We start from the raw sequence: 122,014 nt of genomic DNA, 5'->3' as shown, positions 1-122,014 counted from the left end.
GTGTGTGTGTATGTGTGTGTGTGTGTGTGTGTGAGTGTGTGTGTGTGTGTGTGTGTCAGGGGGGGGGTCAGTGGATCAGAGTGGCAGGTAACGCTAGCTGCGGCGATTAATCACCCGTCAAAATGCTTCTGACAAATGAAGCTGCTGGGTCGCGTCTTCCGAAGCGCCGACCCCTCCTCATCTCCACCGCTCCCATGTTTTCTTTTGTGTTGCCATAAGTTAGTCTCTCTGCGTTGGTGCGCTGTGCTAATGCTAATAATGCTAATAATGCTAATAATGCTAATGCGAGCAAATACAATTGCGGCTTCACAAAACTTTTCGGAGTTTGCAATTCGCCCAACCAATCATAAATTGTTAGTGTGGCCGACACACCCACGAACCATTTCCTCCTCAGGAACAAACTACCTCTCTAGCAGGGACTATCTGGGGGTGAAAAGGTTCGCAGGGACTAGGGACTAGATCCTTTTTGGTGTGAAACCAAATCTCCCCCCTATCGGCCTAGTTCGGGGGAAAGGACCCCGGTGTGAAAGCGCCTATTGGCTCCACGGTGGCTCTCTAACAGCTGCTGTCTCTGCAGGTGGAGACCACACCATTGCATACCCCATCCTGCAGGCGGTGGCTGAGAAGTAAGTCTGTGCTCTGCTGATGATCAGGTTGGATCCTGGGGGTCCTTGGTATGAACACGTTTGAGAAACACTGCTCTACGGTACTCATTGGTTCCCTGTAATACTCTGTGGTTCCCTGCAGGCACGGCCCGGTGGGTCTGGTCCACGTTGACGCTCACGCTGACACCAGTGATGTGGTTCTGGGGGAGCGGATCGGACACAGGACCCCCTTCAGACGCTGTGTGGAGGAGGGGCTGCTGGACTGCAGCCGGGTGGTGCAGATCGGCCTGCGGGGGTCCGGTTACTCCGCCGACTCCTACGCCTGGAGCCGTGCTCAGGTACCGGAGATCAATAAGATCGTGTTCTGCGTACCTCTGATGAAATACACTACCTGATACAGGGACCAGCTACTTCCTGTAACACAGGGTACTGACTAACTGACTGAGGCCCAATTCCAAACTTCACCCTAACCACTTGCAACTCCGTAACTTTTCGTAACAATGGTTTCAAATCAGCATTTCTTGGATTAAGAACACAAATAATTAACCTCAAAACAACTTGAATGGTGTTTCTTTGTTCCTGACGGACACACAGGGTCAACCAGACACAAAACTAAGAATCGTGACAGGGTTAGTGTGTAGGGGGCGGTTTGGAATTAGGCCTGACTGTGTGTGTGTGTGTGTGTGTGTGTGTGTGTGTGTGTGTGTGTGTGTGTGTGTGTGTGTGTGGTGTGTGTGTGTGTGTGTGTGTGTGTGTGTGTGTGTGTGTGTGTGTGTGTGTGTGTGTGTGTGTGTGTGTGTGTGTGTGTGTGTGTGTGTGTGTGTGTGTGTGTGTGTGTGTGTGTGTGTGTGTGTGTGTGTGTGTGTGTGTGTGTGTGTGTGTGTGTGTGTGTGTGTGTGTGTGTGTGTAGGGTTTCCGTGTAGTGCAGGTGGAAGAGTGCTGGTTCAAGTCTCTGGCTCCCCTGATGGAGGAGGTCAGGGGTCAGATGGGAGGGGGTCCGGTGTACCTGAGTTTTGATATCGATGCTCTGGACCCCGGCTTCGCTCCGGGCACCGGGACCCCCGAGATCGCCGGGCTCACCTCCATACAGGTAGACTGCTGTAACTACTGCTTAGTGCTCTATTACATCGGTTCTTATTAGACACTTCTCTATATGCCACTGCTACTGGGTTATCATGGGGGGGGGGGGGGGGGATTCTGAGATTTTCAGAAAAGTCTTGATGTTGAGACTTTTTGTAAAAAGTCCACATCTGCAGGAAATAGTCAACATTTTCAGATTTGTAACAAAGTTTTGAGATTTTCTGAAAAAGTTATAATTGTGATGTTTCTGCTGTCGGTCCACCATCGCTGTTCAATGGGTCTGATTTCAGGGAGTGGAGATCATCCGCGGCTGTCGGGGTCTGAACCTGGTGGGCTGTGACCTGGTGGAGGTGTCTCCCCCCTACGACACCACCGGTACTACACACTCTATTCCATCATTCACATATTTCATTATGTTGAACTCATTGATATATCCCCCCCCCCTCAGGAAACACGGCGCTGACCGGAGCTAACCTCCTGTTTGAGATGCTCTGCGTCCTCCCCAACGTCAAATACCTCTGACTCAATGAAGACACACAAAGTATTGTTTACAGCCAATGAGAGGACAGATGCACTGAAGATTATTCTAGTCTCTTTGTGGTTAATTATAATATCATTCTGTGCTTTATAAATGAAATATAAGATGTAATTAAAATGTAAAATAATCTAATGATTGTGCAATATTTACATATAACTCTATCAATGGAGTTACAGTTTAATAAAGTAATACATACTAATAAAGTGAGTTTCATGTGTGGGTCACTGCCCTCATCATTTGACTTCTGTTACATCATGTCCATTGACTGGGCTCTGGTTTCAGACGGAGGGTGAACAGAGGTGCTGCAGCTCATTAAAGCATGTATCTTCTCTCTGAAACACACCTCAAACAAAAAGCCCCCCCCCCCCCCCCCCCCCCCCACCATCTGGTCTACTAACAAGGAGACAAAACAATTACAGGGGGGGCTTCGATCTACTAACCTAGTGTGTCCAACACAGTTTACCTGTGATGGAGAGGGTACCCCAAACCTACCCTAACCCTCCACCTCCCACACATTCACACTCAAGCAGGACACAGGGTGCTCACAGAGAGGCTCTGGAGTCAGCAGCAGGTCTGAGAGGGAAGTGGAGCTCCTCCTTTAAGACTGGCTCTGGCTGCTGATAGGCCAGCTGAGGGTGAGGGGACCAATCAGCCGTCAGTCCCAGGTGCACAGGCAGGTTCTGATCAGCTGCTGATTACCTGCAGGGAAGAGAGCGGTTTGTGCTCGTCGTGCTCTGGAGTCTTCTTCTTCTTCTCTCTAAAGGTTTGTAACTCTTTGGCCCTTTCTCATTTCATCAAATCCCCCTCCTCGACTCCTCGGTCCTCCGGTAGTGACCTGGAAATGAATTTCAGCGCGCCATGTTGAAGGACATCTCATTTCTCTAAATGCACTTCGAGGACCGAGGATCAAGGAGAGAGGAGAGAGGAGAGAGGAGGCTCTCTGGAGGAGCTCTAACCGAGGAGAGAGGAGAGAGGAGAGAGGAGGAGAGAGGAGGCTCTCTGGAGGAGCTCTAACCGAGGAGAGAGGAGAGAGGAGGCTCTCTGGAGGAGCTCTAACCGAGGAGAGAGGAGAGAGGAGGCTCTCTGGAGGAGCTCTAACCGAGGAGAGAGGAGAGAGGAGGCTCTCTGGAGGAGCTCTAATCGAGGAGAGAGGAGAGAGGAGGCTCTCTGGAGGAGCTCTAACCGAGGAGAGAGGAGAGAGGAGGCTCTCTGGAGGAGCTCTAACCGAGGAGAGAGGAGAGAGGAGGCTCTCTGGAGGAGCTCTAATCGAGGAGAGAGGAGAGAGGAGAGAGGAGGCTCTCTGGAGGAGCTCTAACCGAGGAGAGAGGAGAGAGGAGGCTCTCTGAAGGAGCTCTAACCGAGGAGAGAGGAGAGAGGAGGCTCTCTGGAGGAGCTCTAACCAGGAGAGAGGAGAGAGGAGAGAGGAGGCTCTCTGGAGGAGCTCTAACCGAGGAGAGAGGAGAGAGGAGGCTCTCTGGAGGAGCTCTAACCGAGGAGAGAGGAGAGAGGAGAGAGGAGAGAGGAGGCTCTCTGGAGGAGCTCTAACCGAGGAGAGAGGAGAGAGGAGAGAGGAGGCTCTCTGGAGGAGCTCTAACCGAGGAGAGAGGAGAGAGGAGGCTCTCTGGTGGAGCTCTAACCGAGGAGAGAGGAGAGGAGAGAGGAGGCTCTCTGGAGGAGCTCTAACCGAGGAGAGAGGAGAGAGGAGGCTCTCTGGAGGAGCTCTAACCGAGGAGACACTGATGGCTCCTCCTCGGCTCCTTCGTGGATGCATTTCCGGGAACACAGATGTTTCAAAGAGTCGTGACGTACGGCCGGACTGATCTCAGCCAATCACAGCTCTGCATGCATCCCCTGGATATTATTGTAGTAACTGCTTTCATGGTGACGCGATGTTTCCAGAGAGAACAGCTGGGAGGTCCGTGCAGAAAGCAGAGCAGTGTGTATAATATATATCACTCAGTAGAACAGCTGAGAGGTCCGTGCAGAAAGCAGAGCAGTGTGTATCATAGATATCACTCAGTAGAACAGCTGAGAGGTCCGTGCAGAAAGCAGAGCAGTGTGTATCATAGATATCACTCAGTAGAACAGCTGAGAGGTCCGTGCAGAAAGCAGAGCAGTGTGTATCATAGATATCACTCAGTAGAACAGCTGAGAGGTCCGTGCAGAAAGCAGAGCAGTGTGTATCATAGATATCACTCAGTAGAACAGCTGAGAGGTCCGTGCAGAAAGCAGAGCAGTGTGTATCATAGATATCACTCAGTAGAACAGCTGAGAGGTCCGTGCAGAAAGCAGAGCAGTGTGTATCATATATATCACTCAGTAGAACAGCTGAGAGGTCCGTGCAGAAAGCAGAGCAGTGTGTATAATATATATCACTCAGTAGAACAGCTGAGAGGTCCGTGCAGAAAGCAGAGCAGTGTGTATAATATATATCACTCAGTAGAACAGCTGAGAGGTCCGTGCAGAAAGCAGAGCAGTGTGTATCATAGATATCACTCAGTAGAACAGCTGAGAGGTCCGTGCAGAAAGCAGAGCAGTGTGTATCATAGATATCACTCAGTAGAACAGCTGAGAGGTCCGTGCAGTGTGTATCATAGATATCACTCAGTAGAACAGCTGAGAGGTCCGTGCAGAAAGCAGAGCAGTGTGTATCATAGATATCACTCAGTAGAACAGCTGAGAGGTCCGTGCAGAAAGCAGAGCAGTGTGTATCATAGATATCACTCAGTAGAACAGCTGAGAGGTCCGTGCAGAAAGCAGAGCAGTGTGTATCATATATATCACTCAGTAGAACAGCTGAGAGGTCCGTGCAGAAAGCAGAGCAGTGTGTATCATATATATCACTCAGTAGAACAGCTGAGAGGTCCGTGCAGAAAGCAGAGCAGTGTGTATCATAGATATCACTCAGTAGAACAGCTGTGAGGTCCGTGCAGAAAGCAGAGCAGTGTGTATCATAGATATCACTCAGTAGAACAGCTGAGAGGTCCGTGCAGAAAGCAGAGCAGTGTGTATCATAGATATCACTCAGTAGAACAGCTGAGAGGTCCGTGCAGAAAGCAGAGCAGTGTGTATCATAGATATCACTCAGTAGAACAGCTGGGAGGTCCGTGCAGAAAGCAGAGCAGTGTGTATCATAGATATCACTCAGTAGAACAGGCCGACTCTCTTTGCTTTAATTTAGTAGATATCTACAAACAAAGAGTCCAGATGTTTCTAAGAGCATTTAGTGCTTCACAAAATAAAATACACAACGGCTGCAGGAGCTGTGTGTGTGTGTGTGTGTGTGTGTTTGTGTGTGTGTGTGTGTGTGTGTGGCGTGTGTGTGTGTGGGTCGGGGGGGGGGGTACAGCTGGTGTGTGTGCCCCTCCTCCTGTGTCTGTGTGTGTGTGTGAGTGGTTACAGTTGTGAGGTGTGAGTGTGTGTGCCTCGTTGTGTGTGTGGGTACAGTGTGTAGGTGTGTGTGGTACAGTGTGTAGGTGTGTGTGTGGTAACAGTGTGGTAGGTGTTGTGTGGTCTATAGTGTGTAGGTGTTGGGTGTTATGTGTGGTACAGGGTGTAGGTTGGTGTATGGTACAGCGTAGTAGGTGTGTGTGGTACAGTGTGTAGGTCGTGTGTGTGTGTGTGTGTGTGTGTTGTGTGTGTGTGTGGTACAGTGTGTAGGTGTGTGTGGTACAGTGTGAGGGTGTGTGTGTGGTACAGTGTGTAGGTGTGTGTGGTACAGTGTGTAGGTGTGTGTGGTACAGTGGTGTAGGTGTGTGTGTGGTACAGTGTGTAGGTGTGTGTGGTTGTACAGTGTGTAGTGGTGTGGTACAGTGTGTAGGTGTGTGTGTGGTACAGTGTGTAGGTGTGTGTGGTACAGTGTGTAGGTGTGTGTGTGGTACAGTGTGTAGGTGTGTGTGTGGTACAGTGTGTGTGTGTGTGGCGTTTTTATATGTACTAAAGTGGTGGGGCACAAACAACGTAGATGTCTATATATAAGCTTCTGCAGTGAGGTTCATGGCTGCTGAGGCTCTGGCTCTTCAGGTTTACAAATATTATATTTTGACCTAAATCAAAATATAATATTATTTTCAAAAGCTTTTTTAGTCTGATGCTTCAATTAATTTTAAACAGACAGTTCAACAAAAGGATACCCAAAACATGTAATTGTATCATTTAAATATTGAATTGTTCTCTCTTAGTAAGATCCCATTTTCAATCAAATTGCAGTCTTACCTTGACTTGAAGATGAAGTCCATTTGCCTATCCCTCTGGACAAACAACTCTATTACTTTTTTGTAAAAGTCCTCCTTATCTTCTTGTAGTTTCAAAAGTCTATCATAAATCTAATCTAATCAATAGATTTATGATTCGAAAATTATAAAAGTAGGGTAGACATGTGGATATTATCCGGCTGAACAAAACGTGCATTTATCAAACAGCTACGTTTCCCACAGATCTTATTTTGAGCTATTTTGTCTGGTATATCCAGTCTCTGATAGTGTTACGTTATTATGAGAGTGCTCTGTTTGATTCTGAAATGGTATATATTTATATACATATATGTGTGTGTGTGTGTGTGTGTGTGTGTGTGTGTGTGTGTGTGTGTGTGTGTGTGTGTGTGTGTGTCCTCATCTGTAGCCTGTTATTGTCTCATTACACCGCACTGTGAATGAATCAAAGTAAATATAGAAGTGGTCATGAACACATCTGTCCATCAGACAGAGGGCTGCTGCCTCCTGTCATCATTAATGGACGTCTCTTTAAAATGGCCGCTCAGAGGAGAGGAGTTCTCATTTCTCTAACCGCCTGCTGCTTCCGCTCCTCTCTCCTCGGCTCCCCTCCTCTCTCCTCGGCTCCCCTCCTCTCTCCTCGGCTCCCCTCCTCAGTCCTCGGTTCCCCTCCTCTCTCCTCTGTTCCCCTCCTCGACTCCTCTCTCCTCGGTTCCCCTCCTCGGCTCCTCCGCTCGCATCTCCTGTGTGCGGGACTAAGTATTGAGGATAGGAGTCGAGGATAGGAGTCGAGGAGAGGAGTTATAGAAATGAGAAAGAGACAGGGAGAACAGCACAGCAAAACAAAACCCATTACCAGACAGACAACACTAACACCGTGACATAACACCAAGATCGTGGCAGTGCTGAGCTGTAAACACAGTGGGATGGGGGACCAAAACGTCCCCTCTCCCGGGGGCCGGTACCCGGTTGAAACTCCCGAAAATGTTCCCGTTTTTGAATGTGCGTTAAAAAACATAGAGCAAGGTGAGATAAAATGTTACATGTCAGTAAACACCGAGCAGCATGCTTCAGTAGTTAGTACCTTGAGTCTCAGCATATTGAGTAGAAGTACAGAGTAGTAGAACATGCAAATACTCAAGTATATTTCTGTGGTACTTTGTGCAGTAATGTAAATGTAGTTGGTTACATTCCACCACTGATGTTAAACACGGCATGCGCTTCGAGCTGAAGCCAACTTAGAACATCCTACTCCTTTAGCCTTCAACGTATCTGGAGACGTGAAGGATACTTACTGGACTCTTGAGCTGCCGGCTTCCATCGATACATCTGGCTCTCCCCGACAACTTGGACATCTGAAATTCAAAGTTGGAGAGTTAGTCACACAATGAACTTCATGCCAAAAATCATGTATTTCCCGTTCCACCAGCTATGAACAACAATACGCCCAAGCTGCCCCTCCTTCAAAACAAAAACTAGGTGTGTCTTGTTCTTGTTCTATCAGATGTTTAATGATTCAACATTTTTCTACTCTTCCCTGTTTAGATTCTGCCTCGTGTTTGTTCTCATTGGGCCTTATGAAACAACCTGTTCTATTCCAATGCTCTAGGTCGGACTTCCTACTAACGTAATAGACACTTTGGACATGTATTATTCCTAGTAGATGTCTCCTCTCTCCTCGGTTCCCCTCCTCTCTCCTCGGTTCCCCTCCTCGACTCCTCTCTCCTCGGTTCCCCTCCTCTCTCCTCGGTTCCCCTCCTCGGCTCCTCCGTTCCCCTCCTCGAGTCCTCCGCTCGCATCTCCTGTGGGCGGGACTAAGTATTGAGGATAGGAGTCGAGGATAGGAGTAGAGGAGAGGAGTTATAGATATGAGAAAGAGACGGGGAGAACAGGACAGCAAAACAAAACCCATTACCAGACAGACAACACTAACACCGTGACATAACACCAAGATCGTGGCAGTGCTGAGCTGTAAACACAGTGGGATGGGGGGCCAAAACGTCGCCTTTCCGTACCCGGGGGCCGGTACCCGGTTGAAACTCCCGAAAATGTTCCCGTTTTTGAATGTGCGTTAAAAAACATAGAGCAAGGTGAAATAATATGTTACATGTCAGTAAAAACAGAGCAGCATGCTTCAGTAGTTGGTACCTTGAGTCTCAGCATCTCCACAACACAGAGAGAAAGAGAAATGTGTTCATGATCAAAATGTATTGTATACGTGTCACGGCTCAGCAGAGTCTCGTAGGCATCGTCCCTCTCCGTGTCACGGCTCAGCAGAGTCTCGTAGGCATCGTCCCTCTCCGTGTCACGGCTCAGCAGAGTCTCGTAGGCATCGTCTCTCTCCGTGTCACGGCTCAGCAGAGTCTCATAGGCATCGTCTCTCTCCGTGTCACGGCTCAGCAGAGTCTCGTAGGCATCGTCTCTCTCCGTGTCACGGCTCAGCAGAGTCTCGTAGGCATCGTCTCTCTCCGTGTCACGGCTCAGCAGAGTCTCGTAGGCATCGTCCCTCTCCGTGTCACGGCTCAGCAGAGTCTCGTAGGCATCGTCTCTCTCCGTGTCACGGCTCAGCAGAGTCTCGTAGGCATCGTCCCTCTCCGTGTCACGGCTCAGCAGAGTCTCGTAGGCATCGTCCCTCTCCGGGTCACGGCTTCAGCAGAGTCTCGTAGGCATCGTCCCTCTCCGTGTCACGGCTCAGCAGAGTCTCGTAGGCATCGTCCCTCTCCGTGTCACGGCTCAGCAGAGTCTCGTAGGCATCGTCCCTCTCCGTGTCACGGCTCAGCAGAGTCTCGTAGGCATCGTCCCTCTCCGTGTCACGGCTCAGCAGAGTCTCGTAGGCATCGTCTCTCTCCGTGTCACGGCTCAGCAGAGTCTCGTAGGCATCGTCTCTCTCCGTGTCACGGCTCAGCAGAGTCTCGTAGGCATCGTCTCTCTCCGTGTCACGGCTCAGCAGAGTCTCGTAGGCATCGTCCCTCTCCGTGTCACGGCTCAGCAGAGTCTCGTAGGCATCGTCCCTCTCCGTGTCACGGCTCAGCAGAGTCTCGTAGGCATCGTCCCTCTCCGTGTCACGGCTCAGCAGAGTCTCGTAGCTCTCCGTTGTCACGGCCTCAGCAGAGGTCTGTAGGCATCGTCCTCTCCGTGTCACGGCTCAGCAGAGTCTCGTAGGCATTGTCCCTCTCCGGGTCACGGCTCAGCAGGAGTCTCGTTAGGCATCGTCCCTCTCCGTGTCACGGCTCAGCAGAGTCTCGTAGGCATCGTCTCTCCGTTGTCACGGCTCAGCAGAGTCTCGTAGGCATCGTCTCTCTCCGTGTCACGGTTCAGCAGAGTCTCGTAGGCATCGTCCCTCTCCGTGTCACGGCTCAGCAGACTCTCGTAGGCATCGTCCCTCTCCGGGTCACGGCTCAGCAGAATCTCGTAGGCATCGTCTCTCCGTGTCACGGCTCAGCAGAGTCTCGTAGGCATCGTCCCTCTCCGTGTCACGGTTCAGCAGAGTCTTGTAGGCATGTCCCTCTCCGTGTCACGGCTCAGCAGAGGTCTCGTAGGCATCGTCCCTCTGCTCTGGTTTTCTGGTTGCGCTTGCATTTTCTCTTTAGAGGTGGCTCTTGCAGTGTGTCATCATGCCTGGCTGAAGGTCCAGCTTCTGGATCCACATGGGTCAGGAGGACCTCGTCTTCAATGGTGTGTCACATCAGGTGCATTGACGACCTGAAATGAAGGTTTATCAATATACTTTATACCCCTTAATACGATGATCACATAGGAAAAAAATGCAGCCAATGAGATATTTCTCTGGGTCTCTGGGTAGAATATCCTTCAACAAGGTATTCTATATCCTTGATAGAAGGCCCTGGCACTTACACTGAAGGAGAGCATTTGGATTGACCGTTTGATCAACCAATCATATATTGATTTGTAGCCAATGGGCGTATTCTTTCAGAGTATCCCTCGGTTTCAGGGTGCTCTAGAACAGTGTTTTTCAAAGTGTGGGCCCCGACCCCCCGGGGGGCCGCCAGGGGTGTCAAGCAAAGTTTGAGGGAAAGGGGAATATTTTTTTTTTAGATGTAATTAATAACTGCATATCTATCAATCTATGTGTCCTTTGATGCCAATCTTTTGATTATTTTTTTAAATCACACGACCGCCTTTCAAGCCAATCAGAATCGAGCAAATATTGTTGTTTATATATATGAATATAAATATGTTTGTTGTTAATATTACTTTTCAATATTATATATAATATTATTAAGGCATAAATAGCTTTCAAATATGCAACAAAGATATGTTAATTGTTCATATTACTGTTCAAAATGATATCATATTATAAAGACAGAAATCACTTTAAAAATGCTTTAAAATATGTTTACTGTTGATATGACTGTTTAATATTGTGTTAATAATGTTTATAACAGAAGACACAATGAATGACGAATGACAAACACAAGATAAATACAATAAATGTTTAGAAGAATAACTGATTATTAATTATTATTGATACAAATATATATATAGAAAATGTATTAAGCTGTATGATTGCTTTGTCATATTTCCCATCATAAGGTACTCATAATTAAAAAAAATAATTGCAACAGGGGGGTCCCCGCCAGAGGATCATGCTATATGGGGGTCCTTGGAATGGCAAAGTTTGGGAACCCCTGACCTAACCTATGCAATATGGTTTCCTAAACACATGTATTGATATTTCACATGAAAAGCTTTTGAAATGAAGATACAAAGTTGTTACAGGGGTATAGGAGTACATTTGCCATTAAATCAAAATGTGTTTGCAAGCCAAAGCCTGTTTGAAGAAGTGGAAAAAGAACATCATACAGCCTGAACTTCTTCAGATTCCATATCACTCCTATGTGTTTGTACCTGCTGATCTGAAAGGTTTTGTCAGTCAGCACCATCTAGTGGAGAGCTAGTAGAACTTCGTCACCTCCATCACCTCACACCTTGACTGGTTCTCCTTCCCGTTAGACCTGTTCTCACGTCACTCGATGTGTTTTGATACTCTGAAGGGAGTGACGGCGTCCTCAGATCAGATACACGCAGACACAGGACTGAAGAGGAAGAGATGAGCAGAGTTTCCTCCACACATGCAGGCGTCTGAACTGACCTGAAGGGAATTCAACAGGTGAGAATATGATTGAAATGCTTTGTTTGGTTCGTACGTTTATTAGGTCCATTATGATGCATTCGGGGATGGATACAGCCAATCAATTACTTGACCTAATTCAACTTAATCCGTAAAGTTGGATGATCAGGATCCCTCTGATCACATCGTGCTGTATCCCTGTTGAACTGGTCAGAACAAATGCTTCTTGGTGCTGATTCTATATATCTAACCCAAAGTATTGTAGAGACCTCACCTCCGAATGAAAGAAGAATGATTTTAGAAAGACTTCCTTGTTATGGCGACAGTACTTGGCAGCAGTTTGACTGGAATCTGAGTCCACTTCTTCAGTGGAAATGCAGGGAGTGTCTAAAAACTCAGATCAACATGGCTGACATGTTTGTTTTGTAATGTTTTCACATTGAAACATAGCAGACGTGATATGATACCTGAGTGTAAAGGGCCTGTCTGTAATGACCCTGCATTCAGAGACGGCCCAGTGGAGTCTCATGTTTGCTGGACTTTGGATTTAAAACAGTTTGATGGAGCATTGACTTTGCTGATGCGATGTTTGTGATAGCATGATATATGGAGGGGTCCGTCTTCTGTTCTATTATCAGCGTCTGAACTGCAACCGTGACTTAAAATGGCGGCAGCACAGAACTATGGGCTCAGAGCAGTCTCATAACACACACATGCACACAGAAGGATCCACACTTGTGTTTTTCAAAGCACACAAATGTGTTCCGTTTCATATTCATGTAAATAAAATCCAAACACAGAAAAAAGTTTTACATATGTATTTTTGATCCTCACATATTAGTTTTCCGTTTAAAACCTCTGCACCTGCAAACACAACCGCTCTCTGTGCACGGATCGCTGTGCATTCGTGTGTGGGTTTTTGAGACTCCCCTGACGCTCAGCCGATTCGTACTTGTAATTTTTCTATCTATAGCCAATCAGATGTCTCCTCCATTCTAAGCCAATCACATGAGCGCGTCCCCACGAGGGTAGATTTATTGCGTTCATGACGTAGTGCTTCATGTACGCATTTAGCGCAGTCCGGAGTTGACAGCTCCATGGAGCCTGCAGGCGCTAATCTCAGGACACTTCCACTCTCAGGACAGCGCCACTTTCCGAACAGGAAATGCACGCAAATACAAGCCTTTATATTATTAAGGTACAGCGCCCCTTCCCGTGGGTGCTAGACAGTGAACTGTCAACGGGGGGGGGGGGGGGGGGGCCTCGCTGCGGGGAAACGGTGGACCTCTGTCGCCTGTCAAAGCAAGTTCAGATGGCCAGTCCGCCCCTGCCGGTGTTGCAGTATAACTTGAGTCATGACAACTGGCGGAATTCTATTATTTTCGTCAGGGGAATCCGGGGCGTGTACATTGAGGACCCATTGTGGATTTACCAGGAAATAAACATGTCGATCGCCTCGTTTGTCGTTTACGTTCATCTTTTGCTACATCTGCCTTCCTAAGATCACTTTGATGCACATTCAGTACTCGTATGTGAGGTTGTGGGTGAGAGGTGGATATCGTGACGCTTACAGCCAGGGAGGTATCGAACATTACAAAGTAGGTGACTGTGTGGATGCCTGTTCAAAACATTGCAAACTTGATTAAACCATTTAAATTGTAGACAGGAGACATCTGATTGGCTATAGATAGAACAATTACAAGTACGAATCGGGTGAGCGTCAGGGGAGTCTAAAAACGTTTAGGTTGTTTGAAGTGAATGTTCCTGCAGGAGTCTTGCTGTTCTTAGTTTATATCTTTATAGTTGGTTTGATTTATTGTAAAAATTGTTGTCACTTTAGATCAAAGCTAAATCAATGTAATATAATGTGTCCGATCAGGCACACATGCAGGTCATCCACGCTGCTCATCATCTGTTAGTGCTGAGCTTCATTTCATTCGATGGTTCGTTAGCACCACCTAGTGGACACTTGGTAGAACTACACCCCCTCTCACAGACTGGCTTTCTGACCAGGAAGAGTTTCCTCCTCATATGAAGCTTTCTCAATTGACCTGAAGGGAATTCAGCAGGTGAGAATATGGTTGAAAAGCTTTTTTATTTGAGATTATACATTTGGGGATAATTCCAAACAAGAAGTAACCTAACCTGACAAAGTATTTGTGTTTCCTAAAACTCAGTTCCTCAGGTGAGAATCCTCCCAGAGGAATCTGTATCACTTTGATGAAATGGTTCTGTTTCACTGTTTGAATGGAGAGGACTAATGTTTCTTGATGCTGATTCTATAAATCTATTCTATAGTATTGTGGAGAATGTCCCTCGGAGAAGAAGAATCATTAAAAAAAGACTTCCTTGAACTGGTGCCAGCTGTTGGCAGCAGTTTGATTGTAATCTGACATCAGATCTTCCGTGGAAATGCAGGGAGTGTCTGATCGTGTCTGATCCGGTCCAACAGCTCCGATCAGCGTGACTGACATGTTTAAAAAAAGAAAAGGTTCAGCATCAAAGAGTAAACATAGCAGATGTGATATTATAATAATAATAGATTTATTTTGTTAGCGCTTTTACAGGCGCTCAAAGAGGCTTTACAGATATAGTGAAAAGAAAGGAACAACAAATAAATATATAGTTAAAGTTAAATAATACAAAAACAATCACACATTAAAAGCCAGATTGAAGAGGTGAGGGCAGTCTGATGGGTTGGGGAGTGAGTTCCAGATTGTTGAGGGCTTTGTGAGTAATTAGGAGGACTTTGAAGTCGATTCTTTGACGGACGGGGAGCCAGTGGAGGTTCTGGAGGACGGGAGTGATGTGGTCTCGGGAGCGGGTGTGGGAGAGGAGGTGGGCAGCAGAGTTCTGGATGTGTTGGAGTTTATTGAGGAGGTTGGATGGTCTGCCGTAGAGGATGCTATTGCAGTAGTCGAGTCGTGAAGTGATGAATGCATGAATCAGGGTCTCAGCAGCAGAGGAGGAGAGTGATGGGCGGAGACGGGCAATGCTTTTGAGGTGGAAAAAGGCGGTCCTGGTGATGTGATTTATATGGTGGTTGAATTTGAGCTGACTGTCGAAGATGACTCCGAGGTTGCGGATGTGAGGGGGGGAGATAGAGTGTGGCTGTCAATGGTGAAGTTGAAATTCTGGATGTCTTTGATACGGGATGGGGGGCCGATGATGATGATGGGGGGCCGATGATGATGATGATGTCTGATTTGGCACTGTTCAGTTGGAGATAGTTTGTTTGCATCCATGCTTTTATTTCTGAGAGACAGTTGGTGAGAGTGGAGTGTGTTGTGGGGGTGATGGTTTTTGTGGAGATATAAAGTTGGATGTCATCGGCGTAGCAGTGAAATTGAAGGTTGTGGCGGCAAATGATTTTGCCAAGGGGGAGCATGTAGAGGATGAAGAGGAGGGGGCCAAGCACCGAACCCTGGGGGACGCCTTGGGACAGAGGAGCAGTGGAGGAGGTGCAGTTGTTGATGTTGATAAACTGATGTCTGTCTGTGAGGTAGGATTTCAGCCAGGAGAGTGCAGTGTCGGTGATGTTGAGTGATGATTCGAGGAGGGACAGCAGGATGGCGTGGTTGATGGTGTCGAATGCTGCGGTGAGGTCGAGGAGGATGAGGATGTTCAGGTTGCCGGAGTCAGAGGAGAGGAGGAGGTCGTTTGTGATTTTGAGAAGAGCTGTTTCTGTGTTTTGATCGGAAACCGGATTGAAATGGCTCAAAGAGGTCATTGGAGCTGAGGTGGGCTTTAAGTTGTGAGGCAACGACACGTTCAAGTATTTTTGACAGAAAGGGGAGATTTGAGATGGGCCGGAAGTTGGACATGATGTCAGGTGTGAGTCCAGGTCTTTTGAGAATGGGTGTGACAGCAGCCAGTTTGAGAGAGGGGGGAACTGATCCAGATCTGAGGGAGGAGTTCATGATGGTGGCGATGAGTTGGGAGATGGCAGGGAGGCTCTCTTTAACACATTTGGAGGGCATTGGGTCAAGTGTGCAGGTGGAGTTCATTCCAGTCATGAAGTCGGACAGTTGCATGGGGGTCACAGGGGAGAAGTGGGACAGGGGCTGTGAGGTGAAGGGGGGGAGCCAGGAGGGGAGGTGGGGGGTGCTGATGAGGGTGTCAGATTGCTGTAAATGTGGCTGATTTTGGTTTGGAAAAACGAGAGGAAGGAGTTGCACTGTTCGGTGGTGAAGGACGAGGTGGCGTTGTCACAGGGTTTGAGAAGTTTGCTGATGGTGCAGAACAGACGCTTGGGGTTGCTGGAGCCAGACTGAATGAGTTGTGAGTAGTAATTAGACCGGGCTGCTTTGAGTGCGTTACTGTACTGCTGGAGATAGTCTTTGTAGATTTGAAGATGGACTGTTAGTGTGGTTTTCTTCTGTGTTGGCGTTCAAGTTGACGTTTCCTTGATTTCATTTGGCGGAGTTCGGGGGTATACCAGGGGGCGGAGTGTATGAAAGAGACATGTTTTGTTTTTGTGGGGGCCAGTTCATTGAGACAGAAGGAGAGGGTGCTGTTATAATAGTCCACAAGTTCAGATGGGTTTTCAGAAAGTGGGGGGGGGGGGGGGGGGAGACAGACATCTTGCAGGTAATGGAGGCAGTGATTGCTGAAGGTGAGATGGATTTGAGATTTCTGTAGGTTATTGTGTATTTTTGCTGTTGGGCGGGGATGGGGATGTTGATGTCCATGATGATGGCCAGGGCCCAGGAGTTCAAAACTTGTAATCTCAATCAGATCCGATCAGATTTTGAAATCCCCTTTTTTGTGATCCAGGATCAGACAAATCGGCCAGATGTTGTCCCTGTAGTTCAAAGCAATTCAGGATAGGATCAGCCTGATCCAGATTACGACTTTTCAAGATTACTAGATCCTGAATATCAGTGCTTTAATCCTACGAGCGCCATCTAGTGGACATGAAAAATAATACAAGGAAGACAACAGAACACATTGCAGAGACATCTATAATGTCTAATTATATTTTTAAATACATAAAGGACATCAAATCATAATGAAATTGTAATTTAAAAAAATACTCCCACTAGGGTAACAACAATAAAACATTCATTCAAAGGCAGCTGGATCATCCAGGCGTGCTTTGAGGAGCTGAATTCTCAGTGAGGTTTCAGTTTGCTGAAGCCGGCACAGCTGTATTTGTTGTTTGGCCAGACGGATCTGAATCTCTGCCCTCTCCGTGTCACGGCTCAGCAGAGTCTCGTAGGCATCGTCCCTCTCCGTGTTACGGCTCAGCAGAGTCTCGTAGGCATCGTCCCTCTCCATTTCACGGCTCAGCAGAGTCTCGTAGGCATCGTCCCTCTCCGTGTCACGGCTCAGCAGAGTCTCGTAGGCATCGTCCCTCTCCGTGTCACGGCTCAGCAGAGTCTCATAGGCATCATCCCTCTCCGTGTCACGGCTCAGCAGAGTCTCGTAGGCATCGTCCCTCTCCATTTCACGGCTCAGCAGAGTCTTGTAGGCATCGTCCCTCTCCGTGTCACGGCTCAGCAGAGTCTCGTAGGCATCGTCCCTCTCCGTGTCACGGCTCAGCAGAGTCTCGTAGGCATCGTCCCTCTCCGTGTCACGGCTCAGTAGAGTCTCGTAGGCATCGTCCCTCTCCATTTCACGGCTCAGCAGAGTCTCGTAGGCATCGTCCCTCTCCGTGTCACGGCACAGCAGAGTCTCGTAGGCATCGTCCCTCTCCGTGTCACGGCTCAGCAGAGTCTCGTAGGCATCATCCCTCTCCGTGTCACGGCTCAGCAGAGTCTCGTAGGCATCGTCCCTCTCCATTTCACGGCTCAGCAGAGTCTTGTAGGCATCGTCCCTCTCCGTGTCACGGCTCAGCAGAGTCTTGTAGGCATCGTCCCTCTCCGTGTCACGGCTCAGCAGAGTCTCGTAGGCATCATCCCTCTGCTCTGGTTTTCTGGTGCGCTTGCATTTTCTCTTTAGAGGTGGCTCTTGCAGTGTGTCATCAGGCCTGGCTGAAGGTCCAGCTTCTGGATCCACATGGGTCAGGAGGACCTCGTCTTCAATGGTGTGTCACATCAGGTGCATTGACGACCTGAAATAAAGGTTTATCAATATACTTTATACCCCTTAATACGATGATCACATAGGAAAAAAATGCAACCAATGAGATATTTCTCTGGGTCTCTGGGTAGAATATCCTTCAACAAGGTATTCTATATCCTTGATAGAAGGCCCTGGCCCTTACACTGAAGGAGAGCGTTTGGATTGACCGTTTGATCAACCAATCATATATTGATTTGTAGCCAATGGGCGTATTCTTTCAGAGTTTCCCTCGGTTTCAGGGTGCTCTAGAACAGTTTTTTTCAAAGTGTGGGCCCCGACCCCCCAGGGGGCCGCCAGGGGGGTCAAGCAAAGTTTGAGGGAAAGGGGAATCTTTTTTTTTTAGATGTAATTAATAACTGCATATCTATCAATCTATGTGTCCTTTGATGCCAATCTTTTAATTATTTTTTTAAATCACACGACCGCCTTTCAAGCCAATCAGAATCGAGCTGCTAGTGAATATTTCGCTCTGCACTGGATGAGAGCACGGATGTAGCAAATATTGTTGTTTATATATATGAATATAAATATGTTTGTTGTTAATATTACTTTTCAATATTATATATAATATTATAAAGACAGATATCACTTTAAAAATGCTTTAAAATATATTTACTGTTGATATGACTGTTTAATATTGTGTTAAGAATGTTTATAACAGAAGACACAATGAATGACGAATGACAAACACAAAATAAATACAATAAATGTTTAGAAGAATAACTGATTATTAATTATTATTGATACAAATATATATATAGAAAATGTATTAAGCTGTATGATTGCTTTGTCATATTTCCCATCATAAGGTACTCATAATTAAAAAAAATAATTGCAACAGGGGGGTCCCCGCCAGAGGATCATGCTATATGGGGGTCCTTGGAATGGCAAAGTTTGGGAACCCCTGACCTAACCTATGCAATATGGTTTCCTAAACATAACACATGTATTGATATTTCACATGAAAAGCTTTTGAAATGAAGATACAAAGTTGTTACAGGGGTATAGGAGTACATTTGCCATTAAATCAAAATGTGTTTGCAAGCCAAAGCCTGTTTGAAGAAGTGGAAAAAGAACATCATACAGCCTGAACTTCTTCAGATTCCATATCACTCCAATGTGTTTGTACCTGCTGATCTGAAAGGTTTTGTCAGTCAGCACCATCTAGTGGAGAGCTAGTAGAACTTCGTCACCTCCATCACCTCTCACCTTGACTGGTTCTCCTTCCTGTTAGACCTGTTCTCCTTCCCGTTAGACCTGTTCTCACGTCACTCGATGTGTTTTGATACTCTGAAGGGACTAACAGCGTCCTCAGATCAGATACACGCAGACACAGGACTGAAGAGGAAGAGATGAGCAGAGTTTCCTCCTGTTATGGAAATCTGAGACCCAACACTGTGGAGAGTACAAGTCAGAGTGATCAAAACAAATAAATGGTGAATCAGACAGAGTTGTCTTTCTGGTTATTTATTTGAAGCTTCAAATACATAGATACAATACATAGACACAGGTCTCACAGAGTATAGGATAGTCTGCAGGAGTGTGCGCAGTAGTAATAAAATAGCAAGGCTTATATACAGGAAAGGGCGGGAAGCTCAGAAATCTGTCTTCACACGGTCTCATATTGTTATTAGACACCTGTCCTTGAGCTCAGAATAGGGAAGCTCTTGGGAGACTTTGTGTGAAGAGGAGTAGTCTCAACATAGTCTCACAAATCAGCTCTGTGGCCTTGAAGCGCTTGGGAAGAAAACCCTACACTAGAATATGAGAAGAAAACAGCCCATCTCAGGAAATGAGAAGCATTTGGTTTAAACATATAAGGATATAATAAACATTTCCACTACATTCTCCCCTTTTGATCATACTTGATCAATAAAAACCCAAATGACAGGATAGACTGATATAACACATCAATGAATACACTCCATCGCTGGTTTAAGTAAACACATCACAAATATATCATAGAAAACTGGCTGTTTTTGTGGAGGACAGACTCCAATATAAAGACTCCAATATAATGTCAGCATAAGAGGAGGGTACACATGGATTATATTGTAGTGTCGAAACGAGACTCTTCTGATTCTAGCTGGTCTATCTCACTGTGGCGCAAAGGATTGTCGTGTAATCAAATAGCATTATACTGAACGAAAGCTGAGGATACCATGCTGGAAACGTACTTCTTCAGTATTGGGATAATCAAACAGGTACAACTGATTAATAGGCCGAAAATGATCGCCAGGGCAAATATGCAGAGGAACCATTTTATGATTGTCCAGGCTCTCCAGTAGTATCCACATTGCACACGGTTGCATTGTCGCCTTTCCAGGCGAGCCCTCATCACGAGGTGGGAATGCTCCATGGGGTGTGTGTGTGTATTCCCTCGGTCGATTTTGTGACACGGACAGTCAGACTCCGCACACCGATAACACAAACGAGGAACCAGAGAGCATATGGAACCGCTCAGCTGGCACTCGCTCGTGACACCTTTTGTGTAGTGTGTTTTTGTGTATGTAGTGCAAGTGTGGTGCTGGTGGTGACTTGGACACGTCACTTGTTGTCATCTTCCGTTGGTGACTAGGACACGTCACTTGTTGTCATCTTCCGTTGGTGACTAGGACACGTCACTTGTTGTCTCCTTCCGTTGGTGACTAGGACACGTCACTTGTTGTCGTCTGCTTCCGTTGGTGACTAGGACACGTCACTTGTTGTCGTCTTCCGTTGGTGACTAGGACACGTCACTTGTTGTCTCCTTCCGTTGGTGACTAGGACACGTGACTTGTTGTCGTCTGCTTCCGTTGGTGACTAGGACACGTCACTTGTTGTCGTCTTCCTCTACCGTTGGTTCTACCGTTTCTCCTTTCCTGTGACTACGACCTTGCAGTGGCTGGCGTGGATCCACGTGGCTCTCTCGGCGACCTTGACCGCTGTCTGGGTGACGAGAAGCACCTGGTAGGGACCTTGCCAACGATTGGATTTCCAGCTCTTTCTCCGGAAATCCTTGACCAGCACGAAGTCGCCGGGTTGGAGATGGTGAAGTGGACCAGTGGCAGTCGCTAAAGTGGATGACGGGTTAACACAATATGACAACATAGTATCCTCACACAAAGTTGTGGAGGGAAGAGGACATCCTGGAGCCTTGAGTCCAATCTGTGGAGGAGCCCCAAAAAGGATTTCAAATGGGCTGACGGTTGACTCCGTGTTCTTTTCCGCATCCGCATGTACATCAGCACAATGGGCAGAGCTTGTGTCCATGACAGACCTGTGTCTGCACAGCATTTTGCTAGCTTGTTTTTTATTGTGCCGTTCTCTCTTTCCACCCCACCCCCACTCTGTGGATGATAAGCACAGTGCTTTCTGATGTCCATGCCCATGTATTCTCCTATCTGCGTAATGGCCTCATTAGCAAAATGTGAACCGTTGTTCTAATTCAAAGGTTGTCGCTAGAAATGTTGTCTGGTAGTCCCCATCTAGGAATGATTTCCCTCAGTGCCTTTGCCACAGCATTTGCTGTCTGTGCTTTTACTGGGAAAGCTTCAACCCATTTGGACCACATGTCAACCACCACCAGACAGTGCTTCTTACCCTCTGATGGGCTAAGCTCAATGAAATCCAGCATTAGGTGCTCAAATGGCCTGCTGGGAGGTGGATGTGCTCCGGGTCCTGTAACCTTTACTGGTCTACCAGAATGTTGCATAATGCAAATTAGGCATGCTTCACAGTGCTTCTGAGCGGTTACTGTGAACCCCCTTGTGAACCACTCCTGACTCGAAAAGTGAGGACTCGAGAGTGACTTGGACTCGTGAATTGGTGACTTGACTACAACACTGGTGTTACATACATACCTGCACCGTGAAGATGGCTGCATTGTCTTTGGCTCCTCTCCAACTCTGCCTTTTTTTCGTATTATTTCAGTGTTTGTTTGTTTAAATAACGTTATTGTCATGGAATATTTTTGGTCCAATCTCTGTTGTCTTTGACTTTTGATGATAGGGGATCTTTCCTTGCAGTAAGCTTGGAGAGGCCTCCCCCGCCTTCCTGTGGGGGAGGGTATTTATTCTCGTCTATGCTTTATGAGACAAACAGTCCTTTGTTCTGTGATATCTGGCTTGCATTAAAGGAAAACCCGCGTTTTCTAAAGCCCTCCTCTTCTCATGTATAGATGTGTTCCTGGCTCCTTTGTCTTCAGAGTTGGCCTGGTGTCCCATAATGAAAGTTGTGGCTTTACCTTGTGAATTCTCCGGCCGCTTGTTTGTATTTAGAATAAACTCAGTGCTTTGGCTAACGACGATCCAGTCTCCTTCATTGAACTGAACATTGAAAGACAGAAGTTTTCATCACAGTTATCAATACATTTTCTAAAAATGAGAAGGAGGTCCGGACTAGCCTAGTCCGAGATTTCCTCCGACAGGTACTTCTTCTCGAGAGGCAGCATGACGGGTCATTTGTCACGTTTTGCTCTCAAGAGCGTCAGGTCATTTTGTCGTCATGTGTCACGGAGCAGCTCTCATAGGAATTAACGAAACCCCGCCTCTGACGCTGTGTCCAGTTCTTATTATACGTCCATGGCTACCCTACCTGACAACGCTGTTTGTGTCTGTCATGGAACACGCTGTGTACAAATAGTTCAGTTCAAACAGTAAACTGCGCAAAGAGTAGTGTAATTATAAGATATGAATTAGCCAAACAGCTCAGGCAGGTGAGGGAGAGTCTGTCAGGTTGACAGCCCCATCAATCAATGTTTATTTATAGCCCAATATCATAAATGTTACATTTGTCTCAGTGGACTTCACAGTTTGTACAACATATCAGTATGACAATACAACACCCTCTGTCCTTAGGCCCTCTGTCCTTAGACCCTCTGTCCTTAGACCCTCTGTCCTTAGACCCTCTGTCCTTAGACCCTCACATCGTACAAGGAAAGACTTCCAGAGAAAACCCACAGTTTAAAGGGAAAAATGGGAGAAACCTCAGGGAGAGCAACAGAGGAGGGATCCCTCTCCCAGGACGGACAGACGTGCAATAGATGCCGTGTGTAAATCCAAGAGATAATACATTTTACAGCATATAGACCGAATGTTAGGAAATGCATGTGTCTGTAATAAGAAGATGAATCCACGAGGATGTCAACAATCCTGTGGGAGCCATCAGGGAAGTTGTATGATGAGAGTCAGGCAGGACCGCAGAGACAGGTTCAGCCATGACTCGAAGTCCAGGACTCAGATCCAGAACTCAGGATCGAGGACACACGACCACAGCAACAGGATCAGCCTCGACTCAGGATCCCGGCGTAGATAGACACCAAAAATAAATGTTGGGGAAGCTGGGTTATTTGGAACATGAGAGTGCACAGGTACAGACAGACAGAAGGAAGAAGTAAGGTGTCCCCCGACAGTCCAAGCCTAGCAGCTAAACTAACATGTCTATGTACATGCACTCCCTTAGGATAGGGTGAGGGAAAAGAGTAGGAACTAAGATGCATGCGTCACATCTATACCATGAGCGCATTGCTCCTAAAAAGTTTTTTGGCACTGACACCAATCAACAGTTGTGCGTCGACTCGGCAGGGATCAAGGCACGTATATGCCTCTCCCTGCTTCCACCGTCTACACACAACCAAATTACATCTATACCAACGTGTCTACGTCAATGCGCTCTTATTAGATTATTTTATCAACTATAAGCTTTATCAAAAAGGAAGGTCTTAAGTGTACTCTTAAAAACGGATAGGGTGTCTGCCGCCCCAACACAAACTGGAAGCTGATTCCACAAATGTGGAGCTTGATAAGAAAAGGCTCTGGCTTTAAAAAGCTTGTGGTAATGAATGAGCATGTTGTTGTGTTTGTGTGAAGGTGGAGGCTCTGCTATGGATCAGTGTGAGGACAGAGAGGAGGAAGCCCCCCCCCTCTAAAAGCTCTGGGGAACATGACATCCAGACCAAAGCTCAGAGGTGAGATCTCCACCTGTCCATGACTCTTCTCCATGTCACAGCTCAGCACTCATTATTCACTCAAAGCTCTGTGTGTTGTGTTCAAGTCTAGAGCAAACACCTCATTCTGCTGGACCTGAACCTGGACCTAGACCTACACCTAAACCTAGACTTAGATCTAGAGCAGTACCTGGATCTGTACCAGGTCCTGGACCTGAACCTGAACCCAGCTCTGTGTCCAGTTACCAGCTTACTGCAAGAGACCAGAACCAGGTTTGTGAGTCTCTCTCTACCATCAGCCCTAACTGTATCCCACTGTCACAATATCCCATCTGTCCAGTTCAGGTCCAGGTTATTTCTTTGTACCTGTGAGTAGACTTGGTTTGCAGAAGTAAGAAAAGGTATCCATCATGACACATGCTTCAAACAACACAGACACATTGAAAACCACTAGCACAGACAAAGCTGTTTTTAAACCTCTCGGTTCTATACCTTTAGGAAGATGAACCTCCGGCCCGAAGGAAGAAGCTGAAATTCAGGTTGCAGGGGGTGGGAGTCTTCATTAAACATGGAGTTAGACAGCCTCTGTAACTGTCTGATGAGCAGGGGCTCCAGGTTTAGCTGTGACTCACCAATCAGTCTGCTAGACCACTTTATGATCTGACTGAGACAGTTTCTGCTCTTTAAAGTCAGGTTACCAAACCAAGACATTAAAGGAAAAGACAGGATTCACTGTGCTGACTGTCTTCAAGTTTAGGATTGACTTCCTGAATGTCTTTCGTGAAGTCGAAGGTATTAAAACAAGTTTACAACCGATTAGGGTATTTACTAACTCGACATCTGAATTGAAGCCATCCAAAGTCACATCGGCTGTTCTTTGGAGCCTGTTATGGTTTTCAAAAGTAGAAAATATAATATAACAATATATAGTTCTGTAAGATAAAGATGTTCTTTCTTGGTATCTTTGCTCTTCAGGGAGAAAAGATGGAGACGCCTAGAAAAGTCCTATTAAGAAATTTAGAAGCTTTGGAGGAAAAGGACTTTATAAAATTCAAGTGGTGCCTGGAGGAGGAGGTCCTAGGATTCCCAGGAATCTCAAAGAGTCGACTAGAGAAAGCAAACCGGATGGACACAGTGGATCTGATGATTCTGTACTACTGCATAAACACCATTAAAGCGACCAGAGAAGTTTTGAAGATGATCCCGAGGAATGATCTAGAAGAGGAATTATCAAAAACCTCATCAAACCCTGAAGGTAGGTCTTTAAGTGTGTTACCAAAAGATAACTTTTTTTATTTTGCACAGCCATGTATCATGTTTTTAGACTCCTGATATACCCCTCAGAGAATCATCACCTCTACATGGTGTCCGGGTTGAAGTTCCCCTGAAAGCAGAGGGATCAGGGTCACTAGTTTCTGGCAAGGTCACCCTGTTGGTTCCAGGTTGTAGAACCTTTATAGATCAGCATTTTAGGAAGCCAATTACCTTTCCTGGATAAGTGAGACTGGAGTTTTGGTGGAATTGTCCAAAGATCGGCTCCTATCGTCACTGTCAGGATTGGGGGAAATAGGACCCAAGTGCAGAACACAGACAGGGAGGCGGGTATCCCAACACACTCTCACTCATAATCGTCCAGGAGCGACACTTGGTCAGTGTCCGTGGCGTGCAGTTGTGACGCTCCTAGGCTCCTTCAGCTTCATAAAGGGACGCACATAGCTTTCAACTGATTGCAATGTATTCCCATCTGCGGCGGGATTTGACGCTCATGGAAGCACGGCATTCGTTTGTGTCGGCTGCCCTTAAAGGCAATGTGAGCGTCCATTCTCATTGGATAACGGAGAATTGTACACCCGGAAGTAAGTATTCCCCTTACTGTCGATTGATTTTACAGTGATATCTGCACTACTCATCGACTAAGAAACACCAGATTATCCTTGTTGATTACACAACATTGATTGGTTTAAATTGTGTGCAATGCTTTTGTATTTTTCCCCAACAAATATTTTTTCGGAGTAAAGGATGGCAGAAGACACGACACTACCCAGAATCCCCAGCTATCGTTTAGGACTACACCATGTGCTCTGTTTTACAAACCCCGTGATTAGTCCTCAAGCTCTGTGATTGGTTGACCTCCAACTGCATTCCATATGAAAAAAAACGTTTTGTAAAAGATAAAATCATACTTTATTCAGCAGTGCTTGCTTTACTCTTTGAAAGTCATCACATGAATGCATTGTAATAAATGGTTCGGCCGCATTACATATTACACATCTGTCGTAGTTCTTTATTTATCTATTTAAACAGCACTTTGAAATGGAATGAAACCCATCACCACACTATCCAAATCAAGACTCGAACGTGTCCCCCCCCCCCCTTAGGTCACAGGCTCCTCCAATAGTGAACAGTGCAACGTTTTTTTTCCAAAAAAGTGCAGAATACCGTTTTGATAAGGGATCAATGTGTGTAGTCTTTAATATTAAACATGATCGCTGGTTGATAGCCACAGAAGTCGTATCACAGTTTAATCTGAGCGGATCACTGTTTACCACAGCTCTCCACGCTGCGTTGGAGATGGGTGTAAACAACTCAGACAGACTGTATGTTTCACTAACAGACGGTGTGAAAGTATAAACGGGTCTCAAATCAACTCGACATCATATTAATAACGATACACGATATACATATAAGACCAGTGGCGGCGCCAGGGTATGGCTGGGGTAGGCTATAGCCATACCAAGAAATGGCTTAGCCCTACCTTAGCCCGACCATGAAAAATTATGTTAAAGTAAGCATGTTGAAAACACGGATTGCGAAAATCTACAGGTCGTGTCCACAACACACAAATCTCTTTATACAACATTCATATTTACACAGATGGCTGACATGAAAAGGAGAGGTGATACGTTAAGATGGGTGACTTATGGCGCGTTTCCACTGCAGCGGGTAGCTCGCTCTAAGCGAGTCGGTCTGAGTATGCTAAACTAGAGAGAGAATCGCTGGCAAGGGGGCTACAACTACAACAAGATGAACATATTTGACCGTGATTTAATTGTAATACACGTTTCAAAATGATGCCGAAGTAACAACATACTGATACCGGTTAGTAAAAACCATGAATTAATGCTTTGACAAGTCTGCAGACAGACGGCAGGCGAAAAACCCTTTTATAATGCGTGTTTTCTAAATGTAGCTTGGCTAAGCTGACGTTATATATGCTCCGACCGTCCACACTCACAACAACGGCCTACAGACATAAATAAACCAGCGACTGTATTCTCCATGACACAGGCAGTCTGTGGTTTGTACTTTGTACAACTTTTGTCTAGTTTCTGAAGAGATATGAGGAGCTGTGTGCTCTGAGTGCTAAGAGCTAACGGCTGTGTTGTTTTTCTGGGGCTCTCATTGAAGATGACGTCACGGCTCCGCCTACACTGCGTTACTATAGTAACTACCCCAGTTCCTAAACTGTAATGGAAGCGCAGCATTAAAGTGAGCCGGGCCTAATAAGGCCTAACTAAACCGAGCGAGGCCTGCAGTGGAAACGCGCCATAAGCAGTGGGGGAGTTTTATACAAGGTGTGAAAATTCTCTCGCGTTATAATATCAGCGCGGCTGCGGTCAGATCAAAATGCATCCGAATGCAATTTTGAATAGACCTACAGCCAATCAGAGCAACGAAACGTTGGGTCTGCTGCGTCATGCATTACTGATTCACGTTCACAGTGAAAAGTCCCCAAACTCGCGCCGAGTAAATTGCAGACAGACAGCAGAACTTCTAGGATTAATTGTATATTTCGGATGGATAGATTTGTTCTTAAACGCCCTCGCATTGAGGTACAACAAGTCGAACAGGCGCTTTAATGCGACCCTACAAGGATGGCTTTACGGATGTACAGACTCATATGCATCTCCCTGACTCTGCGCTCTGCTGGCGGCGAACGCAGCTTCTCCTGTCTCCGTCGCATCAATAATTATCTAAGAAACAGCAGTGGTGATGCACGGAACAGTAACCTGGGCCTGCTGGCTAATGACTATCAATAAGCAGAGGAGTAAGGCACTGGATGTCCAGCGTGTCATTGACATTTTCGCTTCCAACCACAACAACCGGCGGATCGTGCTGCTTTGAGAACGTCAATAGTGAGTTTTGAATATATTTTGTAATAATGGGTCATTTGAAAAAGTGGCCACCTGTTGTGTGCTGTGTCTGTCTCTCTCTGTTTACCTGTGTCTGTGTCTCTCTCTCTGTCTCTCCCTCACTCTCTCCCTCTCCGTGTCAATTCTATATGCCAACTTTTCTTGTTTCTGCCGCTGCGTAGCATGCTGTAACAACGTGGAATTAGCTAGGCTATTGTATTGTTTAACTCACACCTGTTGCTCTCGATGTAATTTTGCTGATAAAAGCTAATAAAAGCCTCCCGCGTGGCGTTTCACTGTCAATGGGTGCGATCGTGCGATATAGCGTGTATGTAATATTACATTAGGCTACAAATACTGACTTGAGCCCCACCACTGTATGGGTTAGCCCTACCATAGACTACCCAACAAAAATACTCTGGCGCCGCCACTGTATAAGACAACAAGAACAAGCCACAGATGTCGTATCACAGTTTATCCTGGGCAGAGCTCTCCACAGCTGAAGACTTCTCCACGCTGCTTTCAAACTGTGAGTAAACAACGTGTGCTTCACTTGGAGGCTGTCTGAAGGTATGCACAGGTCTCAGATGGACTTGGTATCACATTAAGAATGATATTCAGTAATAAGTCTGGCAACAATAAATGGTTTAAATGATTTATTCAAGCTTGCAATGTTTTGAATGGACATCCCCAGTCACCTCATGTGTCTTTTTGTAGTCCTCACTGTACGCGTCCGCATATCGGCATCGCAACCACAACCCCACACACTGGTACTGAATGTGCATCAAAGTGTTCCTATGGAGCCAAATATACCAAAAGATTTATGTAAACGACAGAAGAAGCGATCGAAATGTGTATTTCCTGGTTATTCGACAAAGGCCACGCCCCTGATACATCTGCCTATACCCTTATAGAATATCACCAGTTGTTCTGCCCACATCTTATTCGGTAACAACGCCACTTGAAATAGAATTCAGCCATAACACGGCAGACAAGTCAGGCATGTTTGGAATGAGTCCACAACACTCCTGATTGGTTAATATAAACGCAATTGAAGAAACCTGCCAATGAGAACTGTCCGCGCCTTCGTTCACATTTGAAACATCCACGTCAGTTTGAGCGGTCTCCTCCTGCGAGCTACAGCTGTCTGTGTGTCTGACTGCTGCAGGAGTTTATGGATTAATATCGGGATCGTTTTACATCTACACGTTAAATATGAGCATCGGGACGTCAACAAAGAACAGAAGACTTGAGATCTGGTGAGTCCTGCAACTGTAATGGAGTTAAACATGTATTTAGATAATCCTTAGTTTGTGAATGTTTTATTTTATATTTAAGGTTACATTTATTCTTCTAGTTAGCTGAGTTTCTTCCCGTTCAGTGGGTATGCATCATGAATAGGTTGTTAAATGTTAAGAAGCCCTGAGATGCTGTTTCTTGCAAGATGTTGCGCCCGGGAAACCTAGCTTAACATTTGGCTGCTAACGTTAGCTTCCAGTTTATTGCAGTGCTGCCCCCCCACCCTCTTGATTGATTGATTGATTGATTGATTGAAAAGTTTATTAACAGCTTGTATATTGGGTACAGTACAGTACAGCTCAAAACATACAATTGTTAAGGGGATGCAGACCAGAGAAAGACTTTCGTCTTGTTTACATCAGGGTCCCCCATTTCCAATTCATCATATCATTTAAGACATATAAGACATATAAGACATATTTGACATACAGATGGCTTATTTACAATTTACATACAGGTGGTTTTTTACATACAGATTGCTTATTTACAATTTTCATTTTAGATTTCGTTCTAATACATCCTAACCGGACATTTAAGACATACCAAGTCTACAGATGTACAGTTAGTAACAGAGTCTAAAATGCGAGTATACATAGATGGGGGGGGGGGGAAGCTGTCCATTGAACGACAGGTTGAGATTTGTACCATTACCGGGGCCAGTTTTGCAATGCTCTCCCCCGAAGGTGCTCTTTAAGAGAGGTTTTGAAGGTAAGTATAGTTTTACTTTCCTTTACAGTTGTGGGAAGAGCGTTCCACCTTGATGTGGCATCATTGCGAAACGTGTATTCCCCCTTTTTTTGTGCCAAATCTGGGTTTCACATGATTTGTGGAGCTCCCTCTGATGTTATGATCATGGTATTCCTTGACCTTTGGGAATAATTTTGACATGTACATGGGTACCATAGAGGTGTAGTGGATCTTGTAGACCAGGCCCATTGCAAGTAGCTGTACTCTGTCGTCTACTCTAAGCCATCCTAGGTTGTCAAAGTGGGCAGAGGTGAGGTGGGTTCTAGATGAAAGGTCAAGCAGTAGTCTGACCAGTTTATTTTGCGATGTTTGAAGTTTTATTTTTAGCGCCTTGGAGGTGCTATGGTACCATGACGGGCAAGCATAGTCATAGTACCCTTGAATGAGTGCTCCTGCCAGAGTCTTCAGGGTGTTCTTGTTTACCAGAGAGGAGATCCGGTATAGGAATCTAGTTCTTTGATTGACTTTTTTTATTACATTGGATGCCATTTTGTCACAGGAGAGGTTTGCCTCAAGAATAGATCCTAGGTATGTAATTTCCTTCTTACTTGTGACAATAATGTCGCCCACTGCAACTGAGAAGTCGTCGGATTTGCTGAGATTATGTTTCGAACCGAAGAGAATGGACTCTGTTTTACCCAGGTGTAATGATAATTTATTATCGGCGAGCCAGGTGCAGATTCTGCCGAGCTCGGAGCTGAGGGTTTTTTCAACCTGCAACCTGTTCCTGTCAGAGACCAGCAGGGCTGAGTCGTCCGTGAACAGGAACAAGTTGCAGTCACATGCTGATGACATGTCATTTACATAAATTAGGAACAGTAACGGACCTAATATGCTTCCTTGTGGAACACCACAGCTCACTGGGAGGGGGGGGGACAGAGTACCGTTTACCTCCACCATCTGTTCTCTCCCCTCCAGGTAGGATTGCATCCAGCTCACCGATAGTTTATCAAAACCAATTGCTTTTAGCTTGTCAATCAGAATGGGGTGATTGACAGTGTCGAAAGCCTTTTGTAGGTCCAGCATCACCATGCCGCAGTACTTGCCCTCGTCCACCTCTTGTTTGATGTGGTCGCTCAAATAAAGAAGGCATGTGTCAGTGGAGTGGGATGTTCTAAAGCCAGATTGAAATTCATAGATTAGTTTCTTTTCCGCGAGGTACTTTTCGACCTGTTCATATACTATTGTTTCCATGACTTTCGAGATGGAGGTAAGTATAGAAACAGGGCGGTAGTTGCCTGGTCCAATTTGCTGCCCTTTTTGTGCAGGGGGGTTACTCTTGCAATTTTGAAGTCTTTGGGTACTTTTCCCTGTTTTATGGAGAGGTTAATTATGTGAGCTATGACTGGTGAGATGGCGGTTGCTGTGTCTCTGATGAATTTGGAGGGGATATTGTCGTGGCCAGTGGCCTTGTTAGGTTGGAGGGTGCTCAGTTTAATGAGTACCTCTGCTGTTGTTACCCTTGCTAGACTGAAATCATCTTTGCGTACCCCTAGGTTTTTGTAGTAGGTCATGATGTGATCTACTCCAAAAAGCCCTGAGTGGGAGGGTAATTTATTTACAAGAGTTGTGGCTATGTTTGTGAAAAAAATGTTCAAGTACTTGGCCACATCCAGTTTGTCTGTGATGAGCCTGTTATCTGTCTTTATGTTTAAGTTAGAAAATCTCGTTTTGAGTTTTTTACTGCAGCCAAGCTGGTTATTGAGTAATTTCCAAAGTTCACGGGGTTTATTTTTGTTTTCCTCAGTTTTGACATTGATGAAATTCTTTTTGGCAGTTTTGATCATGGAGCTTACGTCATTTCTTAGTCTGTTTCTTTCAATTTTGAGTTCAGTCACGTGGGCCTGGAGTTCACTGCTCGTGCTTTTGGAAAGCATTGACTGACTTTTATGAAACTCAGAGCATTTTTTGTCTCTGGTTTTCATGGCGGTCAGTATGCCGGAGTGCATCCACGGCTCAGCACGATTTTTTACCCTGGTTGTTCTTAGGGGGGGCCAAATCATTGAGTATTGCAGAGAATTTGTTTTTGAAACCAAGCCATGTTTCTTCAACTTGTGTACCACTGAGCTCATCTGACCAGTCCAGGCTCTCCAGTTCTAGGTTAAAGGCCTCGCTAGAGTAGTTTTTGAGGTCTCTAGATATGACTGTTTTGTGACAACCGGCCCTTTGTTTTAGCTTTTTGCGGGTACAGAATATCATATATTGATCACTTAACCCGCATGCTATAACCCCTTTACTGGAGATCCTGGACTTGTCAGAGGTCAGAATGAGATCAATGGTAGTTTGTGTTGTTTCACATACCCGGGTCTCCAACACGGGAGAATTACACATAAACATGCAGTGGGGTATCACAGTGTTGTCGCCAAGTTTAATGTAAAGTTTCACAGCTTTCTTACAGCGGAATCTAGTTTGTTAATGTTCAGTAGCCAACAGCTAGCATAGCATAAACAGCTAACCGCTAACGTTCGGCTAACTTGCTAGTTAGCTCTGCTCTATATATTACAAGCTAACATGACTAGCTAATGTCACACTGTCTGAACCAAAATACTTTTTGTATTACTACATCATAGATGCTTGGTCCAAATCACTGCTAACATTTATTATTTTTGAAAATGTATAGTAAAGAAATACTCAGCCATGCATGAAATAACATAGCAAAAGAATACGGGTAATGTTTGACCCATGTTGTGCCTTAGAAGTGTACTGATACAAACATGATTTTTATTCAAAAAGTAAGAAAGGAAAAATTAGAATTGGTGTTGACCCAAAACAGGTTCATTGAGGAATGTATGTGCAACATGAGTCTCAGATAACGTGACATAGGCCCCCCCCCTTGAGGCAAACAGGATGTCTAGAGCAAATTGATGCTGCATTAGCATATTTCTAGTTGCTACCATAAACGGATTCAGCGCCTGAAAACCTTGAGTAACTTCGAAAGTGAGGTTTTCCAATCGTGTGTGTATTTTGTCTATATTATTCACGGTGCCCTACCAGGGGAACGCCCCGCTGAAACCCTTCTCGCCCTGAGATGTAATTGAAGCCCTCTTAGCCCTATGGTGGTCGGGATGTCTGAATCCTGGATAGTGGTGTGTGGTATGCATCAATGAGTCGAGAACGGTGATTGCTGGAATCAAATCCACTAAGGTGCACGTGCCCGTCCAAAAGGGTGCTAAGACTTGATATAACTTGTTTCCGCACAGCCACACATAGTCTTGCGGAGCCCCTGCCCCAGCATCGGTAGGCCATGCTAGGAGAAGAGAGGTATGCGTGACATTAGGGAATGCTTGGGCAGGGCTCTTGACTAACTTTTTTCCCCATCCTCCCGGAACCGTCCCGAAATACAATCTAAGCCGTCCCGAAATTAATGTGGATCGTCCCGATTTTAAAATGTTAGTTTTTCTACATTATCATTAGTTAAAATCATTCAAAGTGACCTTTAACATAAATAAAAAATCATACAAATCATTAGATGATAATTCATCAACCTTTTTATTTGAGTAAATCATTCAATCACAGAAACAAAGGCCAAATATATTTAAACAAACACACAAACGAGAAAGTTACTCTAATATTGAATCCAATCAAGTCCCATCAAATTAACAAAACAATCCAACTCTGTCCTGAAGACAGAACCCAGAGTAACCGCTAACCAGGATGACAGTCTGTCAGTCAGGAGGCCTTTACAAACGGCCCCCTCGCACACAGACGGGAGAGAGATCTCGTCTGGATTGGAAAGCTCGAAAATACATCATAGACGCATGTTGTAGTCTTATTGCATATTAGAAACGGAGTTGGTGAAACTAAAACTGCGATATAATGTGTATGTAGCAATAATACATATAACATATATTTTTTAAATGTCTCCAGCACCGATAAAAAGTCCGATAACATCGGAGCTTAACGTTACCACTGTCTTTAATAATTCCGGCCCGTTTAATACCGGGGCTCGGTACCCATCCCTACATGGGGAGAGACGCAGCATATTGCTAAGGACTAAATACGATGGAGAGTTCTCATCTCAGCCTTATTGCCCATAGGCAGGGGATGAAGAGGAGTAGGCCTAAGTAAATAAAGAGGCCGGCGCTCCAGGATCTGGTTCTGCTGTGCGTTTTTGTGATGTAACGGTAAAACATTTCAGAATTCCTCCACGGGATGCCATTGTACATCACTCAACCCGCGAAATACACACACTCAGTACATAGCTAGACCCGCGAATTTGCGGGCCAGGAATTTGCGGGCACAGCAATGTGCTACACAAAACGTGCAGTCGGTTTCATTTTCATCGCCATTTGTAGTAGAGTTAGCAGGGTATTTTTATTTTAACTCTCGTCCCAAAATGATTTTGTATCCTCCCCGACACTATTTTTTTCGACGACGGGACGTCCTTAAGCTCGAGCCCTGGCTTGGGACAAATTGATTCTATCGGGAAATCATTTTACTAGACAGTCTGTGAGATTGAATTTTCCAGCGCTGCATGTGTTTTTTATGATACGAGTGCAACCCGTGGTTGTGCCAAGGTGTAAGCCTATGCGGTCTTTCCGTCTACTAATGCAGAGACTATGTGTAAGGTTTTCTAGACGGCTGGGATGGACGTGTGCCACCGGGTCGTACAATTCGAAGGAGTTAGTCATCATCTCGGTGGAGTTTATTGCGCGCAGTGTGGCGTTCGCCATGTGCTCACTTGGTGCTGGAAGAGAGGCGTTTGCAAAATACCATTTATTCCACCCTCTGGTAGAGCCAGTCAGGGCCATAAAGAAACACAGCTGTTCTGTGTTGTTTAGGGGTCGTGGGCGAACAGGCAATGCCATTGATTAGTCCTGACGGTTTCTACACGGACCACTATTGCGGTAAGCATGTTGTAACTTCCGGTTGTTGTTGTTGTTGTCACCTCCGGGTATCCCATGTGCCTGTTCTGTTGCTGATAGCTTATTATCTTAACTTAATGGATCGTTTTAAAACTCTTGATCAGGCAACTGCCTGACGTTGTAATCACACGTTACTACAGCTTAAGCACTCACAACTCTCCTTCTCTTAGCGACTGTAACTCCACAGTTGCCTACACTCTTTTCAGGTTTGCTAACGGTAGCTACTTTAGCTTGATGGCTAGCCATGGCTCTTTCCCCACCCTCGGGTGCTATTTCCTGCTCTAACTGTCTCATGTTTGGTTACTTCCCTACCTCCTTTACTGGTACCGGTACATGTGTTAAATGTAGTAATCTCCCAATCTGATCAATGATGACATGTATAGCCGCATGTCATCATTTCAGTGCTGGTTGTCTCGGTGGTGCCCAGCAAACAATGTGGGCTTCGTAAATAATTGGACAGCCTTCTGGGGAAAACCTGGTCTGATTAAGAGAGACGGCATTCATCCTACTTTGGAAGGTGCAGATCTCATTTCGGCAAACATTTCAGGGCTTTGTGGACTTAATCCATGACAAACTGGAGTTGAGACCAGGAGGCGGAGTCGCAGTCTTACACGCTTCTCTGCGCTCTCTCCTAGTAGGCCGCAAGGTGAACCTCGAAAAGTCCTTTAGAAAAGAAATCCCGCTCCACAGAAGTGAAACTACACAATCTTTAGTTCATAAAAAAGAACGATTCATGCTTATCCACCAAAAAAAATTTCGTCGCTAAAATTCCTGCCAATTCTTCTAGGCACGTAATTATTGGCTGAACTATTCCCTTCGAAGCGTAATAATATCTTGGTCCAAAGTCGTGCCACGGTTCATCACGTGATCGTGCTACACCAATTGGGTAGCTGCATATTGTCAACAGAAGTGAAAGATGGCGGCCGCCATGGTTTCATCGAGTAGCGGAGACGAGGAAAACGCACCAGAAAGTCTCAAAAAGTCAAAATTGTCAACACACAAACATTGTTACATGCATATTACGTCTGTGAAGCACGAAAAGGTTGATTGTTTTACCAATACAAGATGGAATACGTACAGGACAAGCTTACAACGGTCGCTCGGCTTGAAGGGAGGACTCTCGGAACGTGGTGGCTGAAAACCACAAGCACTGTCTTGATTTCGAGTTCGAAGATATTCCTGAGGACGCTGGCTTCCACCACACATGCTACATAAGGTTTACCGACACAAAGGCCATGACGAAGGTGGAAAGACGGCTCGCACGTGAGGGAGATCAAGACGTTAGGGAGGACCTTGAGGTCGAGCCCATCCCATCGACGTCTCGCAGCACGTACCGAAGCCAAACAGAGAAGCTACGATCAAGGTCAGGCCTGCCAATCGCAGGCTCTGGCCCCGTCCTTCCTGCCCTGTGCATTATATGCAAGATGAAGGAGAAAATGATCATCAAAGCAGGCAAGCGACAAAGGGATCAACTGTGTAAGGCTGAAACATTAAAAGCAGGTAAGCAAACCCCCTCCCCCACCCACACACCACACACACACTACACACACACCACACACACACACACACACACATTCTCTGTGGTTGAATAACTGAAAGGTACAATTATGTGTGAGAGATACGTCAACAAACTCATTGAGTTGTCCTTTTTTTCCGTTTAGGCAAATTGCAGAAAGCTGCTGAGAAGAAAGATGACCAAAGTGTTCTTTTACATATAAAAGACAAAGACTGTGTGGCTCTGGAGGTGCGGTACCACAAAAGCTGTTACAGTCAGTACACCATGTTTTTGCTGAGACCTGACAAACCAGAGACAGAACAGTAAGTTATTTCTCCTTGGATTGCTTTACCTATTTGCACTACCACCAGACTGAAGTCCAGGTGTGTGTCGGCGATGGCTATATATATATATACACATACACATACTTAACATTATAAGTAAACATCCAATTTCCTTCTGTTATATGTGCACACAATCACAACACTTATTCATTTATCCATTTATTTACTTCTCATTCATGTGTTGTAGGGATGAGGCAATGTTTGATGCCAGTTACAAGCTGTTCTGTGAGAGGATCATCCGCCAGAGGCTGCTTGTCAACAATGAGGTGCTTAGAATGGGCCAGCTGAGGCAGGCCTTCATTGACATGGTGAAAGCAAACGAAGGTGTTGATGCTTCAAACTACAGGTAACTGCAATGTAATACAAGTCTTATTATTTATCATGTGCAAGGCCAGCTTTAAACAAAATGTGTATGACAGGCCTGTTTGGAGAAACCCCCATGATGTGTAGTGTGTAGTGTTGTTTGTGATGATGTGGGCCTTTATTTGGCTTCTTTGGTGTTAAATGTGCTGTATGGCAGATAGGTTCTAGTCTGTAATGTCTTGTATCACCTCCACCACTCTGCTTTTGATGGTACTCCTGTGACTCGTAATTGTCACTGTTTTGTTGTGTTACAGACAGGATCTGTTGAAGAAGAGGCTGGCTCAAGATTTCCCTCAGCTAGCGTTTCACATGCCCACCAAGCGCAACGTCTGCGAACTGGTTTTTGCTGAGACTCTGTCAAAGGATGCACTCGTGGACATGCTACCAGATCCATCCGGTACGGAAACAACACAGTCCAGTGAATTGAGCCAGACAGACAGCGACAATGAAACAGGGAGAACAAAGTGCCAAACAACACATGAGGACACAAGGACACTGTATACAGCAGCGTTGTTTTTGAAAAGACTGCTTAGTGACACTCCTGGCATGTCATGCCCATGGCCTCCCACTTCTGAAAATGTAAATGTCACTGAATCTCAAACTGTTGTCCCCATTGGACTATACAATCTGCTCAGCTGGATTATAGGTTCCACTGAGGAGCCAACACTGGATCATTATGTCAACATTGATGATGACGTACATTTGAAAGTGTTGTCTGTTTGTCAAGACATTGTGTACCTTGCTTCCAAGGGCCGCAAGCAGACACCCAAGTCCTTGGCTTTAGGTTTAACTGTTCGACATTTAACTGGATCATCACGCATTGTATCACTGCTTAACAGACTGGGACATTGTGCATCATGGGACACAGTTTTGAGTCTAGACACTAGCCTTGCCCAACTGACACTAGTAGAAGGCAGAGACAAAATACCGAAGGGATTCTCAAAGCGGACACCCACAACACTTGTGTGGGATAACATTGACTTTGGTGAGGAGACACTATCGGGTCGTGGAACTACTCACCATACAAATGGAATTATGCTCCAGAGTGTGCCCGGCGAGCCTATGTCCACAGCAATCAGACAGCCACTGAGAAAGGGAGTTACCTCATTCATAGCCCCCCCCCCAATGCCTATACAACCTTACCATCAGTCCAAAGGCAAGGGCCACAGAACTTGTGTCAACCAGTGCAGTCAGCGACATGCAGAATGGACACCCACTTTGCTGTACAAGCTGAAATGGCATATGCTTTTGTGAAGTCCACATGTACGGATAGTTGTACAATCCCAAGCTGGACAGGGTTCCATACACTGCTTCAGGATGAAAACACTCTGCAGAAGTCCGCATTGTATTATCTTCCAGTCATTGAAGCCTCACCAACAGAGATGTCAACAGTCAACACTATCCTGAAGCGAAGTGTCCAGATTGCTGACCAGCTAGAACTGGATCATATAGTTTTAGTGTTTGACCAGGCTATATGCCAAAGCACAGCAAATACGCTGGAAGGATGTTGAGTTTACAAAGCGTCTAGTGATTAGACTAGGTGAATTCCATACATGCATGTCCTACCTGAGTATTCTAGGCAAAAGGTTCGGAGATGCAGGACTGCAAGATATCCTCATTGAATCTGAAGTTGTTGCCCCAGGATCCATCAATGGGGTACTCAATGGCCATCACTACAATCGCAGCATGAGGGCTCATAAACTTCTATATGAGAGTCTGCAGCGCATCCGGTTTATCACCTTCATGGACTCCTTGCCACCCCAAGAGAGAGCTGCGTGCATGGATGTCATCACTGAGATGGAATGTGCCTTTCCAGACAGATTGATGGATGTTTTGAGTGCAGATCAGAGGTTTGATAATATGTGCTCGAAATATGCAGACTTTGTGCAGAGGAGGAGTACAGAGAATGCAACATTTGCTTTCTGGAGCTCATACATTGACATGATGCAGCTACTCCTCCTGTTTGTGAGAGCAACGCGAGAATCAAACTGGCAGCTTCACCTGTCAACCGTCCGGTTAATGATGCCATGGTTTTTTGCCTACGATAGAGTAAATTACGCTCGATATTTACCTGCATACTGGCTGGAAATGATGAATCTGCCTGTCACACATCCCTCTTGCCACAGTGACATGAATGTGAAAGGCCAGTGGACTGTCCAGCGACAAAGTGTTCATGGATTTGCCTCCATTGCTTGCGACCAGGCTATTGAGCAAACGCTTAACAGAGATGCCAAGACCAAAGGTGGCTGGACAGGGATCACACAAAATCGGTCTGCAGTGTATCGCTGGATACTGTCACAGCATGAAAGAGCCGCGATAGCAAGACAGTGTGAATCAATGGCAGGGATATCTCCTGAGCTACGGACAAGAAAAGACCTGGACAAGACACGCATCTCTGCTGATGCAAAGGCTGTGAGTAGAATCTTGGACACTATTGATTCCATGCTCAACCCTTTTGATGTACACCAAGACGGCATTGTGTGTCTTAGCTCTGGAAGAGTAGCAACAGGAGAAATCACAAAGGATTTGCTTGTTGCCTCAGAAAAGGGTGAAAATGCTGTAAAGGAGTTTATGGAGCAGAGACTGTTATCCAAAACAGTTGACATATTTGCCCCCATAATATCACAAAAACTCAAGACTCTCAGTGATCAGAAAAAGCCCCCCAAAAAATCTGCAGCAGGCAAGGAAGTGATTTTGCGTGCTGACAAGAAGTTATTTTCCAGGCTCCTCATCCTTGGCCAGAGCAGGAAAATTGAAATGAGGGAAATTCTGTCATATTCCTTGGGAACTGTGTCATATCCATTAGCAAGTGCTGATGGTTCACTTGCCAAAACAAACAAATCAGCTCTCATGGATCTATTGCAGAGCAAAGGTGGAGAGTGCTTGGTTGACAAAGTTCCAATAGGTGGTGCCATTCTTTTTGATGGCATGGCAGTCATGCAGGCCATGCCATCCAGACCAGCAACATTTGGAGAGCTTACAGAGACCATACTGCAGAGCATACTCCAACTTGCTTTGCATCACAAGTGTACACGCATTGATTTTGTCACTGACCGGTATCCACCCATCAGCATCAAAAGCCTAGAACGGTCCCGTAGAGCTGATGCAGGGTCACAACTAATAACAATCTTCAGCCCAGATCAGAGAACTCCAACCCAGTGGAAGAAGTTTCTCTCTGACGGAAAAAATAAGGAAGCACTGGCCGAATTCCTTTATGTGGCATGGACACATGCAGACCTCACAACAGTGGGTAAAAACCTCAGCTTGTACATTGCCCATCAAAATCAATGCCACTGTGTAACTGTCATGGAGGGTGTACAGTCTGTTGATGTTGTTGAAGACCTGCAGTGTGATCATGAGGAATGTGACACACGGGTGTTTTTACATGCCCAACATGCTGCACAGGAGCACAAAGCTGTCATCATCAAGAGCTCGGACACTGATGTGGCAGTCATTGCTGTAAGTCTGCAGGCAGATTTGCCATGCAGCTTATATGTGTTCACAGGGACTGGCAACAGGACACGGATCATTGACATTGCCATGGTGTCATCAGCTCTCGGAACCAGTGTGTGTTCAGCCTTGATTGGAATTCACACGTTCTCTGGGTGTGACTCCACAAGCGCTTTCTATGGCAAAGGCAAAAGAAAGTCATTTGCTGTTGCATGTGAGAAAGATGACTACCTTAAGGCTTTCAGAAGTTTAGGTACTAACTTTGACTTGGAGCAATCAACATTTGCACTTCTTTGCCGGTATGTATGTCACCTGTATGATCAGCCAGCAGCCGAACATGTAAATGATGCTAGGTACAAGGCTTTCTGTATGGCATCATCGGCCTTGCCAGAATGAAGCATTCCCCCTACTCATGATGCCCTCCATCAGCACTGCAAAAGGGCAAATTACCAGGCAGCAATAATGAGGTCCTGTCTCAAAAGAGAAATGAATGCTCCATCACCTGCTGGATATGGTTGGGAAATAGAGGATGGGAACTTACACGTCACCTGGATGACAAGAAATCCTGCCCCTGACAGTGTGTTGCATGTGATACACTGCAGCTGCAAAGAGTCTGCCTGTGAGAAAGGCAGATGTTCATGCTTCTCTGCAGGACTCTGTTGCACAGACTTATGTCGTTGCTCAAATTGTGCAAATAAAAAAGAAACAGAGGAAGAGAACGATGACTGCCCTGACACTGACAGTGAGGAATAGGAATAAAAGAGCCTTCTTTCCATCTTTCTTAAGCTCTTTTCTGTTCTTTTGGTTTTAGTGCCTGGCCGACGCGCTCACACATCACTCATAGATACGTTTGTTTTTGGTACTAGAACAGAGTATAATCAGCAGGACTCTTTTAACCAGCTGAGGCAATCACAGCACCAATCAGCCGCTCCGCCCAGCCTGACACCAATCAATTATACTACATTACATGTCCTTCTACTGTTTTCTATGTCATACCTTTTATATTTGTAATAAATCTCGTTTTTATGGTTCATCAGTGTTGTTTTCATTTGTGGAGGGATGAATGAGTAAATAAATGAATCAATGGACATTGGTATAAGTAAGGCAAGGCAAGTTTATTTATATAGCACTTTTCAACACAAGGCAATTCAAAGTGCTTTACAAAAAATGAAAGACATTAAGAAAATGGCATTTAAAATCAGTCATTCAAAAGAAAAGCTAATAAAAGAAACATTAAAAGAAAAAATACATGGATAAAAGTTACAGTGCAGTCTAAGATATGAATAGTTCAATTAAAAGCAGCAACAAAAAGAAAAGTCTTCAGCCTGGAAGTACTGCATTTTATTGATCTAAATTACTTGTTACAGGGTAACAACAGACAGACAAAAAGTCCTCAGTCTAATGGAATAATCCCAATGAACCTAGCGATGTGAACATGGCAGTCCAGGAATGATAGTTTGATAAATATGAGTTTGATATACTTTATTAATCCCCGTGGGGAAATTGTTTGTAGCTGGAGTTGGCTGATAAACGCTGCTAGTCAATGTTGATTCGATGGTCAACTCTGTTCCCAGATAGTAAAACCTCTCACAAATACCGCGTATATAACGCAAATACCTCGGACTTAGTGATGTATTAAGACATATGACAAAACATGACATAAAACAAGCATACAGCACTGTTTAGAATCCATTTGGTCTGGTTTAGCGTAACCATGGCGGCCGCCATCTTTCACTTCTGTTGACAATATGCAGCTACCCAATTGGTGTAGCACGATCACGTGACGAACCGTGGCACGACTTTGGACCAAGATATTATTACGCTTCGAAGGGACTAGTTCAGCCAATAATTACGTGCCTAGAAGAATTGGCAGGAATTTTAGCGACGATATTTTTTTTGGTGGATAAGCATGACTCGTTCTTTTTTATGAACTAAAGATTGTGTAGTTTCAATTCTGTGGAGCGGGTTGAAACGATAACAGGGTTCACCTTATGGCCTATAGGCAGTCATCCATAGGAATCCCGAACCCAATAAAATACCCAGTATTAGCGGTGTGTGTGTCTGCCCAAGGACAAGTTAAGGTAAAACCTAATAGAGGTGTCATACATAATAACCTAATCAAAGTAAATGTAACAACTACTACAGTGCAACAAAACAGGAATATTAAATGTGGTCTCTTAAACATAAGATCTCTAGCATCTAAAGCAATATTGGTAAATGATTTAATATCAGATTATAATATTGATATATGCTGTCTCACTGAAACTTGGTTGAGACATGAAGAATATGTCAGCATAAATGAGGCCACTCCACCCAGCCATATCAATACTCATATTGCCCGAGGCACGGGCCGAGGAGGTGGAGTTGCAGCCATCTTTGACTCAAGTTTACTTATCAATACTAAACCAAAATTAAATTATACCTCCTTTGAAAGTCTCGTTTTTAGTCTTACGCATCCGACCTGGAAAACTTTGCAGCCAATCTTATTTGTTACCGTGTACCGTGCACCAGGTCCTTATTCAGAATTCTTATCTGAATTCTCTGAGTTTTTATCAACGTTGGTTCTTAAAACAGATAAAGTAATTATCGTAGGTGACTTTAATATTCATGTTGACGATGATAAAAATAGCCTTACTGTTGCATTTAACTCTATATTAGATTCTGTTGGTTTCCGTCAGAGTGTAAATAAACCAACCCACTGCTATAATCACACTCTCGACCTTGTTCTGACTTATGGTATTGAAATTGAGCAACTATTAGTCGAACCGCATAATCCTGCTTTATCCGACCATTTCTTAGTAACTTTTGAAGTACTGTTACGAGACTACAAAGCATTAGTCAAAAGCTCCTGCAGCAGAAACCTATCTGTTAGTGCTATAGCCACATTTAAGGAAGAGATTCCACCAATACTTAACTCGATAGCATGTCTGCATGTAAGGGAGGAAACTTATACAAAATGTACACCACCCCAAATTGATCATGTTGTTGATAGTGCTACAGATGCGCTGCGAATAAAATTAGACTCTGTTGCTCCTTTGAAAAAGAAGAAAATAAAACAACATAGATTAGCTCCATGGCATAATGCCCAAACCCGCAAAATAAAGCAAAAGTCGAGACAACTTGAAAGGATATGGCGTTCCACTAAACTTGAAGAATCTCGTTTAATTTGGCATATTACTCTCAATGAATATAAGAAAGCACTGCGTAAAGCGAGAGCAGCCTACTACTCTTCATTAATAGATGAGAATAAGAATAATGCAAGATTTATTTTCAGCACTGTAGCCAGGCTGACAGAAAGCCACAGCTCGATTGAGCCTTCTATTCCCATAGCACTCAGTAGTAATGATTTTATGTGCTTTTTTAATGATAAAATTGTTACTCTTAGAAACAAAATGAATGACCTCTTGCCTTTGACCAGTATAGTGTTATCAACAGCTCCCGGAAATGTAAGTTCTAATATTACACTAGATAGTAAACTAGAATGCTTTTCAGCCATAAACCTTGAACAATTAAATTCAATGATTCTCTCTTCTAAACCATCAACGTGCATGTTAGACCCAATTCCAACTAAGCTGTTGAAGGAAGTTTTTCCATTAATTAGCACTTCTTTATTAAATATTATGAATATGTCTTTATTATCAGGCTATGTTCCACAATCATTCAAAGTAGCAGTGATAAAACCGCTTCTTAAAAAGCACAACCTCGATCCAGAGGTTTTAGCCAATTATAGACCTATTTCCAATCTTCCGTTCCTCTCAAAAATTCTTGAGAAAGCGGTCGCAAAACAGTTGTGTGATTACTTAAAAAACAATGATTTATTTGAAGATTTTCAGTCTGGCTTTAGAACACATCATAGCACAGAGACAGCTCTGGTTAAAGTCACAAATGACATTCTAATAGCCTCTGACAAGGGACGTGTCTCTATTCTTGTTTAGCTCGATCTCAGTGCTGCATTTGATACTATCGACCATGATATCTTATTGCAAAGACTAGAGCACTTAGTTGGCATACAGGGAACTGCTTTAGGCTGGTTTAGGTTTAGGTAACTGGATGGCATTAATTTGGCCTCCAGTGAGACTGTAAGGAATCTTGGTGTTATATTTGATCAGGATTTATCCTTTAACGCCCACATCAAATCAATTTGAAGGACCGCCTACTTCCATCTACGTAACATTGCAAAAATCAGGCATATCTTGCCTCAAAACGATGCAGAGAAACTAGTCCATGCATTTGTTACTTCAAGGCTGGATTATTGTAACTCTTTATTATCAGGGTGTACCAAGAAGTCAGTCAAGTCGCTTCAGCTGATTCAAAATGCTGCAGCTCGTGTACTAACCAGAGTTAGGAAAAGGGACCACATTACTCCTGTTCTGGCTGCCTTACACTGGCTCCCTATAGAACACAGGATAGAATTTAAAATTCTTCTTCTCGCCTTCAAAGCCCTTAATGGGCAGGCGCCATCTTACCTTAAAGAACTCATTATACCCTACTGTCCTACTAGGGCATTGCGTTCCAAGAATGCAGGGTTGTTGGTTGTTCCTAGAGTCTCTAAAAGTACAATGGGAGCCAGAGCCTTTTCTTATCAAGCTCCACATTTGTGGAATCAGCTTCCAGTTTGTGTTCGGGCGGCAGACACCCTATCCGTTTTTAAGAGTGCGCTTAAGACCTTCCTTTTTGATAAAGCTTATAGTTAGGGCTGATTAGATTCAGCCCCTAGTTTTGCTGATATAGGCTTAGTTTGTCGGGGGACATCTTACTTCTTCCTTCTCTCTGTCTATACCTGTGTACTCTCATGTTCCCATTAACCCAGCTTCCCCACATGTCTTTCTTTTTGGTGTCTATATACGCCGGGATCCGGAGTCATGGATGATCCTGCGCTCCTCTGTCCTGCATCGCGAGCCCTGGATATTGAGTCGTGGCTGTGGTCCTGGATCATAGGTCCTGGATGGATATCCTCGTGGATTCATCTTCCTATTATACACACATGCATTTCCAAATATTTGGACTACCTATGTTGCAAATGTATTATCTTTTCAATTTACACACGGCATCTATTGCACGTCTGTCCGTCCTGGGAGAGGGATCCCTCCTCTGTTGCTCTCCCTGAGGTTTCTCCCATTTTTCCCTTTAAACTGTGGGTTTTCTTTGGAAGTTTTTCCTTGTACGATGTGAAGGACAGAGGGTCTGAGGACAGAGGGTCTGAGGACAGAGGGTCTAAGGACAGAGGGTCTGAGGACAGAGGGTCTAAGGACAGAGGGTCTGAGGACAGAGGGTCTAAGGACAGAGGGTGTCGTATTGTCATACTGATATTTTGTATAAACTGTGAAGTCCACTGAGACAAATGTAACATTTGTGATATTGGGCTATATAAATAAACATTGATTGATTGATTGATTGATCCTGGGGGAAAAGGGTGCACGCATAACACGAACCGTTTTGCCCTGCGGCCTGCAGAAATGACCTTAGAATGTGCCACCATACGTTACCGTCTAGTGTATTACTAGTTTTCCAAACGTCGTCATTTAAGTCATCAATGCTGTTACCTACGGAAGGGTCATGTTTCAGAACGGTCGATGTGCCTATTGATGTTAGAACTTGTGTTAGAGGTTTGGCTTTAGGGGTGTCGTTTTAGGGGGTGATGTCTATATAAAACGCGTCGCATGGGTCTTTGCCAGATACATAAGCGCAAACAACGTACTAGCCCCTGTCTGATATTTTGGCCTTCTGTAGTTGTAGTAGGACGGCAGGACTTGATGAGTTGACTTTAGAGATAGATAGTCTCCTTTTGATTTTTGTTTTGTCGGCCCATAAGGTATAACCCCAGTCCTTGCGCGAGGTGTTCAATAAAACCAAAGCCCAGCCTCCAGAACAGTGGGTGCTGGTGTAACTGTCATCTATTACATAACAGATGTAAACGTCTGCCCGCCCCAGCTTCCTAGGGTTGGGGCAAGGGAAGTAGTTACACGGGTCTAACTGCACTGTGCTATCTTCCCCTTCCCCCAGAGTAATGTTACCAATCCCTGCTTTGATAAGCCCTTTTGACCATATGGTTCTCCCGGATTTCCCAACGTACCTTTTTGCTACTTTGACTTTGATTAGAGGGTTGTGTATAATCCTATACTTCATGGATACATGAAGTATAGGATTATGGCAAACACAAAACCCATAAGGAATATGCAAAGGATCCACTCTACGAGTGTCCAGACCCTCCAACAGTTTCTGCATTGCTCTCGTCATCTCACGCCTAGACTACTGCAACTCCCTCCTGGCTGGTCTACCTGCATGTGCCATCCGACCTCTGCAGCTCATCCAGAATGCAGCGGCTCGTCTGGTCTTCAACCTTCCTAAATTCTCCCACACCACTCCGCTCCTCCGCTCCCTTCACTGGCTTCCGGTAACTGCTAGAATCCACTTCAAGACACTGGTACTTGCTTACCATGCTGCGAATGGATCTGGCCCTTCCTACATCCAGGACATGGTTAAACCGTACACCCCAGCGCGTGCACTATGCTCTGCATCAGCCAAACGACTCGCTGCACCCTCGCTGCGAGGGGGACCCAAGTTCCCATCGGCGAAAACACGTGGGTTTGCTGTCCTGGCTCCAAGATGGTGGAATGAGCTCCCCATTGACATCAGGACGGCAGATAGCTTGCACATCTTCCGGCGCAAACTGAAAACTCATCTCTTTCGACTCCACTTCGAGCGTTAGAACTATTAACAAGGCACATATACTAATAAAGGACTGGCTTACCTAAAACTAGTTGAGTAGCACTTGAAATGTTTGGCTCTATGAAACCTGATGTACTTATATAATTCTGTTTTCTTCAAGGTTGTGTCTTCCTGGTCGAATGTACTTATTGTAAGTCGCTTTGGATAAAAGCGTCAGCTAAATGCAATGTAATGTAATTGCTCACAGTTGCGTTGTCGTTTTTCCAGGTGGGCGTTAGCCAATTCTTGTCCGAGGGGCTCCATCTTCAATCACTCGCCAGAGATCAGGCACAAAGTTTATGTTGGTGTCGTCATCTGCTTCGTGGATGTGTCTAGTCTGACTGAGCCCGTGCCTTCATGACCATATCAATTAAACCCCACACCATGACGGCACAGACGAGGAACCAGAGGCATATGAAAAAGCACAGCTGGCCGTCGCCCATGAGTCTTGTGTGTGGTACTAGGGTGTATGTGCTGCGTGTGTGGTGCTGGTGGTGACTTGGCACGTCACTTGTCGTCGTCTGTTTCTACTGGACCGGCTAGACTGGGGCGGAAATGACAGCTTTGCAGTGGCTGGCGTGGAACCACGTGGCTCTCTCGGCGACCTTGACCGCTGGCAACCATTGTCGCTAGAGATCTTGCTTGGTATCCCCCATCTAGGAATAATTTCCCTTAGTAAAGCTTTAGCCACAGCATTTGCTGTTTGTGCATTTACCGGTAATGCTTCAACCCATTTGGACCACATGTCAACCATTACAAGACAGTGCTTCTTACCCTCGGATGGATTAAGTTCGATGAAATCCAGCATTAGGTGCTCAAATGGTCTAGTTGGGGGTGGGTGTGCACCTGTTCCTGTAACCTTTACCGGTCTACCAGAATTTTGCGTAATGCAAATTAAGCATGCTTCACAGTGCTTCTAAGCTGTTACTGTGAACCCCCTTGTGAACCAATGTTGATTGACAGCCTCTAACATCCCCCCTTTTGACACATGATCCAACCCATGTGTCAATTTAGCAAAATGTGAGAAAAAATGCCTCGGGAGACATGGATTGGAGTTTGGACCAACCCAGATGCTGGAGGTGGGGTCAAAGGTAGCACCAGCAGTTTTCCACTGTGCTTTTTCTGTTGGTGGAGCTAACTGCTGCATGGCAGTTAGTGACGACATATTGTCAGTGATGGAGGAAACAGGGATGTTAACAAACGACTGTGCGTGTGGTGCGAGAGGAATCAGAGCGGCTGCCTTTGCAGCTGCCTTTGCAGCTGAGTCAGCATTTCCTAATGAGACGGGGTCGGTGTTGCTGGTGTGTGCAGCACATTTACAGACTGCAACCTCAGACGGGAGCAGAATGGCGTCCAATAAGCCTGCAACTAGGACATGGTTAAGCACTGGCTTACCGTCAGATTTCAGGAATTGTCTACACTTCCAGATAGCCCCAAAATCGTGTACTACCCCGAAGGCATAACGTGAGTCAGTGTAGATATTTACAGATTTGCCTTTTGCAAAAGTGCAGTTCTCAGTGAGTGCTACGAGCTCTGCTGCGGTCCGGAACAGAGGACAGCAGAATCTGAAACAACAGATAAACCCACCCGATTAGTGTCCACAAGGTCGCGAGAGGCAGACCCATCAACATACAAAATGAGGTCAGCGTTAGTCAGGGGTACATCTTTTAAGTCAGGTCTGGGAGTACATACAATAAGAAGCTCGGCAACACAGTCGTGTTCGTCACCGTCTTCAGGGAGAGTCATAAGAGACGCTGGGTTCTGAGTGGTACAGCGTTTGATTTCAACATTAGGCATGTCCAACAGGCATGTGTGATACCTAAGGTAACGTGCAGCAGAGAGGTGTGATGTTCTCTGTTCACAGAGGATGAGAGAAACAGTATGTGGAACTAACAGGATCAAAGGTGAATATCCCACAATGTCACGTGAGGAGTTGAGAGCTTTCTCAGCTGCAGCCACTGCACGGAGACATTTAGGCAGGCCAGCAGCACAGGGTCTAGCTTGGAGGAGAAATAGGCCACAGGCCTCTGTTTTCCCCCATGATCTTGAAGGAGAACTGAGGTCATACACCCATGTCGCTCATCCACTGCCTGAGTGAAAGGTTTAGTGTGATCAGGTATAGCGTCGGTGGGGATTGGAGAGCCAGCTTCCTGTTAATGAAGCTGGCTTTCCAATCGTCGGCTTCCGGCGTCCATATGAGGTGATCTGTAGGTTTCAAACCAGTGACGTGCGTGATTGTACGGAGTGGCTGTTCGATTGGAGAATAGTTAGGAATGAATGACCTGCAGTACGAACACATACCCAAAAATGATATCATCTGTCGCTTAGTGACAGGTTTTGGCAGAGCAGCCAATGATGCAATACGCTTATCTGAAAGCGTTTCCCCTCTCCTGATTTGACATGACCCAAAAATGTAACTGTCTTTTGCACATATTGAAGTTTAGACAAACTGGCCTTGTGGCTCTCAGCTGCGAGGTGTTGTAACAAGGAAATGGTATCAGCCTCACACTGTTCTGCTGTGGACTTTTTTAACAGGAAACACTGGAGTGCGTACCGGAGAATTATTGCATGGAACAATGACCCCTTGTTTAAGCAGAGAGGTAAAAATTGGCCGAATGCCATCAACAGCTTCACGCTTTAATGGGTACTGGGGTTGATTTGGGCGGTAGGTAGACTTTAGGGTGATAATAATAGGTTCGGCAGAACGGATTAAACCAACATCATATTTGTGAGCTGCCCAGAGTGTCGGAGGCACATCTTTTAGCGTGGCAGGAAGCTCAGAAATATGAGAGTAACCTGAAAACACAGGCTCCCCTGGGCCTGGCACAGGGTTAACAGAATCATTCCCAATCAGAGCCAGAGTACGCAGCGTGTGTACATTACAGTTGACATCGTACTTAAACACATCATGTGACATAGAGTACATGATATGAGGTGTGTGTGTGTGTGTGGCTGTCCAATCAGTAATAGATTCCCAATCTTTAACGAATGGACCCAAATTCCTCCATTTATCAGTGGGGCCCCTTGCTAGTGAAATGTGTGGGACCGCCCCTGGGACTTTATACAGCTTGTGTTGTGTGGGTGTGAGTGTGACAGAAATAGCGCTGCGCAGAAAACTCCAATACATTGTTTTAAGCATGATTTCATCATTCACACATTCCAACAGAAACTGTTCATCATAGTATTTGCATGTATCATCAGAAACACTAGCAGTGCAATGCAAATGAGGAGCTTCCATAAACACAGCCAGTGAGGAGACACGCTGACGGGCCAAACGCAACAGTTTTTGAGAATCAGGAAATGTTGCCAGCCATTGATACACATACAACAATTCTTCGTCAAATGAGAGTTTTTGGACCATCGTGGGAGATGGTCGTCTGACTTTTAGACCCTCATTTGTAGAGATGAGGTCAAGGCCAAACCGGAGGATCAAATCTCTGCCCAGTACATTACATTACATTACATTTAGCTGACGCTTTTATCCAAAGCGACTTACAATAAGTACATTCGACCAGGAAGACACAACCTTGAAGAAAACAGAATCATATAAGTACATCAGGTTTCATAGAGCCAAACATTTCAAGTGCTACTCAACTGGCTTTAGGTAAGCCAGTCCTTTATTAGTATAAAAGTGCTTTGTTAATAGTTCTATCGCTCGAAGTGGAGTCGAAAGAGATGAGTTTTCAGTCTGCGCCGGAAGATGTGCAAGCTGTCTGCTGTCCTGATGTCAATGGGGAGCTCATTCCACCATCCTGGAGCCAGGACAGCAAACCCACGTGTTTTCGCCGATGGGAACTTGGGTCCCCCTCGCAGCGAGGGCGCAGCGAGTCGTTTGGCTGATGCAGAGAGTAGTGCACGTGCTGGGGTGTACGGTTTAACCATGTCCTGGATGTAGGAAGGGCCAGATCCATTCGCAGCATGGTAAGCAAGTACCAGTGTCTTGAAGTGGATTCTAGCAGTTACCGGAAGCCAGTGAAGGGAGCGGAGGAGCGGAGTGGTGTGTGAACATTTAGGAAGGTTGAAGACCAGACGAGCCGCTGCATTCTGGATGAGCTGCAGAGGTCGGATGGCACATGCAGGTAGACCAGCCAGGAGGGAGTTGCAGTTGCAGTAAATGTATAGGGCAGACAGATGACAGAAGAAAACTGTGTTTTACTGATGTGGGAAATGGATGGCTGGCATCACCGTTATCTCTACACTGAATTGGTACAGAAAACTTCTCCTTTACAGTCTCACCAGCAGCTCCTATTGAGTGGATACATCTACCACTACATTTGGCAAATCTGCCAGTTTTACCACAGAATGTGTAGCCCCAGAATCAACCAAAAATGTAACATCAACACTAGGGATGTAACGATGCCAAACTCACGGTACGATAATATCGCGATAACAAGTCCACGGTACGGTATTTATCGCGATATTGAATAATAAAGGGAAAAATTAAAAATGTAATTAATTTTTTTTCAATACACATTTTTTTTACTCGGAAAATGTCTCTTTATTAAATAATAAATCAGATTTGTACAGCATTTTAGTAGGATAGCAGTATTTTAAAGTGTCAAAAACGAAGTGACAGTAACAGACTGGAACAAGAAAACCAGTGTTTTTGTACCTATAGTACTACCAAACAAAGTAGGCATTTTCTTTGTGCCACTGCATCTCACAAATAAACATTTAATAATCAGACCCTCCAATAAAATAAATCAAGTTTCACTTTAGTTTTTCAAGTAACTCAACTCAAACTCACTAAGTCACTCACTCAGCATCATCAGACAGATTTTTAGGAATATGAGAATGTCCACATTTCCAGATAAGCTGGGATGTTTGGGCATTTACAATATCCCCTGCTCTGGAAAGAACTCTCTCGCTTGGTACTGATGTTGCTGGGACATGTTGGAGCACCACCCAATGGCGGTGGTGGAAGGTTCACCTCTGCTCCGCGCGTCCCTTGATGACTGATGAGCTAGTCAAATTACAAAAGAAGGAACTCAAAGCACCAGGATAAAGGTTAAACAATAATCTGTTTTAATGGTAAAAAGCAACAGTACAATACAGAGCACTCCGGGCTGAATTCTACTACTGTGTGAGATACGTCCCACGACAGTCAGTCAGAAGACAGCGCCGAGTATGAACATTGGGACAGCTTAAATACAAGTTATGTGGGAGGAGTTGTGTGGTTGCTCCTACCTAGCTATTTGTTATTGGCGATTTCACTTCTGGGCGAGCCCTAGACCGTGAGCTGGTAGTTCTCCATTGGCCGGTTTCACTTCTGGGCGGGACCCTAGGCAATGAGTCAGCAGCCGTTGATTCCATCTGTTGCTCCATCTCCTGTGTGTGTGTGTGTGTGTCCCTCTGCCCTCAGGCAGTCCCCCAACAATGATTTGGAGTAGTATAATCTTACAGACTGAGGACTCTTTGACAGAATGAACACACATCTTATCATGTAGCTAATCACACAAAGGTCACATGTTTTCTTCTCTGAAAGCTATGCTTGTATAGGTTTTAAACGTCCTTGTCTCATGACATCTTTAGGATTAGTTAACTAACAAAGGTTAACTGTTCTTATACCCTCAGGCCTTCCTCTGAACTTCCTTCCATCCCAAAGTCAGCTCGCTTAGAATGAATGCATCTATTGATAACTCAGAAGGACCATTGTCTCTCTAACTGTGTGTGACCCAACTCAGTAACACACCAACATCTTTATCCTTCTACTAAAAATGGGACATCATTATAGGAATAATTAATATATAAAAAACCTCTCTATAATTAAGAGGAAGAAATTGACTTGTCCATTCAAGTTTTAACACACATGAATATATAAAAACACACATATATTAGTAATAACATAATTCAACACACTTCTTATAAGGTGACATTTAAAAATGAATATACCAGAAATACGCTGTATTAAATGTTCTGCTATAACACGTTATTTTAATACTTCAGACTGCAGTGGTCGCGTTAACCGAATATTTTATTTAACAATGACGGTAAAATCTGAAAGCAGTCTGTCATTTTGACAGATTAGAGCAAACTCGGAACAGCGCCAACGTTTCCCCGCAGCGAGGCTCTGGTGTTATGCCGTGTTATGCATGCCCTCCAAAAGGAAATGATATAGTTTCCAAACCGTACTTTGCCGTACAGATCAATACATGTCTGGGAGGTTTTGCTTTACGCTGTGCGCGCTCCCGCGAGGTGCATGCACACACGGCATAACACCCCCCCCCCCCCCCCACTTCACGAGCGTGCTCTCTCGTGAACTGTTCAGACCCGACGGGTAATAAGGGATTATGACGGACATTTTACGATCCTGTCTGTCAAAATGACGGACAGCGAAAAAGTCTAACGCCACCTCAGTGGGACGGAGAGATATGCTTTGGCCATGGGTGACAGCAGTGGGTCAAACTGTGCATTGTCTCTCCACCACTTCAAAAACAATACAGTTGTTGCCAAGAAGGTGAGGCTTATTGACAGAGATATAAATATACTGTTGGTACTTGTCAGTGTCTGTACATGTAGCCTGTAAATACCATGTCCTTTTGTGTTATCTGTTTCATGTTCATGTTGTAACCTACTTGCTGCCATGTTGGACAGGTCTCTCTTGAAAAAGAGATCGATGATCTCAATGGGACCACCTGGTTAAATAAAGGTTTAAAATAAAAATAAAAATCGCGGTAGATTTAGTCAGTCTCACGACGGTGTTGGGACGTTTATTTACCGCGATATTCGGTATATCGTTACATCCCTAATCAACACCCAGGATAGCTAGAGTTAGTGTGCGAAACTTCTTAAATGCTGTTTCAGTGTCATATTTCAAATATGTACCCTCTTTAACCACAGGCATGTTTTCTAATTTTTCTAATGTATCAATAGCTTGCATGATGTGTGTGTGTGTGGCACTTCCCTGTTTTGATGCTGCAGGCGTCTCCTTGGGGTTGGTGTGACCAGGCGGTTGTAACGGCTTGGACCATGGTCAGTTGGGCCTTGTCTTTTCGGTTGCGGCATTTCTTGTCGTCATTAGCTTTTTCTTCTGAGAGGCGCTTCTCGGCATGTATGGCATGTCGGCGGATTTCTTCCAGACGGACACCGTCCATAACGCCAATGCAGGAGGCTCGCACAGATGTAGAGATAGCCGAGGACAGGCCGTTGAGAAAAGCGTTGTTGAGATGGGTTTCTCAAACTCCTACAACCCCTACTGGGTAGCCATCAGGTTCTTGGATGCCGCTGTTTGCATTGAAAACAAGGTGCAGGCGGTGGTAATAGTCATTTACCGATTCGTCAGGATTTTGTTTGCAGGCGGTGATTTTTGCCATATCAACTTTAGTGGGGAATTTCGCTTTAATTGCTGCGCAGAGGGTGGCAATTGCGTTGCGGTATCCCTCATTGGTGCGGTGGAGCCATTCTGTATTCATCTGGTGTTGGTGACCGTTCATCAGACCAGTGAAATGGCTGGCATGAGTTGGGCCTATTTTTAATGTCAGTAATCTGTGTATTTCAGGCATGGTGGGAGAAAATTGCTGGCAGAATAGGAGAAGGGCTGTGGAGAATTTTTCTCCGTCTTGTTGAATGTCAGGAAGGTGGTCATTCATCATTTCCTTTATGTCCTTGATGGTCCAAGGGCGATACACGACAGACGGTCCATCGTGTCCCGCTACCTGGACCATAGGGAAAGAATGCTGCATCATCCCCGTCTGTTTCTCCTCCGCTGTCGTTTCGTCTTCCTCGCTGTCGTCATTGGTGGTTTGGTCGTAGTCCCGGAGGTGCTGTTTGTATATTTCAGAGTTATTAGCTATTTCTCTAGCAGCTCTCTTTCTCGCGGTGTCTTGGCGTTTTTCTTCCTTCTCTATGATTTTTTTTTTACGGTGTTCGGGCTGAGTTGTGTCCCCGTTTTGGGTGGTGTAGATGGAGATGCTCTGACGGGTGGAACTGCCTCTGCTGGATCCCCACCCACGGTACCGGCGTCCAGATGGTTTGCGTCTCGATACGCCGGGGGAGGTGGATGGACCTGAGGGTGGAACGGAAATCCGTACCTGTAAGAGACGGAGACAGAGAAGTGGATGTCTGGTGGAATGGATTATGTGGCTTCGGACAACATTTAATTTCCCTTTTTCCTTCACTTTCATCATCCACCTTTATTTTCTTTATTGCAGAGACCAACTGCCTCCTTTCACGGCATTCTGCTTCATCCTCCCAGTATTTTAAACACTTTCTGTGACTTTCAATCTTTTCTAACTCTTTTACTTTAATTTTACTCTTCTTTCTCATTCCATCTTCACACTCTTGTAATTTGTCCTTTAGGTCTTTGATTTTTAATTTACTCAAAGATCCTCCCTTTGGAAATCCGAACATTTCCGTCCATATATTTAATTTAGACAGACTGCTTTCACCATATGTTGCTCGTATGACATCTACAATTGGGCCCTCAGGAGGCTCTGCCCCCTTACTTTGCTTTGTCCCCATGACTAAAGTCTTTAAGTGTCACCAAGACACCCCGTGTTACCAAAACACAATTTTTCACCCGTCGGTGATGTGATATTTGTTCCTCAGTACAAATCACACAAAAACTGATCGTAAAACCTTTTACGACGGATATACCAAATATCCTACTTTTGAGCAATCCCGCTTAATAAATGTCATGGAGGTTATTTAACTTTGACTTTTAAACAATTAGAATTTGTACATCTCACCAGATATTTTAGAGGAATTGAGTTTGTTGGATCTCGTGAAGTCAATCAGTTTCACTCAGGCGCTGGTCCTCTCGTCCCGTAACACTTTCTGTCGAGGTAGAGGAGAATCCGAGGATCCCGGCGGCCAACCACTAGCATCCCTGGGTGTCCCCGACGGAGCTTTCAGAGATCTCACTTCTGACACCACGTCTGTTGTGGATATTTTAAACTCGTCAATACTGTAAAGATGTACAATGAGAGTAATCAATAATAAACTGGTGAAAGCAAGCAGCGTTGGCTTGTTGGTTATTTATTTGAAGCTTCAAATGGCACAGGTCTCACAGAGTATAGGATAGTCTGCAAGAGTGTGCGCAATAGTCACAAAATAGCAAAGCTTATATACAAGATAGGGCGGGCAGACAGAGTTTTGTGTAGCATGGCGGAACGCCTCTGAAATCTGCTTTCACACGGATGTCTCATATCGCTATTAGACACCTGTGTCCTTGAGCTATAGAAAGTATAACAGTTATCAGAATATGGAAGTTCAAACTTAGTGTGAAGAGGAGTAGTTTCAACATAGTCTGCCAAATCAGCTCTGTGGCCTTGAAGCGCTTGAGAATAATAACCCTCATTAGAGTAAGAGAGGAAACAGCACATATGAAGAAATGGTACAGTAGTGTTAGACAATGCTTTCAGAAGCATTTGGTTTTAGCATAGAAGGTAACATAAGAAATTGCCACTACAGTAATCTTAAAAAATTCATCTTACTTTTTTTTCCTACTGTTTATAAGTATGATTAAATATGAAATGCTGTATTCATTAGTTGTACTATAATTCTACAAATATTTTTATATTTTAAGTTTTCAGAGTAATTGTTTCCTACAGAACATTTTGTGATGTCATTTTGTTTGATTGGAAAATGTTAGAAAAAGCTGTAAGATAACAGTATTCTCCCGTTAGACCTTTAGGTTCTGTATTTATTTTAGTGTTTGATCAATCTAATAAACATTTATTTTTTTTTAAACTGTTTTTCTCATCAGAACTTTATTTGAGGTATTTTAATGTAACATTTTAAGACAATGGATTTTGAAAAGAGAGGAAAGTTTCCTCTAAAATCTTTAAGGACAATTTCTGTATACCAATTGCTTTTGCACTTTATTTCCGTTAAAGTATTTTTACTTTAATGTTATGGCTTTTGTTTGGCAGCCATCTTGACCGTTTTTTTACGGGTTTTTTGCCCGTAGAAGTTTTAGTGCTTTACTTTTATTAATGGTTATTAACTGTAAAAAGAGAGGATACATCTGTAAAATTACAGTGTTTTCCTGTAAAATCTTTACGGACAATTCCCGTAAATTAATGGCTTATTCACTTTATTTCAGTTAAAGTATTTGACTTTAATTTAAGGGTTTTTGTTTGGCAGCCGCTGCTGCCAGTACTTTGACCGTTTTTTTACGTGTTTTTTGTTTACAGTGTGATTCATCAGGACTTAGGAAAAGAGACTGCTGTGCTTTGAGAATCCGACCGCACTGACACTATCCAACGTCATTATGATGCACCAGCCGATGTTATTAAGAAGGAGAAGAAGCTTTATTTCATCCCAAAGGGGAAATTCAGCTCAGTTGCTCACTCGGTTGTGGTAACACACAGTACAATACACACACATGCACAGGACAGGTGAGAGAGGTCTGAGCAAAACAGGTGGCCTGTCTGTCCAGCGCAACACAAATTCCTACAGACTGCGGCACTAAAACACTCTGCTGCTATATTAACGAGTTTCTCCTGGTGGGACATTGGAGATATGTAATACAAGTGGGTGATGCTAAAAGCCAGTGTTGGGGAGGGGATGGATCAGAGGAGTGACCAGAAAGTGTAGAAGTTTTGAGGTTTTTACAACCCCACTCGGCTCCGCGTGTCGTTTTGGCGAGTCCTGCTTAAAATCATAACAGGAAGGAAATCAGAGAACACCCGGATACCAGTTTAAACAATAATCTGTTTTAATTATAAAAGGTAATAATGCAATGCAATATAATACATTACAATACAATATAATACAATACAATTATATTGTAATGTAAGGAGTAGGCCCACTCCTGCCCTGGTTCGCGTGCTGCGTAGATCCTTCGGTCCTGGCAGCCCGAGAAGAGAGAGCGAACGCCAGGACTCAACAGGAGATATACAAGAATAAGAAGGAGGGGTTAGGTCAGCTGGTCATCTTTTCAGGTCATCTCATTGGGAGACGCAAAATATGCTGTGTCACAGTGAATCAGCGCTGGCCAGCAGAAAACAAAACAGGCTCACTTTGCAACAAAACACATCTTATTATGTATCTTATCACATAAGTCATGTGTTTCTTTATGAAAGCCATACTTGTTGGAAATGTAACAGTCATCACTTCATGACCTCCTCAGGACCAGCTCACCAACAACTGTCTTCATACCCCCAGGCCATCTCTGAACTTCCATCCACCCGAAGTCAGCTCAACCAGAATCAGAAGGACCATTGTCTCTCTAATTGTGTGTGACTCAATTCTCCTGCTCTTTTAGGAGTCCTGAAATGAACGCACATACATTTCTCTCACACCAACACTTAACATCCCATAGCCTATATCAGGTGACATAAAAATGAATATACCAGAATTACGCTGTATCAAACTTTTTGCCATAATACTTTACATCAATCTCCACAAAAGTCATCAGTGGGCTCTGAAATGGCAGTGAGTCCTTGAGTGCTACATTTTCCCAGGAAACAGCCAATTCTGTTTGGAACGAGGTTTGTCCTGCCGAACTGTCAGATATCTCAGGAGGGGGAGTCATGGATGAACCCCGGCTGTTTGCCACAGTGTAGGTTAGCTGCTGACTCAGTCTCAGTATGTTGAATGGGACTGATGCACACTGAGTTCAGGAGGCAGAGCTGAGGGCTTGGAGAACAGCTGTTGTTGCTCAGATGGTCAGAAGGGGCCACAGGGACACACTGTGGAGGTTTGTCCTGACATGAGACTGGACAGTTGTGATTTACATTCCTGTTCAATGTTGCATGGAGGCAGACAGTGTCATTTCCCATGTTTTAAAGGGGACTGTAGTGTTGTGGCGATCCAGCACTCACACAACAGGAAATAATGAAACAGAGAGGAATCAATAAAACACAAACACAGATATAGCTGATCATTAATTATTATGTAGTTGTTGCAACAAACAAACAATAATGGGAAGTATATCACCTGCTGCCACAGCAGCCAGTCGCGGAAATGCCCCCCGACAGTAGCAACAATCATACAGCATATAGCCACTGCAATGAACACACACACATTTTCCCTAAGCATGTTTAACACACACACATTTTACCATGCAGCCTACCACACAAATGTCACATGTTTATCTCTCTGAAAGCTATACTTGTATATGTTTAAACTAATTCTGTCAAAATTATCGCGTTAACAGCGGTAATTCATTTTTTGAATTCATTGCGTTAAAATATTTAACGCATTTAAGGCTTGCGCAGAATAGCCCGCCCCATACATCCTACCAGTGGCTACAGCCATACCAAGACATGGCTTAGCCCCACCATGAACAATGATGTTAAAGTAAGCAAAATAAAGTCCGCCAACTCGCGCGCAGTAAATTGCACAGACAGTTAGTCAGATTGATTTCAGCAGCCACTTGTTTGGAAATACCGAAGACTAGAAACGGTTTGAAAACTTTTGTCACGTAGTGATCGTCTTCTCAATAGAACATCTTTGATAATGTCTTCTGGCCAATCAGAATCAAGATAACGGTGTGGTGTTGTTGCAGGAAGTCCCGACAGAGAATACTTTTGCTGTAGTTAGGGTTGGGTACCGAGAACCGGTTCCGGTTCAGAACCGGTTCCAACATTTAGATTCCAACGGCATCATTTAGAAATGTAAATTTCGGTTCCGCTTTTCGATGCCTGAGGAAATGTTTCACGCCGCTCTCCGTAGCCTACTGTATGACTGGGAAGGGGCGGGAAATGTAGCGTTGTACCTACACTTCCTACAGCATAACCTGAGACCAGGGCCGGCCCGTCGCACTGGCGTTATAGATGTTCGCCTAGGGCGCCAGATCTGTGGAGGCGCTGCGCTGACAGCTCTGGGAGGGAAACAAAACGTTTTGACCGTTGGCGCTCATCCTAATTTTCGGCCTTGATGCAACAACATTCATAATTAAGTAAATGTAACACCCTTTTCCCCCCGGTTACACTTTTCATTTCCCCTGTACGATGGGCGCTGTAAGTGATGAAAATGGGGGATGTTGGCTTATCAGGCACCCGCAGCTCACAGCCAAAGAGCGAGTGAGCGTGGGAGGGAGAGAGGGAGGGCGCTGTTGTTATTAGCATCTGGTGCTAGCTGCTCTAACGGAAGAAGAAGATGTTTCTACAATGATGTGGAGGGAGAGTCCTCTCCAGTCAGACTGAGAGGCTGATAACTACAGCTCAGTGAGGTAAAGGACTCTGAGTGTTTAGATAGTTCACTTTAGTCTAATAAATGTACTTTTTTTGGTGGAAGAAGCACGTATCATTTTTTTACCCTGCCCCTCAAAGAATCGGAATTAAGAACCGTTAAGAACCGGAATCGAAAAGTAGAATCGGAATCAGAATCGTGGAAATTCAAACGATACCCAACCCTAGCTGTAGTACATCTCTATATACATCAATACAACATTACGTGTTGATAGAAATCAACACGTAATGAAATGAGACCCCACGGTTTGATGATTGATAGGTGTGTGGGCTGTCTTTCATTTTGACACACAGAACAATGTTATAATAAACATACTGTATGTTAAATGGATATATCCGCCTTCTTTCATTTATCTTTCCATTCCCACAACAATAGGCCTATACATAAAGAAATGGCATATTTTGGACATAGTTCGAATGGTGATTAATCATGATTAATTCATTTTAAAGCTGTGATTAATCTGATTAACATTTTTAATCGTTTGGCAGCCCTAGTATTAACTTTATCGTCTCATGATATCCTGAGGATTAGTTGACTAACAAAGGTGAACTGTTTTTATAACCTGAGGCCTTCTCTGAACTTCCTCTACCCTCGGTGTCAGCTCACTTCAAATGAATACATCTATTGATAACTCAGAAGGACCATTGTCTCTAACTGTGTGACCCAACTCAGTAACACACATCATATAGCTTAGCATGTGACCTTAATGAATATCAGAAATACGCTGTATTAAACATTATGCTATAACAGTAGGGTAAGCTCTAAACATCAGAGGAGCAGATTGCTCAGCCTCACTGGGATTGCTCACTGCAGATTCTGTCATTACTAATGGCCCAGCCCCCTACAGGTGGAAGGAGGTATCATTTGCCGTCCTACATGACTTGGTGAGGAAGGGACGGGTTATTACTTTGACCCCCCAGGGTGTCTTGTAGATGGTAGGCTACTGCAGGAGTATACTGTGACACAGTAAGAACCATCCACTTCCTGTAAACCAGAGAGAGAGCTGTGTCCACACACTCAGTGGGTGTTGGGATCTGCTGGTAGCAGCAGGAATAAGAGTCAGTCAGGTTTAGGGCCATGGTTCTCTGTGGGAAAACTGATGGTTCTCTGTGGGGTGGAACTTATACTGGACAATGTACAGATAATTATGCAACAAGATCCAGTGACTTGATATAAGGAAAATAACCTGCTATTTTGTCAGAAATGGGTCCAATTAGAAGGAAAAATGTTGATGTATCTTTCATGTAAATGTATTTCTTATTCATTCAGATATTCTCACGAAGTGCCAAGGTGAACTCAAATCAAACCTGAAGGAAACATTTGAAAATATCAGATTTATGGACAAATCTGAAACCCTACATAAAATCTACACGGAGATCTACATCACCAGGGGAGACACCACAGAGGTCAATGCTGAACATGAGGTCAGACAGATTGAAACAGCATCCAGGAAACCAGACAGACCAGAAACACCCATCAGACAAGAAGACCTCTTTAAAGCCTCACCTGGAAGAGATGCACCAATCAGAGCAGTGCTGACAAAGGGAGTGGCTGGCATTGGGAAAACAGTCTTAACACAGAAGTTCACTCTGGACTGGGCTGAAGGCAAAGCCAACCAGGACATCCAGTTCATATTTCCATTCACCTTCAGAGAGCTGAATGTGGTGAGAGAGAACAAGTACAGCTTGGTGGAACTTGTTCATCACTTCTTCTCTGAAACCAGAGACGCAGGAATCTGCAGGTTTGATCAGTTCTCGGTCGTGTTCATCTTTGACGGTCTGGATGAGTGTCGACTTCCTCTGGACTTCCTCAACACTGAGATCCTGACTGATGTCACAAAGTCCACCTCAGTGGATGTACTGCTGACAAACCTCATCAGAGGGAAGCTGCTTCCCTCTGCTCGCCTCTGGATAACCACACGGCCTGCAGCAGCCAATCAGATCCCTCCTGAGTGTGTGGACATGGTGACAGAGGTCCGAGGGTTCACCGACCCACAGAAGGAGGAGTACTTCAGGAAGAGATTCAGAGATCAGGAGCAGGCCGGCACCATCATCTCCCACATCAAGACCTCACGAAGCCTCCACATCATGTGCCACATCCCAGTCTTCTGCTGGATCTCTGCTTCAGTTCTGGAGGACATGTTGAAAACTGAGGGAGGAGAGCTGCCCAAGACCCTGACTGAGATGTACATCCACTTCCTGGTGGTTCAGTCCAAAGTGAAGAACATCAAGTATCAGGGAGGAGGTGAGACGGATCCACACAGGAGTCCAGAGAGCAGGAAGATGATGGAGTCTCTGGGGAAACTGGCTTTTGAGCAGCTGCAGAAAGGCAACCTGATCTTCTATGAGTCCGACCTGACAGAGTGTGGCATCGATATCAGAGCAGCCTCAGTGTACTCAGGAGTGTTCACACAGGTCTTTAGAGAGGAGAGAGGAACGTACAAGAACACAGTGTTCTGCTTCGTCCATCTGAGCGTTCAGGAGTTTCTGGCTGCTCTTCATGTCCATCTGACCTTCATCACCTCTGGAGTCAACCTGCTGTCAGAAGAACCAACAACCTCCAAGAAGCCTAAACTATTCAGATCCAAACCCAAACCCAAAGCCAAACCTACACTAACACATCTCTACCAGAGTGCTGTGGACCAGGCCTTACAGAGTCCAAACGGACACCTGGACTTGTTCCTCCGCTTCCTCCTGGGTCTTTCACTGGAGACCAATCAGAAACTCCTACGAGGCCTGCTGACACAGACAGGGAGTGGCTCAGAGACCAATCAGGAAACAGTCCAGTACATCAAGAAGAAGATGGAAGAGGATCTGTCTCCAGAGAGAAGCATCAACCTGTTCCACTGTCTGAATGAACTGAATGATCGTTCTCTGGTGGAGGAGATCCAACAGTCCCTGAGTTCAGGAAGTCTCTCCACAGATAATCTGTCTCCTGCTCAGTGGTCAGCTCTGGTCTTCATCTTACTGTCATCAGAAGAAGATCTGGACGTGTTTGACCTGAAGAGATACTCTGCTTCAGAGGAGGCTCTTCTGAGGCTGCTGCCAGTGGTCACAGCCTCCAACAAAGCTCTGTAAGTACAGAGATCATTGATTTAGTGAATCAGTTATTAATACACTGCTGTCTCCTGAATAACTGTTGTCCTCATCGTCTCCTCAGGCTGAGTGGCTGTCAGCTGTCAGGGAGAAGCTGTGATGCTCTGTCCTCAGTCCTCAGCTCCCAGTCCTCTAGTCTGACAGAGCTGGACCTGAGTAACAACAACCTGCAGGATTCACGAGTGAAGCTGCTGTCTGCTGGACTGGAGAGTCCACACTGTGAACTGAAGACTCTCAGGTCAGAGCAGAGTACCATTTGACTTAGACAGTAATACAAGTCAATACCAACATCAGCATATAAGGGTGGTGTGGAAATACCATCATCGATAACATAATTAATACATGTGCCACAATTCACAAAATGACTATTGGCACGGACTTCTTTAAAGCCTCTAAAAAGACCTTCATTTAAAAAAAAAAAGTGGGCAGCCCCTTGATCCTGAGCTTTAGGTCGTAACTGAAAGAATGAGATCACAGATTTAAGAAGTCTAAATTAACTTCAGATTAAAGCTTCTTCTGTAGGGTGACTGGATCAGCCTCAAAGATTGGGTGAGGAGAATGACAATAAAGTTGAATCTGAAACGGTGCTGGTTAAACAGCATTTCATTATTTCAACACTCTGGATGATGTCTGAAATACTACATTTATCTCCACAATGAGCAGCCCTGATAGGCCACCCTGAGCGTCTGAGACGATCTGCCTGGTGGTGTTGGAGGTCTGATGTCCAAACTGTATAGAGTGTGACGGCTGCAGATCTTCTTGTAGTCTTCTCTCTGTGTCTTTGTTCACATTATTCTCTATTCCTTTGTTTTGTGATCTGTTCATATCAATAAGACCCTTACCATGGCTGTCCATTTGAACTGTGAAGCAGTGACTGGAGTTTTAGGTGTAGAGATGACCCAGAGGTGATGCAGTAATAAGCCCCCCCCCTTCCAGTCCCGGACCCTCAGATGATCTGACGGCTTGTTTGTGTGTCTGCAGGCTGTCAGGCTGTCTGATCACAGAGGAAGGCTGTGATGCTCTGGCCTCAGCTTTAAACCCCTCCCATCTGAGAGAGCTGGACCTGAGCTACAATCATCCAGGAGCCTCAGGGGGGAGGCTGCTGTCTGCTGGACTGGACACGCTCAGGTATGGAGAGGCACTCAGTCTGATGGAGGAGGTGGAAACTGGCTCCTATGACCTGAAACAACCAGAGCTGATAGACTCTTCACACTGTCTGCCGTCAGCTGTAAGCATCAAACACAAATGTTCCACAACTGAGAGGAAACCCCCCCTCAGTGAAAAGTAAAAAACAGATTCAGGAATCAGAGATCGAGACATAAACCGAAATATGAAGAACACAGTGAACCAAAGACAAAACAACAGTTGAGGCTGCTGTTTCGTTTTTCTGATTTCAAGTCACTGACGGCAGCCTGACATCCTCAACACTGACTGGCTTTACGCCTCAAATGTTCATCCATCCGCGTATTTGCATTGACTTTACAAGTAACGGCAACGCGCTCGGTGTGAACGTACCTTTACTGAACCATGAGACATGTCATGTTTCTATGCTGACCCCCCCCCCCCCCCCTCTTTCAGTCTGGAGCCTGCTGCAGTCTGGTGGCTGAGGCCAGGTCTCAGGAAGTGTAAGTGTGTCATGAACATCTTCACACTGGGACATCACAGGTACTTTAACAACCTTTAATACCTGCTGTGTCTCTCATCAGATGCCTGTGAACTCACACTGGACTCAAACACAGTGAATAGAAAACTCCAACTGTCTGACAACAACAGGAAGGTGACATGTGTGAGAGAGGAGCAGAATTATCCTGATCATCCAGAGAGGTTCGACTCCTGGCCTCAGCTGATGTGCAGAGAAGCTCTGACTGGTCGCTGTTACTGTGAGGCCAAGTGGAGAGGAGAGGTTCATACATCAGTGACTTACAGAGGAATCAACAGGAGAGGAAACGGAGAGGACTGTTGGTTTGGAAGGAATGATCAGTCCTGGAGTCTGAGATGCTCTGGTGATGGTTACTCTGTCTGGCACAATAAGACATTATCACACATCTCCTCCTCCTCCTCTTCCTCCTCCTCTTCCTCCTCCTTTTCCTCCCTCTCCTCCCCCTCCCCCTCCTCTGGTAGAGTAGCAGTGTATCTGGATCATCCTGCTGGCTCTCTCTCCTTCTACAGAGTCTCCTCTGGCTCACTGATCCACCTCCACACCTTCAGAACCACATTCACTGAGCCTCTCTATGCTGGGTTTGGGTTATCTCGTTTCTTTGGTTCCTCAGTGTTCTCTGCAGGAGTGAGGCTGGCATCCTGGTTAAATAACTCCCAGTAGCCTACCTACTACCACCTCATTTGAGTGCGTTGTTTTCAAACTGGCTGTTTCTGCTAGGCTCCAGGTTGCCCTCATCTCTCGCCGACCTAAAGCTTCCACTACCATCTTGTCTGAGTTGCTCACCTCTCTCTGTTCCATCTCTCCATCAACTCTCCTGCTCGATGATTTCAACATTCACATGGACTCCAGTAACTGCAAATTTGCTGCTGAATTCCTTTCACTTCTGGACTGTTTCAGCATCAAGCAACATGTCCAGGGCCCCACCCACACCAAAGGTCACACGCTGGACCTGGTGTGCTCTACCGGCCCACCGCCCCCGACCTACAGCGCCTGGACCTGGCTGTATCTGACCATCATGCCATCCTCTTCACTTTTCCGGTCTCCCTGCCCAGGCATTATCCTCAACGCACCATCATGTTTAGGAACATCAAGACTGTGAGTGCACCGGCCCTATCCAACCTGATAGCTACCCACATGGCCTCCGCTCCCTCCGACTCCACCGTGGACGGCCTGGTAGCCCACTACAACACTGCCCTATCCCTCAGTCTCAACTCTCTCGCCCCATCAAAACCCGGACAGTTTCCTTCACTCGCCCTGCCCCCTGGTTCACCACCGAACTCCGCAGCATGAAGTCATGTGGTTGCCAGCTGGAGAGGCTCTCTAAAAAAACGGGCCTTTCGTGACCATGTGAAAGCCTATAAGGAAGCTCTCTCCCACGCCAAGACACATTACTACTCTCATCTCATCGGTGCCCAGCAAAGCAACCCCAGAACACTGTTCTCCACCATCAACCGTCTGCTCCGCCCCCCAGCCCTCTGGTGCTTCCGATCTCTGCTCCAAATTCCTTGACTTCTTCCAGGCGAAAGTTGAGTCCATTCATCAGCAGCTCCTGGCACATGGCCCTCCCCCCACCTGCACCTCAACCACCTGGCAATGCACCCCCAGCGCCGCGCCTCTCCCTTTGCAACCTCTCCTCCTTCTCCCCTGTGGCCGAGCTGGTCAGCGCTATTCAAGGACTCTGCCCCCACATGGTGGTCATCATCAATGCTTTTCTGGCTCCTGGTATAGTCCCCAAAAAACCTGGCCTGGACCCTGACGACCTCCACAACCACCAGCCGATCTCCAACCTTCCCTTCCTCAGTAAGACTCTGGAAAGAGTAGTCGCCGACCAACTCCATCTGCACATGTCCAACCATGAGCTCTATGAGCCCCTCCAATCCAACTTCAGAGTTCAACACAGCACTGAGACCATCCTCATTAAGATCATCAACGATCTCCTCATTGCTGCTGACTCTGGCCGCCTCAGCATCCTCATCCACCTGGACCTTTCTGCAGCGTTTGGCACCATCTCCCACACCATCCTCCTCACCCGCCTATCTGACCTATTAAGTGTCACTGGCACAGCGCTGTCTTGGTTCACATCCTACCTCCAGAACAGTGAACAGTTTGTAATCATTAATGGCTCAAATTCCCCCCCGGCCCCAGTCCACCACGGTGTACCCCAGGGCTCTGTGCTTGGCCCCCTCCTGTTCACCATTTACATGCTCCCCCTCGGCCAGATCATCCGCCATCATGGACTCAACTTCCACTGCTATGCTGATGATACCCAACTGTATCTCAGTGTTGAACCCCTCATTTGGGGGAAATATTAGACAAGGAAACAGAGACGTTTTTAGCTTGCTTCAAGGTCCAATGTATTATGCCAACCAACAACATGGTACACAGAGCACTCTGTATAATACAAAACATCGATTCTTGACATAAAACAACTACTAACAATGCACATACTGCAAACATATATCCAATTTAACACACAAAATGTCCTTCTTGGAGCTAAACTGCACCATCATAGCTAGCGGCGCTAGAATAGCTAACGGCGCTAGCAAAGCTAGCATACACAGCTACAATAATTACAGAACCCAGAAAAACCCTCCAAAAATACCCTCTAACAACTATCACGCCAACAATGTGCTTTTCACATTAATATTACACACAGACAGTCTACATATATAACATTTATCACGGATGAACTCACCTAATTTGGGGGAAATATTAGACAAGGAAACAGACGTTTTTAGCTTGCTTCAAGGTCCAATGTATTATGCACCCGTTGCAAGCCACAAGCGCCCTCTGCTGGACAGACCCGGAAGGCCAACCATGACTTGTCATATCTATTACACACTCCCCTTCAAAACAGATGTCGTCCCGACATTATAATCCACAATATTAGGCCTACATGTCAGCAACATCTATAAACATTTATTAAGCACATACCGCGCTCACTGCTCAGTTTGGCAAAAGTGTACACACTCAATTTAAACATTTAAGCCCTTGACTTAGTAGAAAGTCCATCATTGTGTGTGGTGTATATGGTTGTGTCTACCAAGCTTTCCTTCCTCAGTCGATAGGTGTCTGAAGTGTATATGTGTGTCTGTGATCACTCTGCACGCTTCTTCAAAAGTCCATGAGTATGTCTGGTGTGTGTTGTTCAGTACCCAGGAACAACAGGCTGGTAGTTAAACTGCTGTACCGAAGTCATCCATGTACTTATGGCTGGCACTGTAGCATAGGGCAGTGGCGGGTACCAGTATACGATGCTAGCACTGCAACAAACTGGATTGCCTAGCTGATCGTATGTGAAGAATGTCGTAGGTCGTCTGTCTCTCACAGGTCGCTGAAATCCAATGTCAGTGTCATTGCTATCTTCATTTTGAACAGGTGAAAGTGGTGCAGGTGTTCTCTCTCCCAACGCAATCTCCTCTTGAGCCCCTTGGCCTGACATGTCCTCCTCATTCAAAACATCACCTCCGCCCTGAGCATCTTGTAGCTGGGGTATGCCTTGTTGCTGATGCTCTACATCCTGGGAGGTTTCTGTAATTTCCACTTCGGGATCCTCTCTGTGGGTATTTACTAGGGATGCACGATAATTATCGGCCCGATAATTATCGGTCCGATATTAGGAATTATGACGTCATCCCGATAAACCCGATACCAGTATTAATAGCCCCGATAATATACAATATACAAAAAATACTGCGGTGTGGGTGGATTGGGATGAGGGGCGCTTGTTTTTCACTCGGCTCCTCCCGGTTTGCCAGTACTGTGGTATTAGTGGTTTAGGAAGAGGGGAGTTCTTCACAAATCCAGGGCTCCCTAACTCATACCTGGCTGTGACGTAAATGGTGTGCGGCCGTGAAGCCAGGACAGTAAACAAACATGTCGTCGGTGGTATGGGCGTTGGAGCTATGTGCAACTCAAGGCATATGCTCGAACCGGAGCTGCCTGGACGCTGCAATCATGTTGCGCACTATCCGTGCTGAGTGTGCTGACTTCTTGTGCAATGTCCCACTGTCTGGCTTCCTGCATAAAGTCAAGTGCTCGGCGCAGTTGTGGCGAAATGTTTTTGCTCTATGAAACCTGATGTACTTATATGATTCTGTTTTCTTCAAGTTGTATTTTGTTGGTCGAACGCACTTATTGTAAGTCGCTTTGGATAAAAGCGTCAGCTAAATGCAATGTAAAAAATGTTCGCTCCTCTGTTTTCATTTAAACAGCTCCTTATATCCGTTAGCGCAGCTAGCTAGCACCAGATGCTAACAACAACAATGCACGTAAGGTCTCTCGCTCGCTCGGGCCACACATACACACACCCTCCCGGTCCTCCCGATGGCCAGTCGGTGCCTGCCGGTGAGCGTGGAAGTGTGGCTTGCCACAAGCGGGCGGCAGGAGCGGGGCTGTCAGCATCAGCTTGTAGATGGTATTTTAAACTTGATGCGCTCTGAAACTACGGGGCGGCCGAGGACAAAAAATACACATGCGTTAATCGTGTTAAAATAATTAGTGGCGTTCATTTTTTGGTTATCGGTATCGGTCTTGAGAAGCAGGAAGTTATCGGTATCGGTTTCAAAAAACCAATATCGTGCATCCCTAGTATTTACCTGAGGCTGCATTACAGGCAGAGGCTGGACCCTAGGCATGTGATAATATTCACAGTCATCATCGCTGTCACTTCCATCGTCGTCCTGATGTGGTTGTTCTCTGTCCCTACATGTTCTAGTTGTAATTTCTCTTTTTGACTTTGCAGGTTGTAGCTGTATCTCTAAGGGCAGATGGTCACATGGCAACAAGAGATTACGGTGTAGTATCCGGCTTCCTCTACCCTTCCCTTGCTCCGGCAGAACTTCATAGATGGGCATGTCTTTCCCAACCTGACGGATGACTTTGTGGATACAATCTTCCCAGTGGCTCCGCAGTTTACCTGTTCCCCCTCTGGGTGTCAGATTCCTGACGAGGACACGATCACCCTCGTGCAGAACTCCTTACTTTGCTGTCGTAGTTTCTCTTGCTCCTCTCAGCACATTTTTTTGCATTTTCTGCTGTGATCTCATATGCCTCTTTCATCTGTTGTTTCCATTTCCTCATATACTCTTGATGGTCTGCATTTCTTGTCTCAGGGGTCAAGCCAAACAATAAGTCAACAGGCCGTCTTGGTGACCTCCCAAACAGGAGATAGAATGGGGAGAAGCCTGTAACATCACAGCGAGTGCTGTTGTATGCATAAATGAGCTTAGGCAGTGACTCTTTCCAATTTGACTTCTGCCTTTCAGGAAGCGTCTTTAGCATTTGCAGCAGCGTTCTGTTGAACCTTTCAACTTGACCATTGCCTTCCGGGTGGTAGGGCGTGGTTCTTGAGCCCATCACTCCACAGTTTTTCTTCAGCTGTGCAAATAATTGATTTTCAAATTCACCTCCCTGATCGTGGTGGATTCTCCGAGGAAATCTGAACTTCAGTGCATAATCATTGAACACCTTATCTGCCACTGTCTTGGCGGATTTTGACATTGTGGCGTAGGCTTGTGCAAAGCGTGTGTAATGATCGACTATTACCAATATGTATTCATATCCACCCTAACATTTATCTAAATGCAGAAAGTCAATTGATACCAATTCGAATGGCTGTGTGGTGACAATGGAGGTGAGAGGAGCTCTTGTTTCTCTGTAGGGCTTCTTCTGTTTGAGGCAAGCACAGCTCTGAGACACGTAGTGCTCTATTTCCTGCTGCATATGTGGCCAGAAGAAACGGTCTCGAACAAGTGATGTTGTGCGTTCCCCACCTTGATGCCCCATTTCATCGTGGAGTTGTCTCAGAACAGTTTTGTTGTACTTTTCTGGTAGGACCAGTTGTGTCCTGAAAGCAGTCTTTCTGTGAAGTATGCCATCTTCATCAAGGCTGAGTTTTTCCCAGTCGCGGAGTAAGCATTTAGTCTGAGCATTGAATGATTTCAGCTCTTGTCCTGCAGGCCTCTTACCTAGCTGTTTGGGTTGTATCACAGGGCCAATGTTTTGATCATCCTGTTGAGCTTGACATATGGTTGACTTTGAAAGAGGTGTCAGTGTCCTCTCATCTGTCTCACACTCAATAGCCATCACGGACCACACTGTGTTCGTAACGCTTGCTTCCACTCCTTGCACTGTAGCTTCGATTGAAGGAGACAACATTTCCTCTGTACATTCTTGCATCATCGTTTCAATGTCACAAGGCATTCTTGAAAGGCCATCAGCATCGCAATTTTCTCTGCCCGGACGATATCTGAGGGTAAGATGGAAATCTGCTAGCTCAGCGACCCACCTATATCCTGTGGCGTTGAGTTTGGCTGTTAGCAACACATAGATAAGGGGATTGTTATCCGTGAACACAGTGCAAGGTGAGCTGATCAGGTAGTCTCGAAATCTCTCAGTGACCGCCCACTTTAAAGCGAGGAATTCTAATTTCCCTGAATGAAGATGGTAGTTTTTCTCAGCTCTGGTCAGTGCACTCAAAGAAATAACTCATTGGATTAACTCAATTTTATTGTTGGCAGGTTTTCCATCCAATAAATATATGTGGCTCAAACTAATGGCATCCATGCAGTATAATGTAAATGAGTTAGTCCAACTCACATTTTTCAAATAGAGTTTAAGTAAAATGATAACATTACCTTTATGAATTTAAATAATGCTAGTCCACCTAAATCCTATTTAATTAATTGAAAATGAAATAATGAGGTTAAATATAATTTAATAAAAATGTGTTACACATGATAGAAAACATGGTTTAGTTTTTTTTTTTTTTAAATTCATATTATTCAAAACAATCCTCCATTCCATTCAATAGTGTTTTAAAAATGAATGAATTCACATTGAAAGATGAAAAACATTTCTGAAAGATAATACCATTTTTAAAATGGCAGAGAAATGGAACTCCTATAATTGACTTACAAATCTCCCTTTGCCAAATACAATGAATACAATATAACGGGTATGCACTGCTCTTCTAACAGGAACATAACACATAACATGAAGAGTACACTGCAAACACCAACATATGGAAATAGTGTTACAGTGTGTTGAAACAAATACAGAAAAGCACAAATGATTGATATAACGGCTCAATCTGCTCTGATTAGGAAACTCGTGAATAAAATGACAACAATGAACTCATGAGTCACTTCTTTTTCACATTTCAATCGAACAACTTGATCTTCAGACTTTCGATTTTACCATTCAGCTTGTGCCCATCCAGATTCATCACTACCTTCTGCATGAACTCGAAGGTGTGTTTGAGGTTGTCCGGAAAGCTCAAATCCAGGGCATAAATAAGTCCCAATAGCATGACAAACCCCACAATCACGCTGCCCAAGTTGTCCATGACTATATTGCCTTCGATGACAATTCCCACGTCCTCTGGCTGCCCATCCACATCTCTTTGAAGTGTGTATATGCCCATGACTGTGTTTGCCATGTCCCTCTTGGCATCTTCAGAGGCAGTGGCCTGAACAAAGACACAAGCATACAACACATGTGTTAACTAAAACCTGAATTACTACATTTTATAGAAGCAGATTTACTTATGTGGCTCTCCTCATTGATCAAAACTGTTTTAGACTAACCCTCTGGTATCACTCAAATGTACCCTATCTGGCCACTCAGGATAAAAATGTCCACTTTCAAAAACTTGAATGATCAAATGATATAACATTATATTTAAATATTGTTCCCCCACACTTTTTGGGAAGTGTGGGAAAACATTTTAAATGGACAATTAGGGTAATTTGTACACAGTGTATTCGAGACCGATTAGAAAAATTGAAATTCCAAAAAGTATCTAGAAAAAACACAAAATCATTATAGCCAAATCTGATGTGAAAAATTACCAATTTGGACAAAAATGTCCTGAGTGATACCAGAGAAGGTTAGGACCTCCAACACAGAACTAAATTAAGCTTGTAAGAAAATGTTTGCATAAATAAGTTATAAAGATATATTCCTGTATGTTCTGTTTGATTATCAACTTTATCTTATTTATTAATTCAGGTATTAAGTTATTTGTTTACATCCCTACTTAATCATGTAATTTGTTGTTATTCCTGTAGTTAATTATGCATTTACCTACTTATTTCGATATGTATTTGATTATTTATTCTTTAATAATTTATTTCCTTGTTATGTGATTATGTAATTATTCCTTTAACAATTTAGTAATTGCTGCATTCACATACCTTTTTAAACATGAATCTATTGATTCATATATTTCAGCATTTATTTATTATTTTATTTATGTATTTATTCAATTATTTATAAGTTCTTACATATGTATTCATGTCCATATTTATTTATTCATTTATAGATGTATTTATATATAAATGTAAATATTTATTTCAGCATTCATTTATTATTTGTATTTATTTCCAGATATATTCATGTTTGAATTCACATTTGTATTAAATGATACAACTGTCCACCTCTGGGTAGATGTTGGTGGTAAAGGTAGACATGAACCCAGATTAAAACTGACCTGAGGCAGATTACAAAGGGAGTGGAAACTCAAAGAAACAACTGAAACTAAGAGAGAGACACTTTATGACCTCCAGAGTTCTGACCAATCAGACAGACTCTCCCTGAGAGCGTTTCCTGCCGCTCCTTCGCCCCTCAGCAGAGACGTTATCTGTGCTCTTTGAAACCAGATCACATAGAAAGCAAAGCTTCAGAGCGACTCTGGTTTGTGTCTTTGTCTCCAAATGTCTTGCTGTTTCTCCAGATGTATGAATGTTCACGCTTTGCTTCGTTCAGCTTGGTTCTCCTTTTGTAAGCGCACTGCGAGAAATACAGACTTCCTTTATGTTCACATAGTTTGTTAATGAAGCTGATTCTGAATGATCATAATGCACATTTGTACTGATCGCTGACTAAATAACAAGTCACTGTCATGCTGTCATAATCCCTCTGAGCACTAGAGGGCAGCAGTCACTGTCAGTTCAATATAACCCTTCTTCATATTCACCAATCAGTGCTGGCTGTGAACAGACAGTTACCATCATGTGTCCTTTCATCTGGAGTCAGGATGTACCGGAGGATTCTCTCTGCAGACCAGATTGGTGTGTTGTAATCTTTTAAATCTACAGTAAACATATTCAAATGGAGATCTGGAGTCTCATGTTCTGACCTGTTGAATTGAATGTGTCAGGTGTGAATGTGAAACCATTGATCCCAGTTGAAGATGTATTAGTGAGATGATGTTGGCGAGCCAGGAGAGGATTGTTCTCTGGACAGAACAATGTGTAACAATCAGCTTTATTAGAAACACATGTCACCACTGAAATGATTCAGGAGCCATTGTGGTTCTTAAACCAGGCAAAGAGAGTGTGATGAATATAAATCTAAATAATAAATAACAATAAATATCTAGACAAAATCTGAAACTGGCATCTGAAAGACATTTTATTTGACCAAAAACAACTTGCAAACACCTCCAACAAAAAATGTCTGTTTCTACGGTGGCCTACAGACCCAAACGCCTCAAAACACTTCCACTATGAGAAATGCGCCGCAGCTTCAGAAACAATGACATCAAAATACAAAAGTGCCAAAATTCTGAGATTTTGAGAAAAAAGGGAGAAATCTGAGATTTTCAGAACATAAAGACATTTATTTATTTAAATATTTGACTGAGCTACTTTCCACTGACACTGTTTATTAATCTAATTAAATTGAATGCACACCTTCTGAACAACAAGTCCTCCAACTCATATGACCAAATGTGTCGTTTGTTCAAGCGCTTAATACGTCCTGCTCCCGTTGAATGCAAACGTTACAGATGGTCGTTTATTCACAAATAACCCTCTCTGTAAAATCCTAAATTGTAGGATAGTTTGGCATTAAAACGCTTTTTGATTAGATTTCTAGCGAGAAGTGTATATTGTACTTTTAGAATCCACGTCCAGTCGATATGTAGGATCTATAGTTCCATAGATATTAGGAAGATGATTTGAGGTATGCGGCAGCCTCCATGTAAAGTTACGGGTTGAAAACAGTATTTCCGGTCTCGACGTTTTCATAATAAAACCAATGATCAAATGATAACAGTGATATCTGCAGCACTCATCCACTAAACACATCAGTTTATCCTGGTTAATTATACGACATGTATTGGTTTAAATTGTGTACAATGTTTTTGTGTTTTTCCCATAGCTTTTTCTCTTTCGATTCTGAGGCACATTTCTTTTTTCAGAGGTTTTGATAGGCTAAAATCATGCCGCAATGCATGCAGGGATTTGGTGTTTATGTGATATGAAATCGGAAAGCATAAAATAATAATAATAATACTTTATTCTTGCTTTTCTCTTTGGAAGTCATCACATAACGGCATTGTAATACACGGTTCGGCTGCATTACGTATTACACATCTGCCGTAGATATTTATTTATAGAGCCCTGATCAGAAGACCTTTTGACAAACAGGAAGAACTGCCGCCAAAACTGAATATGTGACGTGAATCATAAATATATCAGCAATTAAACAACATCTTACATTTATTTTCACACAATACGTCTCCTTGCAGTATCAACACTAATTCGGCTGACTTTTATATTTGATCCAATTGGTAGATAGGCTGTATTTACACCATAACGGTGCACAGCTGATATAAAGGCACACCTACAGATGTAGCACCTAATTTCAGACTCCAGCTTACAGCTTCCTCCCTACGACCTGCCTAAGACCAGTATCGAGGAATGTTAAGCCCTCCCACTATTTCCCGGAGGGCGTTGCCAGATCTTCAATTTCAGGTTTTAACCAGGAGATGGCGCTTCATTCACAAATACAGAAAGACAAGTTTCATGGACTTGCAGTTGTGTTTTGAAGAGCATTTGAACACATCAATATTTTAGATCAACTAAAGTATATCTAATCTTGTAATTCAATAATATATAGTCTTCATATATTAAATAATCATAATAATAATGTAAATGTTTACATTACACTTCTTTATTTGTTATGCTCATACTTTTACCTTTACAATCGTTTGCTTTAATATGCAGTGTATCTTTTGTATATTTGTGTGTTTGCTTCTTCCTGCTCCCTTTCGGACACATACTGTATGATTTATTATTATTATTAATATGAAGATATTATTAAGATAAGATGTTACTTTATTGATTGAACATTTTAGTTTAGAACGTGCTGTCCCGGTAATTCAGAAGGCTCACAGGTCCGACCATCATTTAAAACATAGGTGCTTTCACACCGTCTACAGCAGGGGTGGGGAACCTTTTTCCTCTCAAGGGCCATTTCAATTTTTACAACATCCTCCGAGGGCCGTACAAATGATTGACCTCTGCTTAAAAATACTAGAATCACAGCCCATTCATTTCACCTTTCTTTCATGCTGTGCAAAGAAAAAGCAACCTCTGAATCCAGACATCTTACTATGACTCTTACCATGTACCATCCTTGGCTGAGACTGAGATTGAAAGTGGATGAGATTGGTGATGTTGTTAATGATGTCAGGAATTATGTCTTGAATGTTGTTGTATTATTGTTTTAAGTGTCAGACCCCAGGAAGAGTAGCTTTTGTCAAGAGCAAAAGCTACTGGGGATCCTTAATAAACATAAACATAAACCACGTGCACGGTTGTGGCATGACCACCAAAACAGAAAGATATGGACACAAGATGTGTGCAAATGTATTTAGTTTCCTATCCATGTGGACATGATTTAAGTGGGGGGGACCTAACCTCCTCTAGGGGGCATGCTCCCCCAGGGAATATATATTTTTAAATGTTGAAGTTAGAAGCATCAATCTGGTGAGAGCAACATTAGAACTGTAAGCAGATTTTCTTTATGGATATTTTACAAATCACTCCCCTTTTAAACTGTATTCTTGTTTATTTAACAACTTTTTTTTACTGTCATATAGTATTTTATACCTGTTTACTTTATTCTCTTATTTTTTTATAACTATAATGATCATATAAAGATGTGTCTTTACCTCACTGGTTGTAGAAAAAGCTTCTTATATTCGTTAGCAGCGGCGTGAGGCCCATCCTCTAGCCAAACATCACCGACAACTATGTGGATCAACGAGCTGTTTGTGTGGTCTGTTCTCATTTGGACTGCCCTGTCGTTCAACCTAGCGACAGCGGCACTCCAATACACAGCTGCTGAGCTCTTCCGACTACAATTCCACCTGCCTGACACATCACCGGTGTTGCAGTATAACGTGAGTCATGACAACTGGCGACATTCTATTATTTTCGTCATAGGAATCCGGGGCGTGTACATTGAGGGCCCATTGTTGATTTACCATGTCGATCGCCTCGTTTGTCGTTTACGTTCATCTTTTGCTATATCTGCCTTCCTAAGATCACTTTGATGCACATTCAGTACTCGTATGTGAGGTTGTGGGTGAGAGGTGGATATCGTGACGCTTACAGGGAGGTATCGAACATTACAAAGTAGGCGACTGTGTGGATGCCTGTTCAAAATATTGCAAACTTGAATAAATCATTTCAATTATATATTTGTGTCCGACTTTCATTTGTACATCGTTCTTAATGTGATGTATAGTAGCTCTGATAGCTGTCCATACCTTCAGACAGCCTAAACGTAAAACACAAGTTGTTTATTCACAGCCCGAACGCTCATCAACATGACTGGATCACTCATGACAGGTTGTGATCAGCTCCGATTCAATTGTGATATCAATGCTGTAGCTATTCTCCAGGGAGCACGTTTTTTTAATGAAATACCTGTATCCCTCTCATCACAACAAGACTCTACACTGTGCAGGAAAAACAATTACATACATGAAAATAACCTTGATGCATGGGAATGAAACACACAAACTATCTTCCGTGGCTATACTGATACGTCACAGTAACGGTCAACCACAGAAACGTAAGTCCTGCGGGGCACAAGTTGAATACATATAAAACATGTGTACATCGTTCTTAATGTGATGTATAGTAGCTTTGATAGCTGTCCATACCTTCAGACAGCCTAAAAGTAAAACACAAGTTGTTTATTCACAGCCCGAAAGCAGCATCGAGATGACTGGATCATCTGCAGTGTTGGGCAAGTTACTTCCAAAATGTAAAACAGTACATTACTTATTACTGTCTTTTTTAAGTAATAGGCTACGTTACATTACAATATTACTGTCTCTGAAATGTAATGATCTACACTACTTTTATATTAGCCTACTTTTGATCACAAATACATGGATCCTGAGATTGAAGCTCAAGCCGGTGACCAGTGAGATTGTTCTAACAATTTCCAATAAATGTTATTCTGAAACATAACTATCACTGTTGTCTTTCCTTCTATAAATGAAGCCAAAAACATGTCAAGCTGGCGCTTAGCCCTCCAAAAAGTGCATGGGTGCAACTTAGACAGTTAAGCATTTATATCAGTGGGTCCTCATGGTGCAGACAGAATTGCTTAGACACAGGTGTCACATGAACTTTGAATGTTCTGGAAAGTTCCTTATACAGCTTTAGCCTTTTTTAAGTCCCTAAGTGACACACACTGAACAGTCTGGTGGGTTATGGTCCTTGTCATTTGCTTTTGTGTTCCCATAACAACATGTCCAAGATGTCCATGTGCCAGGCTAACACATGTGACAGAACTAGCTACATTTGGAAAGGTTTTTTGTTGCTAAAGTTAACATTCAAGCCATTTAAGAATAAAAATGCTTACATGTCATTTGTTAAACATTAAGCTGTCTTCGGCTCTTTTCTGATTCTGATTACATATAACCTCTTGTAGAAACATTTATTGATGAAATTGATATGAAACAAATGCCATAAATATTGCTGTGACACTGATGTCACATCGGGACATTAACCCTAAACATTCACAGTAAACCCGGAGTGACATATATGCACAATTACAAATATGATTATGATCTGCTCAGTTAATTTAGCTGATTCAATTATATTTAGTTAACATATTCTTTATTATTCAATTCAAGTATGTTCAAACAAATGTAAACCAAAAAATCATCCTCATTCATGAAGTTATAAATAAGAGTTACTTTACCATTAAAGCCCAATGTGACACATATGTCACATTTCAGATATTTGACACTAGGGGGGGTTACTTGTCAGAAATGTGTTCTCGGTGGTCTATTTAGTCTAAATGACGTTCCCCTTAATTTCCCTAAAAGTAGAAATGGGTCCGGGTTCTTATGGGTTAAACGTATAGGCTTAAAGGCATAATAGAACTACTGTATATATGTATTCAACTTGTGCCCCGCAGGACTTACTTTTCTGTGGTTGACCGTTACTGTGACGTATCAGTATAGCCACGGAAGATAGTTTGTGTGATTCATTCCCATGCATCAAGGTTATTTTCATGTATGTAATTGTTTTTCCTGCACAGTGTAGAGTCTTGTTGTGATGAGAGGGATACAGGTATTTCATTAAAAAAAACGGGCTCCCTGGAGAATATAGCTACAGCATTTATATCACAATTTATTCGGAGCTGATCACAACCTGTCATGAGTGATCCAGTCATGTCGATGAGCGGTCGTGCTGTGAATAAACAACTTGTGTTTTACTTTTAGGCTGTCTGAAGGTGTGGACAGCTATCAGAGCTACTATACATCACATTAAGAACGATGTACAAATGAAAGTCGGACACAAATATATAAATTAAATGATTTATTCAAGTTTGCAATATTTTGAACAGGCATCCACACAGTCACCTACTTTGTAATGTTCGATACCTCCCTGTAAGCGTCACGATATCCACCTCTCACCCACAACCTCACATACGAGTACTGAATGTGCATCAAAGTGATCTTAGGAAGGCAGATATAGCAAAAGATGAACGTAAACGACAAACGAGGCGATCGACATGGTAAGTCAACAATGGGTCCTCAATGTACACGCCCCGGATTCCTATGACGAAAATAATAGAATGTCGCCAGTTGTCATGACTCACGTTATACTGCAACACCGGCATTGCACCTCTTTCTGGACATCGCTCGTCATCCCCGTCGGAAATATATCCACCGTGGTTCCCGGCGAAGGTTTTACATCGATGACTCCAAACCCATACAATCCATCTGGTCTTCAACTCGACAACACCCAAGAAACTCCGCACGCAAAGTTGACCACACTGTCTTAGCCAGCTTAGCCAGGTCGGCTAACGTTAGTGCTAAACATAAACACGACCACACTGATGTCAACTTTGCACTATTCAATATCCGTTCTCTTACGACCAAGGGTCCTTTTCTCCAAGATGTCCTGACTGATCGTAAGTTTGATTTTCTCTGTTTGACAGAAACGTGGCAACAACCTAATGACTTTTCACAGCTGAATGAATCTACTCCTCCTGGGTTTGTTTACATCTGTCAACCCCGTGCCACCGGCAGAGGGGGAGGTCTCGCGATGATTTACCACGAGAGTTTGAAAGTCTCGTCTGTATCTGTGCCTATTCACGGCTCATTTGAATCAATTGCCTTACAACTCAATGGGCCTATCCCTACCATAGTTGCAAGCGTCTACCGTCCACCTAAGCTTAATAATAAATTCATAAACGAATTTGCTGCTTTCCTCACACATCTCTGCTCACTCTCACCTAACATAATAGTGCTGGGAGATTTTAATATACATATGGATACTGTCAACAATGCTCTCACAAAGGACTTCACATCTTGCCTGGAGAGTTTTGGATTACAGCAACATATCGATTTTCCGACTCATTCCAAAGGACATATTCTGGACTTGATCTGCTGTTCTGGTGTCACTCCTCTTAAATGTACTGCAGCTGATCTTCCCATTTCTGATCACTCATTAATATCCTTTACTGTCACCTTAACACTGTCCAAACCAAATTTGTCACGTGTTATTTCCTTCCGCAACATCAAGGATATTAATGTAACTACACTCTCCAGTGGCATTGACAACCTGCCCAGCATAAATTGTTCATCCCCGCCTGATGAACTGGTTTCTCATTACAATAAAAATCTTCATAAACTGCTCAATACCCTGGCTCCTTTAAAAACCCGGTCTGTTTCCTTCACCCATTCTGCTCCATGGTTTACACCTGAACTACGCCAACTCAAAACAAAAGGCCGTCGATTGGAACGCCTCTGCAAAAAAAACTGGACTTGTCGTTCACAAAGAGATGTACAATAACCACATTCTCCACTACAAGGACACTCTCTCTACAGCCAAATCATCATACTACGCAGTTCTCATCAGCTCTGGCGAAGGGAACACAAGGGTCCTGTTCTCTACAGTGAAGAACATTCTACGACCACCGGACTCTCTTGCACCTCATCAGTATTCAACTGCCTACTGTAACTCCCTCATGTCATTTTTTAATGACAACATAGAAAACATTCACCAGCAACTCCTAACACCACCTGCAGTATATCTCTCCCTGTTTTCACCGACCATCTCTCTCATTCTCTTTCAAGTTTCACACTTCCCTCTGCTGTTGTAATATCTGACCTCATCAGTAAATCCAAGCCATCTACCTGTCAGTTAGACCCTCTTCCTACCCCCCTGGTAAAAGCCTGTCTACCTTCATTGTCCTCCCTTATAACTGTCATCATACACTCCTCCCTCACCTCTGGTCTTGTTCCCTCACTTTTCAAATCAGCCGCCATCACGCCCATACTGAAGAAACCTGGTGCAGACCCCAACAACTTTAATAACTACCGTCCCATATCTAACCTACCATTTCTCTCAAAAATCCTGGAAAAAACTGTTGCATCCCAAATCCATACCCACTTGTCTGACAATAACCTGTATGAACAATTTCAATCTGGTATCCGCCCCCATCACAGCACAGAAACAGCACTGGTGAAAATCACTAACGACCTCCTCATGGCAGCTGACTCCGGACTACTAACTATCCTCATCCTCCTTGATCTTAGTGCAGCTTTTGACACCATTTCCCACAGCATCCTCATTGACAGACTGACCTCCATCGGGATCACTGACACACCCCTCCTCTGGTTTAAATCATATCTCTCTGGCCGCACTCAGTTCATCCAACTCAAAACCTTCAAATCACAGCCACTTCCAGTCACAACCGGTGTTCCCCAGGGCTCTGTCCTGGGGCCTCTTCTTTTTATCATCTATTTACTTCCTCTTGGCAATATCTTCCGTAAACACAACATCCACTTTCATTGTTACGCGGATGACACCCAGCTCTACTTGTCCTCCAAACCAACCACCATCCTCCCTCCATCCTCCCTGTCTGACTGCTTACAGGACATCAAATCCTGGTTTTCCTCTAACTTTCTCAAACTTAACGACAGTAAAACCGAGGTTCTCCTCATTGGCACAAAATCCACCCTAACCAAACCTGACAGTTTCTCAATTACTAGACAACTCTTCAGTCTCCCCCTCCCCTCAGGTTAAGAGTCTGGGTGTCATCCTCGACGGCACACTTTCATTCAAATCTCACATCAGTAATATCACTCGGTCTGCCTATTTCCATCTACGCAACATCAACCGCCTCCAGCCGTCCCTTAACCCTAAGACCACCGCCATTCTTGTTCACACCCTCGTCACTTCCCGCATCGACTACTGCAACTCCCTTCTCTTTGGTCTACCTCTCAAATCCATCCACAGACTTCAACTGGTTCAGAACTCTGCCGCCCGCATCATCACCAGAACCCCCTCCATTAACCACATCACTCCTTCAGCAACTTCACTGGCTCCCCGTCAAATCCTGTATCGTTTTTAAGATTCTGCTCCTCACCTTTAAGGCCATCCATAACCTCACTCCTCTGTACCTCTCCGACCTCCTGCACATCAACACACCCATCCGCACACTCAGATCTTCTGCTTCCCTCAGCCTCACTGCACCCCCCTTCCGTTTAACCACCATGGGGTCTAGAGCCTTCAGCTGCTCTGCACCCCGCCTCTGGAACTCCCTCCCACCTGACATCCGCAACACTGACTCTCTCCCCATTTTCAAATCACGCCTCAAAACATATCTCTTCACACTCGCTTATCCACCCTGATCATTATCCATCACACATCCTCTGTTTTATTTATTTGATTTGTTGCATTGTCTTGTTTATGTTTCTTATGCTGGTGTTAGGTATTGTGTATCTTGTTTTTTATGTGTTTGTACGGCGTCCTTGAGAGCCTTGAAAGGTGCCTATATAAAATAAATGAATTATTATTATTATTAGCATAGCTAGCTAACCAGATGCTAATAACAACACAGGTATTGCCTGTATGATCAGTGTGACAGATGAGCAGATCGCCACTGGGCTTTCAACTAAAGACACAGACACGCAGGAACTGCAGCATGTGTACGGCTCCTTATGGGTACTGCATGTGTGGAAGTGCTGGAGCGGCGTTCTGGTGCTCTCCGTCAGAACTGCACCACTGTCAGACGAGACCATAGACTGTATATATATATCTGTATATACATTGCTTTGCTTTGGACGAGACATATACCACGTGATGACACGATAGGCTTGTGTTATGTTCAAGGACCCTGACCTCGGCCAGGAAAAACAGGCACTCTCTTGTTTATTTATTTTGCGGTATAGATTTCTTTAATTTTTTGCGTGTGTTTATAAATTACCTCGAGGGCCACATCAAATGGCCTCACGGTCCGTATACGGCCCGGGGGCCGGAGGTTCCCCACCCCTGGTCTACAGTTTGATTTGTATCGAGGGAGCTCTGTGGCTGAATGGCCAGCGATTAGGTGTGGCGCATTTATCATCGGTGATCAGAGCTAACTGCCTGCCGTCAGATTTCATTTAAAAAACAGGTCTGATTTTAAGACTATTTCTGCGCTCATAAAGAATGATAAGAATAAGAATAATGCGTATTGAACTGGTTTCATTCATTAGTGAGTTTATTTAACACTAGAACCGCCAATCGGGTCAATTTGTGTGATGTGTGTTGTGTGTGTGCAATGTAACTTTTTTTCAATAAAATATTAAAGTCTCCCAGTCCGTGACGTTTCCTGAAAGTGTGTTATGTAGCACCCTATGTTGTTAAAAATGGCATTCTAATAGCGGGATTTGACGGTGTTAGGTAGGCCTATACAAAAACCTCTGGCGGTTATAGTGTTAAGGTAATTAGGAACAGTAGAAGCCCTTTTTTTATCAGTAACGAATTTAGCAGTTGAACATAAAAGTTGACAGTGTTGTGTCTAACTGTAAGCTTGTCACTCAGAGTAACCTACAGTTAATTTAGCTGCTGGAGAAGAAAGATCAGGGGGGAGAGCTGTGTAAATACACAGCTGAGAGCTGCCGTTTCATTCAGACTGTTTAAAAAACGGTAACAACGGACTATTTCTCTTAGCGGATGCATGTCAATTTAAATCAATACATACAACTATTTTTTAAATTAATAAAATCATTTTCTAAATCCATAAAAGTATTTCAATTAATATTGGGAGTCATGTCGTCACTTTGTTGAGAATGTGGCCATGTAATAAGTGGGATAATTTGCAGCGACTTGTTCCTTATGGGGAAAATAACACCCTTCATGCAGCTCAAGATCCCTCCGCTACGCGTTGGGATCCTGATCTGCCGACGAGGCTCCATTAAAATATAAATATGTTTAGTGAATTACTGAGTTTAGGCACGTTAATAACGTTTTAATGAAGTTGACTACAGCATATTCATATGTGTCAGTGTTTGCATGTCAATGTGTGTGTGGGGTGTGTGTGTGTGTGTGTGTGTGTGTGTGTGTGTGTGTGTGTGTGTGTGTGTGTGTGTGTGTGTGTGTGTGTGTGTGTGTGTGTGTGTGTGTGTGTGTGTGTGTGTGTGTGTGTGTGTGTGTGTGTGTGTGTGTGTGTGTGGTTAAAACACTTTCATGAAGTGAAGGAGGTTTTCCTTCTATAAAACAGCTGGAGGCAGCAGTGAGTGTCACGGACATGCATTCATAGATCAAGGCAGACTGGTGCACACCAGTGGTGGCCGGCCCATAGGGGCGCTAGGGGCGTCGCCCCACCTTTTCCCACATACAAAAAAATATATATACTGTATATATATTTTATATTTTTATTTTTAATGAACAAGGTAAATATCATACAATTGGTATCAGTAAAATGTATAATCTACAATAAAATCTCGTTTAAAATTGTGTTACGATGTCTAAAGTTACTGATAAGTCACATGTTTCCTGCCTGGCCTTGCCCATGGCATTAGTTTATCATTACCGGGCGGAGCCCCCGAGACAAACAGCAGCAACCAGCACGTTGCAAAGTCTCAATAGTAAACTGTGCCGCCGAAACATAATTTCAGCCAATCAGCGCCGTCAAATATTTTGGTCACGAGGGCGCTCACGTCGGCGCCCACGTTGCTTACGTGCGTTGACGTGAGTTGTTTTTTAGACTCGTGAGTGACCAAGGTGACGCAGTAGTTGGATGAGAATGGTGTGCAGGTGGAGTCGCCGGACCTCGGTCCGCTCCCAATTCCGTGCAAGAGCTACTCTCCAATCCTTTCGAAAGGAGAAGTTTGGGAGATAAATTGATACTTAAAGACCTTGGACCGGACCAACCCGATTTGTATATATCACAGCAAGCTCGTGAAAAAGACAAAACGTATCAACGAGGCTTCTCACGGAGCTGGTACACCAGAAAGGCATGGCTAGCTGGATGCAAACAGGTAAATGCTGTCTCTTGTTTCCCATGCTTGCTCTTCAAACAGCCGGGGACAGATACGATCTGTTCAGAAACTAGACAAAAGTTAAACAAGTACAAACCACAGACTGTACCGAACACGGCAGAGGGACCCCGGGAAGGAGGTCAATGGGACAGTCGTAGGGTCGATGAGGAGGAAGAGAAAGAGCTCGCTGTTTACTGAACACCTCTCCTAGGTTATGATATTCAGTGGGAACAGATGACAGGTCAAGCGGCTCGATCTTGGGTGGTGGAGAGGCGGCCTCTGCTGGCGTTAGGGCAGACTGCAGGCATTGTGTTCTTAACCAGGGCTGGCCCAACACTACTAAACTCACGATGGTTTCCAGACAGAATGAGGTTTACTGGCTTGGTGCAATGAGTGACTTGGGCCAGGAACTTTCCATTTAGAGCATTAGCATTAAGAGGCGAATCTAACACTTCGCAGGGAATTCCTGCCTGAGCTGCAATGTCCAAAAAGTTCTCGTCCGTCCCCGAGTCCACTAAGGCGAGCAGGGGTAGGGACTGTTGGTTGCAGCAAAGCACGGCTTCTACAGTAGCTGCGTTCTGGGTCGGGGGTTGAGAGAGGAGGAAGGGCTCGCCAGAATCCCCACAGCTACTGACGAGCCTGACCTTTTGGCAGATTAGGACAGGAGGAAACAAGATGACTGGTTTGGCTGCAATAAACACATTCCCCAGCCTGGATCCTTCTAGCACGCTCAGATGGTGAGAGGCGGGCCCTTCCCACTTGCATGGGCTCATCTCCAGGGGGTGAGACCGAGTAAGGAGTCGGGAAGGATCTGGAAATTGGGGTAGTGGCAGTGCTAATTTGGGGATCAAGTGAGGAGTAGCTGGGATTGGGGGCACGGCAATTCCTATCCCTACGTCTCTCTCTGAGGCGATTATCAATCTTGATGGCTGTAGCAATTAAATTATCCAAGCTAACTGGATCATCCCTAGCAGCTAGCGCATCTTTAATTGCTTCGTTCAGCCCCATTTCGGAAATGAAAGTCTCATTCTTTCACACACACATACGGGTATTGGGCCGAGGGCTACACCGTACTTCCGGTATCTGCCATTTTACGCGAGGTGCAAGCAGGCCGAGGGTTTAGCCGTACACCGTCTAGGTGTTGCTAAGCTTCCTGTACTGAATATCATAGTCTATTGCCTTAATCAATATATAGTCAACTCTAAAATACCACATATATGCAATGGCATGATAATATTATTGTGACAAGTGGGGTATTCACCTGGTGTTTCCAGAAATTAGACGCCAAAATCGACGAAGGCCACTTTCGAGGGTCATTTTTCCATACATCTGCAGGGCAATCCGACAACCCACACAGCTCTAGTTCACGCTGGTAACGACCTAGAGCACACCCCTCAAGTCCAGAGATGTAATCCGAAGACATGCAGCGATTTCTTCATTCGTTAATTCAGAAAAAAAACCTAGTGCGCTCTTCCTGGCAACGTTAGCTAGCTGTTTATATTTGCACCTCCAGGATATTTGCACCTCCAGGAAAATGGCGTATTTATATATATATATATATATATGTATATATGCCGCGCGTTGCATTGTGGGTAGCTCGAGACGTCACTGTGTGAAAGAATATGACCAGCACATTTGTGGCTGGCTCTCCCTAACAGCTGTAGCCCAATCTAAAGCACTCCCCCTCAACAGACTCATTACATATGCTACCCTAGCCCCATCTGTATGATAACGTACACTGGAACAAAAAGGCTCTACAAATACCCAAATCTCCAGCGTATCGCTCCGGTGTGGGAATGACAGCCTCTCGTAGCTGATGGAGGGGTGCGGCAGGAGGGGCTGTCGGCTGTGCAGCGGGCTGCGGGGGAGAAGACTGTGAGGTGAGCAGTTCTACTTGCATGCCGATCCTTTGTGCGTTAGTGGAGAGGTTCCGGAGAGTCTCCACTACCTCACGGAGAACTGTATCGTGATGCCCCACGAGAGCGCCTTGATTGGCCAGGGCCTGGCTGAGTTCGTCCGCACTTGGACTGTTGGCCTGTGTCCGCTGGGTCCATACTGGCCAGATCGTTCTGTTACGTTATCCGATAGGACCCAAACGCAGGACACGGCAGAGTGTTGGACATTTTTTTTATTTGAGGTGGAGGAGCGTGGAGAGTAATCCGGCTGGAAATGGCGACTGGTGGCGGCTGGTGATGACAGCACGGCGGCCGGAGAGTGATCCTGGAGCACAAGAAGAACACGTAAGAAGAATATACTGTGTTGAGGAAAATAGCTAATAATACGAAGAAGGCTAAGAAGGCTGAGAGTTTTACCACTGTGGGATAAACAACGAACTGGCGCTGACAGGTTGTGGAGCCTCCGCTGATATGGCATTTGTAAATGCTGATGGGAATCAGGTGTGTAGTAGGGGAGGGTGCACAGCTGATTGCAGCAGGTGGAGGTTTGAGCCGGGAGCCAGGAGTGACAGCCACCACGCCCACACAGACACAGACAGGGAAAGGGAAAGGGAAAACAAACCCAAGGGAGGCGGCTGGAAGAGTACAGCCACCACATATACATATATATATATATACGTATACATATACACTTATAATTAATACAATTAATACAACTGTTCATTTGATTAGAGCTTTGACACATATATATTTATTGATATATGTATAAGTATGACGACTTCCCCGGGCGATATCATTTGGTATAGCGAATGAATCAAACTGCGTCAAAACGTGTTCTCATGCAAAGGTTGCACACTCTGCTTATCCCTGCGTGGTATTAATAGCAAACAGCTACGTTCAACTCCTTTAATGGTATATTGCAAGTGCAATAAGAAGCTACAGAGACGTTAATCTACGTCGGTACTATTAACTTTGTTTAATACAACATTTACGGTACAAGATTTACATCATACAGCCCATGTAGTATAATATTTTACAAATAATGAATTACAGCAAATGTAACGGGTCACAGCCGTAAGCGACCTGTTATCGATCAGGAAACGACAGCGAAGCATCTGGGTGTCTTTTCTGGCCTTTATTCTGAGAATGAACACAACATTCTCTTAACATCCGCGTTGCATGTCACATCTCTACAAAAACAGAAGACAGGAAACTCAGAAAAAGTGTTGCCATGGTAACAATCAAAATGGCGTGATCGTGTCTAAATCGCGCCAAAACTATGGTGATAATATCACTTAAAGTGCTATTTCCAAACAAAAACGTATTAATATTGTACCCACAGTGTTACTAAACAATATATAATCACTGTCATTAACTTAAATAGCACATTTAACATACACAATGATATACATTGCAAGAGGGCGGAAGTTACATAATTAGAAAATGATGTGCAACGGGAAAGTGTTCCCACTAGAAACATTACTCAAAAATATACAAAGGAAACATCTCATAAAAATAAAATTCACAACCTATTGTAAATCGTGATTTATAAACTAATAATTATTTATACACATTTTTAACTCCGTTACACAAACATGTGCAATATATCCATTATTACAGCTCCGTGGGCTGGCAGTAAGGCGATATGGTCCGTTCTTATTGTGCATCCATGGGTAAAGGGAAACGCATGAAGTACTGAACACGTAACTTGGACGTGCCGGGCAGCGCGTTCCCGTGGGTGAGATGCGCGTTCATAATGCCGAGGGAAATAACTCTCAGAATAACGTTATTAGCACATTTTACAACTTGAGGAACGAATGTTTTTAATAAGGGCTATACAAACGTTCATACTGGGTAGTTTAAAAAAATTATCCAACGAGTTACAGACCACTCTTTCGCCATGTAAGTCAATGGGAAAAAGTGTTGTACCGCCGTTTGGCCACAACGAATATTTTCCTCAGAGTCCGGCGCACTTCCTTGGGGCTTGGGCTGGACCTGTCCAATTCCAGTTTTGGAAAGTCTGCCGTGGCTCCATTCCATTTCAAAGAGCTGTTGACGCTCAGCGTAACCTTGCCGCACTGCCACTCCAACATCCAATCACAGGGCTTGATGACTAATCACGGGGTTTGTAAAGCAAGGCGGATGTTGTAGTCCCAAACGATAGCTGGGGATTCTGGGTAGTGTAGTGTCTTCGGAAACTCTGTAGTGTCTAAATTCCGAAAAAACTATTTGCTTCTCTGAATTGAAGGTTAAAAACACAAAAGCATTGTACACCATTTAAACCAATCAATATTGTGTAATTAACAAGGATAATCTGATGTTTTCTAGTGGATGAGTAATGCAGATATCACTGTGTAATCATTTGAAAGTGAGGGGAATACTTCCGGTTTTATTGTGAAAACTTCGAGACCGGAAAAACAGTTTTCACCCACGCTAACTTTACATGGAAGCTGCACACGTTATCCTGGCGAGACCTCAGATCATCTTCGTAATATCTATCAAACTATAGATCCTACACATCCACTGGACGTGGATTCTAAAAGTGCAATATACACTTCTCGCTAGAAATCTAATCAAAAAGCATTTTAATGGCCAAACTATTCCACAATTTAGAATTTTCCAGAGAGGGTTATTTGTGAATAAACGTCCCTCCGGAGCGTTTGCAATCAAGCATGTTGTTTCTTACACGACCACTAGAGGTGCTCTAGTGGTCGTGTAAGAAACAACATGCACTTTAAAAGGTGTCTCTGGGTCGTAATAAGGGCATGAACAATCGACCTATATGGATTTTTGTAGGAGGACAGGCTGCTCCTGAAGCGAACACCAACTGAGTCAATACACTAGTTGAATACATGTGTCTCATTATTATTGAATTGATATCAGATGCAAAAGAAAAAACACAAACACAATATTAGCCATTTTAAAACCAATATCAGTCCACCACTATTTATTTCTTCATCTCATTTCTCCATAAGAACATTGAATGAAAACCCATTAATTGTAATAAATACAGGTCTAATCTGTAAGAGACGGATAACCATGGCTCTACGCTCCACAGTGTGGAGTTACTAATGTAATAAACCCTCAGGAAGTCCAGAAGCATGTGATAAGGCGTTTCCACAGAGCGAGTGTAGCATGGTGTGTGTAGCATGGTGTGTGTAGCATGGTGAGTGCAGCATGGTGTGTGTGTAGCATGGTGTGTGTAGCATGGTGAGTGTAGCATGGTGTGTGTAGCATGGTGTGTGCAGCATGGTGTGTGTAGCATGGTGTGTGTAGCATGGTGTGTGTAGCATGGTGTGTGTAGCATGGTGTGTGCAGCATGGTGTGTGTAGCATGGTGTGTGTAGCATGGTGTGTGCAGCGTGTCTTCATGGAGAGAACGTAGCGATGACCCTCTGGATCCAGCCCACGTAGTTCCTCACTTTGGTGTAGACCCCGGGGAAGTAGGGGTTAGCGCAGCTGATTCCCCAGGACACAATGCCCTCCAGCTGCCCGTCACAGATCAGAGGCCCCCCGGAGTCCCCCTGAGGGCACAGAGAGACGCCTTCATGCTGCTGTGTACTTCTACTGCACTACAGAGGTCCATGGTGTACTTCTACTGCACTACAGAGGTCCATGGTGTACTTCTACTGCACTACAGAGGTACACGGTGTACTTCTCATGCACTACATAGGTACATGGTGTACTTCTACTGCACTACAGTTCAGAGGTACATGGTGTACTTCTACACCTCTACAGTTCAGAGGTACATGGTGTACTTCTACTCCTCTACAGTTCAGAGGCACATGCTGTACTTCTACTCCACTACCGTTTAGAGGTACATGGTGTACTTCTACACCTCTACAGTTCAGAGGTACATGGTGTACTTCTACTCCACTACAGTTCAGAGGTAAACTGTGTACTTCTACTGCACTACAGAGGTACTGTGTACTTCTACTCCACTGCAGTTCAGAGGTACATGGTGTATTTCTACTGCACTACAGTTCAGAGGTACATGGTGTACTTCTTCTCCTCTACAGTTCAGAGGTAAATGGTGTACTTCTACTGCTCTACAGTTCAGAGGTACATGGTGTACTTCTACCCCAGTACAGTTCAGAGGTACATGGTGTACTTCTTCTCCTCTACAGTTCAGAGGTACATGGTGTACTTCTACTCCACTACAGTTCAGAGGTACATGGTGTACTTCTACTCCTCTACAGTTCAGAGGTACATGGTGTACTTCTTCTCCTCTACAGTTCAGAGGTACATGGTGTACTTCTACTCCACTACAGTTCAGAGGTACATGGTGTACTTCTACTCCTCTACAGTTCAGAGGTACATGGTGTACTTCTACTCCTCTACAGTTCAGAGGTACATGGTGTACTTCTACTGCTCTACAGTTCAGAGGTACATGGTGTACTTCTACTCCTCTACAGTTCAGAGGTTCATGGTGTACTTCTACTCCACTACAGTTCAGAGGTACATGGTGTACTTCTACTCCACTACAGTTCAGAGGTACATGGTGTACCTTTAGTTACTTCACAGATGTGGATGAATGATGTGAAATCTAATCAAGTGTTGAATCAGACTTTAGTTCCACCTGGAGTAAATCCACCAGCTACCCTGCAGTATACAAAGCCATTCAAACTAGCTGCACCTTCACCAGCTTTGAGAACACTTTCATGATCAATCATTAGAAAACATATCATATATATTATTCTGAAATGGATCAATCTGCACAACGACTACTTTTACTGTCGCTACTTTCACTATATTTTGAAGATAATACTTTTCTACTTTCACTTGAGGAACATTTTGAATGCAGGATTTTTACTGTAACAGAGTATTCCTACACTCTGCTACTTCTACTTTTACTCAAGTACCATATCTGAGTACTTCTACTTTACTCAAGTACAAGATCTGAGTACTTCTACTTTTAATTTGATATTTAACGCATGCCTCTTCACTTTGGCTGTACTTTAGAGTAAACTGACTCTGGATTAGTCTGTTGCACTGGGTCAGCGCCATGCAGAGGTGGGAAGTAGTGGAGTACAAATACTCATTTACTGTACTTTAGTACATTTCTCTGGTATTAGTACTTTAATCCACTTCTTATTTTTTTTCTGACGACTTTTTACTTTGACTTCTTAAACTTCTTACATGTTGAACACAAATACCTGTACTTTCTACTTCTTACATTTTGAACTCAAATACCTATACTTTCTACTTCTTACATGTTGAACACAAATACCTGTACTTTCTACTTCTCACATGTTGAACTCAAATACCTGTACTTTCTACTTCTTACATTTTGAACTCAAATACCTGTACTTTCTACTTCTTACATGTTGAACACAAATACCTGTACTTTCTACTTCTTACATGTTGAACTCAAATACCTGTACTTTCTACTTCTTACATTTTGAACTCAAATACCTGTACTTTCTACTTCTTACATGTTGAACTCAAATACCTGTACTTTCTACTTCCTACATGTTGAACACAAATACCTGTACTTTCTACTTCTCACATGTTGAACACAAATACCTGTACTTTCTACTTCTTACATGTTGAACTCAAATACCTGTACTTTCTACTTCTTACATGTTGAACACAAATACCTGTACTTTCTACTTCTTACATGTTGAACTCAAATACCTGTACTTTCTACTTCTTACATGTTGAACTCAAATACCTGTACTTTCTACTTCTTACATGTTGAACACAAATACCTGTACTTTCTACTTCTTACATGTTGAACTCAAATACCTGTACTTTCTACTTCTTACATGTTGAACACAAATACCTGTACTTTCTACTTCTCACATGTTGAACACAAATACCTGTACTTTCTACTTCTTACATGTTGAACTCAAATACCTGTACTTTCTACTTCTTACATGTTGAACACAAATACCTGTACTTTCTACTTCTTACATGTTGAACTCAAATACCTGTACTTTCTACTTCTTACATGTTGAACTCAAATACCTGTACTTTCTACTTCTTACATGTTGAACTCAAATACCTGTACTTTCTACTTCTTACATGTTGAACACAAATACCTGTACTTTCTACTTCTTACATGTTGAACTCAAATACCTGTACTTTCTACTTCTTACATGTTGAACTCAAATACCTGTACTTTCTACTTCTTACATGTTGAACTCAAATACCTGTACTTTCTACTTCTTACATGTTGAACTCAAATACCTGTACTTTCTACTTCTTACATGTTGAACTCAAATACCTGTACTTCTACTTCTCACATGTTGAACACAAATACCTGTACTTTCTACTTCTTACATGTTGAACTCAAATACCTGTACTTTCTACTTCTTACATGTTGAACTCAAATACCTGTACTTTCTACTTCTTACATGTTGAACTCAAATACCTGTACTTTCTACTTCTTACATGTTGAACTCAAATACCTGTACTTTCTACTTCTCACATGTTGAACACAAATACCTGTACTTTCTACTTCTTACATGTTGAACTCAAATACCTGTACTTTCTACTTCTTACATGTTGAACACTAATACCTGTACTTTCTACTTCTTACATGTTGAACTCAAATACCTGTACTTTCTACTTCTTACATGTTGAACTCAAATACCTGTACTTTCTACTTCTCACATGTTGAACACTAATACCTGTACTTTCTACTTCTCACATGTTGAACACAAATACCTGTACTTTCTACTTCTTACATGTTGAACACTACTACCTACATGATATCCTATTGCAAAGACTAGAGCACTTAGTTGGCATACAGGGAACTGCTTTAGACTGGTTTAGGTCCTATCTATCTGAACGCTCTCAGTTTGTACGTGTCAATGATGAATCTTCCATGCAAACCAAAGTTAGCCATGGAGTGCCACAGGGCTCAGTGCTCGGACCTATTTTGTTCACATTATATATGCTTCCGTTAGGCAATATTATAAGGAATCATTCTGTACATTTTCATTGTTATGCGGATGATATTCAACTATATTTATCAATCAAGCCTGATGAAATTAATCATCTAAATAAAATTCAAGACTGCCTTAAGGACTTAAAAACGTGGATGACCTTAAACTTTTTGATGTTAAACACGACCAAAACTGAAGTTATTGTACTTGGCCCGAAGAATCTACGAAACAAATTATCTAAGGATATACTAACTATGGATGGCATTAATTTGGCCTCCAGTGAGACTGTAAGGAATCTTGGTGTTATATTTGATCAGGATTTATCCTTTAACGCCCACATAAAATCAATTTCAAGGACCGCCTACTTCAGCGCCTTTCCTCTCAAGGGCCATTTCAATTTTTTCAACATCCTCCGAGGGCCGTACAAATGATTGACCTCTGCTTAAAAAAACTAAAATCACAGCCCATTCATTTGGCCTTTCTTTCATGCTGTGCAAAGAAAAAGCAACCTCCAGATATCTTACCATGATGATGCATACACGTGCACGGTTGTGGCGTGACCACCAAAACAGAAAGATATGGACACAAGATGTGTGCAAATGTATTTAGTTTCCTATCCATGTGAACATGATTTAAGTGGTGGGGGGGACCTAACCTCCTCTAGGGGGGTCCGGGGGGTATGCTCCCCCGGGAAGATTATTTTTTAAATGTTGAATTTAAAAGCATCAATCTGGTGCACTTTGAGAGCAACATTAAGAGATCTCTGGATACATCTCAGACACCCAGATGAAACAGAATTTAGATTTACTTTTTCTTTATGGACATTTTACAAATCACTCTCCTTTCAAACTGTATTCTTGTTTATTAATAACAACTTTTTTTTTACTGTCATATAGTATTTTATACCTGTTTACTTTATTATCTTGTTTTTTGATAACTATAATGATCATATAAAGATGTGCCTTAACCTCACTGGTTGTAGAAAAAGCTTCTTATATCCGTTAGCATAGCTAGCTAACCAGATGCTAATAACAACAAAGTTATTGACTGTATGATCAGTATGACAGATGAACAGATCGCCACTGGGCTTTCAGCTAAAGACACAGCCACGCAGGAACTGCAGCATGTGTACGGCTCCTTATGGATACTGCAATTTGTGGAAGTGCAGGAGCGGCGTTCTGGTGCTCTCCGTCAGAACTGCACCCCTGTCAGACGAGACATATACCACGTGATGACACGTTGGGCTCGTGTTGTGTTCAAGGACCCTGACCTTGGCCAGGAAAAACAGGCACTCGCTTGTTTAATTTTTTTGCGGTCTAGATTTCTTTCATTTTTTTATTTTTTGCGTGTGTGTATAAATCACCTCGAGGGCCGTAAATGGTCTTGCGGGCCGTGGGCCGGAAGTTCCCCATCCCTGGCCTACTTCCATTTACGTAATATTGCAAAAATCAGGCATATCTTGCCTCAAAACGATGCAGAGAAACTAGTCCATGCATTTGTTACTTCAAGGCTGGATTATTGTAACTCTTTATTATCAGGGTGTACCAAGAAGTCAGTCAAGTCGCTTCAGCTGATTCAAAATGCTGCGGCTCGTGTACTAACCAGAGTTAGGAAAAGGGACCACATTACTCCTGTTCTGGCTGCCTTACACTGGCTCCCTATAGAACACGGATATAATTTAAAATTCTTCTTCTCGCCTACAAAGCCCTTAATGGGCAGGCGCCATCTTACCTTAAAGAACTCATTATACCCTACTGTCCTACTAGGGCATTGCGTTCCAAGAATGCAGGGTTGTTGGTTGTTCCTAGAGTCTCTAGAAGTACAATGGGAGCCAGAGCCTTTTCTTATCAAGCTCCACATTTGTGGAATCAGCTTCCAGTTTGTGTTCGGGCGGCAGACACCCTATCCGTTTTTAAGAGTGCGCTTAAGACCTTCCTTTTTGATAAAGCTTATAGTTAGGGCTGATTAGATTCAGCCCCTAGTTTTGCTGATATAGGCTTAGTTTGTCAGGGGACATCTTACTTCTTCCTTCTCTCTGTCTATACATGTGTACTCTCATGTTCCGATTAACCCAGCTTCCCCAAATGTCTTTCTTTTTGGTGTCTATATACGCCGGGATCTGGAGTCATGGATGATCCTGCACTCCTCTGTCCTGGATCGCGAGCCCTGGATCTTGAGTCGTGGCTGTGGTCCTGGATCATAGGTCCTGGATGGATATCCTCGTGGATTCATCTTCCTATTACACATGCATTTCCAAACATTTGGACTACCTATGTTGCAAATGTATTATCTTTTCAATTTACACACGGCATCTATTGCACGTCTGTCCGTCCTGGGAGAGGGATCCCTCCTCTGTTGCTCTCCCTGAGGTTTCTCCCATGTTCCCTTTAAACTGTGGGTTTTCTTTGGAAGTTTTTCCTTGTACGATGTGAGGGTCTGAGGACAGAGGGTCTAAGGACAGAGGGTCTAAGGACAGAGGGTCTAAGGACAGAGGGTCTGAGGACAGAGGGTCTAAGGACAGAGGGTGTCGTATTGTCATACTGATATTCTGTACAGACTGTGAAGTCCACTGAGACAAATGTAACATTTGTGATATTGGGATATAAATAAACATTGATTGATTGCTTGATAAAACAGCTGCTAGTTATGGGTCCTTTTTACTGAAGTACACTTCAAAGCCCTCTTTACTTTTACTTGAGTAAAGAAGTTTAGTCAGTACTTCTACTTTTACCAGAGTATTTTTAAACACGAGTATCTGTACTTCTACTTGAGTAAAGGATGTACTTTTGCCATCTCTGCGTCAGGGTCTTGATCCCCATGTCGGGTTCTGTTTTCCGTAACAAAGCCTCGCAGCAAATGGTCCCTTACTCACGTGATAAAGTGTGCTAGAAACAGAACGGTACCTGGCAGGAGTCCTTCCCGCCGTAGGGGGAGCCGGCACACAGCATGTTGTCGCTGATCCTCCCCCAGTAGTAATATCTGCAGTAATTGATCATCTGCACGTCCACAGAGCGCAGCACCGGAGACAGGGAGTAGCTGTAGATCTGCGTCACCCCCCAGCCGCTCACCGTGCACGAGCTGCCCGAGGGGTCCGAGGGGTCCGCCAGCACCGTCGGCTGGACGTAGGAGTTCAGCACCGCCTGCCGGCTCAGCTGGAACCAGGAGAGGAGGGTTATCTTAACATTTAGAGATCACACAGAGAATGCTGCTGCAGGCAGGAACCCACTCCTCACATCTGACAGGAGCCAGAGAGTGAGTGCACGTGACAGGAGCCAGTGCACGTGACAGGAGCCAGAGAGCTAGTGCACGTGACAGGAGCCAGAGAGCTAGTGCACGTGACAGGAGCCAGAGAGTTAGTGCACGTGACAGGAGCCAGAGAGCTAGTGCACGTGACAGGAGCCAGAGAGCTAGTGCACGTGACAGGAGCCAGAGAGTTAGTGCACGTGACAGGAGCCAGAGAGCTAGTGCACGTGACAGGAGCCAGAGAGCTAGTGCACGTGACAGGAGCCAGAGAGCTAGTGCACGTGACAGGAGCCAGAGAGCTAGTGCACGTGACAGGAGCCAGAGAGCTAGTGCACGTGACAGGAGACAGAGAGTTAGTGCACGTGACAGGAGCCAGAGAGTGAGTGCACGTGACAGGAGACAGAGAGTTAGTGCACGTGACAGGAGCCAGAGAGTGAGTGCACGTGACAGGAGACAGAGAGTTAGTGCACGTGACAGGAGCCAGAGAGTGAGTGCACGTGACAGGAGCCAGAGAGTGAGTGCACGTGACAGGAGCCAGTGCACGTGACAGGAGCCAGAGAGTGAGTGCACGTGACAGGAGACAGAGAGTTAGTGCACGTGACAGGAGCCAGAGAGTGAGTGCACGTGACAGGAGCCAGTGCACGTGACAGGAGCCAGAGAGCTAGTGCACGTGACAGGAGCCAGAGAGCTAGTGCACGTGACAGGAGCCAGAGAGCTAGTGTACGTGACAGGAGCCAGAGAGTGAGTGCAAGTGACAGGAGACAGAGAGTGAGTGCACGTGACAGGAGACAGAGAGTTAGTGCACGTGACAGGAGCCAGAGAGTGAGTGCACGTGACAGGAGCCAGAGAGTTAGTGCACGTGACAGGAGCCAGAGAGTGAGTGCACGTGACAGGAGCCAGAGAGCTAGTGCACGTGACAGGAGCCAGAGAGTGAGTGCAAGTGACAGGAGCCAGAGAGTTAGTGCACGTGACAGGAGACAGAGAGTGAGTGCACGTGACAGGAGACAGAGAGTTAGTGCACGTGACAGGAGCCAGAGAGTGAGTGCACGTGACAGGAGCCAGAGAGTTAGTGCACGTGACAGGAGCCAGAGAGTGAGTGCAAGTGACAGGAGCCAGAGAGTGAGTGCACGTGACAGGAGACAGAGAGTTAGTGCACGTGACAGGAGCCAGAGAGTGAGTGCACGTGACAGGAGACAGAGAGTGAGTGCACGTGACAGGAGACAGAGAGTTAGTGCACGTGACAGGAGCCAGAGAGTGAGTGCACGTGACAGGAGCCAGATAGTTAGTGCACGTGACAGGAGCCAGAGAGTGAGTGCACGTGACAGGAGACAGAGAGTTAGTGCACGTGACAGGAGCCAGAGAGTGAGTTCACGTGACAGGAGCCAGTGCACGTGACAGGAGCCAGAGAGCTAGTGCACGTGACAGGAGCCAGAGAGTTAGTGCACGTGACAGGAGCCAGTGCACGTGACAGGAGCCAGAGAGCTAGTGCACGTGACAGGAGCCAGAGAGTTAGTGCACGTGAGAGGAGCCAGAGAGTGAGTGCACGTGACAGGAGCCAGTGCACGTGACAGGAGCCAGAGAGTGAGTGCACGTGACAGGAGCCAGAGAGTTAGTGCACGTGACAGGAGCCAGAGAGTGAGTGCACGTGACAGGAGACAGAGAGTTAGTGCACGTGACAGGAGCCAGAGAGTGAGTGCACGTGACAGGAGCCAGAGAGCTAGTGCACGTGAGAGGAGCCAGAGAGCTAGTGCACGTGACAGGAGCCAGAGAGTTAGTGCACGTGACAGGAGCCAAAGAGTGAGTGCACGTGACAGGAGCCAGAGAGTTAGTGCACGTGACAGGAGCCAAATAGTTAGTGCACGTGACAGGAGCCAGAGAGTTAGTGCACGTGACAGGAGCCAGTGCACGTGACAGGAGCCAGAGAGTTAGTGCACGTGACAGGAGCCAGAGATTTAGTGCACGTAACAAGAGCCAGAGAGTGAGTGCACGTGACAGGAGCCAGAGAGTGAGTGCACGTGACAGGAGCCAGTGCACATGAAAGGAGCCAGAGAGCAGTGCACGTGACAGGAGCCAGAGAGTGAGTGCACGTGACAGGAGCAAGAGCACGTGACAGGAGCCAGAGAGTTAGTGCACGTGACAGGAGTCAGTGCACGTGACAGTAGCCAGAGAGCAGTGCACGTGACAGGAGCCAGAGAGTTAGTGCACGTGACAGGAGCCAGAGAGTGAGTGCACGTGACAGGAGCCAGTGCACGTGACAGGAGCCAGAGAGCTAGTGCACGTGACAGGAGCCAGAGAGTTAGTGCACGTGAGAGGAGCCAGAGAGTGAGTGCACGTGACAGGAGCCAGTGCACGTGACAGGAGCCAGAGAGTGAGTGCACGTGACAGGAGCCAGAGAGTTAGTGCACGTGACAGGAGCCAGAGAGTGAGTGCACGTGACAGGAGACAGAGAGTTAGTGCACGTGACAGGAGCCAGAGAGTGAGTGCACGTGACAGGAGCCAGAGAGCTAGTGCACGTGAGAGGAGCCAGAGAGCTAGTGCACGTGACAGGAGCCAGAGAGTTAGTGCACGTGACAGGAGCCAAAGAGTGAGTGCACGTGACAGGAGCCAGAGAGTTAGTGCACGTGACAGGAGCCAAATAGTTAGTGCACGTGACAGGAGCCAGAGAGTTAGTGCACGTGACAGGAGCCAGTGCACGTGACAGGAGCCAGAGAGTTAGTGCACGTGACAGGAGCCAGAGATTTAGTGCACGTAACAAGAGCCAGAGAGTGAGTGCACGTGACAGGAGCCAGAGAGTGAGTGCACGTGACAGGAGCCAGTGCACATGAAAGGAGCCAGAGAGCAGTGCACGTGACAGGAGCCAGAGAGTGAGTGCACGTGACAGGAGCAAGAGCACGTGACAGGAGCCAGAGAGTTAGTGCACGTGACAGGAGTCAGTGCACGTGACAGTAGCCAGAGAGCAGTGCACGTGACAGGAGCCAGAGAGTTAGTGCACGTGACAGGAGCCAGAGAGTGAGTGCACGTGACAGGAGCAAGAGCACGTGACAGGAGCCAGAGAGTTAGTGCACGTGACAGGAGTCAGTGCACGTGACAGTAGCCAGAGAGCAGTGCACGTGACAGGAGCCAGAGAGTTAGTGCACGTGACATGAGCCAGAGAGTATGGCAAATAGAAAGGGCCGTGCGTGTGACGGGTCAAAGGTTAGTGCATGGATAAAAATGAGATGTGCACGTGACAGGAGCCATGCATGTGACGGGCCAGAAAGTGCACGAGGGTGAGAGAGGCAGTGCACGTGACAGAAGCCAGATAATTAGTGCACGGAGAGAGGGGAGCCGTGCATGTGACAGTACGTTCCTTAAATCAGGTAATAGTTGTCAGTAGAGTGCGATAGGGTTAAACATTTGATCATGTCTTTGTGTTGTGGGCGAAGAGCTGGACTTTAGCGCCGCTCACCTTGAGCAGCATGATGTCGTTGTCGAACGTCCGGTAGTTGAATCCGTGGAGATGAATCTGCGAGACGTTAAAAACCTGCTCAAACCCTTCCACTGCGTTCAGGTTGTGTTCGCTCAGGACGACCTGGATCAGCCCGCTCCTGCACACACAGCAACTCACCTGATATTACCCAGGTCACTCTGATTCTACGTATCCTCCACAGCAGCTCTTCTGTCAGGAGAAAGAAAGCCTCTAAAGCAGGGGTGGCCAACCAGTCAGAGGTTAAGAGCCAAATGTGTTCTATGTTACTGCAAAGAGCCACATCAAACACACTGATACCGCTTGTTTCAGTTTTTTGTTTTCTGGAGACAAGATTTCAACCACGTCACTAATGCATCTTTGTGGCATTGATATATATATTTTAAATCCTCTGGAGCAGAGAGAGGAGCTGTGGATTATTGATTAATGCATCAGTGTTTCTTAGGGTCAAAAACACTAAACTCACAACTTAAAATGACATGGTGATATATGATATATATATGATATATGATATATGGTCATGGTGATATCTGTCGTTTGAATATTTGACCCGAAAGGTATCCTATTATACTATTTGTAACTCTCAGATATATATAAAGACATGTCTCTGAAGTGTCCTGCTCCAAACCCCAAACAGGTCCTTGTAGCCCCCCCCCCTCTCTTCCAGCTGTTACTAAGGACATGTCTCTGAAGTGTCCTGCTCCAAACCCCAAACAGATCCTTGTAGCCCCCCCCCTCTCTTCCAGCTGTTACTAAGGACATGTCTCTGAAGTGTCCTGCTCCAAACCCCAAACAGATCCTTGTAGCCCCCCCCTCTCTTCCAGCTGTTACTAAGGACATGTCTCTGAAGTGTCCTGCTCCAAACCCCAAACAGATCCTTGTAGCCCCCCCCCTCTCTTCCAGCTGTTACTAAGGACATGTCTCTGAAGTGTCCTGCTCCAAACCCCAAACAGATCCTTGTAGCCCCCCCCCTCTCTTCCAGCTGTTACTAAGGACATGTCTCTGAAGTGTCCTGCTCCAAACCCCAAACAGATCCTTGTAGCCCCCCCCCCTCTCTTCCAGCTGTTACTAAGGACATGTCTCTGAAGTGTCCTGCTCCAAACCCCAAACAGATCCTTGTAGCCCCCCCCCCTCTCTTCCAGCTGTTACTAAGGACATGTCTCTGAAGTGTCCTGCTCCAAACCCCAAACAGATCCTTGTAGCCCCCCCCCCTCTCTTCCAGCTGTTACTAAGGACATGTCTCTGAAGTGTCCTGCTCCAAACCCCAAACAGATCCTTGTAGCCCCCCCCCCTCTCTTCCAGCTGTTACTAAGGACATGTCTCTGAAGTGTCCTGCTCCAAACCCCAAACAGATCCTTGTAGCCCCCCCCCTCTCTTCCAGCTGTTACTAAGGACATGTCTCTGAAGTGTCCTGCTCCAAACCCCAAACAGATCCTTGTAGCCCCCCCCCCTCTCTTCCAGCTGTTACTAAGGACATGTCTCTGAAGTGTCCTGCTCCAAACCCCAAACAGGTCCTTGTAGCCCCCCCCCTCTCTTCCAGCTGTTACTAAGGACATGTCTCTGAAGTGTCCTGCTCCAAACCCCAAACAGAGTCCTTGTAGCCCCCCCCCCTCTCTTCCAGCTGTTACTAAGGACATGTCTCTGAAGTGTCCTGCTCCAAACCCCAAACAGGTCCTTGTAGCCCCCCCCCCTCTCTTCCAGCTGTTACTAAGGACATGTCTCTGAAGTGTCCTGCTCCAAACCCCAACAGATCCTTGTAGCCCCCCCCCCTCTCTTCCAGCTGTTACTAAGGACATGTCTCTGAAGTGTCCTGCTCCAAACCCCAAACAGGTCCTTGTAGCCCCCCCCTCTCTTCCAGCTGTTACTAAGGACATGTCTCTGAAGTGTCCTGCTCCAAACCCCAACAGGTCCTTGTAGCCCCCCCCCCCTCTCTTCCAGCTGTTACTAAGGACATGTCTCTGAAGTGTCCTGCTCCAAAACCCCAAACAGGTCCTTGTAGCCCCCCCCCCTCTCTTCCAGCTGTTACTAAGGACATGTCTCTGAAGTGTCCTGCTCCAAACCCCAAACAGGTCCTTGTAGCCCCCCCCCCTCTCTTCCAGCTGTTACTAAGGACATGTCTCTGAAGTGTCCTGCTCCTAACCCCAAACAGATCCTTGTAGCCCCCCCCCTCTCTTCCAGCTGTTACTAAGGACATGTCTCTGAAGTGTCCTGCTCCTAACCCCAAACAGATCCTTGTAGCCCCCCCCCCCCTCTCTTCCAGCTGTTACTAAGGACATGTCTCTGAAGTGTCCTGCTCCAAACCCCAAACAGATCCTTGTAGCCCCCCCCCCTCTCTTCCAGCTGTTACTAAGGACATGTCTCTGAAGTGTCCTGCTCCTAACCCCAAACAGATCCTTGTAGCCCCCCCCCCTCTCTTCCAGCTGTTACTAAGGACATGTCTCTGAAGTGTCCTGCTCCTAACCCCAAACAGATCCTTGTAGCCCCCCCCCCTCTCTTCCAGCTGTTACTAAGGACATGTCTCTGAAGTGTCCTGCTCCAAACCCCAAACAGATCCTTGTAGCCCCCCCCCCCTCTCTTCCAGCTGTTACTAAGGACATGTCTCTGAAGTGTCCTGCTCCAAACCCCAAACAGATCCTTGTAGCCCCCCCCCTCTCTTCCAGCTGTTACTAAGGACATGTCTCTGAAGTGTCCTGCTCCAAACCCCAAACAGATCCTTGTAGCCCCCCCCCCTCTCTCTTCCAGCTGTTACTAAGGACATGTCTCTGAAGTGTCCTGCTCCAAACCCCAAACAGGTCCTTGTAGCCCCCCCCCCTCTCTTCCAGCTGTTACTAAGGACATGTCTCTGAAGTGTCCTGCTCCAAACCCCAAACAGGTCCTTGTAGCCCCCCCCCCTCTCTTCCAGCTGTTACTAAGGACATGTCTCTGAAGTGTCCTGCTCCAAACCCCAAACAGGTCCTTGTAGCCCCCCCCCCTCTCTTCCAGCTGTTACTAAGGACATGTCTCTGAAGTGTCCTGCTCCAAACCCCAAACAGATCCTTGTAGCCCCCCCCCCTCTCTTCCAGCTGTTACTAAGGACATGTCTCTGAAGTGTCCTGCTCCAAACCCCAAACAGATCCTTGTAGCCCCCCCCCCTCTCTTCCAGCTGTTACTAAGGACATGACTCTGAAGTGTCCTGCTCCAAACCCCAAACAGGTCCTTGTAGCCCCCCCCCCCTCTCTTCCAGCTGTTACTAAGGACATGTCTCTGAAGTGTCCTGCTCCAAACCCCAAACAGGTCCTTGTAGCCCCCCCCCCTCTCTTCCAGCTGTTACTAAGGACATGTCTCTGAAGTGTCCTGCTCCAAACCCCAAACAGATCCTTGTAGCCCCCCCCCCCTCTCTTCCAGCTGTTACTAAGGACATGTCTCTGAAGTGTCCTGCTCCAAACCCCAAACAGGTCCTTGTAGCCCCCCCCCCCTCTCTTCCAGCTGTTACTAAGGACATGTCTCTGAAGTGTCCTGCTCCAAACCCCAAACAGATCCTTGTAGCCCCCCCCCCTCTCTTCCAGCTGTTACTAAGGACATGTCTCTGAAGTGTCCTGCTCCAAACCCCAAACAGATCCTTGTAGCCCCCCCCCCCTCTCTTCCAGCTGTTACTAAGGACATGTCTCTGAAGTGTCCTGCTCCAAACCCCAAACAGGTCCTTGTAGCCCCCCCCCCTCTCTTCCAGCTGTTACTAAGGACATGACTCTGAAGTGTCCTGCTCCAAACCCCAAACAGGTCCTTGTAGCCCCCCCCCCTCTCTTCCAGCTGTTACTAAGGACATGTCTCTGAAGTGTCCTGCTCCAAACCCCAAACAGGTCCTTGTAGCCCCCCCCCCTCTCTTCCAGCTGTTACTAAGGACATGACTCTGAAGTGTCCTGCTCCAAACCCCAAACAGATCCTTGTAGCCCCCCCCCCTCTCTTCCAGCTGTTACTAAGGACATGTCTCTGAAGTGTCCTGCTCCAAACCCCAAACAGATCCTTGTAGCCCCCCCCCCCTCTCTTCCAGCTGTTACTAAGGACATGTCTCTGAAGTGTCCTGCTCCAAACCCCAAACAGGATCCTTGTAGCCCCCCCCCCCTCTCTTCCAGCTGTTACTAAGGACATGTCTCTGAAGTGTCCTGCTCCAAACCCCAAACAGGTCCTTGTAGCCCCCCCCCCTCTCTTCCAGCTGTTACTAAGGACATGTCTCTGAAGTGTCCTGCTCCAAACCCCAAACAGATCCTTGTAGCCCCCCCCCTCTCTTCCAGCTGTTACTAAGGACATGTCTCTGAAGTGTCCTGCTCCAAACCCCAAACAGATCCTTGTAGCCCCCCCCCCTCTCTTCCAGCTGTTACTAAGGACATGTCTCTGAAGTGTCCTGCTCCAAACCCCAAACAGGTCCTTGTAGCCCCCCCCCCTCTCTTCCAGCTGTTACTAAGGACATGTCTCTGAAGTGTCCTGCTCCAAACCCCAAACAGGTCCTTGTAGCCCCCCCCCTCTCTTCCAGCTGTTACTAAGGACATGTCTCTGAAGTGTCCTGCTCCAAACCCCAAACAGATCCTTGTAGCCCCCCCCCTCTCTCTTCCAGCTGTTACTAAGGACATGTCTCTGAAGTGTCCTGCTCCAAACCCCAAACAGATCCTTGTAGCCCCCCCCCCTCTCTTCCAGCTGTTACTAAGGACATGTCTCTGAAGTGTCCTGCTCCAAACCCCAAACAGGTCCTTGTAGCCCCCCCCCCCTCTCTTCCAGCTGTTACTAAGGACATGTCTCTGAAGTGTCCTGCTCCAAACCCCAAACAGGTCCTTGTAGCCCCCCCCCCTCTCTTCCAGCTGTTACTAAGGACATGTCTCTGAAGTGTCCTGCTCCAAACCCCAAACAGATCCTTGTAGCCCCCCCCCCTCTCTTCCAGCTGTTACTAAGGACATGTCTCTGAAGTGTCCTGCTCCAAACCCCAATCAGATCCTTGTAGCCCCCCCCCCTCTCTTCCAGCTGTTACTAAGGACATGTCTCTGAAGTGTCCTGCTCCAAACCCCAAACAGATCCTTGTAGCCCCCCCCCCTCTCTTCCAGCTGTTACTAAGGACATGTCTCTGAAGTGTCCTGCTCCAAACCCCAAACAGGTCCTTGTAGCCCCCCCCCCTCTCTTCCAGCTGTTACTAAGGACATGTCTCTGAAGTGTCCTGCTCCAAACCCCAAACAGGTCCTTGTAGCCCCCCCCCCCTCTCTTCCAGCTGTTACTAAGGACATGTCTCTGAAGTGTCCTGCTCCAAACCCCAAACAGGTCCTTGTAGCCCCCCCCCCCTCTCTTCCAGCTGTTACTAAGGACATGTCTCTGAAGTGTCCTGCTCCAAACCCCAAACAGATCCTTGTAGCCCCCCCCCCTCTCTTCCAGCTGTTACTAAGGACATGTCTCTGAAGTGTCCTGCTCCAAACCCCAAACAGGTCCTTGTAGCCCCCCCCCTCTCTTCCAGCTGTTACTAAGGACATGTCTCTGAAGTGTCCTGCTCCAAACCCCAAACAGATCCTTGTAGCCCCCCCCCCTCTCTTCCAGCTGTTACTAAGGACATGTCTCTGAAGTGTCCTGCTCCAAACCCCAAACAGATCCTTGTAGCCCCCCCCCTCTCTCTTCCAGCTGTTACTAAGGACATGTCTCTGAAGTGTCCTGCTCCAAACCCCAAACAGATCCTTGTAGCCCCCCCCCCTCTCTTCCAGCTGTTACTAAGGACATGTCTCTGAAGTGTCCTGCTCCAAACCCCAAACAGATCCTTGTAGCCCCCCCCCCCTCTCTTCCAGCTGTTACTAAGGACATGTCTCTGAAGTGTCCTGCTCCAAACCCCAAACAGGTCCTTGTAGCCCCCCCCCCTCTCTTCCAGCTGTTACTAAGGACATGTCTCTGAAGTGTCCTGCTCCAAACCCCAAACAGATCCTTGTAGCCCCCCCCCCTCTCTTCCAGCTGTTACTAAGGACATGTCTCTGAAGTGTCCTGCTCCAAACCCCAAACAGATCCTTGTAGCCCCCCCCCCTCTCTTCCAGCTGTTACTAAGGACATGTCTCTGAAGTGTCCTGCTCCAAACCCCAAACAGATCCTTGTAGCCCCCCCCCCTCTCTTCCAGCTGTTACTAAGGACATGTCTCTGAAGTGTCCTGCTCCAAACCCCAAACAGATCCTTGTAGCCCCCCCCCCTCTCTTCCAGCTGTTACTAAGGACATGTCTCTGAAGTGTCCTGCTCCAAACCCCAAACAGATCCTTGTAGCCCCCCCCCCTCTCTTCCAGCTGTTACTAAGGACATGTCTCTGAAGTGTCCTGCTCCAAACCCCAAACAGATCCTTGTAGCCCCCCCCCCTCTCTTCCAGCTGTTACTAAGGACATGTCTCTGAAGTGTCCTGCTCCAACCCCAAACAGATCCTTGTAGCCCCCCCCCCCTCTCTTCCAGCTGTTACTAAGGACATGTCTCTGAAGTGTCCTGCTCCAAACCCCAAACAGATCCTTGTAGCCCCCCCCCCTCTCTTCCAGCTGTTACTAAGGACATGTCTCTGAAGTGTCCTGCTCCAAACCCCAAACAGATCCTTGTAGCCCCCCCCCTCTCTTCCAGCTGTTACTAAGGACATGTCTCTGAAGTGTCCTGCTCCAAACCCCAAACAGATCCTTGTAGCCCCCCCCCCTCTCTTCCAGCTGTTACTAAGGACATGTCTCTGAAGTGTCCTGCTCCAAACCCCAAACAGGTCCTTGTAGCCCCCCCCCCTCTCTTCCAGCTGTTACTAAGGACATGTCTCTGAAGTGTCCTGCTCCAAACCCCAAACAGATCCTTGTAGCCCCCCCCCCCTCTCTTCCAGCTGTTACTAAGGACATGTCTCTGAAGTGTCCTGCTCCAAACCCCCAACAGGATCCTTGTAGCCCCCCCCCCTCTCTTCCAGCTGTTACTAAGGACATGTCTCTGAAGTGTCCTGCTCCAAACCCCAAACAGATCCTTGTAGCCCCCCCCCCCTCTCTTCCAGCTGTTACTAAGGACATGTCTCTGAAGTGTCCTGCTCCAAACCCCAAACAGATCCTTGTAGCCCCCCCCCCCTCTCTTCCAGCTGTTACTAAGGACATGTCTCTGAAGTGTCCTGCTCCAAACCCCAAACAGGTCCTTGTAGCCCCCCCCCCTCTCTTCCAGCTGTTACTAAGGACATGTCTCTGAAGTGTCCTGCTCCAAACCCCAAACAGATCCTTGTAGCCCCCCCCCCTCTCTTCCAGCTGTTACTAAGGACATGTCTCTGAAGTGTCCTGCTCCAAACCCCAAACAGATCCTTGTAGCCCCCCCCCCCTCTCTTCCAGCTGTTACTAAGGACATGTCTCTGAAGTGTCCTGCTCCAAACCCCAAACAGATCCTTGTAGCCCCCCCCCCCTCTCTTCCAGCTGTTACTAAGGACATGTCTCTGAAGTGTCCTGCTCCAAACCCCAAACAGATCCTTGTAGCCCCCCCCCCCTCTCTTCCAGCTGTTACTAAGGACATGTCTCTGAAGTGTCCTGCTCCAAACCCCAATCAGATCCTTGTAGCCCCCCCCCCCTCTCTTCCAGCTGTTACTAAGGACATGTCTCTGAAGTGTCCTGCTCCAAACCCCAAACAGATCCTTGTAGCCCCCCCCCCTCTCTTCCAGCTGTTACTAAGGACATGTCTCTGAAGTGTCCTGCTCCAAACCCCAAACAGATCCTTGTAGCCCCCCCCCCTCTCTTCCAGCTGTTACTAAGGACATGTCTCTGAAGTGTCCTGCTCCAAACCCCAAACAGGTCCTTGTAGCCCCCCCCCCTCTCTTCCAGCTGTTACTAAGGACATGTCTCTGAAGTGTCCTGCTCCAAACCCCAAACAGATCCTTGTAGCCCCCCCCCCTCTCTTCCAGCTGTTACTAAGGACATGTCTCTGAAGTGTCCTGCTCCAAACCCCAAACAGATCCTTGTAGCCCCCCCCCCCTCTCTTCCAGCTGTTACTAAGGACATGTCTCTGAAGTGTCCTGCTCCAAACCCCAAACAGATCCTTGTAGCCCCCCCCCCCTCTCTTCCAGCTGTTACTAAGGACATGTCTCTGAAGTGTCCTGCTCCAAACCCCAAACAGATCCTTGTAGCCCCCCCCCCTCTCTTCCAGCTGTTACTAAGGACATGTCTCTGAAGTGTCCTGCTCCAAACCCCAAACAGATCCTTGTAGCCCCCCCCCCTCTCTTCCAGCTGTTACTAAGGACATGTCTCTGAAGTGTCCTGCTCCAACCCCCAAACAGGTCCTTGTAGCCCCCCCCCCCTCTCTTCCAGCTGTTACTAAGGACATGTCTCTGAAGTGTCCTGCTCCAAACCCCAAACAGATCCTTGTAGCCCCCCCCCCTCTCTTCCAGCTGTTACTAAGGACATGTCTCTGAAGTGTCCTGCTCCAAACCCCAAACAGATCCTTGTAGCCCCCCCCCCTCTCTTCCAGCTGTTACTAAGGACATGTCTCTGAAGTGTCCTGCTCCAAACCCCAAACAGATCCTTGTAGCCCCCCCCCCTCTCTTCCAGCTGTTACTAAGGACATGTCTCTGAAGTGTCCTGCTCCAAACCCCAAACAGATCCTTGTAGCCCCCCCCCCTCTCTTCCAGCTGTTACTAAGGACATGTCTCTGAAGTGTCCTGCTCCAAACCCCAAACAGATCCTTGTAGCCCCCCCCCCCTCTCTTCCAGCTGTTACTAAGGACATGTCTCTGAAGTGTCCTGCTCCAAACCCCAAACAGATCCTTGTAGCCCCCCCCCCTCTCTTCCAGCTGTTACTAAGGACATGTCTCTGAAGTGTCCTGCTCCAAACCCCAAACAGATCCTTGTAGCCCCCCCCCCCTCTCTTCCAGCTGTTACTAAGGACATGTCTCTGAAGTGTCCTGCTCCAAACCCCAAACAGATCCTTGTAGCCCCCCCCCTCTCTCTTCCAGCTGTTACTAAGGACATGTCTCTGAAGTGTCCTGCTCCAAACCCCAAACAGATCCTTGTAGCCCCCCCCCCTCTCTTCCAGCTGTTACTAAGGACATGTCTCTGAAGTGTCCTGCTCCAAACCCCAAACAGGTCCTTGTAGCCCCCCCCCCTCTCTTCCAGCTGTTACTAAGGACATGTCTCTGAAGTGTCCTGCTCCAAACCCCAAACAGGTCCTTGTAGCCCCCCCCCCTCTCTTCCAGCTGTTACTAAGGACATGTCTCTGAAGTGTCCTGCTCCAAACCCCAAACAGGTCCTTGTAGCCCCCCCCCCTCTCTTCCAGCTGTTACTAAGGACATGTCTCTGAAGTGTCCTGCTCCAAACCCCAAACAGGTCCTTGTAGCCCCCCCCCCCTCTCTTCCAGCTGTTACTAAGGACATGTCTCTGAAGTGTCCTGCTCCAAACCCCAAACAGATCCTTGTAGCCCCCCCCCCCTCTCTTCCAGCTGTTACTAAGGACATGTCTCTGAAGTGTCCTGCTCCAAACCCCAAACAGATCCTTGTAGCCCCCCCCCCCTCTCTTCCAGCTGTTACTAAGGACATGTCTCTGAAGTGTCCTGCTCCAAACCCCAAACAGGTCCTTGTAGCCCCCCCCCCTCTCTTCCAGCTGTTACTAAGGACATGTCTCTGAAGTGTCCTGCTCCAAACCCCAAACAGGTCCTTGTAGCCCCCCCCCCTCTCTTCCAGCTGTTACTAAGGACATGTCTCTGAAGTGTCCTGCTCCAAACCCCAAACAGGTCCTTGTAGCCCCCCCCCCTCTCTTCCAGCTGTTACTAAGGACATGTCTCTGAAGTGTCCTGCTCCAAACCCCAAACAGGTCCTTGTAGCCCCCCCCCCCTCTCTTCCAGCTGTTACTAAGGACATGTCTCTGAAGTGTCCTGCTCCAAACCCCAAACAGATCCTTGTAGCCCCCCCCCCTCTCTTCCAGCTGTTACTAAGGACATGTCTCTGAAGTGTCCTGCTCCAAACCCCAAACAGGTCCTTGTAGCCCCCCCCCCCCTCTCTTCCAGCTGTTACTAAGGACATGTCTCTGAAGTGTCCTGCTCCAAACCCCAAACAGATCCTTGTAGCCCCCCCCCCCTCTCTTCCAGCTGTTACTAAGGACATGTCTCTGAAGTGTCCTGCTCCAAACCCCAAACAGGTCCTTGTAGCCCCCCCCCCCTCTCCTCCAGCTGTTCCTAAAGAGCTGACTCTGGGTCAGTAGCTTCAGAGAGAGAGTAGATCTCATCAGGAGAACTCTCCCAGCAGAAACTCAGCTAAATGCTGCCGTGATGAAACTCCACATCATGTTCCAAACCACATCAAGGATTCTCTCTGAAACAGGATGGAGCTCAAACTCTCTCTCTCTCTCAGGTTTACCACAAGGTGACTTCCTTTTGATTTCCTGCTTCTTCACACACACTCTCTCCAGTACAGGTTAGCTCTGAGTGTTAGCATGCTAATGTAAACACAGACCATATTACTTCCAGAACACGTCTCATTGTTTCTGACAGCAACGTTTCTGATTGGCCAGTGGGCGTAAAGCCCGCCCACATTTTAGTAATGTGGTCATGACGCAGCAAATCTGGATCAGCTCCGTTGTTCCCCCGTTTTTAGAGATGTGGGTACGGAGGAGAAGAGAGAGGGGTTTATTTCTGACACTTTGAGAGTCTCCTGACACACGGGGGACACACCGGGGACACACCGGGACACACCGGGGACACACACCGGGGACACACCGGGGACACACGGGGGACACATGGTGACACACCAGGACACACCGGGGACACACCGGGGACACACCGTGATAATAATAATTTCAATTTCTATAGCGCCTTTCACGAAACCCAAGGACGCTTTACAATGGGAAGTAACAAAACAAAAGTAATAATAATCATACAGATACACAGGCTGAAGAAAACAAAACAGGAACAGGTTGCTGAGTACTGTATATTAGTTGAGGCCAAAGGCCTGAGTGAACAGATGGTGTTTGAGGTGTTTTTTGAAGGTGTCCAGAGTGTCTGCATTCCTGATTGCAGAGGGGAGAGGATTCCAGAGGGTGGGGGCTGTGACACTGAAGGCTCTGTTGCCAAATGTTTTCAGCTTGGAGTGCTGGATGGAGAGCAGCCCTTTGTCGGAGGACAAGGTGACGAGAGGGGGTGTAGGGCTGAAGGAGGTCAGAGATGTATGGAGGGGCTAGGGAGTGGAGAGATTTGTAAGTTAGCAGGAGGAGTTTGTACTGGATGCGTGACTTGACCGGGAGCCAGTGAAGGTGGAGGAGGGTGGGGGTGATGTGTTGCCAGGGCTTAGTGTGGGTGAGGAGCCTGGCTGCAGAGTTCTGGACGTACTGGAGCCTGTCCAGGGCTTTGCTGGTGACCCCGAACAGAACTCCATTGCAGTAGTCCAGACGAGAGGAGATGAAGGTATGAATGAATGTTTCTGCAACGGGGTCGGGGAGAGAGGGCCGGAGTCTGGAGATGTTTCGTAGGTGAAAGAAAGCAGTTTTGACAGTAGACCTGATGTGGGAGTTGAAGGTGAGGCTAGAGTCCAGAGTGACGCCCAGGCTGCGAACCTCAGGGGAAGGGTGGATGGAGCCGCCATCGATGGTGAGGAGCAGATCTCCAACCTTCCGGAGCAGTGTTTTTGGGGCCACAACCATGAGCTCTGTTTTGTTTTGATTGAGTCTCAGTAGATCTGTTGACATCCAGGTTTTGATGTCGTGGAGGCAGTTGACTACTGACGGTGGGGGTAGCTGGGATGATGGATTCGTACTGATGTAGAGTTGGGTGTCGTCGGCATAGGAGTGGAAGTTGAGACCATGTCGGCGGATGATTTCACCGAGGGGGAGCATGTAGATGTTGAATAAAAGGGGGCCGAGCACCGAACCTTGCGGCACACCTTGGTTGACAGGGGCTGGGGGAGAGCTGTATTTTCCGATGGTCACAAACTGTTGCCTGTTGGAGAGGTAGGAATGGAACCAGGAGAGGGCTGTACCAGAGAGGCCAAGGTAGACGGATAGGCGGTTGAGTAGGATAGTGTGGGAGACTGTGTTGAATGCGGCGGAGATGTCCAGGAGGATAAGGATGCTGACGAGGCCTGAATCGGCGGCTATGAAGAGGTCATTGGTTATTTTAATAAGGGCCGTCTCTGTGCTGTGGTTGGATCTGAATCCTGATTGAAAGGGTTCGTAGAGCTCATGGTCGGACATATGATGGTGGAGTTGGGCAGCAACTGCTCTTTCCATGATCTTGCTAAGAAAAGGACGGTTGGAGATCGGACCGGAAGTTGCTGGGGTCCTCGGGGTCGAGACCAGGTTTTTTGACGATGGGGGTGACAGCTGCTATCTTGAGGACGGCGGGAACCTTGCCTGATTCCAGGGAGGAGTTGATAATTTTAACAATGGTGGAGCAGAGGATGGGTAGGGCAGAGGGCATGGGGTCGAGGGAGCAGGTTGTAGCCTTAGCTTTTGAGACAAGTTTGGTAACCTGCAGGTGTTGAGTTGAGCGAACAGTGACTGGAGGTGGTGTGGCATGTGGATGGGATGGGGCAGAGGCCTGGAGATCCTGGTGGATGGAGTTGACTTTGTCCTCAAAGAAGTCAAGGAACCTGGTGCAAAGCTCGGGGGCGTCTGCTGGGTTGGGGGGGTCAATTGAGCGGAGTAGGCGGTTTATGGTGGAGAAGAGCATACGGGGGTGGTGTTGCTGGTTATCGATGAGGGAGGAGTAGTAGTATGCCTTAGCTTTTGAGAGGGCGTCCTTATAAGATTTGACATACTCTCTATATGCCTCCAGATGGACTGTGAGGCCAGATTTTCTGTGGAGCCGCTCCAGTTGGCGGCCAGAGGCTTTCATGGCACGGAGACTGGTGGTGAACCAGGGGGCTGAGTGGGTGAAGGAGACAGTGTGAGTAATGAGGGGGGCAAGTGAGTCGAGATTCTGGGAGAGAGCAGTGTTATACTGGGCTACCAGTCCATCAACCGAGGTGTCGGGGGGATCGGAGGCCAGGTGGCTAGCTATGAGGCTGGTTATGGCTGGTGCGCTCACTGATTTTAAGCTCCTGTAGGTGATTGTCCGCAGTACAAGCTGTCTGGGGAGGGCAATAGGCACAGTGAACAGGATGGCATGATGGTCGGAGACAGCCAGGTTGAGGCACTGCAGGTGGGATGCAGTTGTGCCAGTGGGACATACCAAATCCAGGGTGTGGCCGTTGGCGTGGGTGGGATCATGGACATGCTGTTCAAAATTGAAGCAGTCCAGAAGTGCCAGGAAGTCAGAGGCAAATGTGCAACAGGGTGAGTCCGCATGAATGTTAAAGTCTCCAAGAAGGAGCGTAGATGGGGACATGGAGCAGGTGGAGGTGAGAAGCTCAGATAGTTCCGATAGGAAGATGGCAGAGGCTGAGGCTTTGGGGGGGCGATATATAAGAACAGCCTGGAGCTGTGCAGATCCAGATAGAGTGAAGGCAAGACATTCAAGTGAGGTGGTGTTGGGTACAGGAAGCTCTTTGATCGAGATGTCTGCCCTGTATATTACAGCCAGCCCACCGCCCCGACCAATGGAGCGGGGCTTTTGGAGGTAGACATAGCAGAAGGTGTGGCTTGGTTGAGTAATAGGAAATCCTGTCCAGTTTGCCATGTTTCGGTTAAGCAGAGGAAGTGAAGTTTATGATCAGTGATGATGTCATTGATCAGAGATGCTGTTTTGTTCAGTGATCGAACATTCTGCAGCATGAATGTTGCATTGTTGTTTGTAGTTGTTGAGGCAGAGGGGGTGAGTGGGCTGATGACGTCGATACAGCTGAGAGGTCTCAGATTACAGCTATGCACGTAGGGTGTGCTCTGATGACGTTGGCGATGTGCGACGGACCGCCTGTCTGTCTGTGTGGTGGGGATGTCATGGTCAGAGTTGACAAACTTGCGACGTGCAGCCCTATGCACATAGCGGGGACGGCGAAGGAGTCCAAGTGATTGTATTGTAGTGAGGCAGTTAGGAGTGTTGTGGCAGACAAGATTCCACATTTGCAGAGCGGAGTATTTCCAGAGAGCCATGTCAGCAGCACAGAGGAGCAGCGGCTAGCTACGAGCTGCTAAGCAGGGGCTAGGCGGCAGCTACATTGAGAAGCCAGCAGTGGCTAGCATCTATCGACTGTGTACCTATTACACTTACACATTCTCCGACAATCAGCTGTCACTGCTAGCCGACGATCGGCTGTCACTGCTAGCCGCCATTCAGCCGCTAGCTCCTGCGTAGCTACCGGGATCTCTGGAGCACCATTTCCTTCTCAACATCCCCAGTCTGTCCCCTCAACTCAGCTGCTACCCAGTTTCTTGTTAGCATTTCACTGCAGACAGTTATGGTAGCTAAAGATGTAGAGAAGACATCAAAAAGTGCATTTTGCCCTCCAGAAAAACGCGATTATGCGATCGCATAATTTATCACATAATCAGCTAAATGGCGCAGCTTTTTAAAAGAGCGCATATTTATCAAACGGCTGCATAATCCCCGCATTTTTCCACACAAAGTTGAGAAAAAAAAGTTAACTCGTCTTGACGTGAAGTGATGATGATGAGAGAAAACACCAAGATGAAAAAATCTAATCCATCTCATTTACCGACGAACATTTCTGCTAAAGACAAAGCAGTTTCCCGATGTCTTGCACGAACGTGGGGGGAAACTATTCTGCACCCCGTGCAACTGTGTTGGAGCATAAGAGAACATCGACGGTGACGACCCACTTTGATTCATTCAAACATTCCAAAATGCTTTCTGCTGCTGCGGACAAGAAAGCCAAACAACTCACGTTCACCGAGGCATCGACCTCCAAAACCCTTTGAGGGCTACAAGAAACGAGGTGAGAAGCCTACAAGATGGAAGCTGGTCAGATAACGAGTAAATGAAAACAGAATGAGGCGGAGAAGTGTGTGTGTGTGTGTGTGTGTGTGTGTGTGTGTGTGTGTGTGAGAGAGTGTGATTAAAATAGCCCAATTGCTTTTACAATAAATCAACATTGAATGTGTTTAACTGAATAGTAAAGGGGTTTAACGTTAGTGGCAGGTTGTGTGTGAGAGAGAATAAGCCCAATATTTAAAAAAAAAGAATATTTCGCATATTTCGCAACTTCCCGCAATTTCACCGCATCAAATCACATAAAAACCCTGCATGTTTAATCGCATAATCAAGGATGTTTGCCCGCGTTTTTCTGGAGGGTCTAGATATGAGACCTTTAAAGCCTCTGAGTGTGTGCAGTACTCACGGCCTCCAGCAGTGGGCGGCCGACACCACCCACTCGGGGTGAACCAACGTCCCCCCGCAGTAATGACTCCCTTTATACTGCAGGGAGGCCTGGTATTTGACAGAGTACGGCACCACCTCCTGCCCCCCGATGATCCTCGACGGTTTGCCCTCTGCAGGCGGGACTGTTTGGGAGAAAGGGCGGGGTAATGCAGGTCAACAGGAACAGCAACACACCAATTCATAGGGGACATATTTAAAAGTGCTCCGAAAGGAATACAGACTCCTGGGATCTTGTTCTAAACACCTGTAATGTGCAATATATACACTTATTTTGGCTAATCTACTATATTTTGTTCCTGTAAATTTGAATTTGAATTTCAACCAGTACATTTTATTTCTATTGAGATGTTTACATTTTGGAATGTTTATTTCTTTTAATTTTGAATGTACGATGACATGTCATTTTATGCTGCAACGCGAACATTTCCCAAATTGGGATCAATAAAGTCCTTCTTATCTTATCTTAAAACATCATTTGTATAGCATCTCAAACCTTCAAATGTTCCCTTATCTATTCACATGTGTGCTTTTCTCTATATTTAACATGCTATTTCATTCTTGCTTGCCTTCCTACCTGCTTTGTCCCTTTTGTTAAAACACTGTAATTGTCCCGCTGTGGGATTCTTAAAGAAGTTCTGATTCTGATATGAATTAGGAGGAACCTATTTGATTTATAAGCAAAGTCCAAATATAAAACAAATCAATTGTATTTCAAACTGTAATTAATCTGATAACTCAAATGTTAATTGTATAGTGAGTGTGATACAATACCTTCAATTCTGTATACTTGTATAATGTGTATTCAATATCTATACTCTATAGATAGATAGATTTGACACAGTTGACCACCAAGTGCTCCTTACAAAGCTGACCCATTTCAATTTCTCGGCAGTTTCAATACATTGGTTTAAGGCTTACTTATCGAACAGAACACAGTGTGTTTTGGTAAACGGAGCCAAATCCCCCTCCCTTGTGAACCCTGTTGGGGTTCCACAAGGTTCCATTCTTGGACCGTTACTGTTTTCTCTGTACATTAATGACTTGCCTAATGAATGTCCTGATTTGAATGTGCAAATGTATGCCGATGATTCGGTCACCTTTGTACACGGGAAGAACACTGAAATTATCTCATCCTGTCTCTCAAGTGCTTTGGGCGAGGTTCACCATTGGGTTAATGAGACCCTTTTTAACTGTCGATGCTGCAAAGTCAGACCTCCACTGTGTGATTCTATCCCACATTGTTGAATACTGTTTGACAAGCTGGTCGTTTGCTTGTGCCACAAACCTGAAACCCATAGAACAGCTGTTCAAGAGAGCTGTCAAGGTGTTTGACAGAAAGCCACATTCATACCACCTCTGTACCATCCTTGATGAACACCATTTCTTGAGTTTTGACCATTTTAAGTCTTTTAAAAGTATGTGCTTTATTTCTAAATGTTTACATGGACTGCCCCCCCCCCCCCCCCCCCCCCCCCCCTCTCCCCTTAGGGGAATTCATCCACAGAAAGCACACTGGACGCTGCACTAGGTCAGAAACCAGAGGAGACTGTGAAGTCCACCGTAGACGGACCACTTTTGGACAAAATGTCCTCTCCATTAAAGACAGCTCATTCTGGAAGAGCCTCAAAACATAATACCAGTAGAATAATGCTGAAACCTTTCTTTTAAATCAGGGGTTTCAAACCCAAGGCCCGGGGGCCAAATCCGGCCCGTGACTTCACTTGATGCGGCCCCACAAGAGCTTGCAAAGAATATAATATGTTTATTATACGGTTACATGCCGATTTACAGAAGCACGTTGCCCATAGCTACATGTCCCACAATGCATCTCAAATTAGAATTTTTTTCTTAGAATTGGATTTTTTTTCAAAATATAATGCATTATTTTATATTAAATATTTATATATGTATTTTTATATAGTCTTAAAGTTACAACCGGCGCTTTGAGTGCAACCATAATGCTGATGTGGCCCGCGATGAAATTGAGTTTGACCCCCCTCTCTAAATAATTAGTTTAATAATGTCCCTTACCTGGAAACTGCTAAACTACCTTGTTATTATCGAGCTGTATTCCTTTTTAAATCTTATTAAGCACATAGTTATTCAAACGTACCTGAAACGGCGACGGCCAGAAGCAGCAGCACAGCGCAGCCTCTCACTGCCGACATGTTTTCACTGAACATCTGTGACAAAGAAACTGGACTTTTAATTACTTCGCATTAGATCCAAATATGTTTTCAATTCATACAAATTGTAAAAAAAGAAAAGAAATTCGCCACCAGATTTATTCTCAAAGGGTTTTACACATATTTTAATTTAAGTTACGGAAATGGAACAAAAAGTGAACAACCCAAGCTAAATCTTGGGAAACTGAATGTATCGTCATTTTAACCCATTTGTTAGAGATAACCCGTGAATATAAGTTATTCATTTTGAGCGTAGAGAGAAATGATCAGCTTACCTGTGCAGATTCTCCGCCTGCTCACCTGGCCCTGCAGCTGCCTTTTATACAGAGACTTGTCCTCGTTCACATCTTTTGTTGAAATTGTCTTTTGGTCTGTTTTGTTCAGAGGAATCTCACGCTGCAACAAAGAGTGTGACCTACAACGAGACAAAGTGTTCGCGGGTATTATCTCTGTTTCTAAGCTCTGCTCACCTGGGACATGGAGAACACAGAGAGATATGTCCAGGGCCTGATATGAGGGAGTTATCCTGAAGTGATTACTCATGATTGAGACACATGTGCGTTTCTAGTGGATACATATATATTTAAGTGACAAATGCCTTGTTAAAAGAAAGTTAAAGGGGACCTATCATGCAAAATGCACCTTTGTACGTCTTTTATACATGAACATGTGTCCCCGGTGTGTCAGGGAGCTCACCAAGTGTCAGAAAACACAACCCTCTCTCTTTTCCTCCATACCCAAATCTCTAAAAGCGGGGCTGCAGCGGATCTGATACAGATTGATCCAGATTTGAAATATCTCTGACGTCAGAAACAAGGAGCTCCGCCTATATGGCCAACTCTCCACCAATCAGGAGGGGACAGCCACGGCCATTGCCGTTCGAAAGCGCTGGAGACGCACACATCACATCAGACACTGGGAGCTCAACAGGTACAGCCAGTACTAGTAATTCCTTCTTCACCATCTCATCCACTACCACTGCTTTCAACTCTTTTTTTAACATCTGCCGGCTCACCTCAAGACCGAAGTGCCGCGCTATCTCCAGTAAGTCGTCCTTTTTACACCGGTCCAACTCCTCACAGGACGGCCAAACTAAGAACCATGCTAAAGTGAACGATGCCATACCTGAGTGTACCGCCCACACGTTTTACTCAGTTTTCAGCCACAATAACACCACCTATAACCCCCGGAATGTATTTAGATATCCCGGACGAGCCCCCACGGGTTACGTTCCCTCTTTGCTAGGGGTAAAAAGGGGAAACGACACGACCAGTTTGTAATTGGTATTGGTTACCGGTGGGTTTATTTATGACTGCAAGTAAGCAAAATGATGTACACAAACAGCTTGGCCCAACAACGGGTCAAGCTGTCACTATCCAACAAAAGGGGTCTCCAAAAGAGAGTTGCCCCGTTATACAAAAGGAAAGAAAATCTCACTTCTAAAGTGGAAACAAAACAATAACAAAACGGGACTGTGTGGAAACACAGCTGTTGCTGATCAACCGGTGCTAATCACCGGGGTCTAAGCAATATACACAAATGCTGAGTTACAGGCGCTAAGCTAACCTGGGTCTAAGCTGTTTCACAATGTCACTAATCTAAATGCGGGTCTACAGGAGCTAAGCAAGCTGGATCTACGCAACACACACACACAAACCCTACACTAAACACAGAATACCACGACACACTGCTAACCAGTGTGCTCGCACAGAACCCTACAGAATATACTGCTAAGCAGTCTAACGAATCACACTGCTAGTCAGTCTACAGCAGGGGTATTCAACTAAAATTCAACGAGGTCCAGTTAGAGAAAATCTCCCCATGCAAAGGTCCGGAAACATCAAAATGTCTAAGTTGTTTTATGAATTAGATATTGAAGTAGCTGTAGCTGTATCAACGTCTGCATGTAATCAACAACTGACTGCCAATCAAATAAAGAAAGTACAATTCATAAACAACTATATTTATTGTCAATTAACATTGAATGATAAATGATATTGATAAAATGCATGATCTGTTTGGTATTTTGAAAAAAAAACTTCGCTGACATGTTTTATCGAGGTATGGCCCTACAATATATGTTTCAAATATAGCATGATAGGTCCACTTTAAAAGAAAGTTAAAATCAACAGTTCAAGCTCAATGGCTCAAACACAGGGGTGTCCAAACTACGGCCCGCAGTCCATTTTGAATCGGCCCTCAGCTAATTCAAGAAGTATAATGCAATACTTTCCTCAAATAAACTTGTGCTTGTCATGTATTGTACTTCTTAAATATATATGTAAATATATATGACACAGTATTCATGTGTTAAAAAGCCCACTTTTCAAATACATTCTGTCAATTGAAGTTGGAAAAGATGTCAAACAAATCTTAGTTGATTAAAAGAAGCCTAATAACTGATTTCCATAACAAGCTTTAAATAGACCCTTCATCTTTTTATAAGGCTTCTGTTTTAAGGAATGAGTTACTAACACATCTTTCAACTAAATAAAGTAAACCCTCTGGAGAGCTGGGATGTTTCTTAAAGCATCTTCAAGTATCAAGCATCGACCTACATTTGATTGATTTTGCTAACTTATAACTGAACTGATAAGGCAGTACACCTCTAGTGAGCGGCCCAGCCCTTCGTATGTGTTTCTGTATGTGGCCCTCAGTGGAGACAGTTTGGACCCCCTGCTTTAAAGGGACATGCACCAACCAGTAAGCCCGGGAAATGACTACAATAGAGACGGAGTGTCTCCAGAGAGACAGAACTAACAGACACAGCACAGCCTGCTGGAGGAGGAGCTGGAGGCTTCTCTGTATCTGTTGTGTTTCCTCTCTGAACGCAGAGCGGCTGAGAGTTATTGTATGTCTGCTCAGCAGAGTGACTCTGGTCCAGCAGAGCAGGGAAACTGTTGGTTTGTACTTACATTATAATAATGGTGCAAATCCCTCATGATTTCACTTTAACGCGTGAGGGGATTTAAAGAGGTGTCATCGTGCTTCTTCAAAACCACCTTTCAGTTATTCCCAGAACTACTTGTTGAACACCCTGGGTAACAACTCCTGCATATTAAAGAGCAACTCTGACTCCGACTCCGACTCCGACTCCGACTCTGACTCTGACTCTGAATCATTTGTGAGCGCTCAGTCTCATGATGGGCTTTCTATCTGATAAGAAGGAGCTCCATGTCGACTCGGGTCCTCCCGGGGATCCTGGGGGACGAGGACATGATCCTGCTCCTCCCTGATAGGAGTAACCTCCATCATAGGGTCCTCCTACAGGAGGAGGAGCCTCCATCACAGGGTCCTCCTACAGGAGGAGGAGCCTCCATCACAGGGTCCTCCTACAGGAGGAGTAACCTCCATCATAGGGTCCTCCTACAGGAGGAGGAGCCTCCATCACAGGGTCCCCTCACAGGAGGAGGAGCCTCCATCACAAGGTCCTCTTACAGGAGGAGGAGCCTCCATCACAAAGTCCACCTACAGGAGGAGGAGCCTCCATCACAGGGTCCTCCTACAGGAGGAGGAGCCTCCATCACAGGGTCCTCCTACAGGAGGAGGAGCCTCCATCACAGGGTCCCCTCACAGGAGGAGGAGCCTCAATCACAGGGTCCTCCTACAGGAGGAGGAGCCTCCATCACAGGGTCCTCCTACAGGAGGAGGAGCCTCCATCACAGGGTCCTCTTAAAGGAGGAGGAGTCTCCATCACAGGGTCC

The 122,014-nt window shown here is 45.5% G+C and overlaps 3 protein-coding genes across 4 annotated transcripts; 2 read left to right on the top strand and 1 right to left on the bottom strand.

Moving 5' to 3' along the window:
• Positions 1–577: 577 nt before the first annotated feature.
• agmat (agmatine ureohydrolase (agmatinase)) lies at positions 578–2,426 on the top strand (the record flags this gene model as incomplete). The annotated part of the gene is given in 5 exon segments (XM_034217442.1): positions 578–626; positions 748–943; positions 1,516–1,695; positions 1,976–2,060; positions 2,134–2,426. Coding segments are annotated over 5 exon segments (584 nt in total), but the record flags the coding sequence as incomplete, so codon positions are not given.
• An 8,986-nt stretch (positions 2,427–11,412) lies between these two features.
• LOC117546987 (NLR family CARD domain-containing protein 3-like) lies at positions 11,413–65,649 on the top strand. 2 transcript variants are annotated; one of them, XM_034217440.1, is made up of 9 exons: positions 11,413–11,565; positions 23,442–23,539; positions 23,631–23,791; positions 24,494–24,773; positions 61,332–63,135; positions 63,222–63,395; positions 64,139–64,285; positions 64,736–64,782; positions 64,864–65,649. In XM_034217440.1, exons 2-9 carry the CDS (start codon positions 23,515–23,517, stop codon positions 65,475–65,477), a joined length of 3,252 nt encoding a protein of 1,083 aa, XP_034073331.1. In that variant the 5' UTR covers positions 11,413–11,565; positions 23,442–23,514; the 3' UTR covers positions 65,478–65,649. The 2 variants fall into 2 exon arrangements, with proteins under 2 accessions (XP_034073331.1, XP_034073332.1); XM_034217441.1 differs by having other exon boundaries at positions 23,626–23,791.
• Positions 65,650–90,573: 24,924 nt separating this feature from the next.
• LOC117546986 (trypsin-like) lies at positions 90,574–118,719 on the bottom strand. The gene is made up of 6 exons (XM_034217439.1): positions 118,586–118,719; positions 118,238–118,307; positions 116,084–116,246; positions 100,874–101,012; positions 97,086–97,334; positions 90,574–90,813 (listed from the first exon to the last, which is right to left on the bottom strand). Exons 2-6 carry the CDS (start codon positions 118,305–118,307, stop codon positions 90,658–90,660), a joined length of 777 nt encoding a protein of 258 aa, XP_034073330.1. The 5' UTR covers positions 118,586–118,719; the 3' UTR covers positions 90,574–90,657.
• Positions 118,720–122,014: the final 3,295 nt, after the last annotated feature.

This window comes from Gymnodraco acuticeps, unplaced genomic scaffold (genome assembly GCF_902827175.1).
Source record: "Gymnodraco acuticeps unplaced genomic scaffold, fGymAcu1.1, whole genome shotgun sequence".
Taxonomy (NCBI): Eukaryota; Metazoa; Chordata; class Actinopteri; order Perciformes; family Bathydraconidae; genus Gymnodraco; species Gymnodraco acuticeps.
The sequence above is the reverse complement of the archived record's forward strand: the minus strand, read 5'-3'. Positions and strand labels throughout refer to the sequence as shown.

Excerpts from the sequence above, each read along its gene's own strand:
- LOC117546987 (XM_034217440.1), top strand. The coding sequence starts at position 23,515 with ATGACATCCAGACCAAAGCTCAGAG. Across the intron at positions 23,540-23,630 it reads ATCCAGACCAAAGCTCAGAG|AGCAAACACCTCATTCTGCT; the intron begins GTGAGATCTCCA and ends GTTCAAGTCTAG. Across the intron at positions 63,136-63,221 it reads ACAGCCTCCAACAAAGCTCT|GCTGAGTGGCTGTCAGCTGT; the intron begins GTAAGTACAGAG and ends TCGTCTCCTCAG.
- LOC117546986 (XM_034217439.1), bottom strand. The coding sequence starts at position 118,307 with ATGTTCAGTGAAAACATGTCGGCAGTGAGAGGCTGCGCTGTGCTGCTG. Across the intron at positions 116,247-118,237 it reads TCTGGCCGTCGCCGTTTCAG|TCCCGCCTGCAGAGGGCAAA; the intron begins GTACGTTTGAAT and ends TCTCCCAAACAG. Across the intron at positions 97,335-100,873 it reads ACGACATCATGCTGCTCAAG|CTGAGCCGGCAGGCGGTGCT; the intron begins GTGAGCGGCGCT and ends TCCTGGTTCCAG.